The 144,179-nt window shown below is 42.3% G+C and overlaps 1 long non-coding RNA gene across 2 annotated transcripts; it reads left to right on the top strand.

The window, feature by feature from the left end:
- Positions 1-81,048: 81,048 nt before the first annotated feature.
- On the top strand, positions 81,049-141,282 carry LOC137156404 (uncharacterized). 2 transcript variants are annotated; one of them, XR_010920760.1, is made up of 4 exons: positions 81,049-81,094; positions 82,767-82,930; positions 123,585-123,674; positions 141,034-141,282. It is a non-coding gene; the product is annotated as an uncharacterized lncRNA (long non-coding RNA). The 2 variants fall into 2 exon arrangements; XR_010920759.1 differs by lacking the exon at positions 141,034-141,282 and adding an exon at positions 129,257-129,598.
- The last annotated feature ends 2,897 nt before the right edge of the window (positions 141,283-144,179 follow it).

The following is a 144,179-nucleotide window of genomic DNA, read 5'->3' as shown; positions in this document are numbered from 1 at the left end:
AGAATGGAAATGCTTAGGCAGCTGTCAGTAGCACTTCTCTATGTTACAGAGCAAAGAGATGACCAGAAGGAACAGTACCAAGCACCCAGAGCTCCCCTGGAGATCAGTGGGAACTGAGTGCTTGTCATCTCTGACAATCAGGACTCCCAAACTCCACCAAAGCCCAGGTGGCGAGACAATTAACTTTGTAGTCATTGGCCCTAACTATAAGACTGCAATGCATGTAGTTAACACTGTTTGTACGTACAGTTTGGCATCCACTTGCAGTGCATGTAACACCACATTCATTAGGAAGGAGTTGCCTATTTAAAACCATTTTAGCAGTGTTGCCTACCATTCAGGTTTGTATAATGGAGGCAGACCTGGACTGGATTGCTGAAGTAGTCTTATGGAGAGGAAAAGGCCGTTGGTTTGCTTTTTTCCGGTTACTGTAACACTAGGAGGGACTGAGTCACTACTTTACTTATATGGTTTCTATCTGGAGCAGAAGAAGATGAAAGTGATTTATTCCACTTGTGAATGTGGAGAAAAAATCCTGGTTAATATCTCATCTCCAGAAAGCTCCTATTTTTTCCTCTTCCTAGTATTCATGCCAGAGTCCCTTGTAAGATGTTAAACACCTTTTCTGAATTCTCATGTTGTGTGACCAGTAATGGGATTCCTCTCTCCGCACTGGCAGAGGGCAGCAAATCTTAAAAGTCTGACAAATCTTTAGGGAGGCCTCGCCAGAAGCATTAAAAATATCTTTTGCAGAGAAGCACTTCAAAGTTAGAAACTCCTTCCATTCTCCGATTCTCAGGAAATGCTGAAGCAAGGAGTTGTTTTCTTTGAAGATTTGAGACTCCTAACGAATGTACAGAAATTTTTTTCACCATCCAGTTTACTTCACCGTTCTTCTGAGTACATATGAATAGTAAAATTACTTCAAAACTTTCACATACTGGCAATAAATGGCATACGGGGGCCACATTTTCAAAAGGTAGAACTATCAAAAACAAAATTGGAGTTAAGTGCACACTTAATTGCATATGCATTTGCCACTATTGTGTGTGTGTGTGTAAATTGTAGGTGCAAAAGGCTATTTAGATACCTAATTATACTTTTGCCTGAATATACATGATTTAATGTGAAATCACAAGTATGATTTAACGTATGTACTTTTTTGGTAACGTTAGCATTCATGTCCAAAACCATAAGCTATCATTGAAACCCTAGGTAAAGTTGAAGTGGGGGCAAAATACCAGCTATTTCCAGCACAAAAAGTGTGGGCCAAGAGTACGGTGTCCAAGATTGACTATCCCAAAGACTAAACAAGTAGTGATTCTGCAGTGTGGCCTAGTGGATGGAGCACTGGAATGCGACTCAGTAGACCGTGGCTCTATACTTGGTTCTGCTGATGGCCTGTTAGGTGACTCTGGCCAACTCACTTGACCTCTTGGTGCTCCCTATGTAAAATGGAGATAATGACACCAGCTTTCTTTGTAAAATGCTTTCAGATTTATAGATGAAAAGCACTAGATAAGAGGTAGATATTGGTGAACAGAGAAAGTAGCTGCAAAAAGTTCTGATTTCTGAGAACTAGGGGTGTTTGGAGAACAGCTAATAGGTCTGAGAATTTTTTTTTCAAATCTTTCGTTAGTTTTGTGAATGACAATGCAGCTCCAGTCTGCATCAGTAGCCTACAATCTGGCTTCACTAACTGAAGTATCACTGTAGTGAGTGGGTGTGGCCTCCTGCTGAAACTGACAGGGAAGGACGGCCACCCACGCTACAATCACCTTTTCATGATTGACATCAAACCAGTCAGGAAGTGACTTCATAATGCCAGGCTGTGAGAATGGGAGAAATTAAAGATGAGCTCATCCAATTTATCCTGCTGCCAGTGAAGGAGAGCAACTGCAGTATAGTTTTAAATGAGCCAAGTCATTTCCTCCTTTGGGAGATTAACACACAATCTGTTACCTCTCCACACTAAAATGTATTTCTTTATATTCAGACTAAATTCTCCTCTGCTCAGTTCCATCTGTTACTCCAAGTTCTGATCTTTTCACACTGAACTCCTTTCCCTGTTGATTATTTATGCAGAAGGAGGGTTCATTTTTTGGGGGGAGGGGAGAAGTAATTTGCTTTCATTTCTTGCAGTATTCAGCATTGCTACTAATCCATAAAGGGAAGTAATGGAAAAGGAGAAGGAAAAACAAAGCCTTTTAGCTGTGCGCTTGGCTTTCTTCAAGGCTTGCCTTTCAAACCTTCACTAGGAAACTGGTGTGCGGCTTGAATTGCAGATAAACACACAATGACAGCATCATAAAACAGCTTAGCAAGTGAGTGCCTGTGGGTGTTTGCATGCTGTATAGAAGATGGATTTGTGGTTACAGCACTGGACTGGGACTCGGGAGATGTAGGCTCCATCCCCACCTTTGACACAAACTTCCTTAGGTAACTTACCTCCTCTCTCTATTATGTAACAATAATTTCTTTGCCTACTTAGAATGTAAGCTCTTTGGGGCAGGGCCTGTCTTTCTATATGTATTAGCACCGCATCTTGCACGATTGGGCCCCGAGACGTTGCTACAATACAACAACTAGGCATCTACAGCACTAATGATCTCCACTGCCGGCACATGGTTATGAATAGTGCTACTCCTGCACCCAGCTCTCTTTAAACCTATTAGAAACTGTTCTTCCTGTTACACACTCCTAAAACCTACTCACCTGGGCTCCCAATAACAGCCACAGAAAGGGACCTCCACTTTATTGCCCTCCCAAAAGGAACTGTTCTACCTTCTTCCACTATAAGAGAGGAGACTCTGCAGCTGAACATTTCAGAACTGCATAAAGCTGGTTGTGTTCTCAATATTTCTTTTGATGTTAGGCAACTTGGGATAAGATAAGATTGTGAATGCTCCTTAGGTTATAACCTGAATTTACAATCTTGACAGCTCTGTTCAGGCACAGTTCCAAGAAGCTCTGGGTACATTTAAATAACGATAGGATGAAGTGATATTGCCTCCTAAGGGACAACAGGAAACAACTTGGCCTTTCAAAAATGTTACATTGATGTGCTTTCCTAAGAACATCAAGTCTAAGTGTGGCAATCTTATGGTAAAGTATCTCCAGGGATCTCAATTGAATGAAAGCTGAGATGTGATAAGACTACAGTATGGAGTCATAATAATAAAGAGGGATGGAAATGGAAAGCTGATTCTGATTAGATAGACCTTAAACCTGCAGAAATAATGTCTCCACAGAAAACAGTATTTTTTATCCCCTTAGACAATGGTTTGAAGGGACACTTTTGTGGTGATTATTGCATGATTCAAGTGCATGATACATATTTACTATAATCAAAGACTAGGCACTAGCACATGATACCACTGGATTTTATGTCTCTTTCTGTTTGCAGCAAGCACTTCCTTCTATATGTGGGGTCAAATTTATCCCATGGCATTGACCTTGTAAATCCTCTTGTGGTATATGGAATTGAGCACCAAGTTAGTGTGTTTCAAAGTGCGGTAGAGCCTATGGAGGAGCACAAATAGGGTGAAGCAGAGGACACAGCTTTCATGCTCTCTTGGTTTTACTATACTATTTTATCATGTTAGCGGGTGACTGGGACAAGTCCAGTTAGCTAACATAATGTTGGCCATAACTTTGCAGTCAGTGGTGAAAAGGGCAACCTGGGATCAAGCCCAGTTGAGAGGCTGTTCTTATGGGGGCTGGATTCTTCAGTCCCATGTGCTTTGCATAGTTGCTTACACATGTGCAAAATCCTACCCTTCTGACTTAGTTGTGCTGCACATCCACTTTTTGCAAGTGAAAATAACTACACAAGGTACAAAGCTTTAAAAAAACCCAGGACTCATCATATTTGCAGACAAACTTAAACTAGGAAGTACCGGTAATCTTGGGAAAAAGTTTGTTGAAATTTTATAGCCTGACTTCCAGAATGAAAGAGTTTAGAGCAATCCCATGTGTTATGTGCACAGCTTACAAACAGAGAAGTTCTGTAAAGACATAACATCCTTTCTGGAAGGTTGCAATGCAACGCTTTCTTAAAATCCAGCACCCTAATGCACAGGAACTACAAACAAAGATAAAACAGGCTGCTCCCGAATTCAGAAAGACACACCCCAACACGGTATTCTCAGCTGACTCTTTGCAGACTGACTGCTAGACCAAGACCATATTTCCCTATAAAACCCGCTAGTCTTCAAGCAGGCCCAGGAAAGCCACTGAAATTTAAAGTGATAGCTTACAATTTGAACAGTTTTCAATACACCATACCTTGAACCTTTGAACGTCCCAGTAAACCTATCCCCTCCAAGCTTTCGGAATGTTGTCCTCCACAAATCAGGGTATCCTTGTGTCTGTCCTATCACCATGCCATCATTTCCACATTGTTCTCAACAGTCCCTATGCTTACCATGAATGAAATATTTAGTCTTATCTGAGTAGGGAATTGCCAATTTTATATACTGTGTGAGAGATATTTGATACTAATTACCACACCAAAAGAGGAACCGAGACCAGCAAATTAATTTGATGTAGTGAAAGAAAGCAAGTTGGAGCCAATTTAAATTGATAGGACTAACGTAAAGCTGATGCTTTACTCAGGAGGCTTCCAAAGACTGCTTTTTTTTTTTTTTTTTTTGCATGGAATAATTTAATAAATGCCCTCTTGTCTTGCGTGGTTTTCCCTCTGTGCTGTGTCTATTTGCTGCTGTTGCGCTTCATGAATATTTCATTGTTGTTTTTACAAAACATAAGCCAGCAAGTTACATTCAGGATAGCATGTTAGAAAGTGCACTCTGTCAGTATCAAATTTCTTTTTGAAAAGATTTTCCACTTATGTATAATATAGGTGCAAAAAGGGCAACAGGCTTCCTCCAACCTAAGGAAGAGCAGAGGGAGGCAACTGAGGAGAAGAGAGGGAAGAATCAACCATTCTTTGTTAGCACTGACAATATGCAGATATATGTATTGTGGCAAAGCTCTTCCTCTACCTCCGTGGGTCCAGCACTTCCTTCCACTGGTAGGTCAGGGAACTGCTTCACCCGTTAGTGTTCTTCTACCCTCTATTGGTGGGGAGAGTAATGCAGCCTCTCTAAGATGGCCACTCCCTGCTGGCTCCTGGTTCTGTCTCTGGTTCTTACAGACTCTTGCCTCTTCGCTGGAGCTCTTGCCTCTCCAATGAATGGCTGGTAGGGGGTGTGGGGGACCCGGTCCCACCCTCGACTCTGGGCCCCAACCCCGGGGACCCTACAAGTAGCAGCCTCGTGCTGTGGCTTCAGGAAAGCCACTAGCTTCCCTGGGTTACTTCCCCGTGCCCCTTGACTTAATGCCCATACCCTGCTCAGACAGGGGCCCTTCCTGGCCTCCTTGCCAGGGGAAGCTGACCTCTGACAACCCCACTGGGCATGGTAGTGCAAACCGAATGTCCAGTTCAATCTTCCCCTTCTGGCAGGTTGAGGAGGAAGTCGCAGCAGAGAACAGGGGCAGCACAGCCCCCCTCCTGGAGACCCTTCTAGATTCTCTTTCTGGGGAGGCCTCGGAGGGAGCCACCCCCACCTCCTTGTCATCTGCGCCCCCCATCAGCTCTGAGGTGGCTGCTGCCTCGGCTTCTGGCAGGGTGGCCCCCGTGGTGGCGGAGAGGGACTTTGGATCCATCTTTGAGGAGATCGAGGCCCTGGGCCTGACCCGGTCACCCAGGCGGAGGACGACTCCCTGCCAGGGGGCCTCGATCTGGGCGATGACCTCCTTGCACCGCCCCCTCCTCCTCTTCTCTCCCCTCTTCCCTAGACCGCTGTCCCCACCCTTGCCTTTGTGTTGTCCCTGAACCATTCCACCTGTCTGCATGCGGCCACCAAGTCTCTTGAGGTGACAGTCGGTGCCAAACAGCTGGGCCCCGGGCTGCCATCCCTAGCAGGACAGCTGTCCCCACCCCCTCCTGAGGGCCATGACCCGAGTCACCCCCTGCCTGCCACCGTGGCTCCGGGTGCCAAGTCCATTATGGCGCCCCCGGGCCTGGTGTAGGTGAGGACTCCCATCTCGGACCCATATCCCTGAATCCCATGTCTGGTCAAGTGGAGCCACACCCCGGTGTGATCCCAGCCCTGCCCCTGCCTCTGTCCCCACCACCACCCCTGACCCTGCTCCCCTCCGCCCTTAGTACCATCCCTGTCTCCTCCCAGTGCACCTCCTATACTGCTGCTGCCCCTGGGGTTGTGTCATTTCTCCTTCCATCCACCAACTCCCAGGAGGCGGTATTCGTGTTTCCCCTTCCTCCTGGGGCTCCTGTTTTCCCTCTGCCGCCATCCCTTGTGCTTGGGACTGAGCCAGGCAGTGCGGTGCCCACAACACTGGTGCCACATCAGAGATCAACCCCCTGTTTGTGCATCTTGTCTGGCTGCAGGACATCCAGGATTCTTTGACCCCGGATCCCCTTGCGCTGCAGGATGAGCTGCACCCTTTCCTGGTTGACTCCCAAGGGGCCAGGGTGCAGTTTGCCCTGCAGCGCTGGGAGGACTTTCACCTCCTCCTCTGGACTGTGAGGGCTATATTGAGGGAGCGCAAGGGGACTGGGAGGCAGGACGTCCCAGCCTACCAGTGGGCCCGCAGATTCTGTGACTCCCTGATGACCTTCGGGGTCGGCCACGGATTGCTGCGGGACCCGACGGGGGCTGCCGGTGCTCCTGCCCATGAGGATTCTCCCCAGCCCTCATCATGGCCCCAATCATCTTTGCCATTTTAAATGCCCGGGGCTGTAGGATGGGTCTCTGCAGGTGCCAGGTGCTCTCCTTCCTTTGGGAAGGAGGGTATTCTGTGGTATTCCTGCAGGAGACCCATATGGATCCAGCCACCGAGGCCAGCCCCGGTCCAGTGGCTCATCCCCTTAGGCTGGGGGAGGGGCCTTTAGCAGTGGCCGGGCTTGCACCCTCCCAGGAATTGAAATAGTAGCAGTGGCTGGTCCAGATGGGGAGCTTGCCCCTATGATCCTTCCTTATTGGTGCCCTCTTCCCCTGCCTGCAGTGTAGCCCTCCCCCTTCCTGGAATTGAAATAGTAGCACTCTCCTTGTTGGTGTGGAGGTGTGGGTCTGGTCCAGATGGGGAGCTGCAACAGCAAGCACACAGCCCCCCGAAGCAGGCACGCTAACCCCCCACCCCAAACAAGGCCCCTTCTGTCTCTAGGTCCTGTCTGCAATCTACCTTTATGCAGGTAGGCAGGAAGAGGGCAAAATGCAATAGTTCTGGCTCCCTTGCATGGCCTACCCTAGGGTTAAGTGCATTAACCCTCTGTGAGCAGCTTACCCTCACCTACCTCTGATGAGCAAATTGCCCAAAAAAGAGGTAGGGAGAGGGTGGGACAAAGGATCTGTTCTCTACTGCACTGGCCTGAGGATTGGGGCCAGGCTGCAGGGAAGCAGTCTGCAGGAAGCACACCGCACCCCCAAGCCCAGCAAGCTACCTTACAAGCAATGCATTCGCTCCTTGTGCTCCCCGAAATGCAGCGAGTACAGCACTGCAGAGAGCCCATCCATAACACTGTCTACTGCGAAGAACACTGGGGTTTGTTCAATTGACTGGAAGAAGAAAAAGATTGACTGGACTAAGCAAACTGGGAGCACATAGAAGACACTGGATAGTGCTTTAGTTTAGGAAAAGTGGGCCATATTCTCATGTGGTGTAAATCAGCAGAGCGCTGTCGAAGTCCATAGACCTCTGTTGATTTACATCAGCTGAGGATCCACGCCAGCATTGTAACCTAATATTAGATGATGTATAGTATAGAACTCCAGTCCGTAAACAGCTCCAGTTCACAGTGTCTGCCACTGAACATCTCTGCGCAGCAGTACCCACAATAATGTAACACATGTTAATGGCTAAAAGAAAGGTACGTTCCCTACCCATTTGGCTAGAGCATCATCTTGGGCTGACTGGCTAATAGCAAAGCACTCTGCTGATGCACTCATTTCATTCTCTCATTTTCCCTATTTTTGAGACATTGTTTCTGAGGTCAACATTTTGCCCTTCGGCTGTGATGAATGGAGTGTTTTGCTAATGCTGTCCTACACCCTTATTTATATTCACTTCCTGTGACCAGCACCTCAATTGCTGCATCTTGGAAATATAAACAAAATGCATTAAAGGGGGCTGGAACTTTCATCTCCCTGATTATACTGCTTTCGTTGACTTTTCTATTAATCTCCTGGGCTTCCCATCTAAGATACATTAATTCGCTTGCAGCATATCAGCAGGAAGCACAACCGGAAGCTTCACAGAAATGGAACAGAGCTCCTGGGATATATAACTCCTGCCTGAGGACTGAGCTGATAATGACATCACTTTGTTGCCATATTCTTAATAGACCCATTTGTGCATCAGATATAAATTAGAGAACCAGGCCAGAAATCTAATAGCCAGACTCATCTCCATTGTGCAAGTGTAAGTCTGGGTACGGGTCTATTGCCTTTAGTGGAGTTATTCCAAGTTAACACTGGTTTGATGGAGTCCAGAATCTGGTTCTATCAGCCAGATCCTCAGCTGGTGCAAATTGGTGTATTTTCAATGGCAATTTAGGCTGTGTGTTTTATAGAGTCTGACTTGCATAGAATTCACCACTTGTATGACTTAATGGAGCAGTATAGACCATGGAAAAGTCATTTGAACATTTTAGCTGTATCACTGTTGAGAGAATGCCATTCATAACAAAAAATGCTTATTTACACCCTCAGACTCGTATGTTCAAAAAAAATTCAGGAAACTAACTCATCACTTCTTTACTCCAGTTTTATGAGAACTATTGATGAATAAAGGCCATCATCTTCTCAGGGTCTATACTGTCACTTCAAAAAAAAACCCAACAAAACCCTGGGTAAGCTTAACGTACAAACGGCTCGCTCACGTAAATCAGTCTATGTCATTACAGTTATCCACAGCTGGATTGTGGCATACAGTCATAGCCTGCATATTTCAATCAACATAAGGGGCTATGAAGAGGACAAATGGCCTCAAGAGAACACCCCCCGGCACAGATCTGGAAAAGGGGCTCCCTGCCAACCCTGCTCTTACAAACTAGCACTGGGGGGTGGGCATGTCAGGAATGTGGAGGGGACATGGCTGGAGTGCACTGAGCTATTTTCTGCTTTTTAGGGCCCATAGGGAACTATTGGAAGCAGAGCACACACTGGAGCAGCCCTAGAGGTCATTGGAGAGATTTCCACATGCAGAGGGACTGAAAGATTGGGACTGTTTAGTTTGGAGAGGAGAAAAATGAGAGGAGAAGTTAGAAAAAATAAAAAATGGAACAGAGCAGGTAAATCCTGTTTCCTTGTCGTTGTGATACTAGCATCAGAGGACACTAAATGGAACTGAAGGCAATAAACTTGATATGGATAAAAGGAAATCCATTTTTTAAAAAGCACAACACTTAACACGGGTGGGACTCACAGCCACATGAGTCCACTGAGGCTATGTCTTGGTAGGACTCATGAAAGGCCTGGATATCCACAGTTATGTTACGTCACACAAATTTCATGAATTGAAATGATCTGTCACACCAGGATAAATCTTCATGCTTCGGGGATTAAGCCAAATTAAACCACCTGGGTTTAGCGATGGACTTCTCCTAACAGCATGTTAGTCCATAATTATTCATAAACAATTTTTGTTATGCTCTGACGCATCTATTCCTGGCTGCAGTCTGAGACAGGGTATGGGACTATTCAGGCCAGTGGTCTGATCTGGTATAGCAATTTCAATGAAATCATCCTTCTGATGAGCTCGTGTCCCGAGGCCACGAGATGAGCAAATGCCCATCACCAATATACTCTTTATAACAGGCTGTTTTTAATTTATGAATGAAAAGAAGCAACTCAGAAATCCCCCTGCCCAACAAAATGGAATGTATTTGTCTCATGATTATTATCTTCCAGATACAAGTGTAAAGGAGCAGGGATAAGCAGTTCTGTCCCGGGGTGATACTGCTGATAAATACAATTCCTAGAGAGAAGCGCTGAATTTCTCAAATTACCACAGTAATAAATCATGGTGTGCTGTGTCAACAAAGCTATTGCATTTGTAGGGGCAAAGATGCTATTGTTTTTAGGAGTATTAGCCTCTTCTAGCAGCAGAAAATTCACAGATTCATGGTTTAAATATTGCATGGAGCAGAGGGAAGCAAAGAAGAGCAAAAGGGAGGGGAAGGGAGTCCACCATTCTCCATATCTGAGGGCCTAATTGGCCCCCTTCTCTGTTTAAGGATCCTCCATAGGAACAAAACACAAGGTGGCAATGTTGTTTCCACTGCTAACCTCTACCATGGATTGTGCTGATGCTTCTACTGCTATCGTCTCTCAGAGGTGCTGAGAGCAGGGTGTGGGAAACACAGCTTCCACAGTGGGGGTTGCTGAATCAGCACAAATCTTGGCCTCTTTAACTTCACCTTATCTCTGCCTAGCACAGCTGTCTTCCTGTTCTCTTTGGGCGTCCCCCAGTTGTGGCAGTTTCCTTCTGCAGGCACAGCCTCTCTGCTGGTGGATTTTTCTATTGCTGGGGTGCTTGCCACCTGGTTTACCTCTTAATTTAAGAAATGAGTCCAGGAGAAGTAAAAAAATAGTCAATTGCAAACTAAACTGCACTTAACATCTTGAAAGGATGGAAAATTGCAAGAACATATGCAAAAAGCCCACTGACATTAACCCAATGGAGAAGGTGTACCATGCTATTGTGTCTGTTTTCATTATTTCTCTCCGGTGGGCTACTTAAGTGCATACCCGAGTGTTGAATAAAAGAAGAGTCAGGGAGGAAAACAAAAAGGGGTGAGGAAGGAAGAAAGACAAGAAGAGGAAGGGGAGAGGAAAGTGGGTATGAGGTTGCTATGTCTTGGAAGGTGATGTTTATGGACTGTGTCTAATAGTCATTTCACAGGGCTAGTGCTGGGGTGGCTCTGACTTCTGCAATTGGGCAAGGAATGGACAGAGCCATGGCTCCCTCCTGTTTTCACCAGTCAGCCCAGCTAGCCAGGTGCAGAGGAGAATGGATGCTGCATTGCTCCGAGGATGGATCCTCATGGGAGAGAGAATTCGCCTTGATTATTGGTACTTGAGTGGTTGATATTCTCCATGATAAGCATAAGCCGGGGTGAACTTAGTCCAATGGTTATTTGCTAAGTTTGTTTCTACATTTTTATAGCCTTACTTTCAAAAACGTGAGTGCATAATTCCTGCGAATCCAGCATTTAGACACAGTGATAGTTTGATGCAATCATGGTGATTGTGTGTGCAAATTAGGATGGTAACTGCATACACACATGATTGAAACTTGGACCTTTGATCTTAAAATACTATGTGTATTGGACACTGTATTCATGGTACCGCAAAATAAGGATATATTTGTTCTTTATGGAAATTCATCATAGCACTGCAAATGGAACGGTGAATTGATAGTGTGGATCTGACTCAACTCACTGACACTGGTGTAAATCAGGAGGAATACCATTGAAATCAGTGGGGTTGCACCAGTGTCAAATCAGTGTGAGAGAAGAAATCATACTGTAATGGATGGGTCACTGGACATATTCATCACTGGCACAAGTGGATGCATTCCAAGGATTTCATCTGAATTGCTTCCGCCTGAGCCATCAGAAGGAGCCTATAGAATTGTATGGGAAATGTTTTATTGATCTTTCAATCCTATTATACAAATGACATGTACCCATTAATCACTTGAGACCCAAGGCACAGCCCACAGAAAGCAACAGAAACGTCCCCATCGACTTCAATAGGCTTGGATCAGGCTCTTGCTTCAGCAATGACTCTTCGCCGTACATTTAAGTCTTCATTCTACTTGTTATGTTTTCCATACGTGAAAGCAGCCACATTCATCCCATCTGAATCCCTTTTATTTTAGATAACGTGGGGAGGGAACTAAAGAAGGAAAAACGAACAGGCTTTAAACAGAGAGCATACTGAAGGTGTCTCCTCCATAGTAGGCTGTGCCTAAGCTGACCACGAAAAGGCTGATGACCCTAGCAGACAGAAATTTAAGAAACGTCTTGGTGCAGGGCAGAGAAAACAGAAGAGTTACAACTCCACAGGTACATACATCACAGTTTTGATTTCTCACCGAGTTCTGCTGGAATTGGAAGTAAGCCCGGCAACAGATGTCTTGCACTGCACTGACAAATAGCGCGGTGAGGCCCAAGAGAGATGTTTAACTTTGCAGCAGGCACATGAAATCATTTTCTGTGCACTCATCCCTGCAATTTAGCTGATTATTTTATGGCGGTAGGAATAGAACTGCTTTTGACAGCTGTGAATAAAACCATGTCAACAAATAGATTCCCATCTCCAGTGTAGCCTGTGTCCCACACACAGGATCCCAAAAGTGTGTTGTAGAGAGATGGGTGGAGACTGAAAAGAGTTTCCTGCAACTATTCCTTCCAATTTTAAAATGAATTTGCTTGGACTGGGCTCACTTTCTGTGAACAGTCCAGTGAATAAGTTCACTAGCAGGAATCTTCAGGCAGATTAATAATAAAAATATTAACTTAAAATTAGCAGTGTGTACTGTGGTAGTGCCCAACCTAGTCAGGATTAAGGGCCCTTTGTGCTAGGTGCTGTACAAAAACATAGGTAGCTTCAGTCCTGTCGCCAAAAACTCATTCTAATTTGAAAGAAGCTGCACAACAAAAAAGGATGGTGTTGTGGTTAAAGGACTAGAACTTGGGGGAATCTAGATTCATTTCCTGGCTCTGCCCCTGATTCCCCCTCTGACAAATCACAGTCTCTTTGAGTCCCAGTCTCCCCCTGTTAAATGAGGATAATGCTTTCTTGCTCCCACCTTCCTCTGTCTCTTCTGGCTAGACTCAGAGCTCTTTCAGGGCAAGGGCTGCCTCTTATTATGTATTTGTACTGTCCCTAGTACACTGGAGTCCTGATCGCAGCTGGGGCCTGCTGGGGCCCTGTAATAAAAATAATAGTGTAACAATAAATAGGAAGGAAAGACAAACAGAAGAAGAAGGTAGAGGTAATATGATAGCATTGATGGATAGGATACATATGTGCCCAGCATGATTACTGGAGGACATTTGTGGAAAATGACTTGTAAATGGGAATATGTGCCTTGGAAACCTGATTCTAAAAACTTACCCCATATCCAGTAAGGAAACAGACGCACGGTGTGACCTGCTTGTCCAATCAAAACAGCTAGAACTACTCCTAACAAGCTACAGACCAAGAATTATTTGCAGAAATTATCCAGCAAATCATTTCAAATACTGCATCAGTTTGAGAACACAGCAGTCTGCTCCCAGGCAGTTCACAGAGAAAGAGGCTACACTTGTTGAATAAATGAATCTTCATGAAATGGTTGCCCAGTTCTGCTAAAGAGTCATGGATCCAAAAAGCTTCTGAGTGTACTGGTTGTAATGTACAGTCCACCCATTTCTAAAAGGATGAGACCAAGGCCTTTAAATGAGCCTCCTTCACTGAATAACTGGCCTGTACCATTTGTTGTTTCTCTGTGAAAATACTCTTAACACCAGGGATAACCAGCTCACGAAATCTGCTGCTTATAAACTACATTAATAAGCTGAAGAAAACAACAAGAAGAAACCATAGATGGGTTTTAGGGGAGAAGGTGGGTTTGGCTAGCTGATATTTTTATTGGAATAGATCCATCCAGAGATGGGAGAAAACAAACAAACCTGTCTGCCCCCACCATGCTGGCTAATAAGAACAGGAACGTAATACTGTACTCCAGAATAAATGAGTTTGAGAGAAAGCAAGAGACTCTACAATTGATAGACAGAGATTTGGAGAGAACCTTTGTTTAGATGAGATTATTGACAGGGCCATAATTTTTTTTTTTAAGAAAAAATGAAGCATGACTTTAGTATTATTTTAAAATTAAAAAAATGAGGCTGGATCAGACAGCTTGATCTCCTAGGTTGGGAATTATATCCAACATCTGTTAAAAGCTGCTGATTTGGGCAGGTAATTGTGGCTTCCAGCAAGAGCCTTATTCTGAAAAAGTTAAATGAATATTTAGTTTATTAATTAAATTTCATTCCCAGTGAGCTGGTAAACGCTGCATGTTGCTCCATTATGGTGCTCCATAAACCAATGGCACATTTAGTGGCAAGGAGTCAGAAAGTGCTACAAATAATGTAATCAGAAGTGTAAATGTCTCCCTGTGCTTGGGGGTGTGTCTCCACTTCCCCATCATCTGACTTCTTGCACGCGCCAGTGTGGCAGGACTCTCTCAGTAGTCTGGGGTAGATTAATTCCCTGGCTTGTCCCCAGTGTGCATGAGGTTGCAAGGCTTGGCTAACTACAAACTGCCACATTGCAGGAGGGGGGCTCTGTAAAGTGAATGCTGCACTGGCTCTCTGGGGCAGCAGAAGGCAGGTGGTCACTGCGTGGATGTGGCCATTGTTCCGTGAATTCATGAGCCAAAACCACTTCCTAGGAATGGGAGGCTAAGTTCTGTCATGTATTATATGGACCTCATAGCCATAGTCTGAGCAGCTCACAATCTTTAATGTATTTATCCTCCCAGCACTGCTGTGAGGCAGGGAAGTGCTATAATCCCATTTTCCAGATACCTCTCTGTGCCTCAGTTCCCCAAAGTCAGTGGCTCTCAGCCTTTCCAGACTACTGTACCCTTTCAGGAGTTTTATTTGTCTTGCATGACCTAAGTTTCACCTCACTTAAAAACAACTTGCTTACAAAATCAGACATCAAAATACGTAAGTGTCACAGCACACTGTTACTGAAGAATTGCTGATGTTCTCATTTCTACAATATAATAATAAAATAAGTCAATTGGAATATAAATATTGTACTTCCCTTTCACTGTGTAGTACATAGAGCGTGTAAACACGTCATTGTCTGTCAAGGGCAGCGGGTATAAGCGGCCAGGGAAGGCTAAGCTGCCTCTTCCCCTCTTTGCTGGGAGTGGCCTCCCTCCAGAAGTTCTTGCTTATTTATTATGCCCCATGCAGCTTCCCGGGCAGCTGAGGAGGCGGTATCTGCTACTTAGCTTCCCGGGTCCCTTGGACTCCTAGGGGAGTCCTCAGCCACCCTGGAACCTGCATGGGGCATAATAAATAAGATCTGCTCAGGGGCGGGGCGGAGAGCATGAGTGGCAGGGGTCTAGGGGACGTGGGAGTGTGGAATGGGGTGGGGACTGAGCGGGGGGGAGGACCCTGGGATGGAGTGTGGGCAGGGCTGTGGGCAGAAGAGGCAGGATGGGGAGCTAGCCTCCCCGTGGGGAAGATTCACCCACCGTCCATGTTGTCGGTATGAAATTTTGGTTTGTATTGACTTCGCTAGTGCTTTTTATGTAGCCTGCTGTCAAATGAGGCAAATATCTAGATGCGTTGATGTACCCCTGGGAGACCTTTGTGTACCCCAAGGGTCCGCATACCCCTGGTTGAGAACCACTGCCCTGTGTGATGCCCAGAAAGTCTGTGGCAGAGCAGGAAATTGAAATTTGGTTTCCCAAGCCCCAGGCTAACACCTTAACCACTAGACCCTCCTTCCTCTCAACTCACACCCTTTCATGGGGATTTGGAGTGGGAGGATGCCCCAGTGGTAAGGGGAGGAGCCTCAGACTTGGTAGACATGTGTTTTAAATCCTTGCTTTGCCACGAGACTCCTGGGTGACCTTGGGCAAGTCACTTAGGCTTTGTCTGCACTACGAGCTGGGTGTGATTCCCTTGCTCCTGTATCCGTACTCGAGCTAGCGCTAGTGTATGTACATCCCTAGTGTGTAGTACAGATGTAGCCTTAGCCTCTCTGTGCCTCAGTTCCCCATATGTAAAATGGCAATGACGGCACTGCCCTACCTCACAGCGCTATTGTGAGGATAAACACATTAAAGATATTGAGATGCTCAGATAGTATGGCAATGGGGGCCTTATTAGTACCATAAACAGACAGAATGAAGCAGAGAAGACAAGGGCTGAATGGGCCATGAAGGCTAAACTACCATCCCACTCTTAAAAGATCGTGTGGTAATGAGGGCCGACTAAGTTACGTAGACAGCAGAGTGGGTGGACTGCTGTTCAATGCATGGCCTGTCACTTAGAGGGGATGAGTCCATCTCTAACCCTCATCAAAGTTTTGCACACAAAGCCTGTTCACTGAGCACTCCACAGAGGACAAAATGTTGTCTCTCGTCTTACACATGACATCCAGGTGTTAATATCCCCAAGTATGGAGTCAGAGGATTGTTCTTTTAACCTGGAACTGCAGTCGATCTTTTGTCCCTTGTGCAATTTACCTCAGACAATCACTGCACGGGTGCTTCTCGCTTCTTTCTAAGTGGTCCTAAAGAGAAATTAATAAAATCAAAATGTAACCTTCCAACCATTACTATACCGGAACTGGTCCTGTTTCTCAGATGGTGTAAATCATCACAGCTCCATTGGCTTTTGACACCAGTTCAGAATGTGGCCCAGTAAACACAGTCAGACTTCAAAAAGAATAACGTCTTATTACCCCTCAATCCTAGGTGCTATCCTACCATAAGTACTGTGGGGAAAATATAAAGAGTTAGTGTACCAGGAAATAATTCAGTAATTAACATGAGCAGTGGAAAGGATTTGGCTGACTCCATAGAAATAAAGATTTTATGGCTGAGCATTTCATTTTATTGGATTATTTTTTAATATTGTGCTCCTTTGTTTCATTTGAGGTCCAGATCCTCAAATGATGTAAACACAGTGTAGTTCCATTGAAGGCAATGAAGCTATACTGATTTACACTGAGGATCTGGTCCAGAATTTTGAAAAAGCTCATGTTCATTGCTTTCAATTTGCCCCATAATAAGTATTTCTTGTCATTGCATGGTGCCTACTATCTTTGGGATGGAGAGATTTTATACTGTTCTGTAATAGTTCTTATACCTCGCTCATCACCAGTCTCTTCGGGCAGTGCATTAAGCAGCATGACTATCATCTGTCACGTTTAACATGCTTCTGGCCAATCCCTATGCTGCATTACCCCTCAATGGGGAATGGAAAGGGAAAGCCAGCCAGCATCATTCTGTTGTCCTGTTTCCTGAACTGCATCATGAGATGATGACATTAATACACCCACTGTCAGGAGAAATCACAGAAATGTACAAGAAAAAAAGATATGGGGAGTCAGAAACATTCCCTCTCTTCATTCCAATACTTAATGGTCATGAGGCCTCTCGTGCTTTATTGCTCAAATGTATCAATACAGAAAACAGCAATAAAGCAACAAGGAGTTGGTTCGAAGGGGAACAGCAGATCGAAGATCTGTAAGCAGATAAATTAGCTACAAATGAAACAAATGCATTAAAAGATGATGAAACAAAAGGAACATAATGATTTCCATGCTATAAATGTGCTAGCTGCCATCTTGGCTGGCACCAACCTAGAAACCTCCAGAGCTAAAAGCAAGAGTCTCTACAGCTTGAGCTAAAGAAGCAGGCCCTGTAGTTGGCAGCTGCATCAGACTCACATCCTCCATATTGGGTTGAGCATAGAGAGGGACAGGTGACAAACTGACTAATGGGCTACCTAAGCAAATGCTACAGTTGCCAAAGGGATGTTATGCGATCGCAAACAGGAGCGAGTGTGATCCATGCAGTAATGATCTGAGGGCAACTGGTTCAGCAGACTCTCTTTATTCGCGTGCCGACGCTGTACAAATGTTGGAGAATCCTTGCACTATTATTCCTTCAGTGTATTCCCCTGTTGGTTAGATTGTGCCAGCAGGGTACAGCAACAGTCACAGAGATTCCCTCCACAGCAGCATCCCAAAGGGAGGCACTGCAACTCGGGGAACCACAATTCCTTCCCTGCTCACTATTATTCCTGGGGACTAGTAATTTGCTGCTGGCCTTTCCCACATAGTGCTGGCTCATTTGCATTTGCTAGTGCGCTGGGGTGTGGAGTCAAGGCTCCGTTCTCTGCCTTTCCCCACCTACTCCAGGGAGGGAGTAAGCAAGCAGATAGCCTCACTTAATCCCTCAGGCCCAGACCTAATCTTCAGGTAGCCCAGATGGGGAATTGCTGGACAGGAGTGTTCTCCAAGTCACAATCTGGCTGTAGCTTTATAAAATCAAAGCCATGCTAGATGGAGCCCCATGTCTGTGATACTCTCTTGTATATTCATTTCAGTAAGGACATATTTAAAAGAGTACCACTGAAGTGAATTTTTTACCAACAAAAAACAGAGGGAGAGAGAAGCATAGAGTTTGGAGTATGCCAAGTGTTCCATTCCTTAAGCCCCTGGCTACAAAGGAGACTTCAAGTTGCATATGAGGGCCAGGATGGTGGTATGCCCTAGCAAAGGGACCTAGCATGGAGCACCACCTCATGTCTATCTTTGAGACTCTGCATTTCTACCTGTTCTCTTTACATTAGGCAATTCTCACTGAGGATGTGATGAAATCTTGCCTTTGGGTTATCTGGCAGGGGTGTAGCTGATGGGGGGAATAAATGAGTAGTAGTTTTCTATTGACATAAGCAGATATGCAGACGAAAGTACTGTATAATGGCTAGTAACCAGAAAGGGCTGATAATCCAACAAAGCAAAATGCTTCCCCTCATTGTAACAGTTAAAAGAGAATTTAGGATGCAGCACAGCTATCCATAAAAATCTTTGTCCTGCTGTTATTTATGTTTTTTGGTTTGCTTTACTCTAGGTTTCCTTTGAAGACTTCTCAAAGAGGCAGTCTTTTCTGGTCTGGTTATACGCTTCCTTAGCTGATTGAATTACCAACCCCCCCAGCCTCTGGTGATCATTCCTTTCAATTTCAATGATAGCTGTGATGCAGAGAGGGCAGAGTTGATCAACCGCAGTATTCCTCACTGCTGGACTCACTAACAACCCTGTCTTTCCACTTTTTAATCACACAAACCCTTTTCCCTCCTTCCCCTAAATTCTCCAAACATGACTATAATAATCCATGGCAGAGGAGACCATTCTGTAACTAAGCAAGGACGACTGTCTTAAGTGTCTTGAACAGGGCACACATGTGACATTTCCGCTGTTAAAACCAAAGAAAAGACTTGGTGTCCATCTCTGCAGATGTCTAGATTTGACATTCTCATGCACTAAGCTTCTAAATATAGCCCACTTCAGCCATGCCGCTACAACATAAATGACAAGGGCAGCACAAGAGAGTTGTTTTTATGAAGAAGTTACTGACATTGAGTAAGATTATTTCCTCAGGTTACAGGGACATTCTCCGAAGCACTTTAGTCACAACTGGAATGAACACACAATCACAAAACAGATTTGCTTTTTGCATTTTACTGTATTTACAGTAGCCCCTAATATCCAGAGCCTAAGCAGTCACAGAAAAGACATCCCAGGATCTCCATGGGTGACACATTCCACTGATTAAGTAGGTGAGTAAATAAATATGGAATTATTTTGGTCCATGTACTTAAATAAATGTGTACATTCTTGATAAGTTTCAGTAGAAAATGCAATCAGCCTATTCTTTGCAGTCTTCTTCCTAAAATCAATTTACTGTATCTATCCTCCAATTAAACTCAAAATTATCATCACACCTTGACAAAGCTCCCGCTGGATTCTCAGCTGCAAATCTCGCGCTTCTGGTAGATGTTGCAGGGGATTTTCTGCTGTGAGTGCTGTAGGGTTCCTGAGGAACACAGAGCAGTGAGGAGAACCCAGCACTTAACTCAAGCTCTGTATTTTTCTTCTTTGGGAAAGGAGAAGAGATGCTGTTTGTTCAATGGGGAAAGTTATTCCCTTTCATTGCAGTCAGAACATTTCCCCGGCAGGGACAGAACAGATATGAACTTCTTCCCCCAGGGCTGGCCTGAGCTTTTTTATTTTTCTCTAGGGTTTTGCCACCAATTTCTCAAATCACTCACCCCTGTAGTGCCTCAGAAGGGTTAACTGATTCTTGTCTGATTTCACCCTACCCCACTCTGCAATGTGCCTAAACAGTTAACAATGGGGCAGCCAGCCACATGTCCCTGAAAAACAAGAATATTCCTGTTTACAGGGTCTGTCCCTGTCAGTTTACAGAAAACGATCTCTTGTCCTGGCGTTTGTAAATGCCAGCAGACTGGCCAGAGAGCTGGTGGACTTACCAGTAGGCTCTGTGAGCACATGTGCACCCTTTACACCTATTTATCATACTATAATGGAACCATCTTGCCTCCCTTGGAGCCTGCCAGGGAGTACTTTCCTTGTCAGAGCTATGTAGCGTGTGAGACCCTGGGAAGCTGCACTATCACGACATGGGGGTAGTTACTGACCAAAGCTGTTGGCCAGCATCACCCACTTCTGCAGCAGAGATAAGCACTGGATTGTAGCAGGGTATTGAGTGAGGGAAGCAAAATGGAGACAGGGGGTGGGAAGGACGAAAGACTGTATGTGGGTCAGACAGCGAGAAGGAATGAGTGAGTCAGAGAATAATGGAGGTGATATGAAGGGAATAGGAAAACATGGGGGGGAAAGGGGGAGATTGAAGCGAGGGCTAGGAGCGGTACAAGGAGCAGGAGAGAATGTGAGTTATATTCGGTTTAGGTGATACAAGCCAGACTAAGAGGGTTCCACTAGCTCCAGCCCCAAGACTTAAAATGGGGTGCCTCCGAGGCAGAGGGAGCTCGGGGCAGGGGCCGAGAATGAGCGGCTAGGCTCAGAACTGAGCGGAGCACACAGAACTGAGGTGTGCGTTGTGTTGTCATCTAAGTTAACAATGAAGGCGAATCCCGGGAAGGGGATAAGTCTGGACACGATTCAGTTGTGCTAGGGGCAGCCTCTTCAACGGATGCTCTCCCCACTTCATCTCCTACCCTCCCTCTGGCCCACATATAAAGTACCGGCCTCTTGCTGGATCCTAATGAATTCATCCTCTGCCCTCCATTCAGCCCCTAGTGTATCCTCTGCTCCCTTCAGCCCATCAATCCACCCCCACCTCCATCAGTCCATCCTCTGTTCCCTCAGTGTCTCCTGTCCTGCCTCTACCCCTCACTTCACCTATTGCCCCCAGCTCTAATCAATGGAGCACACCCATTAAGTGTCCCTATTTCCTCAAGGAGACCAAATTGCAGATCCCATCAACTAGGCTACTGAGCAGCTCTCTGAATAGCCTAGTTTTCAGGCAGTCTCTTGGGAACGAGCCTGAAATTATCCCACAGGCTATGTGCTTTGGCAAGGACCAACTCCCAGCTCCCTCTCCACCTGCAGAACCACATTCAGCTCGGTAGGCACAAGGAACAGCTGGCTGAAGCTGGAAACAGGAAACCCTCCACAACAGGGTGAGGAAGGAGTTAGATCCTGGCTTCCAGTTCCAAGCAGGTACTTCCTGGAGAGGTGAAGCCTTGCCAGAGTCTGGGGAAGCAAGTATCACTTTCCCCAGGGAGGGCCAAGGAAACTAAAGGGGAAAGCCAGTGAGAGGGACATGGGAAAAGTTGAGTGTGGAAGAACCAGAGAGAGATGGGGGACCAAGGAGAAACCTGAGGAGAGAGTTGATAGATTTCACTGCATGGGGGTGGAATTGATGGAGGCTATGAAAATGAGACAATGCATAATCAAATAATCATATCAGTGTATTACCTCATTTACATAAAGTATCCAGATTTCCAGGCCTTTAGCCTTAACAGGTAGGATCAATCACAGTCACTGGAGTGGCCATGAAGACATTCTGCCACCTAAGCCTGCACCCCAATTCCCTGGGTACAGGACAAATCCAGTGATACCGCATTGCCATGCATCCATTTGCTCCTCTCCTCCCTGCTGTATTCCTCCAAACCATACAGTGCGGAGAATCTGGGCTTTGCAGTAGACAAGGAGTGTGCAGGCATATCACAATCTCCCCCAGAGTCACCACAGCTGAGCAGCAGCACCCCGTTGGCTCTGCTGTGTTTTAGGACTTCATGGGCACAGAGAAAGGGCAGTTTTTATAGGTGAGAGGGGCACAGGCAAGTTTTGTGGGTGCAATGTCAATGACCCATTGCGAGTGGCTCTAATGGTATAAATCTGGAAAAGACCCCACATTGGGCCTTATGCAAAACCCCCAGAAGCCGACATTGGAAAAGCGTTCATTGATTTCAGTGTGCTTTGGTTCTTCCCCGCAGTGTATTAGAACCACTCCACTGAGAAGTAAATAAGGACTGGAGAATACAGCAGGATTTGTGACTATAAAATGTCCTCCTGCTTGTTTCCAAACACGGGCTGGAAAAGAATTGATCAGACATTTCCTATGGTTGAAAATGGAAAGTGTTAAATTCCCTCCATAATGCCATTAATATCAGTTAGGGTATTTTTAGCCTATAGTTGTTTGAACAGAATGAAATGGGAAAATGAAAATCAATTATGAGCTTGTTCTGCACAACGTTAGTGGGGAAAATACATCATACAACTTAAGTACCTTTTAAGACAGATCTTAAAACATCACTAAAACAATGGGCTTTTTAAGAGCATAAATCAGCCAAATATTATTGGATGGCGCGATTATGCTCTGCGTGGCCTGCATCTGGATCAGAGCCTTCGGAAGATCAATACCTGCTTCCACGCTCTATCCTCTACATTGCTAAAAACCCATCAAAATTGCAGCTTAATCAGTCCCTCCGCACAGCTGAAGGTCAGCGCTGAGGGCAGCGTGCAAGAAGGAGGGTGGCTTACAGAGTTTACTGATACGTTTAGCCTGGCTTTCAGAAGTTCCAAACCCCATGTGGTACAGCGAACATTGCAGGTGCTCCGCCCCTTAGAAAATCAGGTCACTTATGTGAGCCAAAGCCTTTCCAGTGTGCCATAATATAAACAGTGCCGAGGTTACTCTTTCCATTTCTAGTCTATGAAGACACGTTGATACGTGTGATATATCTTGAGTTCAGTAAGTAACCGCACACAGTTCCCCAGGACATTCTCATAAGCAAACTAGGGAGATGTAGTCTAGGTGAAATTACTATAAGGTGGATTCACAACTTGTTGAAAAACTGTACTCGCAGAGTAGTTATCAATGGTTTGCTATCAAACTGGGGGGATGTATCTAGTGGGACCCCTCGGGGGTCTGTTCTGGGTCCTGTGCTAGTTGATATTTCCGTTCATGACTGGGATAATGGAGTAGAGAGCATGTTTATGGCATTTGCAGAAGATAGCGAGTGGGGAGGAGGCAAGCAATTTGGAGGCCAGGATTAGAATTCAAAATCACCTTGATAAATCAGAGAACAGCTTTGAAGCCAACAAGCTGAAATGAACTAAAGACAAGTGCAAAGTGCTACACTTTGGAAAATAAAAATCAAACGCAGAAATACAAAATGGAGCATCATGGAGTAGGCAGTGGTATGGCAGAAAAGGATTTGGGGTTATGCTGGATCACAAATTAAATATGAACCGACAATGTGATGCAGTTGCAATAAAGGCTAATATCATTCTGGGGCATTGTCATGGGCTGGCCAACCAGCCCTTTGAAGCAAGCTGGGCTCATCCTTGCCCATGATTTAGCAGTTACCCCAGAGCCTCACTGATGAGCTGGTAACATGAAGGCTCGTTAGTGACCCCAGCTGAGTGTAATGGGGCTTTATTAGAAAGACAGACTGAGCCCACTGGTGGTAGTGAAGCAGTGAGCACGTTATTTAAATAGAGCAGGGAAGTGGTAAAAGGAAGGAAAATCCTGGAAACAAGATTAACAAAAGTTTTCTGTAGGGGGAAGAGTTCAACTCAGTCAGGCTGAGTCATTCAGAGGGAGAAGGGTAGACTCCTGGGAAGTCCTGAGACAGAACCTAAAAAGAGCAGGGAGATTCCCAGAGGTAAACTGCTGGAGTCTGTGGTGAAGGGAAGCTGTAGGGAAGTCCTGCTGGGAAAGATGCAAGATGAGATGTTCTGCAGGGAGAAGGGGACAAGAAGCAGATGACTTCAGTGGAGCCTGAGAGGGAGAGAAGAACTATTTGTTTGACCATTTGATTTGGATTATAAACTGGACTTTTGGTTACCCCAGAAGGGCTGTGAACTGTTATGTGACCTGGCTGGTGGGCTGAGACACAGAAAACTCAGTGATGGAGTGAGGAGAAGATGCTGCCTGGGACTGGTAATGGAAGTTGTCACCAGGAGAAGGGGAGGGCTGTGAGAGGTGAAGTTCCCTGTAAAGCTGTGCCCATGCATAAGGGGGTGCCCTAGAAATAAGGACTCTCCTTTACAGGTATATTCACAGCAGTGCCATACGTAAGACATGGGAGGTAACTGTCCCACTGCACGCAGCACTGGTAAGGCCTCTGCTGGAATACTACAGCCAGTTTTAGGTGCCACACTCTAAGAAAGATGTAGACAAACTAGACAGAGTCCAGAGTAGAGCAACAAAAATGACAAAAGGTTTAGAAAACCTGACCTATGAGAAAAAGTTTTTTGTTTTGTTTTTAAACCCAAGGGGGAACCTGAAAAGTTTTCAACTATTTTGAGAGCTGTTATAAAGAGGACTGTGATCAATTGTTCTTCATGTCCACTGAAGGTAGGCCAAGAAGTAATGGGCTTAATTGGCAGCAAGGAACATTTAGGTTAGATATAAGGAAAAGCTTTCTAACTACAAGGATAATTAAGTACTGCAAAAGGCTTCCAAGGGAGGTTGTGGAATTCCCCATCATTTGGAAGTTTTAAAAAATAGGTTAGACCACCTGTCAGGGAAGGTATAGGTTTACTTGGTCCTGCCTCCACATGGGTGGCTGCACTAGATTACCTCTTGAGGTCTTCTCCTGGCTTTCATTTCCATGACTGACAACACTGAAATATTCTGTTTAAGGCATTTGGCTTTATAGATAAGTAACACTGTAGGAGATGTGCAGAGCTGAGCAAACCTTTATTACTTAATGTTTGTTCTGATTTTTCCAAGGTGCTGAGCTCTTTGAAAATCAGATCCTAAGCCCATTTTTGGGTTAACAAATCGTGGAACCTGATCTTCATTTCTTTCAGATGTGTTCATTTCCCATAAGCATTGGCTAAATAGTTAGGCAGAAAATGATTTGTCTGATGGCCTGTTTGAACTGTTTGTGTTTACCATTTGTTATCATGCTATGCTCTGTACAAGTTGGGGAATGCTGTATGGGGAACACTTGCTTTGAGAGATTGCTAAATATATGTATTGCAGTAGAACTTTTGAGCCCCATTCATTAGGTAACCCCATTGTGCTAGGCACTGTACAAACACATAAGTAAAAGGTGGTTCCTGGCCAGTGTCAAGGAACTGTTCCTCATAGGTTAACTATTTAGTGAGGTGGAACGTACATTTGTCATCTGTAGGAACAGAATCTGGAAATGTAGTGCTGGAAAGGACTTTAGAGGTCATCTAGTCCACCCCGCTGTGCTGAGGCAGGACACACTTCCTCTCCATGTTCACTGATGCAGTTCTTCCTTTGTATTGTGTCTGTATTTGTCCCATCTCAGGATTGAGCTCCTTTTTAAAAAATGCATTTTTGCTTTGGCAATTTAAAAAAAAAAAAAAAAAAAAGTGCTTTACCCTGTTCTTTTCCAATTTCTTTCTGGGCTTTTCAGTGGAAAGCAGTCAACAGGGAGTGGCAACTCATTTATTCGTCTAGGCAGCTGTGTGTGTAAGTAACCAAAGTACATGTCAAAAGGCTTCAGAAACTTTTGCAATTAGCAGTGAGTAGTTTAACAATTGGCTATCGCTGTTTGTTAATCTGCCTGTGCATTTAGTTCACTTAATTAGTCACAACCAATTGCCAATAGGCTGCTGTTCTCCTCTGTGTGACTTGCAGGGAGACAAGCAGATTCTCCCTTACACAGTTTAAAAGTCTCATTTGCATTGTTGTGGTTGACTGACTCATTAATTGCTGCATGGTACGAAATCCAGACACAGGGCCTGATCTTGCTTTCACTGAAGTCAAGGGCAGATCCATGTAACTTGCTTCACGGGGTACTGCACAACGTGGCACAGCCAGGCCCGTAACACCACTGCTCTGAGAGATGCCTCTTTTCTCCTTGAATGATATAGATGTACTAAAGCAGTGGTCCCCAAACATTTTACCCTGCATTTCCCTCTTACTCCTTACCCGGCTGGGAGTAGGGCCGCAATCAAGACCAGGGGCTGTGGTGCAGCAGGGGGGCTTCCCTGCTGGGAGCCCTAGGGGCTCCTCCAGCCCTGCAATGTTCCTCCACATCCCATCCCACATCTTGAAGACCTCTGTATTAAAGGTGTAAAGCACCTTCCCTGCCCTGCATTCAAACCAACTGCTGCTGTAGGACCTATAATTTAAAATGATTGTACTATAGCAGGGACCCTATTTTCCATGGGTGGGTGGAAGAGATGAGATCCACGGAGACGGGGTGAGAAAGAAAAGGGGAGCGATGTCTCCATAGCAATACTTTCTTTCACTGGCCTGAGTGGGGAGAGAAGGAGGCTGCTGCCTGTGACATCACTTTCCCACCCCATCCATAGCCTAGATTCTAAGGTCAGAAGGGACCAATATGATCATTTAATCTGACCTCTTGATAATGCAGGCCTCAGAACCTCACCCACCCATTCCTGTAATAAACCTCTAACCTATGACTGAGTTACTGAAGTCCTCGAATCATGGATTAAAGACTTTAAAGTACAGGGAATCCACCAGCAAGTGAGTTGTGCCCCACGCTACAGAGGAAGGTGAAAAACTCCCAGAGTCTTTGCCAATCTGCCCGTGGGAAAAATTCCTTCCTGACTCCAAATATAGCAATCGGTTAAGCCCTGAGCATGTGGGCAAGACTCACCAGCCAGACACCAAGCCAGAGGGGACCATTGTGACTGAGCATCTAGTCTGATGTCCTGCATAACCCAGGCCATAAGACTTTCCTGCATTAACTATGACTTCAAGCCTCAGATGTAGTTGAATTAGACTCATCCTGCAGGACTGTGTAGTTAACCCAGGATTCCTGACTCCTAGGTGCTTGCTCTAACTACTGAATGACACTCCTTCCATCGCCTGCATTAATGGCTTCAAGATTCATATACTACTAACTTGTTTCTTCTAACTGATTATTTAAAGTGTAAACCTGTAACCTGCTAGCAAACTACTGCTTAGTTATGTAAAATATCATCATCAGCTGGAGGCTTCTTCCAGTCAATGTTACATTATAATTAACTCTAAATAGAATTGATAAAATACAGATCAATTTTTAATGAGCAGCACTTGTATATTGCATGTAATATTGAAATTAATACATAATTAAAGATTTGTATAAAACGATACACCTGAGAGTTGAACAGTAGCAAACTAAATTGAATATTGCCATTCCAGACACTTGCTATTGTGTCAATCTTTTCAACCGTAGAGCAGGGACGGGGAAAATTTGCCCTTACTAAGATGTCTCAATTTCCTACCAGGATCTTTAACCCAGACTGGAATTGGTCAACTTGTAAAGAAAAGTTAAGCTATGCATATCTGGATATTGAAAATAAATTTTAGCAACAATCTCTCTCTCTCTGAAAACAAACAAACCCTGTAATTGTTTTCCATTGAATTCCTTCTAGGTCACTCGACTAGTGTCAGAATAACTGATTCCAATAACTCACTGGAGTTTTTGTGTGCATTATAGCTGCAGAAATACTGGGCAGTAGTGGTGTGTGTGTTTCCTACAAGATGGAGGGGCTCACTAAGTTAAAAAAGTCATAGGTAATTCTCTAATGTTGCATTTTCTACCCCTACATATGAAACAAGCTCCAAAAGGCGGGGGAAGTGAGCTAATAAATAAGAGTACCTATATGTAGATATCCTAATGAGTCCCTCCTCTGGGTTGCCCAGTGACTTGTCTATGCTGTGTCATAGAATCATAAAAGATTAGGGCGGGAAGGGACCTCAGGAAGTCATCTAGTCCAACCCCCAGCTCCACGCAGGACCAATTCCACCTAAATCATCACAGACCGTGTCTGTCTTGTTTAGATTGTAAATTCTATGAGGCAGGGACTATCTGTACTTATAGCTTGTAGAGAGTCAAACACATTGTTAACACTTAACAAATGACCAATATAGACTGTGCATACAACAAATAACAATGGATCACGCAAATGTTTAGAACTAGAGATGGGATCCAAGCAACAAAATTAATCACATCTGGCTGGATCAGTGCCATCCTATTGTTGAGTCAAAATATGGTTAAGATTGTCAGTTTTTGTCCATTTGGAAATAGATTTGATCAGCAGTTAATGTAATCAGTAGCTACATTTTAATTTTACCTTCTGATAGTTTTGAGTAGTGAGCACTAATTCAAAATCAGTACTTTTCACATTTCCTAGGGGAAGCCCAGGCTAACAGTAACTATCAGTCACTCCATTCGCTATTTAACTGAGCTTTGTCTGCATTCTCTCTCTAGCAGGATAGACAGCTTTACATTGCTTCATATTTTCTCCAGCAATGTTTGGCAAACTCAATTACTGATGACTCTAAAGCTGTCCTTTATGAATTTATTGAGATGCTGTTCACATTTGCTTCCATCTCCGGGACGAATACAAATGAAGTATTTTATTTTAAAAGCGGTGTAAGAATTCTTTATCGTTCTCATTTCACTGATGTAAACATATTTGTACGGGGCTATGTGTCCTGGAAATAGAAGACTGTGTGTGTGTGTGTGTGTCACACACTGAGAAAATATTCAATGTTTATTAATAAAAATGCACACTGCCCATATTAAATACTTCAATGGAAATATCTAGAAATAACATGTGAAAGATAAGGTGGAACATACAACCGTAACTTTCCCTCTTCCGCTATGATACCGGGCCAAATTCTACTCTGAGGCCTTGCCCACATACAAGAGGTTGTGCTGATGTAACATTAAGGTTGCAAATTTGAAAAGAAAACTTTAGGAAGAACAAAAGTTAAGATTCTAATAGCAATGTTAACTCCTCGTTATTGCACCTATCATATTATCAGGTATTTCTTACTGCTCTATGCGCCGTAAGAGCACAGACATACTCTGTGATCTAGATTTCTCTGCATCTGTGAGCCATTTAACACTCAGTAAAACTAAAGGAGAAGGATAATGGTTTAATTGCAGAAGGCTGAGGTAATGTCATTACACGTACGAGGATATAAAGGTGTAATTTGGATTACAGGTACCAGATGCACAATAGAGAGGCTAATATAAAAAAAAAAACTACCATGGTACTAGGATTCAATCAACTACATGTGCATTTTTCTAATATGTTATCTGTGCTCTGTGATCAGGATTAGATGATTTTCAAAGCCCTGTGCGGTTACAAAATGATGCAATACTTTTCTTGGCTTGTACCTCCCATGAAAATTTTGCTCTGGGTACCTTATATGTGATAATGCTTTGGAGAGATATTGCGCCTTTCATGTGATGATCTCAGAAATTTTGCATAGGCGTGACTGTAATCTACATTTTCCTAGCTCAGAGAAGGACAAATTAAACTTCCATTTCACCCTCGAAAGAGAGAGAACCTATTTGACTTTTTTTTATGAGAATCAGAATCTCCACTCAGTGTCCCTGAAACAATGATTTCATGAAAAAATAGGTCTTGTTAAACACACTTGAGGTTTTTGGTTTTTGAGATTGCAAGTTTAGTTAAAGAAACTGTGCCATAATTATACTTGTACTTCGGCAAGGCATTTCTCTGAATCCTGTGTCCCATCCTTATAAAAAGATCAACATGATGCAAAATCAATGTAGCCCAAATTAAATGGATTAAAACATAGCTAACTGATAGATCTCAAAGTAGTTGCAAATGGGGATTCATCAACCAATGGGTATTTCTAGTAGGGAGTAGCAGGGATCTGTGCATGTCCCAATCCTATTTAATATCTTTATCAGTGATCTAGAAGAAAATATAAAATCATTGCTGAAAAAATTTGCAGATGACAAACACAAATTTGGAGTGATGAATAATGATGGGAACAGGTCAGTTATACAAACTTACATGAATTTGGCTCCTTTGAACATGTGTTTTAACATGCAAGGTCACATATCTAAGAGCATACTTCACACTTTTAAGATTGGGGACTATAGCTTGCAAAACTGTGACGCTGAAAAGGACCTAGGCGCTGATAATCAGTTGAACATGAGCTTCCACTATGATTCTGTAGCTAAGAGAACAAATGCAATTTTTGAATATATAAGCAGGGAAATATCAAGTAGGCCTAGGCATGTGATATTACCTCTGTATATGGTATTTGTGAGACCATAACTGAAATAGTGTTCTGCTATCTTCATTTCAAAAACGCAGTTGAAACATTTGAAAGGGTTCAGAAAAGAGCTAGAAGAATGATTTGAGGTCTGAAAAACATGCTTCATAATGAGAGACTTAAGAGGCTCAGTCTACTTAATTTATCCAAGAGGTAGTAAAGGGGCAACTTGATCACAATCTACAAGTACATACTTGGGAAAAGATTTCTGATAGTAGACAGCAGTAAAAGGCATAGTGAGAGCCAATGAAGCTAGACAAATTCAACCTAGGAATAAAGCACACAATTACAGTAAGGGAAATTCACCACTGGAGCAACTTACATAAGAACATGTTAGATTCTCCATCACTTGAAAGCTTTAGAATAAGACTGAATCTTTTTAAAGGATATGCCATAGCTCAAACAAAAGGTATGTGCTTGATGCAGAAGTTGATGCAGAAGGGAGGTGCTAGGGCCTGTGCTATGCAGAAGGTCCAACTAAATGATCATAATGGTCCCTTCTGGGCTTAAAATCTATGAAAAATTAATAGTCTCTCCCAGGCATTTTATAGCCATGATCACTAATAGGATCTTTTAAAAATAGAAAATATTGGGCCAAATCCTTAGCGGGCATAAATCAGTGTAACTCACTTAACGCAAGGGATCTACACTGATTTACACCAGCTCAGGCTGTTCAACAGCTTTACAATAACTGTGACAATGAAGTGTAAGAAACAGCGCAGCTGCAGCATCACTGCATTTTCACTGTTAAATCACTGAGTATAACAGGATATTTGGGTATAATGAAAAATAATTTACTATCTACCCCCCCAGTAAAGAGAAACTCCTTATCTTTAAACCCATAGCACTGAAAAGATATGATAGAAAACCCCCTCCCTTTCTTAATTCTGTTATCGCCACAGCCAAATACAGCTCTACAGAAACGCCCTCTAGGAACAGTAATCCTATAAGCCTGTGGTAGTAAAGTGCTGCTTTTCATATCACAGCTGTACCATCCTCTCTTGCTATTTTTCCCCATCTAGTCCCCACAGACTCCCTCAACTCTACCACATATTTTTAAGAACTATTGCTTCTTTCTTGAAGGTAGGGAGCAGTAATTAGCCACTGGCCACTTAGTGTTTCACACAATCAAACCACATTTGTTTATGAATGAATGGGGGAAGGAGCATGAAGAGAAAGAGATTTAGAGCCCGATCCAGTGTCACTGAAGTCAATGGAGTTTTTGCTATTGACTTCAGTGTAAGCAGGACTGAAACATTAAAGTCCTCTACTCTGTATGTGGTGCATTATTTTGAGAGATGTGACAAATTGTGGAACCATGTGATAAATGGGACAAACTTCCCCAGTCCTCAATGCATCAGCCGGAGAAGCCAAAGGGTCCTTTCATTATCAGGACAGGGAGAGATGGGAAACATTTAATATTCTTCTTTTCCTGTCTCTCCATGGACCCCAGTTTTCACATTGTGCCCATTACCTTGGTATTTGAAGGCCTGGTACTGTTTCTCCCTTAATCACATACAGTGACAGCCTTCATTCTTTCACTTATTTAAATGGCTATTTTAAACCTCAGACTAAGCAGACTGGTTCCTCCTTTCTGCTCTTTGTTTAAACACTTCTCTCCAGTAAACTCTTTCAAGCTTTTACTGATGGGTCCATACTGTCTCTCAGGTTCTGGTCTCTTTGTAGTAAGCAACTTTAAAAAATAACCATCAGTCAGACCTTATTAATGACAGTGTCTAAGGATAGCTAATCAATCTACATATCACTTGTTCAATTCCTAATAGCTGGGATACATTCATTTTTTTCCTTAATAAATAAGCCAACGAGAGTCAACATCCAGAGCTTTATAGCTCAGTTGTGTGTGTGTGTGTGTGTGTGTTGGAGGGGAAGGAAGGAGAGAGATTTTTGAAGTTATTTAGGCGCTAAAGATACAGATGGGTGCCTGTATTTGGCATCTGTAATTTGGGAATAGCAATAATCAACTAATTTACATGGTGGTTAATTGTGACAATCCATTCGTATCTGCAAAGCACTGTAGTTGTGCTCAAGTTCATCTGAATATATACACAACTTTCCATTTACTGTAAGTCTAGGGGGACTGTGATCATATTTGGAGAATTGCCTCTTAGAATTTTTTTGAATTTTGCCAATGATGCACAGACCCTAGCACAGATAGCAGTAGGAAACTCCTGGGGTATGTCTACATAGGCAGTGGCAGCCTGCAGCAGTGAGCCTCTGAACCTGGATCAACAGACTTAGGCATGTGCTACCACACTAAAAATAGCTGTGTAAACAGAGGTTGGGCTCTGAAGCCCACTCCCTCTCTAGGCTTCAGAACCTGAGCTCCAGCCCAAGGGGCAATGTCTACATAGCTATTTTTAGTGCTGTAGCGCAAGCCTGAGTCTGTTGACATGGGTTTGGAGGCTCACTACCATGGGCTGTGTAGACATACCCATGGTGGCCTAAGGTCTCCAACACCTTTTCATGTAAATTGATTCAATAATGTTTAGGGTTGTCATGGAAAAACTCTCCAAACTGCTTGGGCTGGTCCTGGTGCAAGCAAAGTGATCACTGCAGATGAGTCAGTTACATTTGGTGGTGGAAGATGGGCCTGCAAAATATTTTGTGGTTCCATCCAAAAATGGTAAGGCTCTATACATACACCGCAGTCAGGGGGAGGGAGAAAAACAGTTGTGCATTTTAGGTCATGCTTGTTCTAAATCCTGCAGCAAGGCTCCTTCGTTACTGCAGCAAACTGGAAATCATCTGGCAGCAAGAAATACATGGCATTCTATTCAAAGAGCGAGGGTTTTCATGGAACTAAACGTTATGGGTTAGATTCTCGAATGGTTTCCCCTGTTCTGTATTTCACTTTATCACAGAAGTTTACTCCGATGATGCAAAGACTCACCAGTCCTTTGCCTGTGCTGAAGAAGCACACCAGCTCCTCAAGTGCATGGTACACAGTAACAACAACAAAACTTAGTTCAACCCTGGAAAAATGCCATAGAAAATAAAAAAGCAATGGCCATTAAAATGATCACAGACAATCATAGATCAGAAACCTTTTAAAGTATCCTCTATTTCACACAGATGATGAGGGACGGTTAGATTTGTGATCATGTGATCAAATCCAGTGAGTAGCATGATCTAGTCCAGTTTGCTCTTTTCTGCTCAGAAGACTTTTCCCACGTGGTCACCCGCAGTTTGGCTGGCTGGTTCTTCTGTATGTGGCATGGAACTTAGTTCACTGGTGTTCACTTTGGGATCATTGACTTCTGTGGTCTTTTTCAGCTCTTTGAATATGGGATCGGTCTTCTCTTGTTCTCTTTCTTGTTGAGATGTTAGTGTCTTAGACTTATGAGGGATGTGGATAGCTAGCAGGAACCTTTTCCAAAGGGAGATGAGGTAGGTTCTTCTCAAAGCTGCAACCTGTCCAGAATAACGTGAGCATGGCAATGACTGGTGTGCAATGGGGGTGGTGGAATGGGGCCACAGTTGGCACAATAGCAGCAATCTCTGGGGAATGACAGCTCCTATTGTCACCCCCATGTGCAGAAAGAGTCTACTCTCTCTCTCATGATTATCAGTAAACTCTGGGTCCTGTGCAGCTGGGCCAATCTCCCTCTCTCATAAAGGCTGCAGTTTCCCCACATCACTGCCGGGATTGACTTTCTGAATGCCCCAGGGGACAGGTGGGAATGTGAAGAACAGAAGGCAGAGTCAGTATAGTCTTGCCACGTGAGCTGAGACAAGCCCCTCTGCTGCCGCTTCAAGTGCACCCATTCCGAGCTGACATGGGCACAATAATCCTTTCCTTGCGTCCCATTCCCTGCTGTCTTGTCCGAGAGGACGTGGAGCAGGCCATGCTCACAGGACACCTCCTTTAGAACTGTGAGGTAGAGCGGCAGGAGAATGGGCAGCAGCATCCTCTGCTGATGCTGTGCCCCACTCTCCTTTACTGTCGTCCTGGGGCCCCAGCCTCACAGCAAATTCTCTTCTCTCGGCTCCTTCCTTCCCCATGAAGATAGGGTGCACCACCCTTCCCGTCATGCATTACCTTTTCCTCCTTGCACATTGTACCAGGACACTCTCCATGGCTATTCGAGACAATACGGTACACATCTCAGATTCGTCTCCATGGAAACAGGAGGCCTCATGCAGCAGGTCCTCACAGAGCTAGGAAATACCCAGAGCTGACTCCTGGGTCCCCTTTCATTTTTCTGTTTGGACTTTTCACCAAAGAATAGGAACACTTTCCCCCAATCTCAAAATCCAGCAGCCAGGCTGTTCTTGGTCCTTGAGTGGAGGGCTGGGAGAGAGGAATTTGGGACCACCCAACAACTTGTGCACAAAGGTCAGGGATAATCACAGGTCTTGAGGAAGCACTTAAGCCTTGTCTAACTATGCTAACTATGCTAATTATTCCCCGTGACATAGGATTTGTCATATGTTGGTTGGTCAAGTCCTGTTTCTGACAGTGACTAGCACCAGCTGCTCCAGAAGGAAGTGCACAGAACCACGTAAAGCACAATTATGGACTAAACAGCCTAGAGGAGAATTTTCATAATCCCCCCCCCCCGTTGTTTATATTCTGAAGCATGAGGACCAGCTCTGTCAATCCACCTTGGGATCAGACTGATACCCTGTGTTCTTTCTGGCTTTCACATCATCAACAGAAATAAAGGTTCTCTGTGTTGAACTACAGCTATCAATTCTATTGCTAGTGCACAATCTAGAGTAGCATCTAGCCCCTTCTCCCACAGCTGTGTTGGCTCCACAGTGCAAACAGGAGTTAAAAACAAGTCTAAAAACCACATTTTAGTCAGAAAAGTAAGCAGATATGACTGTGGCTGCACACACAGGAACAGATGTATCTGAAGGCCTGTGCTGTTGCACAGGTGTAATTCATAAAGTCATATGAAGTGACAGTGATTGCTGGAAGAAAATATTAAGCAACAAACAGAAAAAATACGAATGCAAACCATGCACATTGTCAAATTGCAATGTATGCACATGACAATTTTGGCTCATATCACATAACTCAAACATACCAATTCTCTCCCAGCCCAGTTGTTCTTTAAACTACTTATGCCTCTCTTCACCCCTGAGATAGGGGAACTGCCATCCATTTTCTATTACTGTCTTGACCCAGCAGCCACACGTCTCTGCCTCCTCTGACCAGGGGCTTCTCCTCCTGTCTAGGTCCCAGCAGCAGCACCTCTTCCGCTGTACCCCATTGCCTTGCAATGCCATCATCTGCCTCCTGCTCCCCCTCATTCTTCCCAGTCAGCTTTCACAGTGTCTCTGCTGCTCTGTCCTCATGGTCCCTGAGTCCTGCCCAGTTCCTAGCTCTGAGCCATCGAGGGGCAGCCATTTTGACTGTGGGCATGAGTTTAATCTTATTGAAAACAGAGGGAAGTGGCATCCAACTTTTATAAAGGCAGCATTGCTTCTACTTTCAGATAGACTGTAGGGAAGTGGTGGCCTTCTTGCTAGCTGCATGCCCATCAACAGCAACAGGAGATGGTGGCCATTTTGAAGAAGGGAAAACTTGTGAGATGAAAATGGCTGTGACAAACTGGGGATTCTATCTGTACAGTTTCTGAATTGTGAATGATTTTATGAAATTGTATCGTGAAATTACTGTGTCATGGGAAGCCTACATGTCTGTGGATCCCCCATAAGTCAGCAGGGCTGTACCATGTCTCTGCCAGGCCAGAGTGATCCATGGTGACTGATCAGCACTCAAGCTCTTCTATTCATAATCAAAGACGTTGGGACAATGTGTTTACTCTAGCTGGGAGAAGACCCTTTTTTACTCCTGTCTGAAGGAAGTGGGGTGGGGTAGTTGAGTGGAAAATTACCATAAGTCAGAACAAATGAAATAAGTGGCCCGAGCAGTAGTCTATAAAGCAACTCACGGGGGCGCCTGTGGAAGAGAGCCATTTTACATCAGATTAAGATGAGGAATTCTGTGGCAGGGGCAGGGTAGGCTTTGCTTGCCTGCCTGACAGAGCACAGATGATTCCCCAAGAACTCCTAAGGGAAGGTGAGCTAGTGAGGGGCATTGCATTTAGGATGTTGTATTGTTTTGTGTGATCTGTGCTCTCCTGTGCTTTACCCAATTAAATATAACGAGCACAAAGATGTTAGACTGGGCAACGTGTCTGTGTGTTGACTGCCTCACAACTTCTGTGTGCTGCTGAGAGAGTTAAACTATAAACCAAAAGCTTCATGCCTTGTGGGTGGAGTTCTGGGAGAGGGGTGTGTTTAAGTACTGCAGAGTCTGAAGGATCAGCGCTGCGCCAGAGGGGCTAGGTGACTGGAGAGTGGGTTCCATCACCCAGAAGGGGATGCCAGATAGAAGTCAGTCCATGCCCTAAGAATGTGCCTAGGGATCCTGCGATTGGGGCAGTGGCTGGACTCCATTCAGGCTCCTGGAGTTTTAAACACTCCAGGGATCCAGAGCCAGCAGAGGCTTGGGTTCCCGAAGGACAGTCCAGCCTAGTGGGTGGCTAGGAAGGGGTGCCTGCTAGGACAAGCTGATAACTTAAAATTGGACACTAACAGATGCAAATCCCAGTGATGACTCATTCAGCCTGGTGATATTCTAAGCAAATCGAGCTCTCAGCCAGGCTTGTGGTTGTTTCCATCACTTCACAGGGACTCTATAGGCATTTTAGGCTTAGGACTGACAGACAGAGTGACAATCCTGGAATCTTATTATATAGATTAGAATATCCCCTCTGGGTGCCACTGCAATATAAATGAGAAAGACTAACGCCCATAACTGCTTTTTAATAGTCTAGAAAAGATTAAGTAGAAGACATAGGTGCAGATTCTCAGCCTGTGTAAAATTGCATAGCTCCATTGACTTGAAAGTTTTGGGGCTAGCCCTGAGGCAGCTGTATGGCGGGGGGCACACAGAAGAAATGGGGTTAACTGCTCCCTCAACAGAATCTTCAGGGAGAAATGCAGCAAGGATATCATTGTAGCATTATCCTCCCCTTTTGGTTTTCACGTGGAATGTTGTGGGGCCAAGTGCATGCAACTCCTGCTAAAAATCAGTGAATATTGACACTATTTAGCACCTTCAAAGGATTTGGTTCATGTAACAAAGAACCAGATGGGAATTAGGGATGAGGGGGTTGAGCCTTCACCATAAAAGTAAATGGGATTTGTCATTGACTGCAGTAGGAGCAGGATCTGGCCCTCCGAGCATAAGTTTTGCCCTAGAGGTAGAAAATAAGGCTTAAGACAATATCACAGCAGCAAAGGCTTTTGTTCCTTTCTTCCAGACAGCAGGGTGAAAAAATAAAACTAATCTTATTTTGCTTCCCTTCAAACAGAGAAGAGGAAAGGAATTTTCCTGAATGCAAAGCTGCTTTTGATTTGTTTTAAAAATAGATCTCAGCATATATATGTTAATCCTTACTTTAGTTGCACATTCTCTGCTTTAATTGCACAATCTGAGGGAAACTGAGGGAGACAAAAACCACAGAAGATTTCTTGATGAGTATATTTTTATCGCCTCTTTTCTAAAGGGCAAAGAAGAACAATTAAAAGATGGACATTTTCTTTACAATTCATAGCCTAGTTTTGCAAAACAGCTGCTTATCCATCCAGTCAAATTGAAATCCATATAGGATAATTGTTGTACTTTAAATGATATCATGTTTCTTCAGATCTCAGAAGGAGCAAGAGTTTGAGGTAGGTTACTTTTTTGGTGAATAATCCAGTAGACTTGTAATGAGCCTCATGAAGGCTAAATCAAGGATAAGGCAATCGTGTTCATATTTATCCTTTATTTGGACACAAGGGATTCTGTTTCATTTCATTTGAACACAAAATATAGTTACCTTATACACCATAAATAACATTAGCCTTCAAAAATCTATGAGCGAATGGCAGTGTGTCTTTGCTGAGGGCAATTTAAAATCTCTTGTGAGCTGATCAAATTAAATAAAGCTTCTGTTCTGTCAAGGTTCAAAATCTACTGATGTGCCAACATTCATTCTTCAGCTCTGTATTTAGCTTTTAAGGCAGACAAGGTCAGCAGTATCTGATTGATCCAGCATCTATCTAGTAGGAAGACAAGCTGTTTTATCCCTAAGAAAGAGGTCTCCCCCAACCCACATATTCATCTCACAGATCAGAGCAGCTGGTGTGATGTTCTTCCACCAGATGGCATTCTTTATCCAGTGAAAACATTGACAGATTTTTGCCACTGTCCATTTGCCATAGGGGTTTGGGTTTGTTTGTTGTTCTGTTTAAAAGGAATGTTTTACTATACCAGCCCTGCCTCTATCTTTTAGCACATGTTAGAATGGTAAAAACATAAATAAAAGGACAGTTTCTATGAAACACAGTTGAACTGATAGTCAAATGGAAAGAAAAAATATGGGAGAAAACACAGAATTCATGCCTAGAACTCTTGAAATAAATAGGAGTACTGTGCTATGAAACAAATAAATACATTGGTTCCTTTCAGAAGTGAAAACATGATTTTTCGAACTGCCAGTGCTACAAACTCAATCTGACTTCTGAGCATCCAAAAATCAAATTAATCCTTGCCTCTAAACATCGGATGAGATCCTTGTTGTCATATACAGATGAACCTGTAATGAAAAATATTTACAACCAGAACCTGGTTAACAATTTTGTGGATGATGCATGGGTAGAAAAGAAACTAGCATAGCTGCATTGCCTCTGGTATGTAACAGAGATGTTTAAAAAACAAAACAATAAAACCAAAATCTTATTTCTGCCAGATAAATAATATCTAGCTCCTATACAACACTTGTCAACTCTGTTTCTCAAAGTGCTTTCTAAAGGAGATATCTCCATATTACAAATGGGGAAACTGAGGCACAGAGACATGAAGTGACTTGCCCGAGGTCACCCACCTCTCAGGAGAGTGCTCCAACCACTGAGTTATGGGATATTCTGATGTGAACCTCTCTCAATCTCTCCTGTTGAAGCTGTTTCACTGCAGTTAAATAATGAAAGAGTGATTGGAACAACAGACTAGACCCAGTTCCTCTTCAACAGAAAGATAAACATGAGTGAGAGGGGGAAAAGATTGTAGTCCAGGAGAGCGCAACTGTTCCAGCTCCTCCATTGACATGCTGTGTAATCTTGGGCACGCCACTTTACCTCTCCAGCCACGTTTCCAACCACTGCAACCACCAGTCAGTCAATCTCCATTATCTTGCTGGGTATTTATATGGCGTCCAGCATGTAATATCTGAACAGCTCGCAGTCACTGAAGTTGTTATGTTCACAACACACCTGTGAAGTAGGGAAATTTTACCCCCATTTTACAAAGGGTGGTATCTTAAGGTAGGGTAGACTTTAGGGTAGACTAAGGGTGGTACTTAAATCCCAGACTTAGATGCCAAAATCCTAGTTTTAGGCTTTATGGCAGTCCACAAAACTGCCATCGAACCCTGTAGGGACCTAAACTCACTCAGAACCTAAGTTTTCAAGGTAAAAGTTCCACTGGTGCCTCAGTTTCTGCCTCTGGGTATGTGCACTGCTACTTCACTCTAGGTACCCAGACATGTGTCTGCCACCCAAGCCCCAGACTGATTAATGAACCAGGGCAAGATGGGCATTCATCTGCCTAAATTTCATGTGGGGCACAATCCAGTAGGAGTATTCAACAGCCACCTCCCGGGTGGGGTCCCATACTAAATCTAGGAGGAGAAGGTAGTGCTTTCCATGGTGCCCTCCTTATATCTTTTAGCCCCATGATTAGAGCCCTCATCTGGGATGTGGGAGAACCAGTTGTAAGACCTGCTTTTCCTGAGGGGGGGAGACGATTTGAACAGGGGACTCCCACCTCTCAGAAGAATGCTCTAACCACTATGGGATATTCCAATTTGGGGCTCCTTCAATCTCTCCTGTTGAAGTTGTTCAACTGTAAATAAGTAATAGAAGAATAATTGGAGCAGGGGGACTAGGCCCTGGATCTCCTGCCCCTGGAAGTGGGTGCATCAAAAACTGGATAACAGAGTCTCTCTCCCTCCCTCCCTCCACCTGCCCCATGACTATTTAAGTATTTATCCACAGTGGAACGTCACTGGACCAGAGAGAGGGTTTGTAGGCATAGGACACACCCCTCTGGTTGGCAAATCTCATTGTCTAGTTTAGGCAGTTCCCTGCTGAGGGTGCTGGCATTTGTGGATCCTATTGTACTGTGCCTATCTCTCCCCATTCATTGTCTAGGGAGCCTAGGTGCCTAACTTGGGCTTTGTGGATCTCTGATTTTCTAGGTGCCTAAGAGTTAGGTGCTATCATGCTGAGCATTGCAACGCCCAAGTCCCTTTATTGATCCCACCCAAAGTGACTTGTCCAATGTCACACAGGAAGTGTATGGGGAACTGAATGCAGGTTGTCTGTGGACCAGTCTACACTGAAAAGGTACATCGGGATAGCTTCGTCTCATGGGTGTGAATTTTTCACGCCCCTGAGATGTAATTATGCCGACTTAACCCCCCAGTGTAGACAGTGCTAGGTCAATGGAATAATTCTTTCTTTGACTTAGATATTGCCTCTCAGGGTGGAGGATTAACTACAGTAACAGAAAAACCCCTCCTGTCGCTCTAGTGACTGTCTACAGGGATGTGCTACCGCAGCACAGCTGTAGCTATGCCACTGTAGTGTTTTATGTGTAGACACACCCCGAGTCCCAGTCCAGCACCTAGTTGTTGACTTTTTTCCTGCTTTAGCTGTTGTGGCCTCAGCCTATTAGACTTAAATAACTGTCAGTGAATGAGAGAGTTGGTAACCTAATCACTGGAGATAAACAGTTTCTAATTTTCTTCTGCAGCCTGTTGCCTTCCTCTCATTTTAAATATCTTTGCACGTTAGGGGTGATCTTACCTCTGTTTCTTTGATCCCAGGTTTTCAGAGAAAATCTGTCCAATGAAAAAAACAGTTTGAACTTTTTAAAAACAATAGGCCACATTCCCTGCTGGCTCACATTTTCAAATTTTCCTTGGTATCCTACTTTTCTTTTTCCGAATGAAAGCTGAGATTCCAACATCACATGGGTCCAAGAGCTGGGGCTTTAAGAAAAGTCACTATATATTGTGAGAGCTGGCAATGCTGCATATTGCAATGATTTGTGGGATTTAAGCAACATGGCTGACCGTGAGTGTGTCAGTCAATTTATTCACAGCTTGAATACTTACCTCATGCTTCGTCTCATTCATTGTGTGTGCTTATTGACTCTGGAGTGTTACTGTGCTTATAGGTAGGTTATGTTTTTCCTGCCAAAAACTGTGTTCATAGCTCCGTAGGCCTTCTGCAACTGCTTCTGACTCTGCATGCACTGGCACTTAGAACAAAGCAAGGAACTTTGTGGCCAGTACACTTTACATTACCCATTCCTGTCAAATGCTGAGTGCCTTAAAATGCCATTGACTTCAGGACCCCTTGTAGAGTCAATCTCTCTATTTGTAGCTGTCCAAGGCATCACAGCTCTGGTTCACAGCAGTAGTATAACTCAGCTGTAAAGCATTTTAGTTCTACATATGCTTATGAATTAAAGGCATTTTTGAGAGCATCCCTCAATGCTGTATAGCGGCTATTGTCAGTGAAATCCTTCAACTGCTGTTTTGCAATACCCCCTCCCCGCACCAGGAATGTACACTGTGCAGCATGGGACCCTCACACCCTACACAGGTCCTTCATCTATTCTATAAAGTTAACCCGGTGAACAGCATGAAGGTACATTAATTCTATCCTGAGTTCAATGTTTCAGGTGCCCCAATAGGGGGGCCTTGTAGGCATGGAGGTGTGCAGGGAGGCCATGCCTCTTTGATACACACTCCTAGAACAACAGTCTGCAAAAGGGGAAATTAGTCTCTAGGTCTCAAATCCTCAGGCAGGGTAGAGCACTGAATAGTTCAGGGGGCCAAGCTCTCAGTCAGAGGTCAAAGTGAAGGTCAGTGGAAACCACTCAGCGGTCAGCTGGCTTCACGTCAGAACCCTACGGATCTGAGCATTCTGCTGGTTTCAACACAAAACCAGGTGTGCTCAAAAGTTTTGTGAAACCAAATGGATGCTTTGGTGAAGCTGGGCTGAATTTTCAATTCTAACAAAACAAGCCCAGGCAAACTTTGCATAGGTTCATGTTTTGAAACAAATATTTTACACCACTCTAATTCTACCACCAGTTACACCTTTGCGACCTCTTTGTCTTTGAATGTTATGTTGTTGATTGCTGTTCTGTTGTTGATACATAAGCCAAAATAGAATCCAATTGACTCTCCCTTAGCTGTGATGACTCTGCAGGGCTAACAAGAATAAACACGTAGAAAAAAAATGCCAGTAAAGTGAAGATCTGACTCCAAATAGAAATAGAGAGCAGACCAGTTGAGCAAGAGGGTTCCATTTTTGCATCATAACTTTTCTAGAGTAGAAGTGCATTTTGAAATCATGAATTGGTTTGTAATATTATATTTCCAAACAAATGCTCTTTCATTGCCCCTCTGCATGCTGTTTTTCTCTGTGTTTTGCAGTGCAGAGGGTTAAAGGACAGTCTTTCACATGTGGAGACTTGAGTTAATTGATTTAAATCACATGTGCAATAAAGATAAGTTACCAAGTTCAGATCTGGATCTGAAAGTTCAGGGGCGTTTGCATCTGAGGTTTTGGTGTCACAGAGACAGAATTCTAGGATTAGGATAAGATGGGCTGCATATTTGGGTTCACGGCATATCGAAAGTTTTGTGCAGGGAACATGCATTGCAACCTACAAGTTGCTTGTAAATTCTACCAATCTTTGTCTTTCATGATTTTAACTCTCATGATTTCTTTTTAAAAAGTTTCTTTTCTAATTCCAAATCTTCGATGAACAAAATCCTACCCAAATAATTGTTGTTTTGTTACTGCTCCCTCTCTCAGCCACTGCTAAAATGAATCTCACTGCCTGAAGAGACAGGAACATTTAATTTTAAACAATTTCCTTTTCATTTCTTTCAGTGCCTTTTGCTAAATAAAACATGATGGAATACAACCTCCATTTGCATTTGTGCTAAACTGGGAGCAGAACAATCAATACTAACTGTAGCACAATGCTGCCCACAGATGAACAGCAGCAAAGAAAGCAAACTATATTGGCAATCTCTCCAGTACAGTGAGCCACCTGTTAGTGAGCAACAGCTTATATCCATCTATTTATCTACTGCTGTAGTAGTGGAGCGCCTTTCAAGTATTGTTAAAAAGAAACCAGAAGCAGCTGCTTTCCTTCCTTCCCAGCATGTAGGATGAAGGGTGGGGAAGGGAGAGTGAAAGAGATGAATTTGTTGAAAGGGTTGCTTTATGCATGTGATCGGATGCCTTGCACATCTCTGTGTGTGTAGATCTGGAAATCCCATGGGCAAAGCACCCCTATAAGCCAAAGGGACTCTCTGAGCCATAATAGGGGCCATTGATGAGGCCCAGGTGGGACCCGCTATTCAGCTCCCAACTGGACCAGACTAAAAGGGGTACCTTTTCATTAAGAGATACATCCCATGTTCACCAAGCCCGTTGCAGGCTACCAACCATGTGACAGACTCGCTTTTTCAATTGGTATTCTGGATATTACTTTGTCTGCTGATATTTGCATCAGCTGCTCTCCCAGCCCCTTTCCTTTAGTGTCCCCCCATTCCAAGATTCACTCTCTCTGATCGCTATGTACCTCACACTCCTATTCATTTGCTCCTTTTAATTCACCCTGTCTTGCATTCCCTGCTCACCCCATCAGTAAATTATTTAGTGTGTCGGCTCTTTGGGAGTGGGGCAGTCTTCTTGAAGTGTTTGTGAAGTGCTTAACACTGGTGGGACCCTGGGTCATGACTGAGGCTCCCAGGTGCTACTGAAATACAAATAATTAATATATTATAGAACTAAGATAAACTGGTTTAAACTGCTTTAAGGGAGTCTTCTTTAGGGGTTTGCATCAGTGTACCCAATCCATTTAAAATCAAAGTGGTTGCACCAGCAAAACTTTTCTACCTTAGAGCAGGCCTCACTGAGATTAGAATCTGGCCTTTTGTGCACTCAGGCTTCCTCATGGGTAAGGTAAAATATACGAGTGATAGTATGAGATCATAATGCTTGTAATTATTCTTCAAAAGTAAATACCATTGCCCAGTACATCGGTGTAAATTCTGGGTAACTCCACTAATGTCAATGGAGTTTTTCTCAGAGCAGAATTTTATCTTTTATGTGGGCAATTTTCGGGTTTTAAATGCTAAGCAGGCCTTCTTCATACTGTGAAATATCCTATCTGCCAAGAATTCATGGAAAAACTACAGGCCTTTAATCTTTAGGCTTTGTACATTGAAAAGAAGGCAGCTGTTCACAGCTACCTCTCTATACACTGCAGTTTGTAGTTGTTCCCACCCTCCCCAGTGTTCCCAGAGCCCAGGAACCAGCAACTGCTGTTATGAAACAACCATTACCTGGGATGCCCAGGGGCACATGAATCTTAGGTTGATCATTTGCATGTCACTACCCAGGATGTATACGGTGTTTCTATATGCTCCTTCAGCTCTGCTATTTCTCAGCGGTGCAGGCATTTGAGCTCCATGGGACCAACTTAAAGTTTTGCCCATATCTGAGAGTGCACGGCATTCTTTCTGGACACAATATATATGCCAGAATTGGGGAGGTCATTTACCAGGGCCCGAACATTGCAATCGCTGACTATATCCTGTTGAGCAGTAGCAACTGCTTGAATTAACGCTACTCCGGAGGGCTCCCTACAGCTAATAGATAGATATTGGTCCTAATGAAAGTAGCACAGAGAAAAGAACTGACACAAAAGCAGTAAGCATCATCCTATTTTAATAACAATGTAAGTGATTAAAAGCGAGTTCAGTATAAAGTAGTCAGCTCTCATGCACCTCCTTCATCAGGAGATAAGGAAAGGTCTGTGAAGTGGTAACTTCAAATATTATGGAAATAAGGGTTTAGGACATCCTTATGTCCTAGTAGAGGGTCATTTTATTATTAATTCAGGCCTTGAAAGCTGTAACATCTGTCCCCAATGCAACTTTAATAGTGAGTTTGCTGATGGCTCAGAGACAGGAAGGCTAAACAAAATGTTATAAAGTAATCATTTCCCCAATAAAGTGCTGCTTATTACCACGGCTCTTCTCCCCTGTAATCTCTTCATCTGACACAGAGGGACTTTATTCCCCATTGTGATGAAACAAACTGAACCAAAACAATTCCAGCAGTACACGCAACTCATCAGACTGAGTCTGGGCACAGGCACAGGCCAATTTGCCTTTTAACTCTTAACTCTTAAAATGGTTGCCAGCCAGAGGAACAGGAATGGGGTTCAAAAAAGAACTAGATAAGTTCATGGGGGATAGGTCCATCAATGGCTATTAGCCAGGATAGGCAGGGATTGCTACTGCCACCGTTTGCCAGAAGCTGGGAATGGACGATGGGATGGATCACTTGATGATCACCTGTTCTATTCATTCCCTCTGAAGCACCTGGCATTAGGCACTGTCAGAAGACAGGGTATTGAGCTAGATGGACCATTGGTCTGACACAGTATGGTCATTCTTATGTTAAATGAAAGTCAGCATGATTAACATGGTGTGCTCCGCCAAGACGGAGGGTTTGTGGTTTGAGATCTCGGTGGCGAGGAAAGAGCAGTTGGAGGAGGAAGTGCCCACACAGTTAGTTTATTCAAGCAATTGTTATGACACTCAAGCTGCTAGAGTTACAAATCAGGCGCTTACCGCAATGAGGGAGGGGAAGCCCATTTTCCACTCTATAAGCGACCTGTAACCAGGAAGCAAACCTGCCACGCAGCACCCACTGGATCCTCTGCAGGCCTGTGGAGAGCTTCCTCGCAGGGTGGCACCTGGGGGTCCCAATATACCCCTTCCCCCTACTCCTAGCAATAAGCTCATTGGTTGTATCTCAATCCACTTGGGGATTGGTTCTTAATACTTGTTATTCTCTCTATCATTGGTTCTTAGCTAGGGACCAATCCACTATAAGCTGTGGTTACTTGTTTACAACTTCTGCTAGTTTCTAGCTGGTTTAAACTGGTTCTGCGGTTGGCCTAACTTCCTGCAGTTAACCTAGTTTCCTGCGGTTAGCCTACTTCTGCTTCTCGTCCTGAGTTTATGCCCAGGTCATGAGGCCTAGTCTTGCTCTGGAGGCCTACTCTTGCTCATAGGGCCTAGCTAGTATTACCTATGCCAACTCAGGCCTAGCTGTTGCCACTTACATAACCCTCACGTCACACTATTCTTCCATGTCCTACACATGGTATTACAAGAAGCCTGGCATTTGAGTGCATCACTACAACAAATCAAGGTTTGCAGTTTTGATTTTTAAGAGTGTTTGAATTTAGTTTTGGTAAAAGGCAGCATTATTTGAATATATGCAAATTAGATAATTTATATATTTGCATAATAGGGTATTGGGCCAAATTCCTTGGTCCAGGTGCTGGTCAGATATGCAGGAACTGGGGCGATGGGGGAATCCACAGAGCTGCTACAGAGATTCCCTACATAATCCACCTAGGAATCCAATCTCATCCTTGGGTAATGGGACTGACCTCCTTCCAATGCCCAGGGAGCATCCACACCTATGGTGGAGGGGCCAGGTTTGTGGTGGGTGCATGTTTTAGGTGCATTATTGATCATGTGTCTCCAGCGCCCTGCAGGATGCACGGGTAGCTTCTTGTAGTACATCCTGGTATTAGTTCATGGCGACTAGATTCAGGCTTCTTAATTTTTTTCTTTTTCTTTTCTTTTTTTTATTAAAAAAAAACCCAAATCCTTTTAACAAGACAAATTCACTGAGTTTAAAACTGTATTCTTCCATTCTGAAAAAATATTTCCTAACAGGATGACCCAGGAAAAAAATAAGGAAATGGTTATAAACACCTTTTCTAGTTTGAATGCACATTTTTGCCTCTGATTTTTCCCCTTCCCTGAGCTTTTGAGGCAATTTTCTGGACTGTTTGGTTTCTTCTCTCATTCCTCAGAAATCTGATGGTTCTGTCTGCAGCTGTTATAGGATCACTCTATAAAAAAATCTTTATATACAAATAGGTAAAGTACCAATAGACGGCACTCAAGACTATGGAGCATTAATAGTCCCAAGTTCTGTAGGACCAATAAGATGACTTGTGCACATCAAATGGCTTAATATTGTACTGTTTTCAGTTTAATTTTGACAAGGAGAAAGGGCTGGAGGGCCACAAAGCGCTGTGAAAGAAGTGCTTGGCATTTGGACAGAGAAGGAAGTTTACTTTGACACATTTTCCTTCTCCAGTGTCCCCACCACAATCCTGTCTTTTTTCACAGATTGCTTCCTGTATTTAATTCCTCACCCCTGCCCCTATTGACCACAGTGGATGTTATGATTTTGGTTTGGTTTCAATGGTGAATGTTCTTCCTGTGAAAGTTGACTTATTTTTTGCAAATTATTTTAATGGAAGTGGCAATAATTAAAAATACTTAGGCGATTTTGCAGAGCAGATGAAAATTGAATGCAGACAGCAAAGAGCAGAAAACAAAATTCAAAGACCTGGAATACTATTAATGTAGCCATCATTCAGTAGCGAGGGAAGACCTTGCTAGCTGAGCTGGGTCTCCTCAAGTTAAATTATAGGTCACCATTATAATGTTCAATACGCGGCTGGAGTCAGGTTATTAAAGTGATAAAACACAGAACACACTAAACTGCAGAAGCAGCTGCTCAGATGCATATGCTCAGGCTTCTTCAAACATCCAGTTCACATTGGGCATGCTCAGAGGTATAACATAAGGAGTAGCAGCAAAGGGGCTGATTCATCATTGGCTTGCACCTTGTACAATCATTTATGCCCGTGAAAAACCAGTGTAAAACACAGCCATTATGAATAGGTAGCATGTTACACCCTCTTTGCACTGATGGAAATGACTACACAAGGTACAGGGCAAAGGTGAATCAGGCCCTTAGTCCGTTCTAACACTACATCACTTCTCTAGCATAGATGCTCCCATACCCATAATTGATATCTGGTCTTACAATCATGGGCTCACACTTTACATTCAGTAGCAAAACAGGTTTTGCTACTATTAGGCTTTTTTTCATTCCTTCAGTATTTGCTCCAGTTACTTGTTTTGACTGAAAACATACACAGTAACATTGCCATTCATGACTAGATACGATTCAGGAACCACCATGCTAGTTGTAACCTAGAAAACGTGGATCTTTTAACTGCAGCATGCTTGTCTAATCCAAAGCCCACTGAAATCAATGGGAGTCTCACTATTGATTTTCATGGGTTTTGCAGGAGGCTCTCAGAGAATTTAGAAGCAGTTGTATAAAGATAATATATTTACTTTCACTCAGGTGTCTTCTAAAAGCAAGGAGAATTTTCTATAAGGCAATAATCAAGGATTGGAACACTATTACCAATCCATTACTTTTATTGGCTTCTCTTTGTTGAACAGCAAATTTTCTGTTACAATAATTTTCTTTCAGTCTGATGTGTTGGAACTCCTTATTATTCTAAAACTAACACTAAGTAAAAATATTCCAGAATATACAGCGGTAGATTGCTTGTACATTTTCTGAATTAAAAGCAATTGCTTTTAGAGACTGAAGACAAATTCATTTCATATATATTCTAATTGGGTTATGTTGGCTCAACAATGGAACACTCAGCATATTTCTATTCCATTCATATTTTACGTTTTATCCAGGTTAAGATTTACATCTGTCATATTCCTATAATACAGTAGAACAATACAGCATATTAAAATGTACCAGAAGGTATTGTGCTTTACTGGTTTGAACAAAGGGGGCCAGAAGCTCAGCTAGTGTAAATAAGTGGAGCTATGCTGGAGTCAATGGAGATACCCCAATTTACAGCAGCTGAAGGTCACATTAGACCTGATTCTGTGTTGCCCTGAATCTCCTGTAGCTGTTTACAGCAACTCTGCATTTGCTTTGCATTGATATAAACTGCTACTGTTGTGGTCTGGTAGCATTTTATGCTCTTTTTACACTGATGTAACTGATTGCAATGTGTGTAGGGGAACAGTTAAATCACGTGGTTCTCATTTTAGCTTTGACAATGACTTGTCGTGTGATCTTGGTCATGTCACTGAACCTCCCTGTTGCCCCATCAGTAAAAAAGGGATAATAATACCTAAAACAAGTAATTTGTGGGATGCTGTGACTGCAAGACTTAATCTTTTATTGTTTGTAAACTGCTTTGAGATAATGAGATGGAAGCTCCCCTAAAAGAGCAGCATATAAATATTATTTTATTTTGTGCACTGAGGAATTGCAGAGCTCTTTAGTGTATTCCTTTACAAAATGCTTAACTCTTATTTAAACAGAAAGAAATGACCAAGAAGTACTTAGAGAAGGACATAGTAATCTCGGTTATCCATTTCCAGAAGTCAATGTCCTTTATAGCCCTTAACTCTTCTAAACTTGTCCACAAACACAGGAGGAAACTAGATTAAAACGTGAATATACTGAGCCCATAAACTTTTAGCCAATACAGATGCAGTAGTTCAGGTAATTCATTTTTAGCCCAGGCACATAAAAGAACCAATTAACTCTTTAGTTGCTGGCTTAGAATATTGTGCACAATGAGCACTTCATCATACAATCAGCCCAGACTGCCTCTGATTGCATCGTAGATCCACAACAGCTGGACATATTACACAATGCTGCTGCTGTTACAATGGCCAGTGAAAATATTACTGAGAATTTCATGCTGACAGTTTAGAATCAGGATTAAGCATTTCGTTTTGGTTAGATTTATGTCAAGAACATGGAAATAAAGGTCAGTGGGGTGTGCTGGGGTTCAGGGTCCAAGCATAATTTTTTTGGGCCCAGTACAAACTTGCAACACGGGCTCCCTCCCACACACATAACACAATCCCTCATCCCATACATACAATCTCAGGAGCCATGAAAAATATTTCCCTCATGGCAATGGGGGTTGCAGCTGTGGTTCCTAATTGATGTTGTCATTCTTTGTTCATTTCTATGCTCATCCCTCTTGCTGACTCTTGGGAACTTGTGTCTGAGGAGTATGGGGCAGAAGGGAACAGACTATGGTGCCCATGTCAAGTGGTGCAGAAGATCTATGGGGCATGAGAGGAAGTAGTAGCTGATTTAGTTAACGTGGTGGCAACCCTCTTGGTGTTGCTGAAATCTTCGCCAAGCTGGGCCTGGTTGGAATTTTTTGGGGTGGTAGAATTTCCTAAAGTTCTTAAGATTTGAAAACAATTACAGGGAGAGGCAAGTGTGTGTGTGGGTAGAGGGAAGAGGTGAAAGCTTGCTCCATATTAGGGACTAGGTTCTTTACAAAAATCTGGCCATAAATGCCACAAATGAAGCTTCTGGGTTCTGAACTCTCTTGAAAGCCTTGCCCTAAATCCAGTCCTGAGCTCTTTAGAAGAGCTGGCTCTGCATGGGTACCTCTACAGATTCTCAAATGGCATGTTACATACTAATGTATGGTACTTGGAGTGTCATTGAGGGAATATCTTATTTTCTTTCATGGGAAGATATTTAGCCTCATAGTAAGATCATTTTTGCATCTGAAAAAACCAGTGTTTAAATATTCAAGTTCTAAAATAATTCAGAACCTATTAAAATTAGACCTTAGAAAGAGTGTATAAACTGATGCACAGCAAGAGGTTTCCATTGACTTTGTCATTCATCAGGAAGATAACCTTTAAGTACCAAACTGATTCAGTCATTCTGGCTTGTGCACTACAGGAAAATGGTCACGTAAATCGAAAGTAACATTTCTGCCATACGCCAGCAAAGGAAAAAAACGACAGTAATGATGGCTCATATTTCATACTCACTACCCAGATTCTGATCTGTTACACTGGTGTAAATCCAGAGTGAGGCCATTGAATTTAAGGGACTTATTCAGGATTTACACTGGAGTAACTGGGATCAGAATCTGGCACACTGTATATGGGCCAGATCCTGATGTCTTTACTCAAGCAATACTACCACTGACTTCAGTGTGTGGGTTTCCCTTCAGGTAGACTTGAATGGGAATTTTGCCTGAGTAATTAGTACACAGGAAGAAATGGTTTTGCTTGCACTTTATCAAACCTCTTGGTAAGATTATGTACTCCAGATAATTAATCATTACATTTCCCTATATGCATAATTACATCCACCCTCTAGCTCCCTCACCTCTGCACACACAAACAATTCTTATACATGTACTTAGAGAGTAATTACATGGTGAGTGTGCTGTGATTAAAGGCAATATAAACTGTGTTGCTTAATTAAAAAAACAAAACAAATTAGATCACTGGTAGGAAACTGCAGAACTTGTTTAGGTGAATCCAAAATGTCTTTCTTTTTTTTTTTACACTTTGAAATAATCCCAGCTGGGTGTCTGACACAAAAACTGCTGCGTGCACGTGTGAGAGCTGTGCCGGTGAGTCTTTTGCTTGCAAATAATTTAATAAATCAGAAAGTAACATCACATGAGAGAGATGAAAGAAATGATGTATCATGTCGTCCCAGCAGATTCCGCACTGCTTGGGCCCAATTCTCTCCCCACAGGGTAGAAGTCATTCTCACTGATTTCACTTCAGCAGAAAATACTTGCATCCTGTGTTTTTTGCCCTGACTCTCTTTCCCCTGAATCTTGTAATTCATTCAGAAGTACAAGGAAACAGAGCTCAGACGGCGTAGTTATGCATTGATGAGTACATCCATAAATTAAAAACACAACCCACCAACAAGGCTTTTGTATAAGAATAGAAGTCCTTTTATTTGCCTAACGAAGCTTTGAGTGACATGGTGCAAATGCCAGCGTGATGAGTGTATCAGCATTGGGAGTCTCTGGAATGAGTTGTGCTCAGCGCAGTCAGGTGCTGAGTGGGAGAATGCCGTACTGTAAAGTCTTTGAGTGTGGGAGGAAGGAAGTGGTATATGGGAAATAGAATGATTCCTTCTTTGGCCCAAACATTGAGTGAAATTCGCGCTGTGCAGAGGGCATGCTACGCATCCTATGCACCCCTTAAGTCCTACTTGTTAATTTAAAATGAGACATAAATGGTGCTAGGCTGTGCAGAGCTTTGGCCCAGGGCCAAATTTCACTGTAACTGAACTAAAACCATTACCTCAACAACTTGTGTTTAGGTTTGAGAGTGTATGAATGGCTTCCCACACGTGAATGCCATTTTCAGATGCCTCTGCTTTTCTTGTTTTCATCTGAAAAGGAAGTTGAAGGACCAAAATAATTCAACATGAGAGATCTTGTTCTCCCAGTATTCTTTTGCTTGCCTGCCAAAAATCCTATGCTTCTCATTGCTTTCCCAGCTCCGTTTTTCCAAAAGGCTCAGATTTTTTAGCTCTGTCCCCCAATTTTTATTCACTGTTTTGTAGGTACAGATAAACGTTGGAGCAATTTATCTCATGATATGTAAATATCTAACTCCCGTAATTCCACCCATAAGTCAGGTAGCTGCAAGTCTAAGTCACTTGAGCCTGCGTTTATTTGCACCAGAAAGATTAAAGGGCAAAATAGGGGGTTGGGCTAAAATCCCTTTAAAAATCAAGGCTCTTTATCATAGGCAGATCTGCTAGTGCTGCTCTTGGTAAGATTGTTCACACTTTCCATTATAAATTCCTGTTTTCAGTGACTCTAGCTTTGATAAATGTAAGCCTTTCAGGTTGAAATTTTCTACATCAGGCGTCTGCCTCAGGCTGTTTTTTAAGTTTCAGCGAAAATTGTTCAACTGAGAATGAGATTAGGGAAAAATACTTTTTTCATGTCATGTCATGTCAATACTTTTTAACATGTCATGTTAAAACCATCCTCCCTACTGTTTTAATTGAGAAACTCTCGCCCCTCCATGCTTTGGTACAGGACATTAAATTTGACAGGGAATCCATCTTGATATCAGGAACGTGCCTTCTGCTATCCTGGTGAAAATTCACCGAAATTTGGCCATGCTATAAGCCTCTGGAAAATCTCAGCAGAGACTTGTTAGTTTGGCAGCTAAATTCTCCAAAGACTTCCTCTGCATTTTGCATGCTCCATCCCCTTCATACTCCTATGTGTAATTGGACTATACACGGGCCATCCCCCCAGACCAACTGAGTATGCGCCAGCCCCAGGCTGAAGGGGCTGAGCAGGACTTTCCCTGCAATTGCTTTTTCCAGCTGATGGGGTCTGCTCTGGGTCTGAGTAGGGAGCCTGTCTTTCCTGTGCTCTCAGTGCTCTGCTGCTGGTACCCAGGCAACATGGAGGACGAGGAGTTGGCAATGGCCTGATTCTTGTAATGCAGAGGGATGAGGAGCAGTAAAGTATGGATGGGAAAAAGAAGCTGGGGGTTGAGGGGCAGGTCAGGAGCTGGGGATTGGAGGGTAAGAGCTTGGTGGTGTGTGTCTGTTTGTGTGTAATGGGGAAAAGGACAGGAACTCAAGGGAAAATGAGTGAAAAGAAGGAGGAAAAAGGGGGTACAGCAGCAGTGTAGTAGCTGGGGCAGGAACACAGGGGAGGAGGAATGAGGCAGGAGTCCTGAGGGGACATAGGAGTAAGGTGGGGAACCAGGGGCAGAACCTCAGAGGGAGAGCAGACAAGAGCAAAGGAGGAAAGGGACATGCTGAGGTCACTGGGTATGAAGAATCTATAACCACTAGAAAACACTCCCCATCAGCACCTAGAATGGAACCCAGGATTCCTGTATCTCATAAGTCCCCTACAATTAGCAATGAAACCCATTGGCAAAGTGCCTTTATCATTCTTTACTAGTGGCTGGTCCACACAAACAAGAACAGCCAACCACATCCACCAGTTACTCAGTTCAAGTAGGAGAGGTCTGTGGGGCAGATCTAAAGGTCCCAACCCAGCTGAAGACGCATATGGGTGTTAATATGATTCCACATGATGGAATTTATTTTTTCCCCAGTTTGCTTTCTTTAAAGACTTAGGAAATTAAAAAAAAAACCTATGTTAAAAGAACATTAAGGTTGGAAGGTCAAGCACGGAACATGTAGTAGATGCCCAAATAAAGTTGCCTGTGTAGCCTTAACTCAGCCCACTTGTGCGTATGTATCATGATATAGTCTTTAATTATGTGATCCCATACTATTTTTTTCCACTGGACCCCCGCCTCATTTAGTGCACCAGGACAGACGGCGCTCATTGAATGAGCAGATATTTAATATTTCAGTTTATATTCACCATAATTTTCAGTGGTTCAATTGATGTCTAATTGATGATAGCCCCCTAGGGCCTTACACTCTCCAAAAATAAATCAGAAGTCTCTCATTGACCTAAATGAGAATTAATCTCTGACCAAGCCTTCTTGGGTTAAAGCAGAGGGAGGATGGATTGTTCCATTTCCAGCACTGCCATCTGATAAAAATATCTTTTTATCTGGTGTGCTAGGCCTGGACTGGCTTTTCCCAGCTCCCAGCCCTGTTAGCCACTGGTTACACCAATGGCTTACTCTGTGAGGCCTTTCTAGGCAACCCCTGGAGGTCCAAACTCTTTTCCCTTGTCTTCTGAAAGGACCATTTGCTGTGATGGAGTGTGCCAAGGTAGCGGGGTGTCCGTTAGAAGGCAGTGAATGCTTGTTACACCCCATCGCACTGGCCTCAGGTTATTTACCACACCATGCTCTGAATATAGAATTATTAATTTCCTAATGAGCTTTTCTATGGCATTCATCACCACTGTATTTGAGAGCTTCACAAACAATTAATGACTTTATCTTCATAACACCCACCGGGAGGAAAGTGGTATTATTATCCCCATTGTATGGATGGGGAATGGAGGTCAAAATTGTGACATCTCCACTAAGTTTGGGGACCCAATCTGAGATACCTAAGGCCTGAGTTTTCAGAGTATTTAGCATTTTAAAGCATTCTGTATGTTCAGAATAGAACTCTCGTAGCTGTGAGCGCTCAGCCCTTGTGTAAATGAGATCCCATTGTCTCAAATTGGGCACACAGAAAATGGGGATCACACAGTTAGGGACCAGCTGTCATGTTAGGGACCAGCTTGCTCACCATCACAGGAATTTTGTGGCAGAGGAAGAGAGAGAATCCAGTTCTCCAAGGTGGCATTGAACTGCTTTATTCATGGGCCTTCCTTTTTCCTCCTACAGTCCTCTGTCCCATTCACTCACATCTTCCAGCTTCTGCAACAAAATGAGGCAGGGGTTCCTATAAACAAAGCTTGACTAGCTTACAAAATTCTGGTTCGTTCCCGGAGCACAGTTCAGTCTGTGCATCTAATAAGGCATGGATCCTTTGGAAAAAAGTAGCATGTGATCACAAAATTAGACGCTCTCATAATGCCTACACACAAGGAGGCTGAACTAAGATCGTGCAGGCAATCTTACTGCTGGCATTTCCTACTTAGTGCTTGACTTTACAATCTTCACATAGGATTTTTTTTTTGTAAGCAATATCCCAATTTATTAAGAAATCAAACTCAAAAGAAAACACTCTTCCTCCCTCTCTCCCAGAAATCTCATTTTGTGGAAACCATATTGACTCCCTCATGGGGAGTCACCAGCAAGGATGAGATCCACTGAATAGACCTCTGCCATTTCAACAAACAAAGTAACTAGTAGAAAGTGCTTTATAAACTGATATACAAACTATACGCAGGGATCACTGTTTGAAATGCAGGCACCAGCAAGGTGAAAGGCAGCATTGTTTAACAAAGTCCATATCAACATGGTATAGCAGTTTAGGACACAAAATGAAGAATGCTCTATTCAATTGATACTGCATTTAGAACAGAAACTGAACCCAGTTGGAACGGTGGGGGCAATTTAAGTCAGCAGAAGTAATCACCTGTGGTGGAATTTGGCCAGTAAACAACAGCTAACAAACCTACACTTGCAAAAATCACTTGTGGGAGATCTTTCTCAAAGGCAAACAGGACCTCCGTTTTAAATGTCATCTGGAAGATGACGCAGAAGCCTATTGCCCTCCCTCCCAGGATACTGGGCTGAGAGATTAGCTCAGTAAAGAGTTCACAGGAAGGGGTATATGTTCACTATAACACACTATAGGAAGTTTTTCTTTAAAATATCTTCATTGTCAGATGCTGGAACTATACATGATTAATTCTGGATATTATTACAAGCAATTCATTGTTCACCTGGGTTCATACATAACATTTATACTGCCTTTAAAACCTTTAGTAAGGATTTATCTGTTTAAACAGAATATGTATTGGACACTGAACATATAAATCTTTTCTTTGCAAAGTGTGGATTTATTTATACTAAGGAATTTTTCCAAGCAGTTAAATAAAGCGTATAGTTTTTATTCCATCCCCAACACAGGATGACTCTGTATCTTACTGTTAAACATTAATACCATCTTTAATAAACTTCTAAATGTAAATTTAAGGTAGAAACAGAGGATCAAGTTTATCCCTCGGTTTACACCAGAGGTGAATTTGCTCAGCATTCACACATCAAAGGGTATTCAATTATGTCAAATATATTTGGACACACACTCACAAATGAACAGACCCAAAACAAAACACCACCACAAGCAGCAGCCAAAAAAAAAAAAAAAAAAAAGAGCCCAATCCTCCTTCCACTAAAGTCAATAGGAGTTTTGTCAATGGGAACAGAATTGAGCCCAGAGTCTGGAAGACCTGGGACCTGATTTGCAAAGAGATATATCCATATTGATGTGTGCCTAAGTGTGCGCAATTGCATGCATAAATTGTGCACACACAATTACCGCAATTGCATGTTCTAATTGGGCACTACCAGTAGATTTAAGCAAGTTCTTCATACACACTGACGTCCTTTGTTTTGAGACCAGCAGTGAGAGAAGACAGCAGCCTATCTTGGTCAGAGCCTGACAAGAAAATCTGTAATTTATAAGTGCATCCACCCAATATTAGAAGATTTTGTTGATGCCTTACCGTATATCTGAAGACATTTCACCATACAGTAACAGACATTTAGCCAGAGAACTGCATGGGATAGGTGCTTGTGCTTTGAAAATGTGTCCAACTCCTATTGCTTCCAGCTTGTTGAAATTTAGTGTAAGCAAAACTTTAAATTATAGAATAATTGGGGTAAATTCAGAGCTGGAAAGTAATGCAGTAGAGGTCTCTCTTAAAAAGGAAGATTAAAAGCAATGCTTTTCTATAATCCATGCAAGACTTTGAAGTCAGAAGTACTGGGAACCTGGCTTTCTGCTACAAATAATCCTATAATAGTTTGTGCAGGTTTTATAATTCATAGTTGTCTCGGATTTTGACCATATTAACAGAAATGGAATGGATTCATTGGCAAGATAGCCTAAGCTAAGCGTGTTTGAAAATGGTGATTTATTAGACTTCATTCATGCAGATATGAGTGTGAGGTTTGTGGATTATAATCACGTTTACTGTGAATAGGATGATTAAAAGTTATGCTTGGTAATAATAATTTTTGGTAGAAATAATTTCCTATTGTTAACTGAAATTCAACTGAATCTGCACCAGCAAAGCTGAAAAACGCTAATGAAATGCTTCTCCCTGACACTCACTTCATTGAATACTTTTTGGAAATTACTAAATAAAATATAGTAATAAATGCAGATGTAAGGATTTTTGCAAAGAATGGAGGGGATAGAAAGTATAGCTGAGTGCAGTGCCGGAGCAATACCAGGGACAAAAGGTAATCCTAGCACAAAGAGGTGCATTCGTTTCAGAGTGAATAATGTAAAAAAGAAAGATGATCCCCATGGAGAAGAAATTCTTAATAAAGTTAAAAGGACTATGAATTAAAATGACCTTTGGGGTATGAAAGGGAAGGAATTACTTGGAGAATTGCTACAAAGATCAAGAAGACATCTTGGTAAAACTGCTGCAGTGGAATAATTTAAGGTAGACTCTCTGTTAGTGCATCCTTTCTGTCCCAGAATGCAAAGACTAACAGAGGTTTGAATCTTTAAAAATAAAGGTAGACTATTTAATTGAAATATACATCTGCACAGCAACTTTTATCCCAGGATTTCCAAGTGTCATCCAAACTTTAATTTCAGCATCCCTATGAAGTAGATATCATTACTGACATTTTACATATGTCATGTGATTGGCTTCCAGTCACACAGAGAATCAGAGGAAAAGTAAATGTTCCTAACTCCCAGTGGCCTGCTCTGAGCACTATACAATGATCCCTCCTTTTCTGGTCTAAAGGCAAAACTATGTGATATTTATAAATAATGTTTAGGCTTGATCACTGAGAAGTCCAGCAAAGTACTGCCTTCAAGGAGGTAGATCTTCTGCTGGAAAGGATGCTTTCTATGCTTTACCTGGTCCCATTACGGATTGCTAATGCAGGGCTCTGTTGTGGCTCTTTGGGTGGTATGTACTGCTAAATCACCCCACCAGGAGCACAGGGAAACATTGTAACTTGTGGAAGCACTATGACTCTCCAAGCTACTGGTTGGCAGGGCAAGTAACCTCACTGTTGAGATCAGTGGCTCTTAAACTTTATCGGTTCATGTACCACCTGGAAATAAATCATTGTGAAGTGAACTGATGGAACATTGAGCTCGTGTGCCAGCAGTGGTACACATACTCCAGTTTGGAAATCCCTGGCTCAGACCATTACTCCACCTCCTCCTTGCCAGCTCTGGGATAGCTGCTGCCTTTATATGGCCTCACCTCCCCAAGACGGAAGATTTCTTGTGTCTTGTCTGCCAGAAGAGAACCCAGCCCATTTGATGGCAATGTAAGCACTTAAAAGACCCCACCTTCCCCTCTCCACAACACAAAGGTTGCAGAAGCTACCCAGCAATGACAGGGTTAAAGAAGAGCTGGGAAAAAGTGCCACCAAGAGGTGCACACACTGAGTCTGAGCTTTAAACAACCACAAAATCAACCAGAGAGCACTTTAGCATGGAGAAGTGTGGTATCTTTTGAGAAAATGCACAGTATCTTTCTTCCTGCTGGTATTCATTTCAGAATCCAGTGCTGTCGTAAAGAAAAGAAGACAGGGTTAGGGAAAGCCCCTCTTTTCTTTTTCATATCTACAACATATTGCACAAACATTAATCAAAATGGCAACAATTTTTGGAGGATCATTTTCTTCTGGCTCCCACTAAAACGTCTTGGCCTTGGCCCCTGTGCTGGGCTGTTGCATGAACTGTGCAAAAATCTGTGTCTGTATTTCCCAGTTATGATGGTAACTTTTGGAAGACGTACTCAGCCAGATCATGAAGCCTGGTATTGAAGCTGTGAGGTTTGCATGGTATCTTGGCTAGTATTCTCCCTTCTCATTTCAATAGTTTCTAATGTCTGGGGCAAGGGAGGCTTTTGAAGAAAACAGAGTGGCTGCTGTATTTGCCCACATACGGCCTGATTTTCAGAGTTGCAGTGCACCAAGCTCTGCCATTCAAGTAACAGATACCATGAGCATGAGACGAGTTATAAAACCCAAGTGAGGATATCTTACCCAACATCTTTCTTCAGATTGGGTTTGATCAATCATTTCACTGTGTAACACGGGGTCCGGTCCGGCCCTGCGGTTGTGGCCCTTCTTCGGGCCCACTAGACTGGCCTAGGCCTACAGGCCCCAAGGACTGGGCCAGGCCCCTAGGCCCCAGTGACTGGACCAAGTCCCCTGAGCCTGAGGGCTGGGAGATCCCTCCCGAGGCTGAACCCGACATAGAAGAGCTGCCTGATGCCGAACCCCCAGAGACAGGACAGGACTTGGAGGAGCTGTCTGAGGCCGAGCCACCCCCCGAGCCCTCTGACCTGGAGGAGCTGCCCCTCGCAGAGGAGCTCCCCGCCTTGTCACCTGTGGACAAGGAGGGACTGGCAGGTCTACCCCGGGCCGTGTACCCCAGTGACCGCGAGGACCCAGCAGACACAGGTACCTGGGGACACGGGGAGGAAGTGGCCCAGGGACAGCCATAGCCGTGGCTGAGAAAGGGGCAAGTCCCATCGGCGTGTTGCGCAGGAGCCCCGCTGACGCAGTGGCAACACCTTTGCCACTGCCAGGGCCCTGGCCTGCGTCCCCCTCTCCTCCCCCTTGTCCTCGCCACCCAGGGAGTGACTACCGTCCCCTGCTCTCCTGACTAGAGGACACGGCTTGCTCGCCCGCCCTGCCAAGGGCCGGGGCACTAGACTGCTTGCTTGCCCACCCTGCCTCAGGGCTGGGGCACCAGACTCATCACAGACGCAAACGACCCCTTGTAGGAACGTGCAGTGGCCTTCCTCTGAGCCGGGGCCCGAAGAAGGGCCACAACCGCGGGGCCGGACCGAACCCCGTGTTACACACTGCCTGTTTGAAGACAGTTCCGTCTGGGGAGGATTATTAGCCCATGTGCTCAAAATGGTGATGAAATTTATATTGATATCAATAGGACTTAAACGGTCTTAAGGCAAAGGAAGGATGCCTATTGAAGTCAAATAGCCTGAGCTAATGTAACCTGAGCTAGGTAGAAAACTAGGTTTGAGAGAGAGTAATCTGGGATTTAACTAAATAATGAACAAAATTCCTGGGGACATGTGCTTGCCTATTGAACTGATGACAATGTGCAGAACATTTCATAGAAAAGTTAGCCTCTCCACCACAAAGGACTCCAAGAACAGTTAAATTGCGATGACTGGGGTGCTTCTGACAAGACAACCTTCAATAAAGATATTCATTCACTGGGGCTGTAGGAGCAAGGATAAGGTTGATGGATATTCTACTGCAAGGCTCAAATGGCCTTTCATAGAGCAGAGTAGGACGCAGAGAGAGCAGAGGCTTATATAGCTTCCATGGAGTGGAGGATTCTCCTGTGCTCTTGGTGTGGGAGACAGGACTTTCAGCTGCGTTAAGTCCCTGGGCAGATGTATCATTCTAACTCATTCTGGTTGAAAAGGCTTAAATAACTTAATTAAATTGTATTGTATTGAATAAAATTTAAATAAATATTTAAAATTTAAATCAATAAATACATAAAATAACTTAATTAAAATGTATTGTATTACCAGAACTTTTTCACAGCATTACGATGGGAATTGGCTTGTGAATGGCAGGACGGTATCTTTCTTTAATATAAATTACCATCATTACTCCTCACTGCAAGGGAGATCTTTTTTCTACACCTATGACAGACTTCTATTCTGAATTTTACCGTGAGATACTGAGATCACTGCACACCTCTTATCTACACATTGTTCAGACTCTCCCAAAAAGCTGAGTGAACTTTTGTGTTGTAAATTTTTACTATTGAAGTCTAATTTTTTTTTACAATCATGTTTTGTTTTTACAAATAAAACTTTAATGTTGCCAGCTGGCAATTCCCTTGGAACCCCAACTAAGTGACAACAGTTGCAGATTATAGAGAGCTAGTTTAATTGCAGGTAGGCTCCGTGGAGCAGAGGATTTAGTGTGTGTGTCCAAGGATGCTATACCTATTAAGCAGATTTCAGGGGAGTCAGACCCAGAATACTTTAAATTTGTGGCAGATGCCACTAGCGGAATTTTAATAGTTGACATTTAAAAAAAAAATCCCCTTGAAACAGCAATTTCAGAGAAATCTTTCAAGTTGATTTGTCATGCCTTATGTTGTAAATTGTCCAGGATGGGGACATCTGTGTGCATAGAGAACCCAGCACAATGGAGAGCTGATTCTTATTGGGAACTTTTGGTGCTACCATAATAAACAGAGTATTCTTGAAGAAAAAGGGAACCTCCATTCTCAGTGAAAGGCTTTTGTTTTTAACTATTTCACCAACAACTTTATGGATGAGACCTCCTCAGAGAGCTTCTCAGCTCAACCAGTCTGCAGCTCTGCCTAGCCTACTACCTGTTAGATACCTGGGGTGTCCAAAAGATGGTGCTATACCAAAATATTAAATTATTTTTGTCTGATGCATCTTGGAGGAGAGAACATTAATGATGAACTTGGTTATTTACAGAAAAACCTTATTTATTTATCATCAAATCTAAAAGTGCCTGCCAAGACTTCTTAGATCTGATCAACAGACAATTTTGTTGTTGTTGTTTTTTTTTTTTTTGTACCAGTATAACTATTTCAGTTAGGGTTATGATTTTTTTACCAATATATTTGTAAACACTGTAACCTCTAGTGTGGACACAGTTATACCAGTATAAAGTGCTTTATACCAATATAGCTTATTTTTCTTCCTATATGGGAATAGCTATACCAGCCTAACAGAATCCATGCTAGGGGAGCTCTGCCACTTTAATTATGTCAGTGTAAAATTAAAATGGTAGAACTTCTGTGTGTAGATAAGGTTCTCTCTCTGGGCTGACCAATGGCCATCATCGGAAGTGCTCTAACTCTGAGGAGACACTTACATGTATAGTAAAGCACTAATTAAATTGAATACAAAGGATAGCATGTGTCTGGCATTAGAAGAGTATCATATATCTGGCACTTTTTTGATAGACTGATGAGATCAGTTTACTGGAAGGATAGGTTGTAGGTACAATGGGTTTTTTTGGTTAGATTTTCCCTCCATTGCTCTCATTGGTTCAGCTCCATCGATGATAGTAGTAGGAACATTGGGTACTTGGTACCTTGTATATAAAGGGGTGGAGGTGGGAAATCAGGCCATAGGTGTCAAGAGTTGGGCATTTAAACACTGAAGAACCCAAATTAAGAGGCTACATTTGAAAATGTGGCCTAGGTAACTTGGCCAAGATCACACAAACATCTCTGAGCCACTGTATTTTAACTAGAGGTGATTCAACCATTTCAACCCTCCCCAAAACTTTGCACCTTCTTGTGCATTCATTTACAACAGCACCGAGTGGGTGTAAATCACTGCCATTCTAATTTAGTAGTGTTTTACACCCGTTGGGCACTGGTGTATCTAATGGGCATGGCAATGGAGAACCTGGCCCACTAACTCTAAGAGAGAATTGACCATGGACCAGTCTTTATATGACCATAAAGAACAACAAGTATGATTAATTACTTGCTCTGGCTTTGTGATCTTCCCAAACCATGGTTCTAAAATCAATGGCAAATATCAAAAATCAAATGCATGATAATATGGCAGAGCACCCACACCTCCAATTGAAGTCCATGAGAGTTGATGCTCAGCACCTTGTATGATCAGGTTCTATTTTAGCAGTGAGGTGTAAGGTCCAGTCGACCAGCTGTTTTTTCCATTGCCTCTCTAGCACGCCGCTGTGCTGCTGTTACCCACCAATATCCCAGAGCAGAGCTGCCTAGAATATTTAACAGTACTCAGGCAGCAAGTATACATCTATTACCTTGGCTCCTCACCATGAATGAAGAGATTTTTTCAGCATTAGACTTGTTGATGGCAGATGAAACGCCTTGTCTTGTGCCTCCTTTCTACAATACTACAAACAATCACACGCTTCCCCCATATTAAAGTGAATTATTTCATTTTTCAATTGATGTTTTTCATGAAGTGACAGCTCCTACTGGTTTTTACTTCAGGATTCAGGCTATTTCACAGAATGTTCATTATAATGAAATGAATACAAAACCCACTGCTCTGTTCTCTTTCACATGCTAATTTACATAATTTGCTCTGTAGGTAGAATATTTTGGATTCACACGAATAAGATCAAAGATGATGGTTTTAGTGCCCAGCTTTAACATTTGTTTATTTTCATTCCAAAAGCTGAATGACAGCTGCCACATGACTATACTTCACATTTTAGTTGCTCAGATATCACACTGATGGGTGTGGCATAAAAATAGAACATAATACATGCAAGAACTCAGGACCAGATTCTCATTTACACTAAATGCTCTTTATGCTGCTTTGGCAGCATAAAGGGGCATTAAAGCATGTGCTCCCGCTCTGAGACCCCTCTCCAGTGCCAGTTTGGTGTGAAGGGATCTTATTGTAAATAAGAATCAGGCATCAATCTTTGCAGAAAGGAGCAGAGGGATGTTTGAATGAAAAGATGCTTCTATTGCATTGAAAGCATCCACATGTGGAGGGGCAATGAAAAGCATTTCCCCTCCCCTCCCCCCGCACTGTCAGATGATAACCTGGCTGTAAACTCCAGAGGATTTGAAGCAATTATCATTGCACAGAAAGAGCTCAGATTACCATCTACTGTGTCAACCGTCCTCTGCCTTTTACCTGAGTTTCCAGTAAAGGTTTCTGTGATTTGGGCTTTCCCAGAGCAAACAGTCTGAAATCTGGTATCATTGTCACACAAGCAATGGTAGCAAATATTCTGAAAGCAGCCAAAGTTTTCTCCATAAAGTATATTTCAAATAAATATTTAGTCAAATAAATGCATCATTGCTCTTACTCATAGAGACTGTGCGGGAGAATTGGGGCCATCAAAGTTCATAGGATCCCAGTGTTAATTCAATGAATCTACCTTGCTCCCAGATTGTAAGAGAATATGAACTCCAGCCATTTACACATCCTTTGAGAGGATGAACAGATTTAATAATGGGCTTTTCAGTCTGGCTGAGAAAGTTATAATAGGAGCCAATGGCTGGAAGTTGAAGCTAGGCAAATTCAGACTGGAAATAAGGCATACATTTTTAATGGTGAGAGTAGTTAACCATTAGAACAATTTACCAAGGGTCAGTTGGAGTCTCCACGATGATAACTTTTAAATCAAGATTGGATGTATTTCTAAAAGATATGCTCAAGGAATTATTTTGGGGATGTTGTATAGTTTGTGTTTTACAGGAGATCAGACTAGATGATCACAGTGATCTCTTCTGGCCTTGGAATCTATGACTCTTTCACAATGTTAATAACACTTGCAGTTACACTTGATTAGTTAGTAAGACTAATCAAACCTCGCATTTCAGGATCTTAGATGACTGATTACCTGTGGGGATCAGGAAGGATTATTTCTCCTCTTGCAGAACTGGCCAGGTGCATTGTGATTTGTTTCACTTGCCTCTGAAACATCAGGGATTGGCCACTGTTAAAATTAAAAAATTGGAATTAAGTAAGGCATTCCACAATGCGTAATTCCCATGATTCTTGCTCATATTTTAAAGTGATCCTCATATTTACGGTTGGAAGATACCGTTTCTCCCCCCTGTCCCCTCACCAAATTGATGCTAACTAATTATCCCTGCTCATGCAGGCATGTCCCACACACTCCATCTCCTTCCATAGCAGTGTAGTGTTAGACTCTTCTATTTTTCTAATTGAATAGGGGAAGATCACTCATTTTTATTTATTATTTTTTAACATTCATTTCTTATATTTTCCTGAATTCCAGACCATTCACAGAGGTCTCATCTCCTCTCGATGCCAACATTTTTGAAAATAATTTGCCCTCCATGTAGTTTGATATTTTCTATTCAAATAAGATTTTTTTTAAAAGTGTGTCTTTTTAAAAAAATGGTTTGAAAAGCTTGCCAAGGCATCGTCTGATATATGTCAAATATATAAGCTGCCGTAGTTGACGTGACAGCACACACTGCAGCCAACTAAGCATAACAGAAACATATCTGGGCAGATACTATAACCTCATACTCTTCGGACAGAGGTATAAAGCCATCATGGTTTCAAGGACTAACTCAGCAAACATGATATCAAAGGAGATGCAATAAATCAATCCCTAAGCTACTGTGGTTTCCAACTCTACACATGTATTCCTAGGAGTGTCAACTATGGCTGCTGTCAGCCAGGGCTTTCTCTTACATTTCATTTTTCTTCTCCCATTCACTGTATTTCACTGTGGGGCTGCCTTCAATGTATTGAGAGCCACCTATTCTATTTATACCTGGGACATACTGTAGCCACTTGCTGATTATTCCCCGGACCCTACAAAAGGAAGTCCTCTGAATTTCATATGGCTGCACAACTGCCTCTGTCCCTCCAGCCGTGATAGAGAGATGGGTATTGAACTACCTGGAACTGAAAGTCTCCAGGGTCTTGCTTCAGTTTATCCTTCTAACCTTGAATCCATCTTCTCTAGCTTCCTCACCATCCTCACCATCCTCCTCATGCTGCAACATACTCCCTCAGATTCACTTCCAAACCTGCAACGGGAGCTGGTTATGAAGTTTTCCATCCGAATTATTTTTGGATGGAAAACACAGTTTCCGCAAAGCTAAAATTTTCCACCAAAAATCTTGCTTTTCCATAACGAAAAATCAAAATGAAATGTCTTGTTTTGACTTCAATTGAAGCAGGTTAGTTTGCTGAACCAAACAAACATTTCATTTCAGCTTGGTTTGACTTTAAGCTGTGTCCATCTGAGCTGTGTCCATCTGCCATGCATCACGGGCATTATACTTCACGTGCCTCATGCCCCCCCTCCCATTCTCCTCTATGAGCTGGACTTCATCTCACACGATGCACCACTGTGATGTATCATGGGAGTCACATGACATCTGTGATGTCATCTGGGTGAGGAACATGGCCCATAGATGAGAATGAGGTACTAGACATCTGAACTACAACTTGTATGAGGCACTGTGGCAGCTCAGGCAGATACAGTGTAACATCAAACTGAGCTGAAGTGAAACTTTTTCTTGGATATTTTCTAACTGAAGTTTTTTAGAGCCTTTCTTTTTGGAAACGAATTTGATATTTGGACTTTTTGTCCTGGTTCATGAGGAAAACAAATTTCAAAATTTTGGAATTTCCCATGTAATTAGGGTGAACAGATGTCCTGATTTTATAAGGACAGTCCCCATATTCGGGTCTTTTTCTTATATAGGCGCCTATTACCTCCCACACCCTGTCCTAATTTTTCACATTTGCTATCTGGCTACACGAAATGGAAATTCAGATTCTGGAGCAGCTCTGTCTGCAACATTTGAAAGCAATATTTAGCACACCTGATGTCTAGCTATATGAGCAAGAGCCTTCCAGAAATCACAGGAGAGATGCACCTCCTCCATCCTGGTAACTTTTAACCATTAAGCTAACATGCAGCTAAGCAACCACACATTAAAATGGAGCTACCTGATAAACATCTGTAGGAAGTCTGTGGCTTTAGGACTAAACAAGTATTGAGGGCCTGATTCTTCACTGCCTTGCACCTTGGATAGTTATTTCCACTTGTGTAAAGTGATTTGCATTCTGTTTTGGTAGCACTGTTTACACTTGCTGTGCACGTGTGTAAGTGATTTCACAAAGTGAAAGGCAGTTGCAAGCCTTGTGCCTACAAAATTGACACAACTGGAGAGTAAACTTCCTTTTCTTTACATTTTGCCTTCAGACCTTTGACAAATGTTTATTCCTTTAGATAAAAAGTGAGTCTTTGAAAAGTATGTTCTGAGGATGGCTCTGCATGAAGGATGCTATGGGAAATATGAAGCGTGTTATATTGGTTTGATGGTGGCAGTCTTGTCAGTGGGCTGATTAGCTGGAGGATGAGACAACAAGAGGGAGTAGTGTCAGTGATTTGTATTGTATTTTGCATTTATGACGGTCCTTTTGAACTCAAACTTTCAGACATTAATTAAACCTCACAAGCTGCCTGCAAGGTAGCAAAGTACAGAGACCTCTGTTTCACAGCTGGGAAACTGAGACTCAAGGCTTGACTATATGAAAGCTTTGTGACAAACTGGGGTATCCATCTACCTTGTACTAGCCTGCCACGCTCCAAGTGTCTGGGTGGACCCTGCTGCCGTGCACTAAAAGATCCATAATGCACTTTAATCTCTCTCTTTCAAGGTGGGGTAGATCAAAGCATGGCAGCACGTCACACAAGGACTCTGAGTGACTTAGGCTAGTGCGGGGCACATTTAAACCCCAGCTTCCTGTGAACTAAGTCTTTGTATAGAAAAGCCCACAGAAAGGTTAAGACGAAGATTCATGGAGGGACTTGGCTGCTGTGTTACAGTGTTGTCACACCTAACTGTCAGACCCCTAGAAAATCACTGGAGCTACTTTGGGATTGACAAAGCCTGAGTTAGGTGCGTAGGCTCCGTATACAATGCATGAGTCATTGGAGTGGCTCCTGGGTCTCCAACCTCCCAGGTGGGTGTCCTTGCGACTAGACTATAGAGTCACTGTTTCTTGCTCTTTCTTGCCCAATAACTATTTATATACCTATCCAAAGAGGAAGAGCTTTAACAAGAAAGGCTGCAGGATAGAATCATCACAGTATTCTGCCACATCAGAACAGCCCAGTGGTTAAGGCACTCTTCTGAGAGGCAGGACACCCCTGTTCCAGTCCTTTCTCCACATCAGGCAGAAGGTGGAATTGAACCTGGATCTCACCCGTCCCAGGTATTCTAACCACTGGGCTAAAAGTTACAATGGAGACATCTGTACTACCTCCTCCGTCGGATGATTTCAAATGGGGCCCAATCCGGTAGGTGCGCACACTGGGTTGGGTTCCACAGGCCAAATAGGCAGTGCCAGTGGGAAAACACCTCCTTTCGCCCTTGGTCTTAGATGTGAGATTGGCACCCAGACATGTAGAGTGAGGCGGCAAGGCACATGCACAGAGGCAGAAACTTAGATGGCTAGGGAACTTTTATAGCAAATGTGTAGTCTCTGAATGAGTTAAGACACCTGCAGGGTTAGGCAGAAGCTGAACAGGGCTTTTATGCATCTCATTGGTGCCTAAAACTGGGACTTCAGCACGTAAATCTAGTGTTTAGATGTGGATCTAGGCCTAAGGCCCTAATTCATGAAGGTACTGAAGTTGGTGCGTAAATTTAAGCAAGGGAGGAGTCCCATTGAGTTCAGTACTGTGAATGATGGTCCAGGGCTATTGACTGTCATTGAATTCCCATATCTAATATGCTCCATTGATAAACAAAACCATCCCCACCCTCCGAATTGTCATCACTGGAAACTGAAGTTGAGATCGGCAAGCCAAGCTAGCTTGTGGTAGGAGTTGTGTATCTTCGCCAGATGCCATGCCAGAAATGAGGGATTGCAGGCAGTACAGGGTCAGCGTAAAGTTAGTTTGGGGGACCTTCATTATCAATTCTGACTTTCACAAGGTTGTTTCTTTAAAAACAGCCAGATGCTACCAATAATGTTTTAATGTAAATAGCTATTTATAGCCCTATGGAAATAATGTTTGTTTGAGAATATTGTTTCAATATCTTTGTGTCAATTCTTTTAATACATTGGAGACTGTGTTCTCACTATTTATAAACATCTCTATTAGCACCTGGAGCAGTTTTGGATTGATAGATGAATCTGTAGTGCTGTCTGTGCACTACAAAAAATTGTGCAGAATTCAAATCACCATCTTTCAGGAAAGCTCTGGGAGCCAGGGGTCCTGGTTCTAGACCATTGACTTGGGTAGAGTTACTCCTGATTAACAATGGATAAAACGTGTGTGAGAGCACTTAGACCCAGCAATCTGAATATGGATACATATTTATTCATGAAGTTATCATGGTTTGCTAAGAAGTTATGATGGTTATTTGGGCTTATGTTTATTCAATAACTAGTCCATGTTCATTTTTACTAAGATGGATGATTTTCATTGCATATAGAATAATAAGTTTCCAGCATAAGTGTGTATGAGGGATCATACTGCAAATGTTCAAAGGAAGGAATTCAACCCTTTATCACTATCTGCAGAAATAAATTCAATTTACTTTACATTTAAAGATACATCTTTGTGTGTGTTGTTGATATTAAGGCCACTGAGATGCTAACATTGTGGCATCAGTTATTGCACTGAGATATAATACTTTACAATGTCATTATTATTATTTTGTATTTTTGTAGTGCCTACTGGTCAGAGACCAGGGCTCCACTGTGCTAAGAACTGTACAAACACAGAACAAAGAGACAGTCCCCCAAAATCCTTAAACTTGAGGCCAGATTCTCCACTGAACCGTGCCTCTTGCAATCATTTACACTAGTGCAAAGTGGGTGAAAATTGCACTGTTGTAAATTTGGATTTAGTAGCATTTTATCCCCAGTTAGCACAGGTGATAATGACTGTGCAAGTTACAGGGCAATGGCGAATCAGACTCTAGAAAACAATAAGCAATTTTTGAGATAATTATCAACTTTATTTTTTCTTAAATGAAACATTTATTTCCTGCCAGCAATGACTATTTTCAGATTTTGAATTCTTGGGCAATCCATAATTATCTGGTTAAATGGTAGAGGCAAGTGTCAAGGGATAGTGTCCTGGGTGGGTGGCCTGATGTATTAAATAAAGAAAAGTGTAGATAAAATGCTTTATTCTGTTTACAAGATTTAAAATAGCTCAAAATTCCACATTTCAGAAGCAGGAGTCACAACAAGCCAAGCTTAGTATAAAAAGCCTGTTATTTATGGTAAAAGGGATTTAGTTATAAAGTTACAGAGGTTGTGATGGTTCTGCTCTTTGATCTCTTAATCACTTTCTAGATAGAAAGGATGTTGAAATGAACTCTCTGTTAGAAGTTGTTCTTTCAGTACCCCAGGAATTTTTCAGGAGAATAGTTCTGTTTAAAGAGACAGTATCCCAACTCAATCCAAAGATCAATTGTATGGTGATGACTATTGCAATGATCATTTCTATATCAGAGCTGGACGTTCAGTACTCCTGCACCACGCTCTTCACTTTTAAGGAAGCAAGAGGGCTGCTTTCTCTGTCTCTCACACAGGCTCTTTTGCCTAAGTGTTACAGTCCTTGGAAAGTGACTGCCCTTTCCTCGGTAACCTGTTGATCGGTGTTCTCATGGATTGGTGGCCGCCCTCTGTTAAAATAGTGCCATCAAACTAAAGGGCAATCGGAGGTGATTTCCCTGTCTCTGGTGGAGTCACCTCATCTTTCAATAATGCTAAATAATCTCTTACATATTGAAATTGTTTGCTAAATTGGTTTTCTATTTTTTTACCAGCTCTGTTGCTGAATTTTCATGTGCACTGGGCTATATTCATGTCACAGATTCATCTGGAAGCATAAAGCTTCTAAAAACATGGATCTTGTGCCGGGCTTATGTTCTTTACATGTTCTTACCAATGGCGCTGAATGCTCTCAAGGTTTGCTCTTCAATTTGCTGCCCCTCCGTCTCTGGAGAGACTTTTTTCTCCCATTTTTTCTAATGATTACAAGGAGTATCTAAAGGGAAGACACTAATGGATTAGACCTGCACTCAAACTTTCTGCAGACAGTTCAAATGATCTTCCTTCTGCTAAACCTGATCTGCTAAATTGGGTGGCCTAGCAAATATCTGGTCTGTGAGCATTCTGCTATGTCCCTTTCACTTGGGAAGTGTCATGGCAAAAACACGTTGACAGGGCTAAAGAGAGACATAGGGTATATCTATACTGCAATTAAAAACCCACGGCTGGCTTGTGCCAGCTGACTCTGGCTTGGCCTAAGCGGCTGCTTAATTGCAGTGTAGACGTTCGGGCTCGGGCTGGAGCCTGAGCTCTAGGACCCTGTCGAAACCCGATATCCAAAAGCTTCCTGTCGTAGAAATCTATCCTGTAGCCCAATGTGTAGTGAACGCTACAGGCTCTGAGATGAGACTGGAGACAGCTCTCTGGCTTCCAGCACAGCTTTTGCCTAGACCTCAAGGAAAACAAGGGGCAAAAGTTGTGCTTGTATGCGCCCATGGAACTGAGAGTAGAATTTGGTCTGTGCTGCCTAGTCATGAATGTACAAAACAACACATAACTGATTGTAAAAATTAAAAATGGATTTTCTCCTTTGCCTTCAAAGTACAGTAGAGGCTCTCGTAAGTCTCATGGTTTGACTCAGAAATACCATGATGTAGGGGAAACAACTGTATGACCCAGTTATACACTCACTGACATGGGAGTTTTGACAATGACCATACTTGCAGTAGGATTTGACCCCTGTATTAGAAGGGGCAGATGTCCTAGATGGGCTGAGAGCCAGATTTTCAGACAAGTGTCATTTCTATTGGTCCGGCAACCTGAAACTATTTGTAAAAGTTAGATGAAATCTATGGGAATCGAAAGACAGTGAACTGGAACTGGATGCTGCCAGCATTGTGTGCTTTTCAGTATCTCTGCGATCCAAAGGGGTTCAGCCTCAAGCCCAGAAGGAATAATATCACCAACTGGCAAAACATTTCTTAACTGTGGCAACGAGGTAGAGTTCATTAGCATACATTATTTTATAGCACAAATATAGATTAAAACAATCACTGCATCCAGTGCTCTATTGTTCAGGGTTTTTATTTTTAAAGCAGAGATGGCATATGTCCTTTCCATTGTAATCTCTGTCCTCTCCTTCCTTTTACAGTTTTCTTAAAAAGGAACCCAACAAATTAACATTTCAATGAAAACAACAACAAAAAAAAAATACTAACTATGAAGAGACAGAAATTTGTAATTCAAATATCTCAGCGTGCCAGGAAATGTATTTGGCTGGGTGCGACCGGCTGCGTTTGCTCTTCTTTAGTCCCATTGGCAACAAGGTACACAAAGAGACCCTTCCCCCCCTTTCCTCGACATTCAGACCTTGTTGAAAAACTGCCAAAACAAAGAAATTGCCCAGTAAATATTGTTATGAGAGGCCCTATCACCTATATCATGAAGGATACTTGTTGCCTTCCAGTTCACAGTTATGAGGCGTTTGGTTTGTTGACTGACCAGTACATTTCCAATACAGTTGGCAACATCATCACAGAGTTCCTCTGTGGTTTGATACATCCTAACCTACGTGATGGATAAAGATGAGAGAAGGATTAAAGAACTCCCTGCTGGGAATGAAACCCTCTCCTGTTTCTAGGGGGGTTGTTTTCATTGGCTCTGAAAATCTATTACTTCTCTCTCTTTCAAGTAATTCCTCTGCAGAGATGCTATTTTAATAAAGCTCTGCAAAATGGCTGAAGCTAGAGGGAAAAGCATTTGTGTTGGGGTAGCTTCAAAGGGATCTGTTTTTATTATGAGCCTGCCCTGCTCTCCCTCTGATTTAATTTTCTTTTCTGGTATGGCACCAGTCTTGGTGCATTTGTTTTTTAATTTATTGTTCCCCCTGAAGAACAGGGATATAATGCAGTGTCCAATTTATTTGGAAGCCCACGGTCTCAAGGGGAGCATGGACACATATCTTGATGTTTTATACAGCAGTCTATTCTGTTTACAGAAATGCATGCGCCGAGTGTGTGATCTGCTCTTCTCATTGTACTGTGTGCAGCAAACTGGGATTAATCTCTTCAATAAATAAGCATTTTTTTCTCTGCCTTTTCTGTTTAACATCCTATGCAGGTAACAACCTGTGGTAAGGTACCACATGGGTCATCCAAAAGGGCAATCGTCCTGGCAGGAATGCTACAGTGGGACCAGGAACAAGACAATGAACACTCATTAGAAGTGTTTTAGCCCCAAAGTAAATTTCCTGTCCATCATATGCAAAGGGAATCAGCCAAAAATCATACTTCTGGCTGGTTCCTTTTGTATGTAATGGATAAGGAGCGAACATTTCGCCACTAACAATATAAGCTTTGCCGTAATGGGTCAGCTCATTGGTCCGTCTAGCCTACTCTTCAGGGAGTGAACAGCCAGGCTTTTCCCTTGCTTAGCTTTGGTCTTTTCTTAGTCTGATCTGACTGCCTGCTCCTCCTGAATCCAGCTGTCTGGTGTGGCCTGTGGCAGTGATTGGGAGCATCTGGACCCAGTAACCCCTGCACTAGTTACTTCTCATCTGCCAGTTTTCAACACTTAGTTAGGTTATGCCAGGCCTGCAATGGGCACATGTGGAAGAGGGCAGAGAGAATTCTTGCCCCTTTCACATCCAGCACAATTGCAGGCCCATGGCTTGAAGGAAACAGATAGGCTGCTCCCTTCTAGAGCGCTGGGTGTGCAGCTCAAGCCAGAGAAGGCAGGGAGGGGATGGGATCATGACCCCAACCTGTTGTACATTGGCCAGCCCTGGAGATGGATGAGCATGTGGCTGCATCCTTAGGGTGATGCAGCAGTCTCTCTTCATTGATGGGGAGTTCTGGGAAGGATTATGCCTCCAAGGCATCACAGAGCCTGGTATAATAACTTGGATAAGAGATGACACTCCACAGAGCTTCTTCCTGGATTGGCATGACTCCACATGCTCCCCTGCTCCAGCATAGGGCAGTGGGTGCACTACACAGGGTGGCCAACTCTTGCCATTTTGTTTTGAGTCTCCCGACATTTTGTATTTGTCATGAAACTCCAGTTCCTGGAGGCAGCCAGGTGAGGGGTGAGAATATCAGCTTTCCTTTCAAAAGAAAAGTTTTGTGAAGGTGGAGAAAAACTGGAAAGCTAGAGCCTCAGAAACCAGAAGGCACAGCAAAATTACCCCACCTTTATTAAAAACCATCCCATGACTGGTTGTGAAATCTCATAACTTGTGGTGTCTGACTCATGATTTTTGAACGCTTGGATGTGACAATGTCAATTACGTAGACAGGCCCTTCATGAGCATGCTGAACATCACAACCTAGGGTGCAAATTGGTGGTAAAGTAAGCTAGATCCCCCATCGGTTCCCTAATCTCTCCCAATGTCCATTTTGAATGAGAAAACATATTTTGGTTTGGCAGCATTTGTCAGATTTCCAGAGGAGCAGAGAGAGGTGGTCTCTGTGGCTCGCTCGTTGTTGATGTGAATAAAGCAGAGCAGACATGTTCTGTTGCAGAGTCCCAGCGACGATTCCTGGCACTGGGAGACATTTGAATTACAGATTAACACAAAGCCGCCTGTCGGTTCTGGTTTAGATTTTTATTTGAATTGAAATATTTATTTGCGGAGTGTAAAATATACATATGAAAGAGACAGCAAAGTAAAAAGCAGGAGAGTTAGCCAAGGTGCTGGCGTATGTTGATTCTGCATGATTTTGCTTTGCTTTAATGTATGTTTACCCTGGAACGTCAAGCCCCTAGAGCATATTGCTGTGCTTTAATAATCAGTTTACTAAAATATCCAATGGACTAATGGGGTTGGTAATCCTCTTCCTTGAGGGATTCCACTTCCATGCTGAGCGTGCAGAACCCTCCCAAGTGTGTAGTTTCAGAGTTCTCACTCCTTGAGATCCAGGTTGCAGTGAATTAAATACCTCATTCCTTTCACCTCCTCTATGCCTCAGATCCTTTCCTCCTTCACTTTAGTCTCACTCATCTTTGTCCTGTCTCTTTGATCCAGTCTCCTCCTGGCCCCAAGCTTGTCTTCCACCTTTCTCTCACCTGGCCTCTTTCCTCCAGCCTCAAAACGTCCTTACGTATCCTTTGTCCAAAATGCTGCTTTCCTCTCCCCATTCACCATCCCATGCATGCAATCTGCTATCTCTGCCATGACTTCCTCTTGACTGCTTCTATTCTTTGTTCCCCTGAAAGCCAGTTTCTATTCTCTCCATTCCATTGGAATTGCTCTTACTAAGGGAAGGAACTGAGCGGCTGTGGAAGAGAAGATGGACAAAATGTTAGGCAGGGCAGAGTTGCATAGAGTTTTAAACATGAGGAGGAGAATAGTGAACTTAAGGCCTGATTTCAAACCCACTGAAATCAGCGAGAGCCTGCTGACTTCAATGACCTTTGAATCAGGCCTTTCAGGTGGCAAGAGAGAGATAATCAGTGAGGGCGTTCAGTGAGGAAATGATAGTTGGTGAGAATAATGATCCTGATGGCAACATGTTCGATGTACAAAAGTGACTCCAAGTGGAAGTTGGGGTGGCCAGAGAGGAGGTTACAGTAGTTAAGACATGATGGCCCAGATCCTCTAATGGTATTTAGGCACCTAACTCCCACTGATTGCAATGGGATTTAGATAACTAAATATCTCTGAGGATGCGGACTGATATGATCAGGGAGTGGACCAGGGATTTGGCAGTGGAGAGGATTAGGAAATGAAGGATTTTAGAAATGCTGTAGAGGAAAGGACTTGAGGCAGCCTGGATGTCTAGGAGGAGAGTCATATGTGACATGACTATGAATTTGGAGTAACAAGGAGGAATTTTTACAGAGGACCCATAGGGCATTTCGAATGCCCCTTTTCCTCCCTTTGAAAGGCTTCCACCACATTTTTCTTCAGTTTCTCCAGAAGAAGTCACTCTCTCTTGAACCCTTCCCCTCCCACAATTCTCAACCTACCTTTTCTCCCACAAGGGAAGAATAAAGCCCATTTTGGAGAGTTTGCTCTGGCCAGTGATATAAAAGAAGCTGAAAGATTTGCCTGTTTTTAGATGATTTAATTCAGATTAGTTTTTCAAATGACCACTAAGCCACCTGTCTGCTAAAGTGTTTCTGATGTGGCCACGAACATGGCCTGATAACGAAGGTTCCATGTGATCAGCCAAGTGATGCTGTGAGCTGACTTATATTTTTGAAATGATCTATAACTTTGAAGCTGAAGAGCAGAGTGAAAAAACCTGTCTATTTTGGTAAAATTATGTTATAGCAAAACAGGGGGAAAAATTCCTTTATTTGTTATTTTTAGTACCAGGCATAAATATTCCCATTCTACCAGCTTCCAAATTATTATCTAGTAATTTATTTCCCATAGCAACCACAATGTGCTAGGTGCTGCACATGCACAAAAGAGGACCCAGTGCCTCACTACAACAGCTTACTCTCTTAAAATTCAATGCAAAGCATTTCATATTGATCCATTAGTAATCCTTTTAATAAATGTAATTTCTTTCTTTTATACATCTTTCTAGGAAAATATCATTGCAAAGAATAAAATATCAGCTGGATCTTGCAAATCTGATCTGTGTAAGCAGTCTTTATTCACATGGCTAGTCAATGGGTTAAATCCTGGCCTCTTTGAGACCAATGGAAAAACTCCCATTGACTTCAGTTGGGTCAAGATTTCACCCAATTAAACTAATCACTAGTTTAAGAGTTGCAGTAGAGATGGGCAGAAAATGGGGAATTTTTTTCAGAAACTTTTAACTTTTTGTCAAGAAACCTCAAAATATGAAAGTTTCCACAGAAAGACACTTTTGTGGGGAAAAACAAACCTTAGTCAAAACCCCTATTTTCCATCCAAAAAGTTTTGAGAGAAAATTAGAGCAGCCCTACATTACGGTTTTGAACACTAAATTGTGTTATACATCTTCACTCCCTGTCCCGCACAACCTTTTTTTCATGTTCTTGCCCCTCTGTAAGGCCCTGATCCTGTTGACATTTGTATACCTGCTTAGCTTTCCTCACCTGAGTAGTCAGTTTATGTCCTAATACTCAGATGAATAAGGCTCAGCATGGGCATAATTCTGTCCCAGATTGTGGCTTAAGTGCCTTATTGTAATGGTTCTCAACCAGGGGTCTGCGTGCCCCTAGGGGTATGCAAAGGTTTTCCAGCGGGTACATCAATTCATCTAGATATTTGTCTAGTTTCACAACAGGCTACACTGAAAGCACTAGTGAAGTCAGTACAAACTAAAATTTCATACAGACAATAACTTGTTTACACTGCTCTATATACTATATAGTGAAACGTAAGTGCAATATTTATATTCCAATTGATTTATTTTATAATTATATGGTAAAAATGATAAAGTAAGCAATTTTTCAGTAATAGTGTGCTGTGACACTTCTATATTTTTATCTGATTTTATAAGCAAGTCGTTTTTAAGTGAGGTGAAACTTGGGCGTGCACAAGACAAATCAGACTCCTGAAAGGGGTACAGTAGTCTGGAAAGACTGAGAGCCACTGCCGTATTGGATATAACTATAGAAAAATAAATGCAACTAAATTCAAAGTAGTTTGTAGAAATCAAACATAAACCCCACATTTCGGTTTTACTGCAATGCACTTGAACCAATGTAATCAATCAATCAGTCAATAATTTCCAGTGTCCATTGTCTATTTTAGCACAAGAACATTATCTTTTCATTACTTTGCATTTGCTTGTGCCATTCACCATATCATTTATTCAGACTGATAACCGATTTCCTGAAGGCATTTGATGTATGCCTTTTTTATTATTATTATTTTTTTAAAAAGAATGAACACCGAAGGTCAACACTCTTCATAACTGTTCAAGAATACAAATATTTTCTTCAGCTACCAGCTCAGAATCCCTTTTTAAAAAAGCAAAAATATAGATCTAATAAAATTGCACTCCCCATAGGCTGTTCAGACAATGCAAAATGAATATTAAATCCCCTCCCCTCCGCACACATTCTAATCAAACAATTATTTTGCTGTAATGCTAGGTTTCTATTCTCTTGACAAGATGCGTGTTATGTTTTAATGTCCTGGGAGTCATTAAAGTCTATTGCAAAATGCAAAATCCTCCTTCTAGTGTTTTTTAATTATCTTGTATGCAATCTGCTCTTGCCCAGCATTCACCTCTATCAAAAGCTCCATAGCACAGCTACCACTGCTCTGGGCATGCTGCACCCGCTTGTAATTATTGGCATTGCGATTTTTGTCTCACACTGACTTGTTATTTTAATTTGTCTCTGGTTATTGACAGCAGCGAATAATTCATTTAAGGGAACTTTTAGGGTGGTTAATATGAATATATATGCAAAAGGGGAATGGAAAAATAGCTTAATACTTATCCTTCGTATGAAATCTTTGTTATCCCACAGTTTCTAATGTCGTCTGTTGAGAGATTTTTTAAATCAGTCTTTAAGAGCAAACACTGTTGACCATCCAGATTTGTAAACTGAGTCTTGTTTCTTTGGGATTTATTTTAGTGGTTCCTTTAAAACAGGGAGACCAGATAGTAAATGTGAAAAATCGGAACAGGGAATGGGGTGTAATAGGCATCTATATAAGAAAAAGCCCCGAATATTGGGACCGTTCCTATAAAATCGGGACATCTGGTCACCCTACTTTCAAGGCAAAACCAGGGATAATGCAAAAGAAAAATATTCCAAAGGGCTTGGATTTTTGCAGATATTTCCCTTTTCATTTCCTTAAAGTCCTTCACATTTTAGAAATTGTGTCAACAAGGGAAACAGACTGTTTCATGTTGCAAACCAGCAATCTGGCCGGAGTTCAACATATAATGCATGGTTTCAGCTTTCAAAGCTTTACACATCAAAAAAAATCTGGAGCTGAATTAGGGTGACCACATGTCCTGATTTTATAGGGACAGTCCCAATATTCATGGCTTTTTCTTTTATAGGCACCTATTATCCCCCACCCCCATCCCAATTTTTCAAGCCTGCTGTCTGGTCACCCTAATCTGACTCCAGATCAGATTTAAATCTCATACAGTAGACTGGATGATCATCATCAACTCAGGGCCATGTGCTCTGCCCATTGAAGTCAATGATAAAGCTACTATTAACTTCAGTGGTTCAAAAGCTCGAAGTAACTGTCTCCTCCACTTCTGTTACAGAGCTAGGGCATCATCAAAAATATTGTAAATCTGTTGGGCCCCTACTGATTGAATAATCATCCTTTTTGGTAGACAGAGGGCTGCCAAAGAGATTCAGATGTGGGGTCAACCCTGGCTTCTGCTGCACAGGTGCTTAAACCAGGGAAAGAGAACACAGGAGCCCTTTTACCCTTCTTGTACAGCCACATACGAGCAAGACAGAATGCTGCCATTAGCGCTCCCTGACCCATCAATGCATAATCAGCCTGCAAAAGGAGATGGCAAGGCTCAGTACCCCTGGACACCCCAGCTAGGCAGCAATGGGGGAAAGCACACTCTGCTTAGCTCAGAGGCAACAGTTAAGGACACTGCCAGCCTCACATGTGGTATGCTGCCTGCATTGTTAAGCGCTGGACTCAGGAAGCCATATGCAGCACGTCACGTCATTGAATCCAACAACAGTGTTTCGCAGGCCTCCATGTCACTAGATGGCGCTGTCTGTATTAAACGACTACCTGCATATCCGAGAGACCACAGTGGGGAGGTAGTAACTTTTATTGGACAAACTTCTGCTGGTGAAAGAGACAAGTTCTGGTCTCTATGCTGCTTGAAAGCTTGTCTCTTTCATCAACAGAAATTGGTTGAGATAAAAGATATGTCACCCACCTTGTTTCTCTAATATCTTGGAACCAACACAGATACAACAACCGCCCCTTCCTCCCACACACACTCTTTTCTATAGCACTCTAGTAACGCTCATCACTATGGTTATCCTCCTGCACGTCACCTCCACCATTCTGCCTGGGTCTGCCCTAAAGGCAAAATGCCTTGTGGGCAGTGCTCCTCAACTCCTATAACTCTACTCCCCATGTCAGTACCGTACTTTTTCTCTAGGAAGTGCTAGAATTTGGCACGTACATTTTGTTTCAGATCAACACAGCCTTAGACAGGACTGATTTCAAACAAATATTGGAGAATGTTCATAGACAGTGAATTTTGAATGCACAAACACAAGTCTCCACACCAGAAACCAAGTCAAAGAGCTGCTCATATCCAGTCAGAGAGCTGAAACAACCCCATGTGATCTGTGTGTAATCAAGCTAAGTGCAGCTTGCAGTTTGAATACCACAACAGTTTGCAAGCCCTCTCTACACCAAGTAATTCATAGAAGTTATCCAGCAAATAATTTTGAACAACGAGTAAATGAGAAAAGTTGAACAGGTGCCTGTGAACAGAAAGAGGCAAAATTCAAATTAATGATATGCTACGGGTGATGAATTCACCTCCAGTATTAAAAAAGAATAATCAGAGAAATGATAATAGCAATAATGTCTTCTCATTTTTGAACGTAGATAATATTAAAATGTGTTTCCAACTTAAAAGTGACTCCATAACAATAGCCTTGTTGAGTCCCACGTTTATTATCTCACTGATTCCCATACCAAATATGCTGTTTAAAAGCAAATAGTTTTTCCTGCTTCCCAGCCTTACAGACTGCACCTGGGATCTAACAATCAAATGTCTATTTTTATTTTTCCCTTTGTTCCTGTCAGCCCCATGGATAAAGGTTCTCCAGGCCAAACTGAGCCCTCAGTAACACCTGTGAAGCCCCCTTGTCTTCAAATCATGTCCTCAGGATGCCTGTGCAATGCCTTAGCTGTGAGTGAGTTTGTACAGGTGTAGCTGATTGGAGTTCTGCAAACAATTGTGCTAATGGGGCACAAAGAGAAACAGAATCCAGCTCATGCTCTTTCACTGGGTTGGCTCGAAGGGGGAACAGCAGTAAAAATCAGTAATCAGATATGACAAGGTAAAATCCACTCCACTCCTATAATGAGTACTCACATTGTATGTACATAGGTTGTGTGTAGGGTGGTTGGGGAAATCAGATTCACCCCTTTTCGAACCGGGGCCAGACAGTGTAATCCTGGCCCCACTAAAGTCAATGAGAAAACTCCCAGCCTATGAGGCCTCTCTGCTGCAATTTCTATTCCAGCCCCTGGGCTGAATTAGCAAACAATGTACTTCCCGGCCAGTTGCAGCCACTGGATCTACCTAAATGTGGATCCACAGCTCCTGTCCTGGCTTTTGTGGGATCAGCAGGGCGACCCTTTTCATGGCTGGTCATCCTTTCTGTGGGGCTTAAGTTGAGTGAAGGATCTTGTGTTGACCCAGCTAAAATAGGGTTTAAAAAGGACTTACGTGGAACATAGTTTGTGTGCTGGCTCTCTGCATGGGTGGAATTTCAACCCCTAAGCTCAAGTCTATGTATATGGTCTAGTGGATAAAGCACAGGGCTAGGATTCAGGAGCTCTGGATGCTACTCCTAGCATTGCTGCTAGGTGACCGTCGGTGAGTCTGTGCCTTAGTTTCCCCATCTATGAAATAGCGATAATGCTACTGACCTCCTTTGTAAAGCACTTTGAGGCTTACTGATGAAAACACTATACATGAGCTGGGTATTGTATTCAGTTTCTCTTTTGTCTTATATATTTTTTCCTTGAACAATGTTTCTCTTTGTTGTTAATGTGTATGATTGTAAAGAAATCTCCTTTCTTTTATGGTATGCATTCACAGTGTTGGCTTCAAGTAAAACAAATATATTACGCCTAGTTTGACCTGCCTTTGAGACCTATTACATTAAAGGAAGAGGCCCGAGAAGGAGTTAGGGATAGCCACTGTGTCCTGGGGAGAGAACAAAAGTGAGCGCGGAGAACAGTGGAAAATCTGAATAGTGTTTTCTAGAAGCCACCTGTTACCAGCAGATCTGGTACTTGAGAGCAAGAGCTGTGACTTGGGAACTTATGGGATGCAGCAGACTTGGCTGGCTATAGAGCCAGAGGTGATTTCCCCCCCCAAGCAAATCACTTTTCTGAGCTGATAAAACGGTTAGCAATATTTTCTTTTCCTCTTAAATAAAAAGCCCTATCCTGGAGAGACAGTGGCTGGAGCATACAGTGGAAACGCGAACAAGATAGAGTTTTCCCTTCACGCTGTGCACGTCTTTCCTTGCTTTGTCTTTTACTTCTGTTACTTTATTCCGTCTCTGCTCTGCCTGCTCCCTATGTTCAGGGCCTGTTTGTGATTCTGAGTTTGTGATTCTGTGTTTGTGATTGACCTGAATTGTGCTGGGAACGAGGGAAAGAAGTACCTCGGCTAAATGATACTGGCTGGGGGCATCACGCCTACGTGTTGCAGGAGCAGGCAGAATATCTTCAGGCCATGCAGCGGTGGCTTTTATATCCTTTGGAGAAGCCATAGCTGGTGCGTCTCCAAGTGCAGTCCTCCACCTGCAATCAGATGCCAGAAGGCAGAACACTGGCCTATCTCCCCCCCATCCAGGCATCTCCTGTCTCAGGTGCCGAGTGCTGTTGAGTCGCTAGTGCTGCTTTGTGCTCGGGGAGCCAATGCACAGCTACGCTGTGGTGGGATGTGGTGCTGGAATGGTGGGCTAACGTGGCTTCTGTGAACACTTCTCCCAGGTGAGGAAAGCCAGGCTGTGACTAAGTTTCCTGGAGTATGAACTGACTGCTGCCACTGGATCTGCCTCTTAGTTCTGCTGCTAAGTCGTGATGAAGGATGTATCAGTACTTCTCCGTAATGGGCCTCCTGTGAGGCAGAGTAAGCTGCAGCTGGCCTAATACTGGTAAGTTATCTTTATGTATTTGCCTTTTCTGATTGCATCACAGACTGGAAACATTACTGAGATGGTCACAGAGGGAAAAGGTGCAAGACTGCTCATTGCCATGAAGACGGAGGGGCAGTCCTGCTTTCACACTGGTAAATCTAGGCTGACTCCATTGAAGTCAGTGAAGTTACGTAGGTGTGAGTGATCGCAGACCTGAGCCCTTGCAATTCACGTGAGCTCATTTAAAAAGTTGTGGACAGTTATTAAAATATCCACTCCTTTGTTTAATTTTATTTGGAAATGAATGGATGGGATTTCAGAGGGTTATGGAAAAAATAGGACCTCCCCCTTGTTCACATATTTTCACATTCACACACTTAAAACTACATTGCACAGAGCCCTCAGAAAGCAAAGCACTTGGTTTGCAAAAAGAACAGTGGTCCCTTCTGGAATGTAAAAAAATAGAAATAAAAAAGACAGAGGCCTACAAGGCTGGGTTTATTCCCTTTTTCCCCCCATTAGCAGACATCACAACCCATATTGCTGAGTTATCTTTTTTTGTCATGGATTTAATTAAAACCCCTTGGTACATTTCAGCATTGCCACCGGCTGTAGCTGCCAGTTACAACTGCATTGTGAATGCTAACTTTGAGTTATGACTTTACCAGCCTGCACATTTTTATATGGAAACGTGGACTCCTTCCTCTCTTTTATTATGTTAATAATATCAGCAGCTGTGTATTAATCTCAAGGTGCTGATTATAGTTAATTCAGCTCAGACACAGGCCACAAAATAATCCGATGAGGACAATTCCAGCCTGCAGTCTGTGCAATAGGGAATTTTCCCCCACGAAAATACTTTTTCCTACCACCAACAAAATATGCTACCAAAAAGAATGTTACTCCTGTCTCCCAGTGTTTTTGGTACAAATAGGCAGGTGTTATGAGACCTCAGGAAAACTTTCATTCTCAGAAAAATCCGTTCCCCCAACCCTTATAAAAATGCTGTATGCTATGATTTTTTATAATAATGGCTCTAAACACCCACAGCTTAAATTCTCTAATTTATTCCAGTAGTGCAAAGGGGCCAGAAAGTGGATTGATTTCTCCATCACCTATGATACACTGCAAGAGGTTGGTAGGGTAGGATGAGTGTTGGAGGCTGGGCAGGACAGAAGTAGCTAGAATGCTACCCTGCTATGGCAGGTGAAAGGTCCTTGTGGGTCACAGCCAGCTGAGACAGATTAAATTAACCCTTTGGCTGCTCCAATATTCACTGGGGCTGGCCTCAGAATCAGGGAGCTGTAAACCGCTCTTCTGCCATCTCTGCTCAACTGCATTCAATGGATAGTGGGCACATCTGAAGATCTAGGCTTACAGTTTATAGCAATAGCGTATGATTATTATTTAGTACTTGTGTTAGCGTGGTGCCTAGAAGCCAAGCCCCTCCAACAATATCAGGACCGCATTATTAGGCACTGTAGAAACACATAGTAGAGTTGGTCCCTGCATGGAAGAACTTAGTCTAAATAGACCAGAGAAAGGGTGAGTGAAAGGAATAAAAACAACAACTTGCATTGCTTAGGTCAAATCTAGAAGGCGTATGGATTTTATTAAGGGAAATTGGGTAGCCCAGCATAAACAATGGGAATCAGAAAACATCAAAACGTGTCCGGTGTTGCCCCTTCCGATCATGGGTTGGTGAAACAAGCTTAATGAAAATCCTCTCCTTTTCAGTAGATAGTGCAGGAAAGGTGCTCTGACTCCATGGTGATGGGCAGCAATAAAACAGGTGGGTGGAAGTGGTGCCCAATCCTTCAGTGCTGTTGCAGGCAGGAGTCCCAAAGAGGAGAATGGGAGTTCTGCTTTCATCAGGACTGCAGAATCAGGGTCTGATTCTGATGTCACTAAGGCCTCGACTAGACATGAAAACTTCACCGATTATACTGATCTAGTTAGACAGCCATCATTATACAACTATAACTCCCTTTACTGACACTCTTTTTCCAGTATGAGTGGCTTTTTTTTCCAGTTTAACTTAAACGCCTTCCCAAGCGACATAAGATAAACCTTAAAAAAGCATGTCGTATCAGAATAAGAGCATCCACGCAGTTATTTATACTGGTATAATTAGATTGGTTTAAATTCACACTTTAGCTTACAGCAGTGTAACTTTTCCATGTAGATAAGCTCTTACAGCTTGCACTGCTAATTGTGAATAACACCAGTGAAATTACATGAGTGTTTGGTACATCTGATCAGAAGCAGGACTCTGATCCTTACCTCTTTTGTTTAACTACACTGCTACTGTTTCATTTGTCCACCAACCGTAGATTATTTTGATGACAGTATGCGTGGGTGGTTGCGCATGCACACGTAGAGATGCTGCTTTTGTTAACAAGAATGGCATGAGCTGACAGAGAGTCTCTTGGTCTTCATTTGCTAAGGAAAAGACTCTGACTTTAAGAGTGTAAGTTAAGATTTGTCCTTTCAAGCTGCAAAATAAATCAATCTCGTGCTGTGTAGTTACTGAGGCGAGATGCTTCAGTGTAATACATGAATGCAGTTTTACACATGGAAATGGTACACCTTGAAAATTAATTTCATGCCACAGCATGGTGATGATGGTTTTTACTTATCATATTTGCTCTGAAAACACTAAAAACAATCACATCACATCCAGCGGAAACAGGCCTACTACATTATGTAGACAGTTAATTATAAATTGTTTCTTGCAAAATTAACAGTAGCATTCAGTTCACTGACATGTCGATAATTGGTATTAAGGGCACACGGCTGAGCATCTGTACTAACTCTAGATCCACAACAGGATTAAAACATCTTTACAGTAGAGGTAACTGATTTTCTAATGATTTGTGTGAGATCGAGCATGTCCTGTTCCCGGATAATAATGCTGTCCCTCCTTCAGGCTACCTAAAGCGTTTCTCAGTGACTGTGGCATATTACGTTGGACAGAAGTGTACTGTAGGCCAAGATGTTCAAAAGTGGCTCCTGGAACTGAGATACTTTCAAGGGACTTGATTTTCAGAGTTTGGATGCTCAGACTTTTCTGAAGATCAGGATCCTTTAAGATTACTTTTCCTGGCCCTCATGTACAGGAATAATGGAGATAAACACACCTGATTTAAAAATGGGGGGGATTTGTGGAAAATTTTCACAAAAAATGTTGTGCATTCTTTCCCATCACAAAAATTCAAGCATTGAAATTTTTCAACAGAACTACAGGTACCTTTTGGTACCAGCTTGGATTGTGTGAGGATCCAGGACAGACAGGGCCATTATTTTATCTGCTATTCGTGGGAAGTTTTTGACAGTTTTCATAATGAATTTCTGCATCCTTCAGTGCTTCACTGGTTTTGATTCTTGATGTATCCTACATCAAAACTTTTTTAAACCTCAGGAAAGGTTTGCTTAGAGATTTTTCTTGAGTGGTAGAAGAATTGCAAGGACACCAGCTCTTGTGAGACTTCATCTGAGGCTAAAGACTTATGGAAACAGTCTCATAAGATATTGTTCTCTGTTCTCATAAGATATTGGATGTATTTGAAGTGGGTCTGAATTTGAAGCAGAACTATAGAGATAGATTCAGATCTAGGGATTCAAACTTTCCTGTATTGGCCCATCTATGTTTGAAAGCAATTAACAAATAACAAAGCTATGTAATAACTAGATTCAACCAACCATATCTAAACCTGCCAGCTCTCTCGCCAACTTCCATGATTAAAGCAGGTATTGTATGATATAACCAAACACCTACTGGCACTAGAGTTGTATCTGGTGCTTCTCTTTCTCCACAACAGCAGCTGCAGCAATACTGGTTCTGATTGCCTTCCCTGTCCTCGGTAATCCTCCAACTAGGTTACTATGGACAAAATCCTCCAATCCTTTCTCTGACAATGTCCCTAGGGAAGCAGCACCCAGTCTTTAGCCTATAATCCCAGAGGACCCAGATAGTATGGGCTGAAAGCACCACCAATCTTATCTGAGTGTTTTGTGTGTGGATGGGGCACTCTTCCAAGTAAGAGTCTGGGTTAACACTCTGTCATGAGGACATAGCCTTGACATCCATGTAAATTCTATTTTGAGGACTTAAATGGGGATGCATAGTTCTTGTGCTGGCTCTCTGTACAAAGTGTGAATTTCACCTAATGCAGACATATATGGCAGCAGAACTCAAATCTCACAAATATTTGTGGAAAGCAAACAAAACACGTTTGCAAGTCTCTCCCGACATTTTCTTCCATGCATTTCCTTCCGACTCTGCCACTAGTTTAAAAGCAGTTCATGATCTTCACTAAACTGGTTTGTTTTAGCTTTATGGCTCTTAAACATATTTCCTGGGATGAATTTCCTCTTTATACCAATTTGGGGAGGAGGGGGATTTTTTGGTTGAGTCATGAAACTGAAAAATTAATGATTTGTTCTACTGTAGTGTTCAGACTTCCACGGATCAGGCCCATAGATTTGTAAGAGCAAAGTTCCAGTTACTGACCCTGCACTTCCCAATTTGAATACCCTATGAAACCTCCTCCTTACATGTGGGAAACACTTTTTATTCCTATTTTTCTAGCTTGGATTCCTGCATAAAGCAAAAATCAATCATATAAGTTCCATCTGAGACCCTCTAGAATTCTAATGGGCTGTTTCATGTTTAAAGCCTTTCTAATCTTAACCTTTTCCTCTCTGCTCCTCAAAAGAAAGTCAAGGATGTTCCCTTCAGAAACACACATTGTTCACCACTGTACATGAATTTTCTGACTTGCCCCTGGGTATTAATTCATCATTTTACAAAGCTAAAAACCTTAAGGTAATTAACTTTTGAATATTAAAGTTGGAAGGCTCTTGGAATCTCCTTTGAACTTAATGAATTATCCATGTTGTCCTGGTGTACAGATTTCTGCTTTGCTCTGTTTTTATGCTTTGTAGTAAATTTCACATGGCTCTGATGATTGGTTGACTTACCTTTGCATGACTATTATCTCCTTCTCACTGACTGAAAAGTCATTTGAAATACTAGTTATGCTACTGATTTCAGAGGGCATGTTTTTATGCTACCACATCCTATCTAGTTTCAGTTTTCATTCCATTCAATGTTGGCCTGACTCCTTTCTGCACTGAATTCTTCCTTTGTGATAATGAAAAAATTAATTTTCTTTTTGTTTCCCTTCCTCCCATTTCTGGACATACACTGAATGCATGTATTATCTTCCTGAGTAACGTATGATAGCAAGTGCCTTCTAATAGTCGAAACTGGGAAATAGGGAAATACAATCTAGATGAAGCTACTATAAGGAGGGTGCATAGCTGGTTGGAAAACCATTCCCAGAGAGTAGTTATCAGTGGTTCACAGTCAAGCTGGAAGGGCATATCAAGTGGGGTCCTGCAGGGATCAGTTCTGTATCTGGTTCTATTCAATATCTTCATCAGTGGTTTAGATAATGGCATAGAGAGTACACTTATAAAGTTTGTGGATGATACCAAGCTGGGAGGGGTTGCAAGTGCTTTGGAGGATGGGATTAAAATTCAAAATGATCTCGACAAATTGGAAAAATGGTCTGAAGTAAATAGGATGAAATTCAATAAGGACAAATACAAAGTATTCCACTTAGGAAGGAACAATCAGTTGCACACATACAAAATGGGAAATGACTAATAGGAAAGAGTACTCAGAAAGAGATCTGGGGGTCATAATGATCACAAGCTAAATACGAGTCAACTGTGTAACACTATTGCAAAGAAAGCAAATGTCATTCTGTGATGTACTAGCAGGATTGTTGTAAGCAAGACACGAGAAGTAATTCTTCCGCTCGCCTCCATGCTGGTTAGGCCTCTACTGGAGTATTGTGTCCAGTTCTGGGTGCCACATTTCAGGAAAGATGTGGACAAATTGGAGAAAGTCCAGAGAAGAGCAACAAAAATGATGAAAGGTCTAGAAAACTTGACCTATGAGGGAAGACTGAAAAACTGGGTTTGTTTAGTCTGGAGAAGAGAAGAATGAGGGGGTACATAACAGTTTTCAAATATATTAAAGGTTGTTACAAGGAGGAGAGAGAGAAATTGTTCTCCTTAATCTTTGATAGGACAAGAAGCAATGGGCTTAAATTGCAGCAAGGGTGGTTTAGGTTGGACATTAGGAAAAACCCTGTCCTGGTAGGTAAGCACCGGAATAAATTGCCTAGGGAGGTTGTGGAATCTCTATCATTGGAGATTTTTAAGAGCAGGTTAGACAAACACCTGTCAGGTTGCTATAGATAATGCTTGGTCCTGTCATGCAGGTGACTGGTCTAGATGAACGTGCAAAGTCCTTTCCAGTCCTAGGATTCTATGATTCAGGCCCAGTGTCTGGGGTTCCCGCTCCAATGCAGTCTGTATTCCAAGCAAACAGAGGCTTGCAGGTTTCCATGCCAGGCTCATTAATTCTGCCTCATGGGCCCCACTGGCGCTGATTCCCTGCCCAGATGCTGCTGTTCCCCTGTGAGTCCCACACAGACCTGCACCCAGCTATAATATTTGTCATTTCACATGCGGCTCTGCTTAAGGTTCTTGCGGATTCTGCTCTGAATTCAGCTTCTCTCCAGTTCCCTGCTTCCTATGTGGCCACAGCTTTCACACAGAGCCCAGCCACTTCCTGGTTTACGACCTCTCTCCTTACCTACCCAGGGGAAAGGGAATGGTCTTGTAGTCCTCTGCTTAGCAGATCCATCACACTAGCACTGAGTGCAAGCCATTGATTCTGTAGGAACTAGTGTTGCCACCTCACAAAAAACCAGGAGACAAGCCCATAAAACTGGACAGCTGTCAGTCTGTACTTAATACCCTTACAGATTTCCCAGGAGAGCTACCTTAAAAAAGGATGAGGCTGGGAAAGCCTGGACAGATGGCAACCCTAGTAGGAACCTGTGACTATTGATCTGTCCCACTTAACCCCTCACACATAATGCATGGGCCTAGTGAATTTCACCCCAAGAGCGCTATTTGTGAAGGATTGTTGCTGTTTGCTCCTGGGTGTCTTTGTTAGGTCAGTCAGGGCATGAGAAGATCCTCTCCACCCATTTAGACCTTTATGATGAGCTTTATTTGAATATAGAAAAGTAAAGATAAAGAATGTTCTTCCCTTTCCTGGGCCCAACACTTCCCTCAACCGAAGAGTAATCTTAGATAATGGGGTGTGTCCTGTTTCATCCAAGGCAAAAGTCTGCCTCCCATTGGCCTAAGTTCCAGATAAAAAAAGGAGGGTTTTTTTTCTTAAGCCCTCTCTCTAGACATCCTTTCTCATTAACTTGCACTGTTAGATGCAGACCCCACAGTGCATCCTTTCTAACGGTGTGTGCCGTGTTAATTCTCTATGGCTGGCTCAGCCCTGCTACCCTGTAAATCACTACAATCAGGACAGACACGGGAGAGGATGAAACTCTTTCCTGCTGACCTGAAGACGTTCTACACAGCCCCTCACAGTGACTTCAAACTGAACCGGATGGTGTCTCTTGGGCTGCTAACCTTTCTCTTTCCTCAAAGGAGCACTCCATGAAGGAGACGTTACTGAGAAGCCAAATATTTGTCCATGCTGAACGTGCTTCTCTCTCATACAGATCAGGGTTGAGACACAGATTGTCAGGGCATGTAGGGAAGCATGCAGAGTCATTCATGATCTTGCTGTACATGTCCTGCGGCTATGTATAATAAGGAATATGAGGCTTCAGAGTTGACCCCTTAAATAAACATTAAATTCTCTTAATGAAATGTTATTTGGCCTAAGTTTGATTTGAACCATTGACTCATTTATTTCTTGTCTTTTACTTGGGTGGGTAAAACCCCCTTCTCTCTTTTTGGCATTTTGGTTCTTTGCATTAGGACTTCATTGTAATTGAAGTTCTTCGGTAGATAAGGTTGAGTAAGCCGGTCACAACTGCCCTTTGCCTTGTTGTTTATGCCAATTCCTTACACAATGACTTGAATGCCACATTTTTTTGGTGAGATCCAATGCTCAGTAGAGAATGTCACAGATGGAAAGGAAGCTGGACAGGAGAAGAGAGGAAGGCAGGATTAAGAGGATTATGAAGTTCACTGATTTTCTTAAATGAATTTGGCAGGTTGGCATGCTTCTTGTCATAATCACATGAAATTACTTGAATTTCTGCTCACAGTAGTCTTTTTTTTCCATTTTCATGTGTTCTAACATTTTTTCACGTTTGTTCCTCTCCCTCCATCTAGCTCCATCTCTGTCATTTATCTTTCTAACTTTATTTGGCTGATCTCTCTTAATCTGTATGCGTTCATAAAAGACCGATCACCATAACATCTTAGGTAGTATCAGCATTGTATCTGGAAGTAAATTGCCACTGATTGTCTATCGATCACATCACTACCATTCCTCATTAGTATTATGAGGTTAATTTTCTGGAGGGCTGTATAGTATGCCCCCCTTCCAAAAGAATTTCAGGTGACAGATCCAACCACTTGATCTGGGAAGTTATAGCCACACTCCTTCCCAGGGTGGTGGAAAATCAGGATGATCCAGTGATTAAGGTGCTAGCTTACAACTGAGGAGACCTGTGTTCAAGTCCTTGCCCTGCCACAGACTTCCTCTATGACTTTGATCAAGTCACTCAGTCTTTTTATGCTTCAGTTCCCCATCTGTAAAATGAGGATGACACAGGAGTGTTGTGAGGGTCAATACATTACAGAGTGTGAGGCATCCAGATACTGTGGTGATGGGGGTCCATATAAGTACTTTAGATAGGTGAGAGAACATAAGATTCTCCATACAAAATCAGAGCAGTGATCTATCTAATGCAGTATCCCCTCTCAGACATTAGCCAGTACCAGAAACTTCAGAGTATGGTGTAAGACACCTTGTGATGGATTAATTTACTCATGGATGAATTTTCTTCCAAAACCCTACATTGGTCAGTACAATCATTAAATAAGAAGAGGTCTGAATGAATGAAGTGGCAAAATTTGCTGATGGCACAATTATGGTGGGGCACTCAAGAGATAATTGGGCAACATGATAATAAATGAAATTAATTGTAGACAGCTGCAAGGTAATGCAAACATACACATAGATGGGTTCTGAATTGGTGTTAACTTCTGGGATTAAAAAAAAGAAAGATATAGACTGCATTGTGGATAGTTCATTGAAGATGTCTGCTCAATGGGCAGCATCAGTCAGAAATTAATCAACTATTGGGATGCGTCAGGGTGGGGAGAGAGTATAACAACAACAACAAAAATACTGCTATTATATAAATCACTGAATGGCACATCACCAATCTGGATACTACAGTTTAGTCTTGGTCACCTCACCTTCCTTTAAAAAACAAAACACTCCTAGCAGAAAATAAAATAATAATTATAAAAAAATGTGCAGGAAAAGGCAGCCAAAATTGTATAAGCACAGCCCTGATACTGATGTAAGGAATACGCAGGCAGCTCTCTGCATTTGTGCAGAGCACTAGCTGAGTCAAGGGGATTGAAGAAGCCACTTGCATGACTCCTGTTGCAGAATGGGTTCAGCAGGGATTGGTTTCTCTATGATCAAAAGATGAAAAACCTAAGGGCCAATTTACTGCTGGTGTCAGAAGGTGCGAGATCATTCAAGTGACTGGACTTTGCCTGCTTATGTGAATAGTGAATATGGCCCTGAGAGTGTAAGTCTAAGGAAAAAAACAGCCCGCCTCCCAAAACAAAAAGTAAGAGAAGACATTAAGCAGGGACTGTCTCTTATTATGTGCTTGCATTGTGTCTCGCAGAAAGGAGCCCTGACCTTGATTTATGGGGCATAAATTGGCTACCAGCTAGACCAGGAAGAAATTTCCCTCATGGTAATGCATAGTATTGGCCAATTAGGTGCATTTATGGGGCTATGTCTTTCTCTGAAGCATTGTGATTTGGTCCCTACTGGAGACAGGATATAAGAGAAGATGGGCCATTATGCCAATTCCTATGTTGCTATGAGTTTGAGAAGTATACATTCCCACAATCACATTCCTTCCAGGACACACCTCTGCTTTTAGGCTATGAATCCCTTAGATAGCTGGATGTTTTCTTCCTGTTCTTGCTCTTTCGTTGTCTCATAGCTCCACAGCCACTATCCATAAGTACAGGAAGAGAAAGTCAATAAGGGGTGAATAAATGAGGCCAAATTCTCTCTGTTTGCTTTTAATAAGTAATAAAACACACTGACCTTAAAAAGCATGGTACGAAATAGTGACCAAAATAAAAAGCATTAAAGGATGAAATACTTCCACGCTGGAGTAAAAAGGACCATTAAGAACACAAAGCAATAATAGGGCTGTACATCATGGAAGTTAGCAGCCCATGAAATTAAATTATGCATTTAGAAATTGCTCAGTCTAGTAGTGACAGATATTAATTGCAGATATAATTGTCCACTTTTTGAAGACATTCCCTCTCTTCTTGTCCGATAGAGTAGCTTGCTGCACACCTACAGGTTGCTGTCTACTGATATAAGCCACCTTAAATCAGCTTCAGAAAACTGTTGGTAACATAAAGATGTGTCAGGATAACATTTGTTTCCGTGTTTGTTATGTAGCAAATGAAAGTAGCAGGGCATAGATATTTTGCTAGCAGAAGCAGTTTGTGCTGGCTTTGCTTAATAGTCACTGTAGTTAAGGTCTGATCTCACAAGGTGCTGAGTGCTCTCAAGTCTCATTGAAGTCAGTGTGTCAGCAACTCTCTCCAGCCTTTATAGATCACTCGTTTTTAAAGTAAGCAGATCTCAGAACATTTCTCAGTGGGCCTCCTCCTGTAACCAACTTGCTCCGTATGCAGAGGCAGCAGCTTGAGCTTTATGATTGCAAATTCAATTTTATTGTTTTTAAATTAGGTATAATGCCTATAAGATCAATGTCTGGCCTTTAATGTTTATGCACAGTCTCCATTGACTGTAAAGAAAACTTAGCCAATATAACCTGATCCTGAATTTCTTGCACACTTAGGGCTCCGACAAACCTCAGTGGGAGTTTTGGGTGCTCAGGGAACATGGGATGAGGCCCATGGTGAACATAGACCAGATATCTAGAATCTGGCCTCTGTGTTTGGGCAGACACAATCTGACAGGTGCATAGTTAACGCCACTGTCATTTGGACATGTAAGTACTTGAATGCACCAGCAAATGTCTCTGTGCTTAGCATATCATGTTTATGGTGAGAGTAGAGGTTGGAGGGGCCTGGGAGGAAAAGTGGAGGGGAGAGGAATTGTGCTTCCTCAGTCTACCTTTGCTGCCATTGATTTCTAGAGAAACCACTCACATAAAGGCAGGCAGAAAGAAATGCATGATTGACATTTATGGAGTTATTCTGGACTTACACGAATGTACCCAAGACAGTATTTGGCCCCAATGGGACACAGTGTGGGAAGGAAAACAAAGTGAGCGGTGTATGTTGAGGAGAGGTGGAACCAGAAGCAAGCAGGGTGTGTTAGCAGTTCCGTGACTCTCTTCAGTCAGGAGCCCAGGGCTCATGTGTGGATCTGTGCTAGCGGCACGGCATAGAATTTTACCTGTGATGCAAAACTACTCTTTAGAGTTAATTGCACCATTAAGAGCGGGCTGTAGCTCTGAACTGTTTAAATGGATTAATAATGTTTCATTGGATTTCATATCGTATTTCAATTGACAAAATGTGCCCACTGACACCGCTAAAGAGCAATCACAAAGAAAGAAACCAAAAGCCTCACTGCTCCCCTAATGTTCACTGATACCAAAAGTGATGCTGAGTCAAACTCAGTACAGCTGGGAGTATGGAACTGTATGCTCAGTGGAAGAAAACTGCAGTAGCATTTTCTATTCTTTTTCACTCTCTTTGGTCACCAGGTCCAAAGCGGCGTGCTATTGTCTGTGCCTTGGGCCACTCACGCTTGTGGGAAAAATGCAAGGAGGGGCACAGGGTACAAGGTGGAAGCCTCCAGGAGGTTTCCTTAGGGCATGATCCCTGGATTATTCTGTTGCTGGTAGGGTTTGCCCTCTCCAATGGAATGGGGCAGTAGGTTTAACATCCAGTACTTGTGGATCTCTGCAATTCATGCAGATCTATTGGATCGAGGGATCTATTGGAAGCCAGGGTCTTTGTGACTCTGCAGGAGCTCTCAGGCTCCTTGCCCCTCACTGCTCCCTGGCAGCACAGGTCTATTGCAGCCAAAATCAGAACATTACTCAAATTATTTAGGATTACACTGCTACCTTGCAATCTGCCCTGATTATGGGGCAGTGTGTAGCTGCACTACCACAGGTGCAGACCAAACAACAAATTGTGACTCAGTCACAACTACCCTGCTTTCCCCTTGCTCAGGCTGGCAACTAAGTTGCTTCAGTCCTATTCATGGAACAGCTCGTTACTCCCCCCATCCCCCGCATTACAGGGATAGAGCCAGAGTTCCTCCTGTTCCCCCACATGACCTCTCCCCACACACTTGCTTGCTCAGATAGAATCAGATAAGTAACCTATGACATACCAGGATACAGTCCAGGCCAGGAATGGACTGTGTCACCTCTGCTCTGCAACCTTGGGTGCCTTACAATGTTAAATAGTTATTCACACTCTTCAAATTAAACACACTGGATTAGATAAAACAGGAAAACAAGTTTATTAACTACAAAGAGAGATTTTAAGTGAGCACAAGTAACAAGGCATAAAGGTCAGAAATGGTTACAAGAAAAATAAAGACAAAACATTTCCTAGTGCCTAATTTAACAAACTATCAGATTCAAGCAAACTGTCTCACCACTTGCTCCAGCAAATTACTGCCCAAACTCTCAAGTCAGGACCCCTCCCCCAGAGTCCCATGACTGCTTCTTTTGTCCCGTCAGGTGCACTGAATGTGATAGGCAGGGAAAGAAAGAGAGGAGTCACTTGGGGTGTTTGTCCTTCCTTTTTATAGTTCCAGTCCCCCGCTTGGAAAACATTTTAAGCTGAGACCCAGAATCTATATGGAAGGATGTTCTCTGCTGGCTTTTTCTCACTTGTTTGAGCTTTCTTTGTTTTCCTCCTTGCTAGATGACTCTGTTTACTGCTTAAATGCAAATTAAGGCAAACCCACATTCCTTTGTCTAGGACACATCCTGTTTGCAGACTTCTGTTTAGGCAGGGCTGTTTTGTGGGATGTGGGACATATGTTAATAATACTAGACAGGGAAATCTTATACCTTTAAATACAACATTGCCATTCATATTTTATCAGGATGATACTGACTAGCAAATTATGAGTTTTCAAATGAAACCTTGCAAAGCATGCCTTGTACAAAAATCATTACACTAGTGTGAATAGAGGGGCAGCCCTTCTCTCGCCCCTGAAGGCGGGTTTACAATCTGAGCCAGGGATTAAGATAATCTGCTGAATAAGAGCGGTGACAATCTACCCTATATTCTCTGCTGCTAAGAAACCAGAGAAGTGATCCAATGCCTGTTTAAATCTACAGAAGTCTTTGTTTTGACTTCAGCAGGCTTTGGATCAGGCCCCACATGAATGTGCTTGCATTCTCATTCAGAAAATCTGATTGGATTTACTTTTCATCACCTTGTAACTTCACAGCCAATTCTCAGTAAGCCCTCAATGTGATTGCATCATTTAATTGGGACGTTGCCAGGAGATTTTAAATTTTAAATGCTCATTTAACTGTCAAAGGCTGAAACCAGTAGCACAAGTAATACTCCAGCTTCTACAAATCCACTGCTGCCTTGCCTGGAAAAAACAGCAGCTGCTTTAGGCAGGAATGAGGCAGATGTGCACTTGCATAGGAGATTCTCTGAAAGGGCCCTGCTCAAATAGAAACACTGGGGGAGGGAAGAGGGGGTGGATGCAATGAGAGTACTTCAGTCGTATTTACTGTAGCTGGCTCACACAATTAGATTTATAGTTTAAAGTTACAGGGCAACGCCGCTGTGAGGAATCCCTCATCTGAGACTGCATGAAAACCAGACTGGGGATCTTTCAAACCAGCTAACAGCAGGAACTGTTCATTGCTGAGTGTCTGTTCTGAAACAGGACTGAGACAGGCTGAAACGCTCAACTGTGGGATGCAGCTGAATTTTTTATGATGATTTCTAAGCATTGCTTCCACTCTCAAAGGTACCACATGACAGGTTTACAGAAACATGCAGTGGCAGAGGGAAGCAGGGGTGGGCACTGTTAATTAAGCTGTTATTAATAGTGTCATCCCCTGTCTATTCCTCCTTCCTTCAAGCTTTTCCATTAGATTTCTATAGCTTCTCTGCTTGACAGTCAACTATCATTGCATCTTTTATAGGGAAGTAACTTAGTTCAGCACTGACAATTACAACTCTCCCAGTGATCAGCATGCTGGGGCAGCCCTGTTGATACAAGGCTCACCATCCCATGAATTATATCAGTGTCAGGAGGAAGCTACTGGTAGAGAGTCTGTATTTACTCAGCTTGGGCATCCAGACTCATAAAGCACTGTCCTGCTTCTAGTCCAGCAGCTGCTCTTTGTATTGAGCTTTTATTTAGGAGATGCCAGATGCAGTGCTTCCTATTAAGAAAGAAGGGGCGTGGTTGGATATTTTTTATTAGAATTGATTTTTTAAAATTGCAATTTTAAAAGTTTTTTTGTTTTAAAAGTTCAAAATAGATCAATTTCTTGGAATTTTTAAATAATTTTTTTTTGCAATTTTTATCCAAAACACAGAAAAGGATGGATATATGTATATATATTCGTTTACCAAACCCCAGTTTTCATGAAAAAAAATCATTTAGGGGAAAAGAACCATTTTTAATGAAAAAAAAAATCGCGTTTGAAAAATTTTGATCAGTTCTAACTTTTATTCACAGTTCCTGAAACGTGGTGCAGCAAAACAAGCCTGTACAAATAGATTCAGTGAATGAACGGAATGGTGTACCCTGCACTGCAGCCTTTACTCACCTAAGTAACCCCTTCAAATTCATGGGGGCTATTTGTGAATTAGAACAGCAAGATCAGGCTCAGTTTAGGTCCTGCTCCCATTGAGGGCAATGGCAAATCTGGTGTTGATTTTAACAGTGCAGAATCAGGCCTGTGGTGGATCATAGTATTCATCTTCTTTCCTTTGCAGTCTATTACATTGATTTATTTTCATCTAAGGTGTCTTTTTCTCTCAATAATATTTGTGTGTCATTATTGAAGAGGGCCATGTGACAGGCTGGTTAGAGTAGGAAAAGGCTCTGCATACGGAGGTGGAATTTAAACAGAGAAGGGGAGGAAAACCCGGTGAGATGTTCTCTCATAATCTCTCCTTGATTGTACTGTTGGGAGGCAGCCTTTGCTCTCCAAGGAATGAGCTGTGACTGTAGCCCTCAAAGCCCACAGTTCCCCTGGGATCTGCAGAAAGCCAAGGTTAGCCAAACAGAGCCCCTGCGCCCCGGGCTGCTTCTGTGTCCCACCGCACTTTCTAGCCCTATTGCTCTAATGGAGTCGCATTACCAAGGACTCCCCGTCCCAGTCACAGCTGCCTCTAGGATCCATTTTTAAAAAGTTTTTTTTTTCCTCAACAACAGAGGAGATCTGCAGGAAACCATTTCCTAGGGAATCTCTGGTGGGCTAGAGGGGAAGATGATGGGTATCCTTCACTAGCCCTGCCTCCACCAACACAGAAATGCCTGCTTCCCGTGCTCATTTTTCTATCCCCCGCCTTCCGCAGGGGTCCTCACCCCAGAGTCTGCGGGGACTTGGGGAACCAGGGACAAAAATCCTGTCCCCTTTATGCACATGCCTGGGGGCATGGACCATTATGGGAAAGGATCAAACACATGTGCGACAGGACTCCAGCCAAGTCTCAACTGGCCGTCTAAAGTGTGCCTCGCTTCAGCCAAGATCCAGAGACAAACTGGAACCCCCTGGGACTTCTCTCAGTTCCAGCCCTCTTCCAAGAGATTCTTTCTTGCCTCTCCTTGCCAGACTCAGCTCTGACCTTCCCTTCGTGTATCTCTCTTCTGACAATGTACAGGAGAGTTAGTTAATTCCCCACAACTGGCCCAACTCTGCTGCTCTGCAAGTCCTGACGCAGCAAGCAACTGGGGTCCTTCTTTTGCGGAGATAATGGATTAAACCCTTTCCTTCTATCCCCAAGATTCACTGTTCAACCCATTATAACCAGATTTGGCAGAAAGCAAATATCCAGATGTTACATTAACCCTGTCATTGTAGGTGTAACCTGATTTTTCCCCACAGGCTCTCCCAATCATTGAGGCCAAACGACTAGTGATTTGCGTGCTTTAATTCTTGAGCTCCCCATCTGAGATGTCCTAAGGCTACACAGCACTTCCTGAAAATCAGGCCCCTATTATGAAAATCAGGCTCTTTTTATAATAATACCTAACTCTTATTTAGCACTTTTGATCAGTGGATCTCAACATGCTTTACAAAGGAGAGTTGTATCCTTATCCCCATTTCACAGATGGGAAAACTGAGGCATAGAGCAGTGAAGTGGCTAAAGTCACCAAGCAAGTCAGTGGTAGAGCCAGGAATAGAACCCAGATCACCTGAATCCCAGTCCAGTGCGCTATCTATTAGGCTGCACTGCCTAAGGTGTCTTAATTTGGGGCACCCAAAAACTGAGGAACACAACTTTACTAGTCACAGTTGAAAATATTGATCTCACTGCACCTTATGTTGGGTTCTAGTTGATAGAAATATAATCTAGAGTTTGCAAGCCCGATATGGGACTCAGAAGAGATGCAATTATAAGAAACAGAAGTAAAAGAAGGTAAAGAATACAAAAGATCGTGGGCCAACTTTCTGGCTGTGGAGGACGAATAATGCAATGCAAAATTATTGATTTTTTCCCCCAGTTTCTCAGTTCATTCTGCAAATGCAGGTGGTGTTGATGTTAGGACCAGGAATGTGAATTTCATCTGATTTTTTTTTTTATACAAAAGTCTTTGCCAACCATGAGTTGCTTTATAGCCATGACATAAAACTCTAGCAAACCCAGCCATTTTCACAGCATAGTCTCTGCACACACTATTCTAGCAGCAAATTGCAAACTGTCTTCATGGCATGCAGGTTTGTGCCAATGACAACCTTGAACTGGAGCTGCTTGCACTTATTTATGTTCGTTCCTTTTCTTACCAAAATCAATATTCTCCTTGGAAGAAATAACGAAAATGGAAAAACTGAACAAATTGTTGTATTACAAGTTCAAAGATCCAGTTCTGCAAGGTGCTGAGCACTCTAAAATTGCAATGGGTCTGAATCTCGTCTCATTCACTTTACACCCTGTGTCTCCATTGATTTCAATGGGGTTAGTCCTGATTTGCACATGAGAGAGTAGAAATGGACCTATTGACTCAGGCCATTCAGTTACTCCTAGGATCATGCTTCCTAACTCTGCATTCTTAGACCTTAGTTATGAATTCCTGTTGTATTCCCAGCTGAGATTTGCTGATGTAAATAGCAAATGCAAATCTCAGGATAATTTATACTGGGGATGACTGAATCAGTTTGGAAAAAATAAGAGGAGATTGTGGCATAAACTGTAGCATCTCTTGTACCAGCCAGAACAAGCCACTGTGCAAGTTCAAAAACAGAATCATAGAAATGTAGGGCTGGAAGGGACCTTGAGAGGTCAACAGATCCAGCCCCATGTGCTGAGGCAGGACCAAGTGCCTATACCATCCCTGACGGGTTTCTTCAGCCTGTTCTTAAAACCCTCCAGTGATGGGGATTTCATACCCACCCTTGGAAGTCTATTCTAGAGTTTAGCTACACTTATAATTAGAAAGTTTTTTGTAACATCTAACCTAATTCTCCATTACTGCTGATTAAGCTAATTACATCCTGTTCTACTGTCATTGGACATAGAGAACAATTGTTTCCCATCCTAGAAAAGTTTTTTTAACTTTTCTGCAGAGGTCAAGTTTTCTAAACCTTTTATCATTTTGTTGCTCTCCTCTGGACTGTCTCCAATTTGTCCACATCTTTCTTAAAGTGTAGCACCCAGAACTGAACACAGTACTAAAGCTGAAGCCTCCTCAGTGGCCGCCTCAGCCTCCTCAGCTGATTTGTCTATAATTCCCCAAGTCCTCTTTGTTCCCGTTTTTAAGAACAAGTACTATGTTTGCCGTTCTTCAGTCCTCCAGGACCTCATCTGTCCTCCATGTGTTCTCAAAGATAACCACTAATGGTTCCGAGATTGTGTCAGCTAGTTCCTTAAGTACCCCAGGGTGAGTTTCATCAGGCTCTGCTGATTTGAATATTTCTAACTTATCTACATATTCTTTAACCTGTTTTGGCTTTTATTCATCCTTCCTAATTTGTCCATGTGTCTGCATTTTGTAGGATTCCTGTTTGATTTTCAGGTCATTGAAGAGCTCCTGATAGAGCCATATTGGACGCTTATTGTTTGTCCTATCTTTCCTTTGCATAGGGGCAGTTTGCTGCTACACATATGGATAACCTGCTTATTGTTCCATTTTCACATATCTCAGCCCTTCCTGGTTTTGCCCAGATTCGGAAGCAGCACTTTTGAAATCCAGCACCATGGCGCCTTAAGGTTTCACTTGTCCTGCAGGAACATAGTGGGTAAATTCCTGACCCTGTTGAAGTCAATGGCAAAGCTCTTATTGACTTCTATAGGGCCAGGATATCACCTTAGGTAATAATCTAAAAAGTGGCAGCTCAAGTAGCTCCCTAATAATACAGAAAAATGAGAGAAACAAAGAGAAAAGAGGCCAAAGATGAGGGCAGTTGTCTTAAAGGGCCAGCAAATACTGGACAAAATCCTAAAATGTACTCTGTAAGTCTGGAAAAAAGATTTTTTTTATTATCCACATGTAGGAATTGAGTGACATCCCTTCAGATAGTTGCACCCTCTCAATATAAATTGTGCGTGCTTGGTTATTAGAGTTTTTGCTCTTTTGCTGTCTTTAATTTTGAGAAGGAAACTGGTTATTAGCTGCTCTATTTAGACCTTCACTTTTGGGACAAATATCAATTGACTGAAAATAAGAGCTCTTTGCATCACGCTCTTTAATTGCTCTACAGGAGCTCAAGGGACTCTGATCTGAATACGGCTGGAGTAAAAACAATATTCTCTATTTCTCATCAGAGAAGGCTGATAATTAATTTAGAGTCTCCATCTCTCTCCCAACTTGGGGATGGTGGTTTTCTAATGCTGAAATGTTAACTTTCAGTTGATTTAGGCCCCCATAATGCACTTGGGCTCAAATGTTTAAAGAAACTTAGAGGGTCTTTCGAACCTCTGAACATTTTGAGGTTTATCCATCACTTATTTATACTCAAAATAAATAAAAAGCAGTCAAAAAAAGCTAACAGAATGTGGGGAATCATTAGGAAAGGGACAGATAATAAGACAGAAAATGTCATATTGCCTCTTTATATACGCCCACAGCTTGAATACTGTATGCAGATCTCAAAAAAGATATATGGGAATTGGAAAAGGTACAGAAAAGGGCAACTAAAATGATTAGGGGTATGGAAAAGCTTCCATATAAGAAGAGATTAATAAGACTGGGACTGGAAAAGAGACGACTAAGGGGGGATATGATAGAGGTCTATAAAATCATGATTGGTATGGAGAAAATAAATGAGGAAGGGTTAATTACTCCTTCTTATAACACAAAAACTAAGAGTAACAAATGAAATTAATAGACAGCAGGTTTAAAATGAACAAAAGGAAGTGTTTCTTCACACAATGCGCAGTCAATCTGTGGAACTCCTTGCCAGAGGATGTTGTGAAGGCCAAGACTCTCATGGGGTTAAAAAAAGAACTAAAGCTCATGGAAGATAGGTCCATCAATGTCCAGGATAGGCAGGGATTGCTGTTTGCCAGAGGCTGAGAATGGGAAAGAGGGGATGTATCATTTGATGATTACCTGTTCTATTCATTCTCTCTGAAGCACCTGGCATTGGCGACTGTAAGACAGGATACCAGGCTAGATGGATCATTGGTCTGACCCAGTATGGCTGTTCTTATACTCCCAGGGCCAAACTTTGCAGTGTTTAGTTTGTCCTTCACTCTTATTGAATTGGAACTTTTGCCTGAGTAAGGACTGCAGCTTATTCGTTTTAGGAAACCTTGGATCCAGGTGTAGACAGAGTGTAAAATATCCCTTTTCCTTTAAGATACATTCGTTGAAATTAGTATAATGCTTAGCCTTCGTCACAAGTTGATTTGAGTTTTAAGTCTGATAGCTTTAGGCTTTCCTTAGCTCCACACAAGAAGAATCACTGGTTGAGTTGCCAAATTCTTGTTAGTTTAATTGGTGCACTCCACTGAAGCCAACAGAACTGTGCCAGTTTACACCAGCAGAGATTGTGGCCCAGGCCCTCCATCTCCATTTAAAACATATTACCTATATGGAATGCAGAAGCTGCCTGTTCCTTAAGAATAACCATAGGCATTGTCAGCATTTCATTCTCCTCTTTCTCCAAACTCTCAGCTCTCTATCAGCATCACCCTGTCGAGTGGATTTCAGTGCATTACAAAGATCATTCAGGTTGTTGACTAAGGTCATTCTTCTGCTTGCTTACTCACTTGAAGTGGTGCATCTTTATTAGACTTCTGTGACTCACAGTCAGTCACTCCTTGCACTGACTCATTGTCATACTAGTAAAAGAACTGCTAGCGCCAGAGGTGCTGGCGAAGGCAAGGAAGCCAAGGGTAAAAGCCAAAGCAGAGCATTTATTGTTCTATATTTTCCTACAGCACAAGTCATACACAAACCAAAGAGACCCTTGTAAAGTAAGAATGAAATGCTTTAAACTGAAATCTCTGAAACTACTGGTAAGGGGAAGGCAGCAAATCACAACCTATTCGCAATGATTTTGACGCTTTTTTGGGGGGGTGATAAAGTATCCAGTCTAAATAGATATCAACCCCAACTCCATTATTTCCTCTCACTATCTTCTTTATGCCTCTCTCGTGGTTGGGCTGACCTACACTGGACCTCTCTATGGCCCCCGTTACCATGGTATTTGAGCTCCCCACAGTCTTTAATGTATGTGTCCTTACAACAATCCTGTGAGGAAGAGAAGTGTAGTCATCCCAATTTTCAAAGGGGGAACTCACACAGAGAGGCTGAATGACTTGCCCTCTGTCACAGAGGGAGTCTTTGGCGGTGCAAGGACTTGAACCCAGGTTTCCCAAATCCTAAGCTAGGGCCCTAAATATTGGGCTATCTTTTCTCTCCTGAGAGACTGCTGCTCTTGACCTATAGTGCCGTAGTCATAAAGTGGTATGTCTTGTCAATGTTTGCGCCTGCTGTTAGTCAGATTAGGATGCTACCATGACTCCCGCACCCCCCACATTACAATAAATAAACCTCTTGAAGGATGCAGTTAATGTCTATGAGACAGAACCTGGTCTCATTTCCTCTGGTGTACATCAGTGATTTCAATGGAGTTACTCCTGATTTCTAGCAAGGTAAATTGAATCAAAACATGGCTTCATATTTGTCTTGAACAACCAATACCCCAAACCAAACATTGACTCCAGTTGCTTAAAATCCAAATCCAAATTTTGTGACTTGTGTCCATGACTAGTGGTTATTACGATTTTTTTATTATATTGCGGCAACACCTATGAGCCCTGGTCATGAAAATGTGCTAGGGGCTGTATGGAACAAAAAGACATACTTTGCCCTAAAGAACTTAAAATCTAAGCCTAATGCACAATCCATTTTTCACTGCTTCTAAAAGCTTGAGATTTTTACCCTTCTTTTGTGCCAGATCACTGACTTTAATGTACTTCCTTGTGAATCAGGTGCCAAATCTGAATGAAGACTTGTAGGTCCTTGTGCTGAAAGTCAGAAAACACAGGGTCAGAGTGTGCTGCTTATATATGGGTACATATACAGACTTTCCAGCTGAGAGCACTGCTGTCATAATAATTCACTGCTGTTTATTTATGCAGTATTTTCTCCCTATCCCTTTTATTGTTTGTGACAACTCTAGTTATATAACTTAATGCCAGTGCGAGGTCTCGTCCATATTTTCTTAATATATTCTTTAATTCTCTTTAACTCATTCTTCTCCCCTTTAAAGCCTTTTTTGGTGTGGAATAGGCTAGAAACCAAGGAAAACAGTAAGAGTCACCTTTAATCTAAAAACTATGTGTGCTGTAGAGACAAATGCGACCAGATTCTCCATTGATGCAAACAGATATTGTTCCACTGACTTCAGTGAAGCTATGCTCATTTGCACCACCTGGCCTAGAGGGGATAGGCAGCATAATGACATTTACTATCGTTAGGCCACTGGTGACAAACGGCTAAAGATGAATGAGATTTTCTTCATTGTTTATGTATGATGCCACGTTGACAACCTAATGTTCCTTCATTAATCCACATAGTCCATATCAGTTCAGTCTCCTGGATTGATGGTCATCCACCAATGTGCTTGAACACTGAACAGGAAGGGTATCCTCTAGAGGATAGAAGGGAAATTCGGTCATTCTGGTCCCTTGGATGAGATGTAAAATCATGGCCCTGAACACCTTTGGACATTAAATAAACGAGTCATAAGTGTATGCAAAGTGTGCAGTCATGCGGGGTGTTTAACCTGCATTATCAGACCCTGGCTAATCCCACTTAATCTTATGTCTAACCCAATACGTAAGATCCTAGGAGAAGAAAAAAAAAAATACTAGTTACCAAAACACCCTCTTTCTGGGAAGTCCCAGGCATGGACTCACCTATAGGGCTAAATAGAAATATCATGGGAGGCTCTAGGATGTAGAGACCCCCTTACTTCCTCCAAGAAGTGGAAGTTTAAGTACAGATCCCTTGGATCTGAGGGGCTCTAAGGTAACTTGTAGATGCATAGGAGGGCCTGGGAGTCTTCTTTATTTAATACGGGGAAGGGAAGTTTCTGTTTGTGTTTTTATTTTAAAATTATCACAAAGGGCATGTCTGTTCTTCCATCATTTTGCTGGAAGATGCACTGGAGGACTTTGAGATGGGATCTGGTAGCTTTCTCAGCCCTGAATTGCTCGTCTGGGTTGTTGAATGTTTAAGATATACATCTTTTCTCCCAGGTATTTCTCAGGCATTTGAGTTAAATAGGTGTTACAAAATAATTAAACAGGGTCAATAAAAATCTCTCTCCTTTTCAATCAGGTGTCATATTCAGAATTTCATTCATGTCATAACTTCACCAGTCATCCATAGTTTTTCAGGTAAAACAAGGTAGACAAGAACTAAATATGTGATGTAACAAGGGGTCTCACTCCACACACAGTAGACATCTCAATTCATTGTCTCCAGTTTCCTGGGATCTGTGTCTCCCGGTGCATTCTAGGAAGTAAAGCCTGAGAGCTCAGCAAGATTGAAATGCATATGTAGTCTAATAAACATTCGCAGTGTGGCAGACGTAAATAAATGGCTGGAGATCTTGCTATGGGGGATGACATAGTTTATGTTGAGGAACAACCAATATATTTCAGCTGCTGCCATAAAACTTTTTATGGAAAGTGGACACTTCCCAAGCTGTGCACATACGTAGTCAGTGTTTCCTGTAGTCTTTAGGAAACGGCGTGTGTGTACACAGTCCCTGTCAAGGTGAATGCAGTTTTCAGACTTGCCAATGGCACTAGTACACTCATTGAGGACTACTGATAAACCCTTTTAAACAGCTGACAATTGTAAAAGGGGAAAAGCAAAGGATTTTATTTATTTATTTTTTTTACCTTCAGAAGCAATAGGAAAAAATCCGGCTCAGGTTACCCAAAACTATGATTCAGAGACTGAGCTAGGAAAGTTTCAGCTGAAAAGATGAATGTTTCGGAAAGTTTTAAGTATGCCATGCTGCACTGCTGAATAGCAAAACCTGTGGTTAATGCTGCAAGTCATATTATTCCATTGTGCTGTAATAGCCATCCGAACGACAGCTAAATTCAAATGATGAAACATCACAGTAGTGGATTTTTATTTTTGTGAATGATTATTTTGAGGAAATTTTGTCTGCAAAATTTTCCTGATGAAAAATTACCATAAACTCTACCTCAAAAAAAACCCTGAATAATGTAAATGCCAGGCTGAAATCCTGCCTGAGAAAAAGAAGGTAATTTTTATTATTCATAAATGGTGTGCTATTTCTGGAAATTAATTATCTATACTCCTTCATTTTACTCCCTTCCTTTTCAGTCCTATCCTAGCCAGCCAAGGAGAGCCAGGTGGCTTTACCTGCCCATCATAGCAAAGGAATAATTACCCGCACTCTCCTTTTAGCTTTATGCTTCTCAGCCATTATTAGAAGAGAGAAAAATGCAGTTGGTCTGATTGGCTTGTCCACTGCTTGGGGTCTTCTTTATGTCTGTGCAAAGTGAGCATAAAACTCCCAGATCTGGTAGCAATTCACCTCCACTCTACATGGGCATAAATCACTATACAAGATGCAAGGCAGAGGAGAATCAGACCCACTAAATCATAGAAAAGCCTTTTCTCACCTTCAGTGTTGTCTATATTCTGTACAGAGTTCTGAGGTGCTTCATTTATACAGCTGGCCGGGAAATGTTTTTTTCCTCCTGTGAAAAGTTTTCAGCACAAATTCTTCAGAAGTTTTCAGGTGTTCGTTGAAAATATGAAAACTCAGATTCTGCAATTTAAAGTGTAGGTGTTTTGGTTGCCAGAAATGGAAACATTTCAATTTTTTAAAATTTTTTTTGTGCATTGCTGAAAACCTCCAAAATCTCAGTTTTGGGTTTTCAGGTTTTCAACAAAAACTTCATCAAAGCAGACAAAGCCTGAAGGAATTTCCATTTTGTTGAAAAAAAAATATTTATTTTGTCACACTTTTAGAATGAAACTTTTTGACCAGCTCTGCTAATTTTCCCCAGTCTTTGATGTCTTGTGCCCCAGCTATTATCCTCCAGCCAAGGAGGACTCAATGGGACTTCCTTCTGAGTTAGGACAACACATTAGTTAGCTAGAGGTGTCATGGTTGAGCTGGAGATGGTGAATTGCATTCATGACAAGCTCAGGCTCTGCCAGTCATGGGAGTTGGAGAACGCAAACTCAAACTATGGGCCTGATTCTACTGTGAGCAGATGGGACTCTTTGTTCATCCCCAATCCCATTCAGAAGCAGCAAGAATCCCCTTTCCCCACCAGAAAGGCAGGGGTGGTGGCAAGGCCTCTCCCTTACTTACCATACATGCTGAGGTGTATCTGTTTGGGAAGGTTGTTGGAACCCCTGACTTCTTTTTCTCTTGCCTTGCACACAGTGGTGTTGGTGAGGTCCCTCAGAACAGTGGGTCTTGGAGTTAAGACACCATAGTGGTGAATGGGGCAGATCATTCTTCTTAGAGCTATTGTTCCAGGCTCTCTGCAAGCTCAGGTTAATATCTTTGTGTTCTTTATGCTTGGTTCACATTTTCAACCTTTTCTGCAGCTGTGTGCATGAGAAACTTCCTTTTAAAAGTAATCCAGAAAATTTCAGGTGTTTGGGACCTCGGCATTGGTCTAGCATGCCTTTGACTTAATCCAGCCCTGTGTATGTCATCTATCCTGACAGATGATGGGCCATATTTCTCTCCATGATGTCAAAATACACAGCTCAATTCTTCTATTAAGTAAGGGGGTAAAAAATGACTCCTATTTAACTCCTTAATTCCAAACATATTAATAGATGTGAGTAACTCCTCCACAGTGATCCTCGTGTAATTAACAAAAGTACCACTAAACTAAAAGAGAACAAACTCACTCTTCACAAGCTGTTTGCAGTTGGAATGGCCTTCAGGAAAACTCAAATGGAATTGTGCTGCTGCTTGAAAAGACAATGTTCTGTACCTGAGCTTTGCTTTATGCTTTTTGCGATAGGCATTGGACTCCGTCAGCAGAGCTGCCAAGTAATCAGTGGGAAAATAATGCAGTGATCATGTGCTGTTCTATTTCAAGAAAAGCACCGGGAGAGCGATGAGCAGCAGCAGCATGCTGACCAAGTAGAAGGATGTACTATGCGTAATTACAGCAGCACCTGGACACTTAGAGCTGGGCAAATTATTTTGTACAAAACTGTTTTTCAGTGAACAGTGCAGGTGTGGTGACACTGAAATAGTTTGTGAATTTGGGTTTGATGAATTGTTTTGGAAAGCCCCTCTCCCTCTCTCGCCTACCCCCCCCTTCCCCCCCCGAAACACCCTCTTAAAAATATAAAAGCTTTGTTGACATTTTCAAAACAAAACATTTTGATTTTTCCTTTTGAAATGACTTTTCACTTCAAAAATTTCCTTTAATTTTTTTTAAAAAATAATCAGATGTTTAAAAGTGCTCAAAATCTAAATGAAATGTTTCATGTTGGGTTGAACTAAATGTTTCATTTGACCCGAAATGATATTTTTAGCTCTCTTTGATTCTAAAAATTGTTTAAAAAATGGTTTTAGGTTTAACCTGAAACTATATTTTTTTCCCACAATTTTTCATTATTTGCACAGCTCTACTAGAGGTCTTGTCTGAGATCAGGGCCCCTTTGTACTAGGTACTGTGCAAACACATAGCGGGAAGAAGTCCCTGAGCCTTACAATCTAAATCCACTATCTAAGATTTTATAATCATTTCAATCTCAGGGTTTCCACTCTAAATAGACTGGACAGACAAATGCTGAGGGGGCAACAAAGGTTCATGGAGGTGACATGATATAGCCAAGGTCACATGGCCGGTCAGCGTCTGCACTGGGGACAGTCACCCGTCTATTGATGCCAGGCTGAGTGTTAGTTTGCTGGTATGAGCAGTTTGTCATCTCAGGTGGATGTGGTGAGACATCCCATCTTCATCCCAACTCTCACCCAATTTTAAAGTATAAATAGACATGGTCCGTGTGGTGGGAGTTTGGACTTAAAAAGAAAAAGGGTAAACATATAGCTGGCTGTCAGGATTGTGACGTCAGAAATAGCTCTGTCTCCATCAGCCTGCCCCTTTCTCCTCCTCTTCTCCCAAGCCTCATTTCCCCTCCTCACTGGCTCTGCTTGTGGTGAGTTGTCCACTCCACAAAAAGCTACCACCAGAAGGGGCATTCATTGGTAAAACACCTCGGACCGAGAACTGAACAGATTGAGTTAGTCTCTCACTCCTCGCTGCTGGAGGTGAGGGCTCAGGTGTACATCAGCTTGGTGATGCCAAAACCTTGCAGTGTGGCTGCTGCCTCTCCATCTGCTGCATCCATCCAGCTGGTAATTAAGCACTGGAACAATTTACCAAGGGCTGCGGTGTGTTCTCCAGCACCAGCAATTTTTAAATCGAGGGTGGATGTTTTTTCTAAAAGATATGCTGCAGTTCAAACAGGAGTTAATTCAGGGAGGTCCTAGGGCTGTGTTATACAGGTGGGCAGACTAGATAATCACAACCGTCCCTTCTGGCCTTGGAATCTATGATTATCTAGCTGATAAACAGAGGACACCAAGCTCCACTGCAAACAGACTTTACAAGCACTAAGTTCCACTTAGAAAAAACCAGTCAAACAAAATTCAGATCAGATACCTTCTCTTCAAAGAGTTCTAGAGAAAAAGTGTTCTATAAATGTTGTTCCTCCGTAAGGACATGTTACTGACACCTTATTGTGTCAGATGATATGTGCCTTTCATCATCTCCTGTAATGTCATTAGTGCAACATGCAAAATGTGAATTAACTCTAATGGCCTCTCAGTTAGACACACAAACCAGGAATGTATTTCAACCTCATTTTGGGGGGCCCAGAAGGAGGTCAAAGTTAAAACTCTGCTTTTAATTCAAGTTCTGCTCTTATATCAAATACATCAGTACATCATATTTTAAGAGTAGCAAAATGCCTCTATTCAGGTTCAGAGAGGAAGCCTTTGAGTTAAAACCATGTGATCCTCTTCACCAGATGCCTTCTCCTGGTAAATATCATTAAGGTTATTAAACAATCCTTCAGGCCTTATATCTGTCAGGCACATAATCACTAGCCTCCAATCAAAAAAAAGTAAAGGAACAGGAAGAAAGTTCTTATGGGTGAAACTGGGATATTGGGAATCTGGGTTTAATTCCTGGGTCTGCCACATATTTCCTGTATGTTCTTGGGCAAGACAGTTGGGGAGGAGATTTGCAACAGTACAAATATCACATACGTGCCCAGTCCCATCTCTTGGTACATCTCTTTGTGCCTCAGGTCCTCATCTGTGATATGGGGATAGTAATGCTTCCTTTCTTCCACACTTTGTTTGTCTTGTCTATTTAGATGGTAAACTCTTTGGGACACAAACTGAGTCTCACTATTCGTTTGTACAGCACCTGGCACAATGGGGCCTCGATTTCAGTTGAGGCCTATTGATGCTGTTGAAAACAAATAACAAAAATGTAAGGTGCACAATACATGTTGCCAACAACCTCACCAACTCTGACTGTCTCCAGTCCACCTTTCCTGGGTAAAATCATCCAAACTCCACTCTCACTGTGACCCTAGTCAATCACTTGTGAGAAAGGGACAAGGCCTTAAAGCACCCTTGATTAAACTGATGGTTGATCTCTTTATGGCTAATGGAGAGAGAACAATGATCTTGGGGCAGGATTTTTCTGTTCTGTGCTTGAACAGCACCTAGCACAATAGGAACCTGATCCATGACTGGCACTATCCTAGGCGTTATCATAATGCTACTAATGATATAATATTGGTTCTTGTACTGTTGGAGCTTCCAGCACACTTGATCATAATGGACTACTGATTCCCCTATTCCCCTTCCCCTTCACTTTCATAGAATCATAGCACTGGAAGGGACCTCGAAAGATCATCTAGTCCAGTCCCCCACACTAATGGCAGGACTAAGTATTATCTAGACCATCCCTGGTAGGTATTTAACCTGCTCTTAAAAATCCCCAGTGATGGAGATTCCACAGCTTCCCTAGGAAATTTATTCCAGTGCTTAACTACCCTGACAATTAGGTAGTACTGCCAAATGTCCAACCTACCTGCCCTTGCTGCAGTTTAAACCTATTGCTTCTTGACCTATCATCAGAGATTAAGGAGGACAATTTTTCTCTCTCCTCCTTGTAACAGTCTTTTATGTATTTGAAAGCTGTTATGTATCCCCTCAGTCTTCCCTTCTCCAGACTAAACAAACCCAGTTTTTTCAATCTTCCCTCAGAAGTCATGTTTTCTAGACTTTTAATCATTTTTGTTGCTCTTCTCTGGACTTTCCCCAATTTGTCCACATCTTTCCTGAAATGTGGTGCCCAGAACGGGACACGATATTCTAGCAAAGCCCTAATCAACGTGGAGTAGAGCAGAAGAATTACTTCTCGTGTCGTATTTACAACACTCCTGCTAATACATCACGAAATGATGTTTGCTTTTTTTGCAACAGTGTTACACTGTTGACTCATATTTAACTTACGATCCACTATGATCCCCAGATCCCTTTCTGCAGTACTCCTTTCTAGAAAGTCATATCCCATTATGTATGTGTGTAACTGATTGTTCCTTCCTAAATGGAGTACTTTGTATTTGTCCCTATTGAATTTCATCCTATTTACTTCAGACCATTTCTCCAGTTTGTCCAGATCATTCTGAATTTTAATCCTATCCTCCAAAGCACTTGCAACCCCTCCCTGCTTGGAATCATCTGCAAACTTTATAAATGTACTCTCTATGCCATTATCTAAATCACTGACAAAAATATTGAACAGAACTGGACCCAAAACCGATCCCTTTGGTACCCCACTCAATATGCCCTTCCAACCTGACTGTGAACCACTGATGATTACTCTCTGGGAACAGTTTTCCAACCAGTTATGCACCCACCGTATAGTAGATCCATCTAGGTTGTATTTCCCTAGTTTGTTTATGAGAAGGTCATGTGAGACAGTATCAAAAGCCTTACTAAATCAAGATACAGCACATCTACCACTTCCCCACACCCATTCCACAAGGCTTGTTACCCTGTCAAAGAAAGCTATCAGGTTGGTTTGACATGATTTGTTCTTGACAAATCCACGCTGACTATTACTTATCACCTTATTTTTTTCTAGGTGTTTGCAAATTGATTGCTTAATTATTTGCTCCATTATCTTTCTGAGTACTGAAGTTAAGCTGACTGATCTTTTATTCCCCAGGTTGTCCTTATTCCCCTTTTTATAGATTGGCACTATATTTGCTCTTTTCCAGTCTTCTGGTATCTCTCCTGTTTTCCTTGGGTTTTCTAAGATAATCACTAATGGTTGAGATATCTCCTCAGTCAGCTCCTTAAGTATTCTTGGATGTATTTCATCAGACCCTGGTGATTTGAAGACTTCTAACTTGTCTAAGTAATTTTTAATTTGTTTTTTCCCTATTTTAGCTTTTGATCCTACCTGATTTTCACTGCTATTCACTATGTTAGATGTCCAGTTGCTTTTAACCTTTTCGGAGAAAACTGAAATTAAAAAGTCATGGAGCCATTTCCACGTTTTCTATCATTATTCCCCCCCCCCTCTTCCCCATTGAATAACAGGAGTATCCTGCCCTTCGTCGTCCTCTTGCTTCTAATGTATTTGTAGAATCGTTTCTTGTTACCCTTTACCTCAAGCTAGTTTCATCTAGTTTTGTGCCTTGGCCTTTCTAATTTTGTCCCTACATGCTTAACATTATTTGTTTATTTTCATCTTTTGTAATCTGACCTGGTTTCCACTTTTTGTAGGACTCTTCTTTGGGTTTCAGATCATTGGAGATCTCCTGGTTAAGTGAGGGTTGTCTCTTGCCATACTTCCTATCTTTCCAATGCAGTGGGATAGTTTACTCTTGTGACCTTAATACTGTCTCTTTGAAAAACTGCCCGCTCTCTCGAACTGTTTTTCCCCTTAGACTTGCTTCCCCTGGGATCTTACCCCAACTCCCTGAGGTTTTTATTTCTACATCATGTTATTTAGATTAGCTTCTCTAGCAAGGACCTGTGCCTGTTATTCATCTGGAAATTGCTATGCACAGTTATGTAGTGCTATAAATAAATAATAATATATTTTAATGTTGGTTTTGTGTTGTACCCTCTGTACAGATGAATATTTGGGGATGCTTATAAATAAATGTATCATTATAAAAAGTATTTTTCTTGGTTTCACTCTAACTCATTACCACCTGAAAAAAAATCTGGAGTAGACAGATAACTACCTTTATTCAAATTGAAATCTCTTAATGACATCCATGCCACTAGCAGCAGCTTTGCCAAAATCCTATCCAGGCTTGAATTTATGTGCATTACGATCTACCAGTCTGTCCACCCCCATGGAGAATATACCTGTAACAAGCTGTATATATTATCTACTGTCTCTGGGCTTTAGCTAACATTAAAGAGTGTTCTCGCTGAAGGAAACAGCTTTTCCTGGAATGGGAGGTCTGAAAATGTGCCACCGAATCACATCTCATTAATTATGTAAATTTCAGATGAACTAGAGCTTTAGTTTGGCTTATTTCACTATTCATTAAATGTAAGATTCCAGCCCTGTGCCAGGCTCATGTATTCATATTTTACAATTTAGCAGCATCTCAGAATTCAAAATACTCGAGGTGTATCAGCAGTGAGGCATCAAAGGCTTCTATCAGAAAATTTGCCATTAGTTATCAAAGATACTTGGTTTACAAAGCTATTCAGTCATATAAAAAGAGGAGGATTATTGCAGTTCTTGAGGTAACTACACCTCTGCTCTCTTCCTGACCTCTCTGAGGCAGCCACTTAGGTTTCAGGTCATTAGGAGTCGCAGGACACTCTCCCTCCAGACTGGGGATTTAGGCTGCAATTCCTCCTGCAATCCACTGTGATAATCTTAGCAAGTCTGATTTTAGTTCAGTCCCTGCAGCCCTGTTCTCTCAAAGGCCATGCCGGGTTTTACCAGTGAGCAGACAGCCTTCATAAAGCAAAGTATTGATCCAGAATAAAAGCATTATCAAGAAAAAATATCAACATGTATTAAGTTGCTACAATAGTTTTTGAGTAATCCATGTGTTCAGAGTGTATCAGAACTTTGTACATTTTCATGAAAGTTTGTAAATTTCATGAAAAAATGACTTTCTAGCCAGAAAAAGTTAATTACATCATAAGCTGTTCAGGGCAAGGACCCTCTCTTACTGTGCTTTTGTACATTGTCTGGCACTATTAGGCCATGATCCTGGTTGGGACCTGTATGAGTTACTATAGAACAAATAATTGATGATAACAGTGGTAAAGGGGCCATAATTGGCCATGTAGCCAGCTGTCCTAACCAACGTAACTCCAGTGAATTCAATAGAGCTGTGTTGATTTACCCCAACCTCTTGATTCTGCAATCTACTGACCATTCTAATTCTGATCCAGCAAGGTGTTTAAGCACATGGCAGACTTTAAGCCCATGAGTACCCTTATTGATTTCATTGGGATTTATCATGTGCTTCAGGTAAAGAATTAGCTTAAGGGTATTGCTGGTTCGAAGCTCAATGTTCTGCACCTTGCATGACTGAGCCCCAGCTGAAGCTCTTGCCCTGTGCGGTGTTTAAGGTTGCAGAGTGAAATACATAGAGATAAATATTTTACAGCTGAGGTAAACTTCTTGAGCTGGTTGGAAATTTTTTAATGGCACTTTATATATATATATATATATATTCAGCCTGAGAAAATTTGAGAGTTTGATTTTTCATCCTGATTCAGAATGGGAAAATTGATTGAAATCTCAAAAATTCTCATGGCCTGGGAAAATTGTTTCCCACCTACCCGCCTCATGTTGACATACTCATGCTGATATTGAGCTAACCCACTATAAATGGTAGTGTAGCCATGGTAGCACCGGCAGTGGTGAGCTGTGGAAGTGGCTAGCTGCCCTGAGTACGAAACTAGCTTGACTCCATGGGTTACTACTTGGGGTGGCTAGTCCGTGATATAATTCACTGCTGAGAAAAACACCAAACAATTTGAGAACAATAGTGTAGTGTACAGGAATTGGATAATATCCCTTTTGATAATTAGCCCTCGCCTGGCACTCATTGTATTCCATGTTTTAGAAACCAGACAGACCCGTAGAATGTAGTTCGGCTTTCTATGCCTATGTATGGTTAGAGAAAACAGAGATATATGGAACCCAACTGTCTATGTTGTTCCTTCATATTATGCTTCTTGCACGGAGAGCAAAAAACATAACAGTCTTCAAGGCCCGATTCGCCTCTCGGTTACACTGATGTTTTCACAGCTGTAACTCCTGAGAGGAAAATGTGTCATATATACGTATAATAAGACAGGCTGCAGGTCCTGTAACAAGAGATGGGACAAAAACATAAACTTCTACTGCAACCACTCTGAATTCTGTGGAGAAGCCGTGCGTCTAGGAGAGAGAGACAGTTGATTAGAGTCCCAGAAACATACAAATCTATACAGACCCAAACTGTGCTCAGATACAACAACTCCATCTCAGACCTATGTAGTGATATTAGTAAAAGAAACTATTCAAGGTTTGATTTGGCATCTTATGTCACTAGAAAGCTTTGATGGCATTAAAGTCTTATTGGGCCAGATTTCCAGAAGACCTCAGTTCCCACTGAGACACCTAAATAAGGGCCATATTTTCAAAACTACTCAGCAGCTAAGGGTTACCATTACACGCATGTATGGCCAGCTCCTTGGAAAATCTAGCCTCTTATTTTGGTACCTAAATGAGCATGGGGTGCTATGGAAAATTCTGGCTGGTGTGCACAGTTGCAGGCACATCTGTTCTCATGCTATTAAATTGCCAAAAGCTCTCAACATTTTCTTAGCATGGACCATATCTGAATAGAAAGAGATCATCTTGTGGACCCATCTCCCCTGCCATTCCCAAAATGCTTACCTCACCTTCCCACCCATCACATAACATCTCTGTCAGAATTACAGATACTGCCAACATGAAAAAGTAACATTAGGAGAGCAGTTGAGGCATACTTAGCTTCTTTTACTGTGATTTAGCAGTGAGAAACAAGGAAGAGAGCGGGTGAAATCCTAGTACCATTGACATCAATTGCAAAACTCCCGTTCATTTCAATAGGGTCAGGATTTCACCCTAGCTAGCTCTCTTCAGCATATGCTACACCAACCAGAATTGGGAACCTCTTTGTTAAACCAATGATACCTGCGTGCCATAAGAAGATATTTTGCATATTCCGCTTTATTTCACAAGGCAAATGTTTTACAGAAAATTCATTTCGTAGCCTCCCCATAACTGCAGAATCTCCTTCCTGTATACATGAAAAACAAAAGCAGCTAGAGTGACAGGAAGAGGCAAACAGGAAGGAAATGCAAGCAGCAAATACAAACATAACATGTGAGCACCTGGTTGATACAAATTGAAAACAAAAAATCTATCCTGTTTCTTAAAGAGGCAACGACCCATTATGAGTGGCAAGAAGTCTGTAATTAGCTCAGAATAGCCAATTGCTCCTTTGCAATTTAAAAAGATTGGCACGTAGGAAGCTTGATGTTTTTAATAGTACAAAGGAGGAACAGTTGAGTTGCTATGGGGACTGGTCCAAAGTTCATTGAAGACAATAGAAGAACTCCCATTGACTTCAACGGCTTTGGTTCAGGTCTCTGGTGGCTTGGCAATGGTAAACTGGCATAGGGCTTGCCTGACCTTGAGAGTGCAGCTTTAGGACTTAGTCTCCATAGGTTAGCAGGGTGTGGATATATTCAGTGTCTGCCTCTGTCTCAGTGCCAAAAGAGTCTATCATTTATTTTACCCTTCTGACCAAAGGAAACAGTGATAGCCTAATACGGGGACACAGAGTTAAAATGGGAGAAAATAAGGGGATGTCCTAAATGAGAGCTATGGATTAAATCTTTAGAGCCAGCAACTGAGCCAACTCAGAAGGGACTATGATAATGAACCCACAGGTCATGGAGTGGAGTGTTCCAAAAACAACCTGAGAACGGAGTGCTCCAGTGCCAACCAAAGAAGGCCTAATCCTGCTCTTCCATGAGTTTTACCCCACAATGACTCCACTGACTCTAGTGAATTTACTCTGGATATAGGGTCTGGTCTTATTCCCATTTCAGCCACCCTTAACTCCTGCTGAGTTATGCTTTACCTTGATATCAGCACCACGTACATCAGTGGACCACTTGCAGAGTACGTTCAACAAGATTAAGGGTAGGAGAATCAGGACCATTGAAAGCAATGGCAAAATTCCCATTGACTGCAAGGAGAGCAGCATTTTGCCCTTTCACTATTGTTGGTGTAAGTAAGAGGAGAAGCAAACCCGGAGTATTCTAAATAGCAAATGAAATGTACATAGTTCACTTGTAAGTGCAAGTTCCATATCTACTCTGTGCAGACACTCACATCTTTAAAGAAGAATTGTACAGATCAGTGGGATACATTTAGAAATATTGCTTCCTAGCAAAGCTCAAATTAGTTAACAAAATGCAAATGGCTTTGTCATTTCATTATTTTGGTTGAATTATCCTGTCCCGCAAAACAGACTGTGACAATAATGCAACGTGAGATACTATGCAGCAGAAAGAGGACCAGGAAAGTATTGCCCAGTTCTCTACTGAATTTAGAGAAAAAATCATCATGTCAGCATGTCTAAAGTATGAACCATGGCTTCTGTGTGGCTTCTTAAAACTGTATGACCAATCAGACAAGGATAAAATACCCCAATAAAGGGGTCTGTTTTATGTAGTTTGGAACCAATGGTACATTAAGATGACAGAGATTCTGGGTCAGATAAGAAATGCCATTTATGACAGGATTTGATCCTCCCCTTTCAATTCAGTTCTGCTAAGCGTCCCTTCAAATGTTCTTATTCTGTTTTCTTCAGAAATTGTTTATTTTCAGATAAAACACATTATTGATCTATTTGTATTAGTGGATTTATGTGTGTGTGTGTTTGTTTTTTACAACCCATTAATTTTCTAAACTCTTTTATTTGCCTGGTCCATTTACTGAAACTACAATAGATCATATGGGATGAGTTGCTTAGCAACTTTTTGCTGGCAGAATCTATTTAGAAATGAGTGCGCTGCTCAAACCAGAGGTCAGAAAAATTTATAACATGTCAAGCCAGCCAGAAAATGTGTTCAACCACAGAGATTTCTTAGGAGGTTTCCTTTTGCAATTAGAGAGGGTTACAGACTTCCACTGGGATATTTTTCTGGCAAAAGGGAGGGGGTGGGCACAGAAATCTGCTTCTCTGAATGCTAAAAGTCCATTTTGAAAATGTATTAGTAAGTGTACAGGACCTGATTCTCAGCTCCGTTTGCTTTTCCCTGATCCCTTTGCCAAAGGAGATTCACCTCCAGTGGCGCTGGCTGGTGGATGTCTCGTAGTGGAACAGGATCATCCAATGCTCCTATGTTAAATATTCTTGCTTTACTCTTACCCCATCTCTTCTCTCCCCCATGTGTTTGTCTCATCCACCTGTTGTATTATCTGGTAACCCTGAATTTATAAACTCTTTGGGTGAAGGGACTGTCTTTTTTAAGTAAGTATTTCTACAATGCCTAGTACAATGAGGCCTGATCCCTGGTTGGAGATCTTAGATGCTACCACAGCAACAATAATAAGGTCACCTCCCTTCCCTGCTTAGGGACATTGTCATGGCTGTGGACTCTTCATGCTTCATCAATGCCCAAATGTCTTTGGTGGCTGTGGGCAGCCAACATGGTTTATAGCAGTCCTAAGGTTTCTCTTAACTACATTGTAGACAGGGCTGGTACGGAACTTGTTCCAGGATGGGCAGGGGTCAAATGCCTCCTTTAGACCCTTTCCTCTCTTGCACCCTGAAGTTACTAGCCAGAGCTGAATATCTGACCGACTGTCTGATTACTGACACCAGCAATGAGTTATTGATGGGTTTTAGCCCAACATAGATGGGCAATCATGGCATTTTAAAAAGTTTAGCCACCAAAGAGGAAAAAACGTTTAGAAAATGGTGATGATTGAGTTGGAGAGTGCTCAGCATTTTCCAAGAGGCACTCAGCACAAAAGAGCTAGGCCCTTTATATCAAATATCGAAACTTCTTTTAACATGGATTTCTTAATCCCAACCTTGTGTTAAAAAAGACTTTTGGTTAGTTCTCAAATCACAGTGCTAGTGGCTGGTTTTCCTTCTGGTTAAAAAGCTTCCAGACACCTGGAGAAAAGAAGAATAAGGGTGAAATGTTGATATACCTTTAGAAAATGATGTAAGGCAAAATGAAGTAAGGCAGCAAATTCCTCATTATTTTATAGCAGAAGAAAAAACCTGGAAGACACATTAGCTCAGACATACACATGGGAGAAAACATCTCTTTATTATTCCAGATGGCACTGGGTAACATATATGCCCTTAGGAACAAAAGTGGGCAAGTATAATTGCCTAGGATTTTCAAAGGAGCCTAGGGCAGATGTTCACCCAACTGTCATTGCAATGCAGTGGGAGTTGAGCACCAAAGTCAGTGGAAGCTGTGGGATGGTTAGGGCTTTTGAAAAATCAAGCGGCTTTTATTTCGCTGTCTAGATACAGACTAAGTCTAACTTTAGGCGTCCATTTTTGAAAATCCTGCCCTTATCTGTATTCTGGCACTGAAATAAATGGCTCCATTTTTCAGGCATTCACAGCTCCCATGAACTTCTTAGAAGGTATAAAAATAACATGGGCCTAGACCAGAAAAAAGTCATTTACTGTTTAAAATGTATTATCTATTAATACTGACAGCATGCTAAATGTTGGAGATGGATTTTAGAAAAACAAAATGATTGGGTGTTATTTACTGGCTATTGAGATGATCTCTGTGACGTTGAGAATTTGCATTACAATAGCATCAAGAAAGCGTAGGAAGTGATGGGTTTCTGTCAAACTATGTAATACAAGGAGACTCCTGGAGGTGCAAGGATGAAAACCATAAGAGAGATCACATTGAGAGGTGGGGGAGCATGTTTGGCGTGTCAAATTGTTATGAATGGATTGTGGAAATAATTCTGGTATCCCACTCAATATGGGTTAAAAAAGGTCAGAGTGTGATTAGATGGTCTACAAAAGAATCACCAGAACAAATGGATGGAAACTGACTCCCCCATGTATGTATAGCACAGGCAAGTGAGTGACTGGCTCATGTGCTCAGACACATGCTGTCTGGAGTGGTTCATGGCCATGAATGCCAACCTGAGGGCAGACTGTCAAAAGCAGGGTAGACGCCACAAATTGGCGGTGTGTTCTATAATTAGATTTCACTAAGCCAGTAACAAAGATGAACTTCTGGATCACTATACCAGTCTTACCATGGAGTCACAGATCATAGAATCATAGAATATTAGTGTTGGAAGGGACCTCAGGAGGTCATCTAGTCCAACCCCCTGCTCAAAGCAGGACTAACCTCAGCTATATCATCCCAACCAGGGCTTTGTCAAGCCTCAGCTTAAAAACCTCTAAGGATGGAGATTCCACCACCTCCCTAGGTAACCCATTCCAGTGCTTCACCACCCTCCTAGTAAAAAACTTTTTCCTAATGTCCAACCTAGACCTCCCGTCCTGCAACTTGAGACTGTTGCTCCTTGTTCTGTCATCTGCCACCACCGAGAACAGCCTAGCCCCATCCTCCCTAGAACCCCCTTTCAGGTAGTTAAAGGCTGCTATCAAATCCCCCCTCACTCTTCTCTTTTGCAGACTAAACAAGCCCAGTTCCCTCAGCCTCTCCTCATAAGTCCTGTGCTCCAGCCCCTTAATAATTTTTGTTGCCCTCCGCTGGACTGTCTCCAACTTGTCCACATCCTTTTTGTAGTGGGGGGCCCAAAACTGGACACAATATTCTAAATGCGGCCTCACCAATGCCGAATAGAGGGGAATAATCACTTCCCGTGACCTGCTGGCAATGCCCCTCCTAATGCAGCCCAATATGCCATTAGCCTTCTTGACAACCAGGGCACACTGCTGACTCATATCCAGCTTTTTATCCACTGTTACCCCCAGGTCCTTTTCTGCAGAGCTGCTGCCCAGTTCATCGGTCCCCAGTCTATAGCTGTGCATGGGATTCTTCCTTCCTAAGTGGAGGACTCTGCACTTGTCCTTGTTGAACCTCATTAGATTTCTTTTGGCCCAATCCTCCAGTTTGTTTAGGTCACTCTGTATCCTATCCCTACCCTCCAGGGTATCTACCACTCCCCCCAGCTTAGTGTCGTCCGCAAACTTGCTGAGGGTACAATCTACCCCATCCTCCAGATCATTAATAAAGATGTTGAACAAAACCGGCCCCAGGACCGACCCCTGGGGAACTCCGCTTGTGACCGGTTGCCAGCTAGACATGGAGCCATTGATCACTACTCGTTGAGCCCTATGCTCTAGCCAGTTCTCTATCCATTTTATAGTCCATTCATCCAACCCATACTTCTTTAGACTCTCCGGACAAACTGGATTTAGTGATAATGCTCATTTACACTGAAAATCACATCATATTTAGGTTGCTTCCAGTCCCAAGAGACCAGTCACTTACCCCCGATCAACTAGTACCTATATCCTACGCCAAATATAACACCTGTAGCCAATCCTATAATAAACTATCTAAAGGTTTATTAATTAGGAAAAAAGGAATAAGAGAGTTATATACAGGTTAAAGCATGCAAATATACACACACAAATGAGTTACCACCTAAATCCTAAGAATGACAGAGTTGTAGTGATCTGTCAGTTCAATGTGTCCTTCAGGGCAGTCCCAGGAGGCTTCAGTTTAGCGTCTCTGGCCCTTCAGAGATCAAACAGCCAAAAGATGCAGTTTCTTATTGTCTGGGATTTTTATGCTCTTCTCCCAGAGTTCAAGATGATGGGATGAGTTCATGTGCACATCTCCTCTTCATGGAAAGGTGAAGGGGAGGTAGAACAATCAACAAAGTCTTTTTTTTCCCCTCTGATGTTCCACAATGGTTTATCTGGTGTCTATGGGTCTTCTTTTTGTTCTCTCCATCTCCTGTGGCAAACTAGTTATTCACACTTGGTAATGTTTCTCTCCTGACTGGGAAGAGTGAGGGGGGTTTCCAATATCAGAACAAATACTTAAATATTGCCTGATAACATGGGATATAAATATAGCAAGGGAGATTAATGCCTGAAGCAACATGGAAACGTTTCATAGCGTCTGAATACTAAATACATTCTTATGAGACTAATACCTTATTTGAGCAATACAAACATACAGGTGACCTGGTCTGGTCCCCAGATACAAGGTTGTCAGTGCTTAGCTAATTGCTTGTTGCCTGGGCAGGACCTGGCATCTGGCCTGCCAGCTTGACATCATGAATGGAATTATTCAATAAGGATGAAATTTACCCAGATGTGGAGGGTCCACATACACTACTTGGACTCCACAGGGGAATTGTAGGGTGAGGAGTCATCAGTGCTGGAAGGAATCTCTGCATTAGCCCAGTGTACACCAGCAGAGAGACAGGAATGGAGGAAGGACCATAGGGTCTTTGATCAAGCTGATACACCACACTGTACTGAGGTCATGTAGAGGCACTGAGCCCTGAGTTGAAGGCGAGTCAAATTTTTCCTTCCAAAATCCCACCAATCATATCACCCCCATGATGTCTGATTAGTCAGGCTATATGTGGATGATATGAATGTCACTGTCAGTGAACAAGACTGTGATATGAGTTACAAGTCTGGCCAGTTTTTGCTTTTACTTTTGGGTGTGTTCAAAGCAGAAGCTTGGAGTAAACTCAGAAGTGTATGTGAATCGAAACAAATGTGAATCCATGCTAGAACTGATGTGCTTTGCATGTACAGGGAGCGGATGTCGGATAAACAAAGAGTCCAGCATGCAGAGAAGAGGGAATCCTGGGAGAAGTAATGCGCAACAGCTAAGGGAGTTGAAAGGTGAGTATGATGCGAGAACTCGGAATACTGTATATGAGGAGGGTTTCTGCTGCTTACTGATTCAGTTGCAACCCTTGTGAAATCCTTCTGTGATGGAGACATGAGTATTTTCAAAGAGGAAATAAATCTCTGTAAAATTGTCATATTGCTATGCGATAATCTTTACTCCAGAGGTCCTAAAAGTCTCCAGTATACGAATAGAGGAAACTTTTACATGGAAATTTGAGACTCATAAGTAACACCTAATCGGTGGGAAAGAAGGCAACAGTCTGCTTTCAAAATCCCCAGTAAGAGAGACCCTCAGTTTCTGATCCAAAAGCCCATTGAAATTAAAGGGAATTTTTCCATTGACTTCTTTGGATCAGGCCCTTATTTATTTATTTTTTTAAAGTCAAAGTCGTTTGATCTAAAGAAAATGCCAATACATAAGTCCAAATTAAATGGGCATCTCAGGTCACATTCTTTTCTCATTATTATGCATTTGTGCAGCAGATCCTAGTCCAGCCTTATTAAGTTGTTGACAGTGAAATCAGTCACTCTGCAGAATAAAAAGATGGAAATGAAATATTGCTATTTTCTCTCCATGTTTATATGAGCTTTCTCCTAAGAACTTAACAGAACGAAAGCTTTTAATCTAATACTTTCATTCCCTACATCTTTTCCCTGGGATTGAATAAAATAAAATAATATTGGCACTTTAATAAAGGAAAAGAGGGTATCGTTGGAGAGAAAATGCTCTAAGAATAGGTAAATATTGCAACGTAGAGAGAGAGACAGTTCGGATCGTAATAAGACGTTTGTGATGACAACCACTTCATGTAAATGATGTTAAATTGTACATTGAAATTGTTGGTGCTCTTCTGGAGGGTGGAAGGACGCAAAGTATTTCTGTGTAGAGCTGGGCGACATTTTTCATCTGGAACATTTTTTGCTGAAAAATGCAGATTCAGCCAGACTGAAATGTTTCACCAATTTGTTTCAAATTTGCCAAATAGTTTCACTTGGGAAAAAAACCCACAATATTTTTGATAAAACTGAAATGTTTCCATTTTCCAGTTCCAGATAATTTGAGATAATTTAGCTCTTAAAGGCTAAATTTGGGAGTGCACAACTGTGTATTCATGAGATGTTCACGTAAGCCAGATTGACTGCGTACGCGCACACACATACATACACACACACACACACACACAGAGTAAGAGATTTCTAGCAAGTGTTCAACTATTTCACCCTTACTTGTTAAAATCTATCTACCCTTCAGTGTTAGAGAAACTCCAGCCTGCCCTTGCAGCAACATGCAAATTGTATTTCCTGCCAACTCCCTCATTAACAAGCTTATACTTTTTCCAAGTAAGTCATCTTCTGTGTATATTTATTCTTCTGAGGTCACATGTAGCAAGTGATAAACAAAGGCATGCAGAAGATTATTAGATGGATGAAGATTTGAACAACAAGCATATTTATCTAAAGCTTTGTTTCATGTCACCACGCACAGAATGGAGATATGATTGACTGAACATTTTATCCTCATTAACCCAACGTTATCGGTTAAACATTACTCTCGACTGAGAGCTCTGCATAGCTATTTTGACGGCAAGGCTGCAAATCTGCTCAGCATTCACCCTTTGCTTGTAAACCTAAAGCTGGAAATAACCTGAACATTAGACAAAAGAAATCTCCATGCCTTAGATTTGTGGGTCGTTTATGGGTTGCAGTTGTTCGAGGTTTGCTGACTTACAGTGCAGACATGTATTTGGAGTTCCACATCTCTTGACAGGATACATCCTCTCTCAGGAAAGCTGAACTGCCCTTCAATGTAAATACCCATCTGCTCTCAGACACCATACTGCATGACATGATTCTTAAGGGCAGACATTTCCCCCACCTTTCCTGTTGCAAGGACAAGTACAATACCCCCCTCAGACTATGGAACAACAGCAGAGCTACCCAGGGAGAGACTATAATGCAACTAGATACCCACGGCTGGCCTGTGCCAGCTGACATGGGCTCACAGGGCTTGGGGTAAGGGACTCTTTATTTGTGGTGTAGCGCAAACATCTACACTGCAATTAAAGATCCCCTAAGCCCGAACTCTGTGAGCCCCCGCCAGCTGGCACGGGCCAGCCGTGGGGTTTTAATAGCAGTGTACACACACCCTCAGTGTCTGCTGCTGCTGGAATTCCAGGGCTGAAACAGAGCCAGCAGCACTTTTGCACTTCTTACATGGAAGAAATAACTGGTGAACCACAGATCTACTGGCCCAATCCTTCCTCCAAAGACGTCTACCTTTGTGACTGTGCACAGGGTCTCCCCATGGAGCTTAGCTCTGTGGCACACAGGGAAAGTGGACTGCCAGCAGGCGCCTCACAGCCTGGACGAGACCTGCTGCAGCCTGGGAACATTTTGCAAACATGGAAGAGGGGGCAGGACTTACCCCTTGTGGGGGCTCCTGTTCAGGGCCTATAGATTTTATACTTTAATCCAGCACCTCTTCATCCTCTAGACGGTGCAGTAAAGTAGGTTTTGTTTGGGAAAGAAGGTGCAGGTTTCTTCTATATTGCACCTCAGTGCTTTTCTCCAGTTTGTGGGTGAGGTTAGTCTCTGATTTGTGTACAATTAAAGTAGTGTAGGAAGAAGGCCAAACGTTTTCCTGCTGACAGAGATGTTGGCAGCAGTAGTTTGTATGAGCTACAAGATAAAGTCTGATAGCCTTCCTGAGTTTGACATGGCACAAATAGACACGTTGCAAAAGTAAAACCCTGTGATTATTAAACTGTACATTTCAATGACTTGGACCTTAAAATAATAAGAAAAGAGTCTGAAAGTCTTATGATTCATTAGTCCCGTCAAAGTCTCTTGCTTCCTCTTCTCCCTCTCCTATACTATAAAGGGTTAGCCAGAATTTCCTGCTTGGATAATAGAATGCTTTCAAATGCCATAGGTTATAGTTAAAGTCATAAAAGCCTTCAGCTACTCCCTTGGTACTCACCTCAGCACAGCCCCCTCATTAAAGGGCCAGGCCTATCCCCATGCCCACAGCTGTGAAGACTCCAGGATGCAAAGGGAGATTGCTGTGTAAGGGGAGAGGTTCTGCAGAGGATGTACATTACATGCAAGGCACAGAGTCTAGTTCCACAGTGGTCCCTGTGTGACAGTATAGTTCTGGGGTATATCTATGCTGCTATGTGAATCCTCTCACTGTCCCGTTAGCCCTGTGCAGGGCCTCCACCTGGAAGTCCTCCTTCTTCCTTCCTGCCAGGCTCATTTCTCTAGCACACAGAGGCTGCTGAGGACTAGATTTGGCACGAAAGTGGCATAGAACGCATTGCACAGAACCTCTGCTTTAGGATGCACTTCACCTCTGAGTGCTCTAAGAAAAACCTTGGTGTTAGTGATTGCTCCTTAGGGAGTGGGCAAGGGGGCAGAAAAGTGAACATGCCTTTAAAATCAGACTTGCATTAGCTTTGTACTCATCAGTTCAGGCCTAAAATGCATCCAGTGAGCTGAGACTTCAACTTTGTGAAGCCTGTAGTGAGTTGCTTGTCAGTTTCTTACCATTTTGTTCGGGGATATGACCTTGAAGATGACATGAGCTGCTTCCAAGGGCAGTTCAGTGCCTACAGACGTAACACAGTTGTTCATAAAGGAAGTACAAGTACGGCACTAGGATAATAGGAATATTTACAAGGTTATCTGAACAATTCCAGTCTCTATGGCAGAGTCTGATGATTCTGTATTTAGTCACCTCGATGTTACTGTGAAGTGCCTTGAGATTTCCAGTGATGCACACGAAGGGCTTCATGAATCTGAACTGCCAGGGAAGTTATGTAATCCGTGAAAAACAGTAGTTTTGTTTTGAATCGTGGCTTTTTCTTAGTTTAAAAAACAAAGGAAAGTGAGGTTAAAATAATATGATTAAGGTTGCAAAGCCAAGCACTCGGAAATTAGGAGATGCCAAAATTAAGACTGCCCGTGAAACCTTCATTCAGCCCCACGTGCATATCCATTATGACAGAGTCTTTAAGTTCATGACCACACACTATTTTTTCCATGTGCTGCATTCAGTGGATGGTGCTCTGCTAATGAACAGCTATTCAATATTTTGTTTTCTCCTCATTGTTCAGTGTGTGGCCCCAGGCCTTATTTATTGCACCCGTTTCAAACCTTGCTCTGAAGACACAATTGTTCATTTCCTCATGGGCTTTTCTCTGGTGCTCATCATTATAGTCTCCAAGAGCTTCACAAATATTAATTAATTTATCTTGACAACACCCCTGTGTGATGAGGGATTGGTATTATCCCCATTTTACACATGGAAAGCTGAGACTCACAAAAGTATCCACTAATTTTCGGTTCCTGATTTGAGACGCTAAGGGTTTGTCTACACTTGAAATGCTAGAGCGGTGCAGCTGCTGCTGCGCGGCAGTAGTGCTTCAGTTTACATACTGTCTACACCAATGGAAGCGGTTCTTCCATCAGTGTAGGCAATCCACTTCCCTGAGAGATGGTAGCTAGGTGGACAGAAGAATTAATCTATTGACCTAGCTCTCTCTACATGGGGGGTTAGGCTGGCTTAATTATGTTGCTCAGGCGTGTGGATTTTTCACACCCCTGAGTGATGTAGCTGGGTCAACCTAATTTTTTAGTGTAGATCAGGCCTTACAATCTGACTTTTTAGAGTACATAATATTATACAGCACTTTATCTGTTCAGAATTGAGCTCCCATTGATTCCAGTTACAGCTGCGAGTGCTCAGCATTTCTACAAAACAGACTCAAGTCAGGCACCCAGAAAATGAAGAACACACTATTAATGACCACCTCTGAAAAGTCTGGTTTAAGTGACTTGCTCAGCACCACATAGGAACTCTGTGGCTGAGGCAGGGATTGAATCCACTTCTCCAGGGCAGCGTTCAACTGCCTTAACCAGGAGCCTGTACTTTCTCTTTTTGCACACCCCTCCTTCATTCATTGTACACTTTCCAACTTCTGCAACAAATGAGGCAGGGGTCCTATAGAGAACAGCCTCCTTCACTATGCAACCCTGATTCATTCCCAGAACAGGCCTCTCCTGTGAGCTAAATAAGGCGAGGATCCCATTTGAAAAATAACATGTGATTCTGAAATTAAATTCTGTAACATAATTCACTGTGCCAAATTAAAGAATTTTGAAGCTCTGTGCACTATGGAAACTGGCCCCGCCGCCCATCTTTTTTAAGCTGCTTCTTTAAGCAAAATGCTCAGTAGGTGCCCTTATTTTTAGGAACAAAGTCTTTTAGGAAATACAAATTGAGTGGTAATTGCTATCGATCTTCCCTTTCCTTGTTCAAATGTGCAGATTCTAATTCTAAAGTGCATCATTTCACCCCATCTATAAGACATATGTTTCCAGTAAAACTTCCTTGAACCCCTTTTACTAAAGGTTCAGCAACTCCTGGGAACACTCAAAACCCAATATTCAGTAGGGATAAAATCCTGGCCATTATTGTAACCTTTCATGGCATCTGAGTTCAAGAAGAATTGGGGTGGGAGACCATTCTCCCTGGCTACTTCCTTATTGTTTGTACTTCCCTCCCACTGCAGGCAAATCTCATGTGATCTCAGAAAAGATGTGAAACTAGCTTTCCTGATTATAAACGCCTTCTTTCCACCGGTGACATATTACTAGCCTCTGGCATGATATGGAGAACGATAATCCCTTTTGGGTGACTCATTATATCACTAACTGTGCTATATGGTTATTTTATTAATCTCATTAGTGTACTCTAGTAACTCAGATGTATTTCTATGCCTGAACAAAAGAATTAACTAATTTGTCTTGTTAAATTTCATATTGTATCTCCATGATGCTTCTCCCAGGCAGGAAGAAGCTGTTATCGCTGATAGATTAAGTATGTTATTGTTTTAGCTATTAAAGTCGATGGTCTTGGTTCTACTTCATTTGCACTATTTTCACAATCACTAACAGCGGACAAAGGAGATGTGTAGGCTGTCTCTACTTCTGGTCATATATATCACCAAATAAAAATATCTCTGGATAGATGAATAATTTATTGAAAAGCTAAGAATAACAAAAAATAGTGATGAAGGACCGTTTTGGGATTAAGGCATTGGGATGGGGACTCTAGAATGACTTCCTGATGACCTTGGACGTAGAGTGAAATCTTGACCCCAATGTAGTCAATAGGAGTTTTGTCATAGACTTCAATAGAGCCAGGATTTCACCCTTAATGTCTTTGTGCAAGATTTCCAAGAACATCTGTCAGTAGGCATTTTGGAACCTCAGTCTTATTGAAAGTCAGTGGGACTTAGGCATCAATATGCCTACATCATTTCGAAAAATGGGACTTAGGCTCTTAAGTCACTTAGGCGCTTTTGAAAATTTTACCCTTTGTGCTTCGTTTCCCCTGCAATGCAAAATGGGGATAATATGACTTCCCCCTGCACAGAAGTGTTGTAGGATACATTTATTAATGTTTGTGAGCCTCTCAGATACCTAGAGTACTGTGGGCCACGAAGTACCAAGATACACAGATAAGCATTAAAAAGACTCAATTATTTTGGCCCTTTCTTTGTGAAACCCATAAGAGTGTTTTCTATTATACTTTCCAGGATCCTATATCCCAGTTCACATATCATCCATGTGTCCAATTCTTAGTGATAATCTTGATTAAAAGGTAGTTCTAGGTGAATAGATCTACAAATGAGGTAGGTTAAGAAAAACCAAATCAGAGTGTAAATGTCTTAGGGTAAGGATCTTTTATACTTTAATGCTTGTAAAGCTGTAAGCTCAAATAAATAAATAATGGCCCATGACTTCCAAAACTGATAGGAACTTTGGACTGAGGAGTACATCTGCTATCCTCACCTGGAGACATGAAAGCAGCAAAGACATTGAAATTTACAAAATGGTTTAGTTATGTAAGCAGCAGAGTGAGATCTTCCAAGTCATTTGTACAGCTGTGCATAAACCTAAGTGTTTGCATTGTTTCATTTTCCACACGTTTCACTTACAGCCTTTCAGGCTCATCTGAAACCTAAAATTCAAACAAAACCTTAAAGGAAACGTGGTTTTGCCAACCTCCTCTGTTTTCCATAGAATCCCTTCTGCCACACAGGCCCAAGCTCACTGACAATTTGTGCCCTTCCATAATAATATGTTTTGGTGTCTTTTTGCTGGTGGAGCCTGTCTTGCATGTTTCTAAACCTGAGATTGTCAGCAGAAAACAATTCAGGATATAAAATTTGCAGTGGTTTAAAAATCTCTTTCATTTACTTCAAAAAGTGCATTTTATATCTCAGGAAATAAATAAGATTGGGAACTAAAGTCCTTAGGTGTAAACTCTACAATAGGAGACATCCACAGAGGGAGGATTTTCTCACTGTGAGACTGTAGGAAAGACAGGAAATGGAAGTGGAGATATTCAAAGCTAGAGTTTACGCCCTTTTTATTATGGGTGGTTTAGGAACAATGGAATCAATCAATTACACAGGATGTTGAACTAGTGGCTCTTCAAACAAAAGCCCCAGTCTGAGTACTTTACTTAGGCTATGGCTACACTGATGGGGGCAAAGTTGCTGCCAGCAGATCGATTGCTCTGGATCAACTGAGCGGTCAGTGAAGACCCGCTCAGTCATTCCAGAAATAGACGTTCTAAGACCACCTTTACAAGTGGTGTAGCGCTGCGTCGACGGGAACGCGGTTCCCGTTGGCTCAGTGCAGTGAAGGTGGCACGCAGAAGAAGAGGCCAGAAGTTGACGGGAGTTACGCAAGTTTTTTTGAGTAGCTTGCGTAATTCCCGTCGACTGCCGCCAAATCCCGGAGGTAAGTGTAGACAGGTCTTAGAGTCCTATTCTCTTCCACTTTTACTCACCCAGAGAGGCATCTTGTCAAGAGTATAGTCCAGTTGATTTCATTGATTTCAATGTCAATTCTCAACTAGAAAGATGCAACTCATGGTGGAATTGGACCATTAACTTTATATAGTCTTTACTCATGTAAACTCCCATTGGGGTTAACCTGTGTAAAAGCTGTGCAAAAGCTTAGGACAATATTCTGCCAATGAAAAAATCCAAGGTAACAACACTGTCTTGGGTAAGACCCTTCAAATATGGCTCAATATGATTTTGTGACGAGGAATATTGTGCGAAATCCAGGCCCCGCTAAAGTCAATGGGAGTTTTGCTATTGACTTCAGTGAGCATTTCACCCACTATGTCTGGAAGCTAAGAAAAGGAAGGAAAAGTGCTTATGTTAGGTCTCCTGGGATTTCCAATGGCCCCCAGTCAGTTGACTTAGTCTGGACCGTAATTTCTTCTGCTCACTGGTATAAATTAGTCTCAGACTGTTGCAGTACGCTACTTGTTACATTGCAAAACACAATTCAGAGTCACTAAACTTCAGTAATCACAGTTTCCTTTATTTGCTGATTGTTTTTCCATGGACTTTCTTTATGATTTAAAAGATGTGGTTGAGACCTCTAGGATGGAGACTGACTGAGCCCTTTTAGTTCTCACTAGCATTCAGACAAGCTTCTTAAAAAATGCAACAAAACAGTGACATTGTAACAAGTAAGATATTGGGGAATTGTCAATTTTCTAGTGTCTATACTATAACATATTTTTGTAGAAGGCCCCGGATAGTAAGGCGGTTGGAAGTAATTTAATCCTTGCCTTGTTACAGCATAGGCTAATCTGGAAACTCATGATTTATTTGGTGCAAATTTAGCATAACAAATCATTTTAACAGGGCGCATTAGACCAGGTAATTCAGAATAAAAGTCAAAATCAAGATGAAAAAGATTACACTTTTTTATTTCTCATAGCAGCATAACGTGCTAATGACTTGGAGGACCATAACAGCATTCTAAATACATGTTGGGTCATCTCAGGGGCCCCTTTAGTAAAATTCCACCAACTTTTTTTCTGCCTTTGATGGAGTCAGCCCTGAGGATAATCCTCCACAGATGGTTAGTCACTGGGGTGCAGAGAAATAATTTTGAAAAGCACATTTTTTTAGCTTCTGAAATGGTCCAAATTGTACCCAATGGCCAGACGTTTCCAAAAAGATGTCTAGGGCAGGATCCTTTTGGATCCCCAACAAAATCTTCACACTCACTCTTCCCAAGTTGCCTCTTTATATTATGCTACTTGTGCTACGCTGTCAATACATTAAGTATATTTTTCCCCAGACAAATTAGAAACATTTCCAACCCAGGGTGTTTAATATAAGTTTGTTTGCCAGGTGGCACTGCCTCCCTCTTAGCTGTCAAATAAAGTATACTTGGTTATATGAAAATATAGATCCTCTTGTCCATCACTTTCCATTTCTCTAACTATCTGTGCCCACATCTCAAGCTTTGAGGGTGTTTTTGTTTGGTGGTTTTTTTTGGAAGGGATCTTGTTACAAAAACAAGCCAGTTTGGTAGCCTATTTGCAACTAAAGGGGAAAGGAATGCATGTATCAACCAACTGAAATCAGCATTCGTGTTAGAACCGATTGGAAAATGGAAGGAAATATGTTGCAAAAATGTTTGTGAATTCCCCCCCGCCATTCCCACCATTTTTGATGAAACATTAAGACTTGGGAAATTTTCCAAATAGCTCTACAGGCCATTGTATATATATAGCACAAAGAAAACTAAGTGCCTGACTCAGCTGCCATTAGTCAATGGTAATCTTTCTGTCGGCTTGAAAGGCAGTTCCATCAGGACCCTACCACCTCTCTGTGGTACATTACAAGTTGAAGGTCTAAGAGCCCGATCCAACTCCTCCTGACCTGATGTCAGTGATTGAGATGGATTGGACCTTAAGGGAATGAAATAATGTGATGCCTAGTGATGGACGCATCACAAAAGGTTCAGAGGTACAAATTCACTTTAAATAAGTATCCACTTGCATGGCTAATTATCACACCTCTTAATGCTCCCAGGTTGGGCTGGGAGTCTTCTGATAGCAAGCTTTTTATTTCCATTGTTTTCCATTCCAATGAGGCTGTATATACTATGGGATAGATTTTCTTGTCGTATTTCAGTATTTTTGCTTCTGGTTGTGACCAGAATCAGAAGCAGAAGAGGTGCATGCAATGAAAATATAATTTGAAAAAGTGATCAATATTTTTTTTTTTCAGGCTCAGGAAGTATTTGGTTCAACGTTTAAGAGGAAAGAGTGTGGTTTTTGGTTTTTTTTTAATTTGATCTCACCCAGCTCAACCATCCCTAGGATGATCAATAGGAATTATGGGCCAAATCCTCAGTTGGTGTAAATTTTTTGAAGTCAGTGGAGCTACACTCATTTGCACCAGCTGGCCTACCTATCTATTTCAAAGCTCCAAGCAGCTTCCCGGTCTATCACATACTGGACTGTGTTATTACATGTGATATTGGTGACAATGGCAGGCATTTGCCAGACAACATGGCAACTTGAAAAGCTCCCTGACTCTTAAAGCTGGATGGGAGTAATAAATATTTACAAAATTTCCTGTGAGATCCCTTGCACTTATTCACTCTGTTTTCCTCATTGACTTATTTTACATCGGAAAGCCCGCACTGAGACTTAATACAATGATTCTGTATGTTAGGGATGTGACAAATGCTTGAAACATATTCAAACCTGAGACAGCTAAGGTTGTTTTCCAAGCATTTGGTTGAACAGCAGCAGATCATCACATTGTCAGGAGACAGATTGCTTTCCAAAACAGTCTGATGTTGTTGCGTTGTTATCAAATAGGAGCATTGGGCCAGCTCATATAAAGTGAAATCAATGGAGCTACACCAGTGTACATCAGCTAATGACCAGGCCCATAGTAATAAAGGGAAACCACACATATAAAGCAGCCAGAATACTGGAAGGAGACTGTGACCACGTCTAATTTCAGTCATAGTGTCTCCTTGCTGCACTGATCTGCACTTCTACCACCCCTTACTTCCACTGTGCTGCACTGGCTTATCCTTTGTCTTTTGTTCCGTGACAGAGCTCTCTAGCCAAGACATGTTTCTAGTCTTGTCCCTAACTGGGATATCAAAAGTCCCATGTAATAAGCTTCAAGCAATAGTAAACGAAAAGGTCCTCTGCCCCTCCGCAGGACTCTCAAAATCGCCAGCTTTGTGCTCAGGCCTCCCTCAGGACTTCTTGTACAAAAACTTGTCTTGCTCTTGGTCCTTCCCAGAGCCTGCACTGTAGTGTATGATTCCCTCCTTGTGGGAGAGTCCTACCTTCTCTGCTGTGTCTATCCCCCAAGTGAATTCCCCCAGGCTGCTCCTAAGATCCAGGTGTCTAATGGCTCATCACTTAGTTCCGCTCCCTTTGGCTGGGAGGCAGTCAGTCACTCCATAAGTGGAACATGTCTCTAATTGGGTTTTTTTTCCCCCTTCTCTGGTAGGTGACGGGGGTTAAGAACATAAGAAATGCCATACTGGACCAGACCAATGGTCCACTTAACCCAGCATCCTGTCTCTGACAGTGGCTGGGACCTGAGCTTCAGGGAGAGGTTACGTAATAGGGCAGTTGGAGTGATCCACTCTGTCTTCCTCTCCTGGCTTCTGACAATCAGAGGTTGAGGGTCACCCTGAACAGGGGTTACATCTCTGACCATCTTAGCAAATAGCCATTGATGAACCTATCCTCTGTGCGCTTATCTAGTTCTATTTTGAACCCAGTTATACTTTGGGCCACCACAACGCCCCACGGCAATGACTTCCACAGGGTAATTGTGAATTATGTGAAAAAAATATTTCCTTATTTTTTGGTATTCAGCCTGCTGCCTATTAATCTCCTGGAGTGACCCCTCATTTTTGTAGTGGGGGAAAGGGTAAATGACACTTCCCTATTCACTTTTTCCAGTCCATTTCATGATTTTATAGACCTCTTATCATATCCCCCTTAGTCATCTCTTCTCTAAACCGAACAGCCCTATTCTTTTTAGTCTTCCTTCCTCTGAAAGCCATTCCATAGCCTTGATCATCTTTGTTGCCCTTCTCTGAACCTTTTCAAGGTCCACTATATCCTTTTTGAGATGGAATGACCAAGATGGCATGCAATAGGCAAGATGTGGCTGCACCATGGATCTATACAGTGGCATTATGATATTTTCTGTCTTAGTCAATCCCTTTCCTAATAGTTCCTAATGTTCTATTAGCGTTTTTGACCACTGCTGCTCACAGAGAACTCCCAGATTTCTTTCTTAGTTCATGCCATCACATGCTTGCCACTCCGCACTATACTGTGTTGATGTCTGTTCATAGAATCATAGAAGATTAGGGTTGGAAGGGACCTCAGGCGGTCATCTAATCCAACCTCCTGCTCAAAGCAGGACTAACCTCAGCTAAATCATCCCAGCCAGGGCTTTGTCAAGCTGCATCTTAAAAACCTCTAAAGATGGAGATTCCACCACCTCCCTAGGCAACCCATTCCAGTGCTTCACCACCCTCCTAGTGAAAAACTTTTTCCTAATATCCAAACTAGACCTCCCCCACTGCAACTTGAGACCATTGCTCCTAGTTCTGTCATCTGCCACCACCGAGAACAGCCTAGCGCCATCCTCCCTGGAACCCCCTTTCAGGTAGTTAAAGGCTGCTATCAAATCCCCCCTCATTCTTCTCTTTTACAGACTAAACAAGCCTAGTTCCCTCAGCCTCTCCTCATCAATCTTGTGCTCCAGTCCCCTAATCATTTTTGTTGCCCTCCGCTGGACTGTCTCCAACTTGTCCACATCTTTTTTTGTAGTGGGAGGCCCAAAACTAGACACAATACTCGAAATGCGGCCTCACCAATGCCGAATAGAGGGGAAGAATCACTTCCCTCGATCTGCTGGCAATGCTCCTACCAATGCAGCCCAATATGCTATTAGACTTCTTGGCAACCAGGGCGCACTGCTGACTCATATCCAGCTTCTTATCCACTGTTACCCCCAGGTCCTTTTCTGCTGAACTGCTGCCTAGCTCGTCGGTCCCCAGTCTGTAGCTGTGCATGGGATTCTTCCATCCTAAGTGCAGGACTCTGCACTTGTCCTTGTTGAACCTCATCAGATTTCTTTTGGCCCAATCCTCCAATTTGTCTAGGTCACTCTGTATTGTATCCCTACCTTCCAGGGTATCTACCACTCCCCCTAGCTTAGTGTCATCTGCAAACTTGCTGAGGGTGCAATCTACTCCATCCTCCAGATCATTAATGAAGATGTTGAACAAAACTGGCCCCAGGACTGACCCCTGGGGCACTCCACTTGTTACCAGCTGCCAGCTAGACATTGAGCTGTTGATCACTACCCTTTGAGCCCGATGATCTAGCCAGCTTTCTATCCATTTTATAGTCCATTCATCCAACCAACCCATACTTCTTTAACTTGCTGATAAGAATACTGTGGGAGCCTGTATCAAAAGCTTTGCTAAAGGGACATGTGTACCACTGACCAGTACGGGGGGGAGTGGGTCAGCCTGCTCAAATGTTTAATAATTCATGGCACTAGATAAAAGAGTGGAGTAGTGCCCTTAACTGCCACGGTAGAAGCCTCTGATTGTGAAGCTGAAAATTCTCTATCCACCTGCCTCATGCCTGAAATTGATTGACAACCATTCTGCCTCTGAGCATGCTGAATGTGGTCAGAGAACAGTGCAAAGCTAATATTAATCCTTTGGCCCTTACCTGCAGTTTACAGGAATGTTCTTAAACAGGAGCTGAACATAGCAAACATTTATCTGAAATGCCTTAAAAATGTACAAATACAGATAATAGGATGCTTCTGAAACTCTGGAACTCACAGCCCCCCAGGTATTAACATTTTGGATGGGTGCAGATTCTGTGTTCTTCCATTCCTGCAAGAATGCAGGAGGTGGGGAAAGGTGATATTAAGAAACTGTTGCAGTTCTAGTATTCTGGTTCTGTCCAGGCTCTGTCCAGCACCCAGTGCAAATTAGAATGGCCTCTGGGCTGCTCTAAATTGGATCAGCCTTTGCCAATCCCATCTGGCTGAGAATAGCAGGAATGTGGTACACTCTGGCCACACACACCCTCGCCCTTTCCCTCTGCTGATATGCTCCTATGCATGCAAGGAAGGGCAGTGTGGAGTCATTTTGTGCGCTCTTTGCTACTCCTCTGCTGGGGATAATCACAAGGGATTATTTCTACCCCTTTTGTGACCCCTTTGTTCTGCAGGAGTAACATAAGGGGCTGCAGCATAAAAAAGAATCGGGCCCAGCAATGTAAAAGCAGTAAAATGATTCAAAACTAGAAAATATAAATATTTTGAGCCACTTCTTTTTCCTCTGAAAACAACCGTCTCTCCTTTTTATAACTGTACACTCAAATCTACCAACTGAAAGAGCTTAAAAAGGTACATAAAAAGCAAAAAACGTTTCCAGATACAATCAGGAGTGCTAAAGTGTAGTGATACTTCACCTCCGTCTTTCTATTAGCTTTTCTGGTCATGCATTTAAGGCGAAAACTAGGACGTGGAGATTATTCTCTTTGTTGCAAATGTAGATAATTGTCGGTCCTCAGCCCTATAGTTCTCAGAATCTATGCAGGCCACTTACAGGTGAGAAACTGAAGCCTTTTTATGAAACTGGGGAAAGGACATCCTCCTCAAGATCCAGTAATGGGGATTGGTGGAAACGCATCTCTGATCATAGTCTACATCTGAGTTTGACAGGCAGTCTAAGGGCTTGATCTAACGCCTGTTGAAACCAGCGTAAGTCTCTCCATTGACTTTGGTGGACTCTGGATCAAGCCCATAGAACGTAAGGCTTGGGTTCTACTTCCAGATCTGCCATTGACTCTCTGTGGGACCTTAGTCAAATCACTTACCTTGTTCTATGTTAGTTTCTCACACCTGTAAAACAGGGATGATAACACACGAAGTATCTAGCTGTCAGCTTTATATGGGCGTTATAAATGTTAATTAGTTAATGTTTATAAAGCATTTTGAACATGTAGAGTTGCATTTTCCTCTCAGTCACAGCACAGTAAATTCAGAACAATGTCTGTGAAGTCACTGGTGTTACACCTCTATAAAATTGGTGAAAAACAGAGAAACGTCAGGCACATAAAGCACCATATAAATGCTACAGATTACTCAATTAGGCTAAAAAGTCCTTCTAATACAGTATCACATTGCTGACTGCTCAATATCTGATGTGTCATAGTAAGTCATAACCATTCTCCACTTCAATATTGCATCTCACTATGTGAGAACACATCACGGGGAGGGTGAAACACACATGGGGAGGGTGAAATTTTTTCCCCCAACCTCAGCCAGTGATCCGCTTATTTCTCTGAAGCCTGGTGGTTGATGAGTCTCTTTATATTTTTGATCCCATAACCACAGGCACAATTCTCATTCACAAAAAAATCTAAGTTTGTTTTGAAACTCAGCTGTTTGAAAGGATGCCTTTCACATCAAAGAAGTCTTAAAAAAAAAAAAAGGGTCAGATTCCAAATGAATAAGCATACAAAGACAGTGAGTAATATACCACTGTCACCTAAATGGTGCAGTGTCAGTGATTCTGTTGCCTTCCTTCTCTTCCACAGCCAACTTGCTTTGCAATACATCCCCCTGGAGTGAGGCCGTCTTCTTTCACAGCCCTGAATCATCCTGCCACACATATTAGATGGGGACTCCCAGATCATTGTGCTAATGATAGAGATGGAACAAATCTTTCGTTCAGACAGAAACCCAGCTTTTTGAATGTTGAAAAGAGCGCTGAGCATAGGCCAAAATTTCCAAAATCTCCTGTGATCTTTCAGTGGTGGCATGACCGTACGTAATGTGGCACATTTGAAGGCAGGGACTTGCCAGTCGGCGTTCCAGTGCAACCCATTGCTTGATATTTAGCAGAAAACTTCCATCTTGGTTTTTTGTACATTTAAATGAGAGAAGGAATCTGAGAGTCCCACCAGGGTAAAATCCTGGGTTACTACAACGAACATGATGGAATCTGAATGAGCCAGTCACCTTTTGCTGTACAAAGTTCCCCCACAGGGTCAAGATAGATACAAGCATCACTGGGGAGACTGACAAGAAGCATCCCTGGAATGCTGAATCTCCATAGAAAGCACCCAGTCTTGATTGCACTGAAGTCAATGGTAAAATTCCCAGGGATCTCAATAGAAGCTGGTTCAGGCCTCAAGACCCTGATTCAGCTGAGCTTTAAGCACATTTAACTTATCGCATTTAAGCATGAACTTATAGTTAAGCATGGGGCTTAACTGCATTGCTAAATAAAGTCCTAAGTGAGGATGCACAAAGCTCTGGGTGAGATGACAAGGAGACATATTATCCTATGGAAAAAAAAATGTCAGACTGCTAACTATTTTGGCTCCCTTCCAGGAAGATGTTCTTGAAAAATATGATAATTCTGTGAAAATGTTCATCAAGTAAGTGAACCCAGAGCATCACTCCCACTTATCACTACTCAGCAGATCAACTAGCAGATCAGCAATTCTGCATTGCAAGACCTCCAGTACTAAGCACAGGGATACCTTGATATCCATTTCTTTTCTTTACCATAGCCAGCATCCATGTTGATTTGTGAGCTAATGAGCCAAACATTAAAAAAGCGTCCAGCAAATATAGTGTTTATTATTTGTACTGCTTCACAAACGCTACAGAATAAGTTATGCTGAGCTGAAGTAGCCAACCATGGACAAAGCAATCAATAAGAGCTGAAAGTTGGTGGAGTATTTTACGTACTCAGCCAATGTGGTCTCAAAATTCACTGAAGACACAGCCTGCCTCCAAATCAGCTAGAAGAAGAGTGACTCCTAAATGAAATTTGAACTACTACACCCTTCACTATGTGGTCAACAATAGATGGGCTCTTTCACTGAAGTGAGAACACCCATTTCTCCTCTGTGTGGATTCAAGGGCTGAGCAACAATCTTGCGCTTAATAAATATTGTTTCATATTATGTTACTGGGTAGATGGATGAAAAAGTGCAAAATTTGTGCCATGTTGCATAGCTCTGATTAGTTACATGTTATTCTTTCTGTTCCCCAATTGGCTGTGTGATGTTGGTGGACCCGTGATCACAGGATCACAGAGCCCCAGGCCAATTCACTTGTGTATTAGTATAGATCAAAGTGATTGTTAAATATAAACATGTATTTGGTGTTTAAACATCATGAAAGCTAGTAGGGTGTTACTTGCATTGTTTTCACTTATCTGTATCCCATTATAACATAGTAGCAAACATTTACATTGTGTATATCAGTGTAGCTAAATAACCCATCAAAGGAGGAAAGAAGCCTTATGGAATGCAAATGAAGAACTTTAATAGAAAAGTGCTCATTTCAAAACATGTGGTCATTGTGTGTGATGATCAGAGGTCTAAGACTCATAATGTGTTCCTTATTTTCCATCATCAAAGGAAAAGTCCACCATCTTATTTTCTTTGAGAAGAAGCTATAAGAATGGATTCAAGGAAAGATCCTTCATCTCTGGACTGTTTGGACTCTTACAGGAAGTGTGCCAGGTGCAAGGTGGAGATTCCCAGAGACAATACGGGAACCCTGAAAAGACTTCTGGGAAACTGGCAGTTTATTACATCACTGCCATTATTTGTAGTTACAACCTGTGCCTCACCTGTACTTACATTTTACCTGCTTTAATCCCTCAATAACTCTCACTTTCTTTCTTTTGCTAATAAACTTTTAGTTAGTTTACTGTAGAATTGGCTGCCAGCATTGTCTTTGGTGTAGGATCTAGGGAACCTATTGCTCTTGGGTAAGTGATGGGCCTCTTGGGACTGGGAGCAACCTGATGTAGTGTGATTTTTGGTTTAAGTAACCTTTTATCACAAAGTCCAGTTGGCAAGATTGTCTGGAGAGTCTAAGAGGACAGTCTGTGACTCTCTGGTAAGACTGGTATAATGATGAAGGAGTTCACATTGGTTACTGGCTTGGTAAAATCTGATTATAGAGGTAGGCACTCACAGTCACGAGCCACCCCAGACAGCATGACAGGCTGAACAAGCAAGCGCTTCTGGCCTGAGTACTTGCACGTTCCAAGGTAAAATTGGGTTTTTGTAAAGACTTTTGTGGTTCTTTCTGATGGTAAATGTAATTGCCTGAACATTTGTAGACGGCAGAGATAAAAGCACGTTAGAGTAGAATTTATTTCAAACTTCAAACTTTTTTTTTTTGGAATTATTTTTCCAGCTCTAATATCTATATGTCTCTGATCTAATCTCTTGCAATTTACTTGCCTCTCTCCAAAGCTTCCTTGATAATTTGGGCCAGATTGGGTCCCGGAGCTCAAGCTGCAGCGAAAGCCCAAATGTCTACACTGCAATTTAACACCCCTTTAGCTCGAGCCCCATGAGACTGAGTCAGCTGGCAAGGGTAAGTTTTTAACCGCAGTGTATATGTGCCCTTAGTGAATTCTGTTGATCATTTTGGTAGGTCCTGGTGCTTTGATAAATTGTGTACCTCATTTAAACTTTCGCTTCTCCTCTGCTGTGATGTACTGTAGCCATCACCAAAAAGCAAAGCCCACATTTGCATGGTTCTGCGAAGTCTTTCAGAGTCTGGTTTGCACTTGCCAGGTAGAACAGAACTGAACAGCACTGGAACGGAGCTTCTTTGCAGTTATCTCCACTGCAGCTGCAGGAATAAATGGCACAGCTTTTAGTGACAGCTGCTGTACTTATTTGGATTTCAGAAAGGAGAAAAGACATATTTTACCTTTACAAAATCTTTTTAACTTATAGTGAAGCCAGCAAAACTGCCCCAAAATATATTTATCACATGATACTGGAAAAAAGCATCATGTCAGATTATTTCCCCTGGTCTAGCTGTAGGTGTTAAAATGTTTTACACTGTTCTGTCTATAGTATCACCTCCATAGCACAATAATGGTCTACTAATCTAGACTTAGTATAAGAGAGAAAATGTGTTGACCTTCTCAAATTCCTAGAAAAGACCCAGTCTGATTTTACTTGCTGGTTTCTTTTTAAACAGTGTTAATGCATAAAGACCTGGGGTGAAATCTGGCTCCATGGCAAAATTTCCATTGACTTGAGTGGGGACAGTATTTCACCCATGGTACTCAAGTCAATGGGAATTGAGGGAATTTGCCTTCTTGCGCTCTTCTGACTCTCAGGTCCTGATTCAACACAACACTTTAAGTGCCAAAGAAATCAGTGCTGAATTGGAGTCTTGTTTCATTGAGGTGGCAGTGTTCTTCAGTGATCAGATCGGGGGAGTTGCCACCCAGAATGTCTATTCCCAACTCTTCCAGTCACTTGCTGTGATCAGTCAAATCACTTGCACTCTCAATAAAACTGTCAGCCAGTGTGATGTTGGGATGCTTGTCTTGTAAAACACTTTGTGATCCTCTGATGAAATCTATCAGAGAGGAGCACGTTTTGATTGTGCCTGTAGCTTAGAAGAAACTCTGTTTAGTAACATCAGAGAATTTAAAATGAAAAGCTGGAAAGAACTAGTTAATACGTAAAATATTTCTGGCATATAAATTATTATTTTTCTGGGAAATCTTTATACCATAACTCAAGTACTTAGGCTGGAGGAGGGAATGTGTTCATAAATGAAATAATCTACATGGCATTAGCAATGATCTTGGATGGCAGTGTTCATTGGATGAAGCTACAAAGTTCATCTTGAAACAGCCATCACGAAGTATCACTAATTAATTAGATAAAGGCCTTTTCCTCCTCTATATTTCTTTTCCTTACACAGGACTCCGTAGGTCACACCAAGATAGGATCACATTTTCAGCAAGCTAATCATGCTTGCTTCACCCACTTCATAAAAACAATGCTGAAATAAAACCTCCTCTCAGCTATTCCGCTGTAATCCAGCAGAAATTAGTGGTGTAAAAAGCGGTGTTAGTGAGATCAGAATCTGGCCAAAAGCTTATTTCCATTAAGACTGTGAACTATGCAGTGCTTAGAAGAAAACAGAAGTTCTTTTAGAAAAAATGGTACAGTATGTGCTCTTTTGACTGTTTGTGGTAGCCTCTGGTTTTTAAAGACACCTGCAAGGATTTTAAGACAGCTATTTCTTTAGTTAACCTTTTGATCATTCTTTCTATGTCCATTTTACAAGATGCCAGAAGATTTAGAGAATATCATTAAGAGGAATTTGCTGGTTAATTTAAATACTATCCTGATAAACTTCACCTATTTTTCAGGGTCATCAAAAAGAATTTTCATATTATCAGAAAACCTTCAAACGTTAGACCTTGAGAAGAGTTCACCTGTTTTTCATAGTTATTATTTCTCTGTTTCCCAATTACTATAAGCAACTCTGGATCACATCCAGGTTATGTCGAACTCTTGCAGATTCTTTCTACATAATATCTCTAAGATGCACCCGTTACTATTCATTCACGCAGCTAAAACTCTTGTCCAGGCTTTCTTTGTCTCACTTACTGTAACACTGGCCTTGACAAATGCAAGTCTTTGGCCTTGACAAATGCAGACTTGCTCAGCTCATATCCATTCACACCGGTGCTGCGAAGATTCTACTAGCCTGTTGCGTTGATCAGGTCACC

The sequence above is a fragment of the Emydura macquarii genome, unplaced genomic scaffold (genome assembly GCF_026122565.2).
Source record: "Emydura macquarii macquarii isolate MOO-44397 ecotype Brisbane River unplaced genomic scaffold, CSIRO-AGI_Emac_v2 contig_1451, whole genome shotgun sequence".
In the NCBI taxonomy this organism is placed as follows: domain Eukaryota; kingdom Metazoa; phylum Chordata; order Testudines; family Chelidae; genus Emydura; species Emydura macquarii.
Note: the sequence above shows the minus strand (reverse complement) of the source record. Positions and strands in the feature narration are given on the sequence as shown.